Genomic DNA, 144,179 nt, shown 5'->3' on the forward strand with positions numbered 1-144,179 from the left:
TACAATAGTGCTTTTCATGAGCAGGAAAAAGATACTCAAGTTAAAAATGGAAATGAGTTTTAATTAAATTCAGAAAACTGTTGAGATTCTGATAACAGCAAGCTAGGTAGGCATGAGATAATTTATTTTATTTTAAACTATAAGATGCATTGGGAAAACGACTTATTTCACTTCTTTTCCAACATTTGCTCATCATTTCTTAAGTCTGCAGGACATGTTTTTAAGTAATATTCATTTAAATAACAGAAAGTGTTGAGAACAATGATTAAACGAGAAGGAAATGATTGCGTCTGTGGAAGAAGAGCTGTTCACAAGGCAATCCAGCCATTTAAAGGTACTTCCTTTTGGGAAGATGGACTTGTTTGCTTTGTTTTCTCCATCTTTCCATGAGCATCTTAGTGAATTATTTAAGAAGGAAGGTTTATAGTTATTTCTTTCCCCCATAAAATTGATTGCTATGCTTCTTAAAGGAGAACAGGAAAACTGCCACTTCTCACGTTTGATTTAGGAAATGCTCTAATCAAGGAGACTTTGTATCCATTCTGTGAACCTTGTTGCTCTCACATAAACCCCTGGGCGATTAGGCCGGGCACACTGGTATCCAAATGATGTCACACCAACAAGGAACCACCTGTTGTTTTCTTGGCACATTAGCGGTCCTCCTGAATCCCCCTAAAAAGTGAATTGAAAAAGAAAATATTGGATAGATGGTTAGTTGTCATAAGCATATAATATTAATAGTTGAAAGCAGACTGATTATAAAGATATAATTTAAGGACATTTGTGTAATATCATTCTAGATCACGAATGAGAACTCTTTGCTCCTTATGCAGAAGAGAGAAATGGAGACAAGGGAGACATGGTTTATAACTTTTAAAAATAACCTCTGGAAATGAGATAGCACATATTTTCTCACTAATTGTGGAATTTTAATGGCACTATAAGAACTTCTCTAAAGACAATGATAAAAAATGTCGCAACCACTATGTATAATAAAAGCCAATTATATTCTTAAAAGAGATGAATTCTTAGTAACATGAAGGGTTTTGAGGAAAAGACAACTTATCTGAATTTAGAACTCACATCTCATGCTGATTTTAGATTTCTCAAAACAGTCATATTGGAAAAAATAACATTTCACTTGAAATGGGAAAATCTGTGATATAATTTCAAGTGACGGCACATGTTTTATCTAAGAGTTGAAATGATGAACATATAGAGGATGGAATATTATCCAGCTATAAAAGGTTGAGATCCTACTATGTGCAGCAAAAGTGGAAAGGAAGTCAGAAACAGAAATACAAATGCCACTTGTTCTTTCTCATATATGAGAGTTAAAAGGAACTAACCTTAATCTCAAAGCAGAGTGTTGGTTCTAGAAGCTGTGAGGGCGTGCTATATAAAGAAGGAATTTGGCTAAAAATTAATGGGAGAATTTGGGTGTGGCTACTAATTTTGACAAATATACTTCTGTTAGATTTCAATAGGGACTCTGGGTGCAGTTTTCAATTGTGACTATTGCAGTTTAGTATCAACGATGCTATACTGGGAGAATTCAGGTTGGCGTATAAGGGAAATCCATTACTTCCCAATCTCTATACATTTAAAGCTTTTCTGAAATATAAAGAAAAAGACTCCATGTTTTTTGCACATAATAAAATAAAGAGGTTCTCAGTTTCACATTTACAACAAGAAGGGATGTGTGACCAAATACATGATCTACAAAAAAAAGTGAATGTTTTTCTTTTCTTAAATACGTCGTATCCTAATAGAGTTAATCAAATAGATTTTATCTGTGTGATGGTTTTATGTAATAGAAGTAATGACAGTAAAAACTTAAAGTATCATTTTTAGTGATATTACCTTGATACATTATTTTCTCATAATAATCATACAAACATTTAAATCATATTCTACTTTTATGTTCATGCAAATGTAAAGTTATCTATATTTTGTTTGCAATCACTGGCATCACACACTATTTCAACCCCAGACTGACATCACAAAATATCCCAAGGGACTTTTTGCCTTCTTGTCTTTGAGGCCTGTAGTTAACGGGGCTAAAGTAATCCTACAAAGCGTCTCTTTTCTCTTAGATACAGGGGAACATAACTTGTGTTGGCAAATCAGGTTACCGGAATGTCCAGTCTGCCTGAAGGTAGGAGCTGCAATTTGTGTTTTTCTACCCTAAGCCTTTGATATTAGATCAGAGATAACTGAGCAAAAGACTATGATGGTATTTCAGGAGGTCCCTGTTGTGGCATTGTGGGAAAAGTTGCCACTTGAGGTGTCTATCCAAAATGAGCACTGGTTTCAGTCTCAGCTGCTCTAATTCCCACCCCCCAACTGAAGTGCCTTGGAAAGCAGCTGAGGATACCCCAAGTGTTTTTGGTCCAACACCACATGGGAAACTCAAGGGAAGGGTCCTGGCTTCAGACCACGTAAGCTCTTAACAGAGTGGCCCTTTAGGGAGAGAACCAGTGAATGAAAGATCTCACTGTCTCTTCCTCTCTTTCTGTACTTCTGGTTTTCAATTAATTAAATCGAGCTTAAACAAAACAAAACAAAACAAAACAAAACAAAACAAAAGTAGAATATGAGGGTTCTACAATGAATTCATGCAAAATTCCAGTTGAAAGATAGGTGTTCATTGTGGGGAAAAAAAAAAGGTATTTTGAAATCCATGCACAATTTGTAACATATTTTTCATGAAGTTTTGGAAAAGTTTTTTATGAGTGCATTCCATTTTTTTTTTGCATCAAAGCTATTTTTTAATTCACTTTCCTGAAACATTTTAAAATATCCAAGGTTCAAAATACATTATCAATGATTTAGAAATTATTAAAAGCCACCTCTATATTTTGAAAGGAGTCATTTGATTTTATTCATATTTTAAAAATAATTAAAATTGGGACACAGCACATTGGCCTAGGGTCTAAAGTCCTTGCCTTGAACACACAGGGATCCCATATGGGTACCGGTTCTAATCCCGGCAGCTTTACTTCCCATCCAGCTCCCTGCTTGTGGCCTGGGAAAGCAGTTGAGGACAGCTCAATGCCTTGTTCCCACGTGGGAGACCTGGAAGAAGTTCCTGGATCCTGGCTTCAGATCGGCAAAGCACTGGGCCGTTATGGTCACTTGGGGAGTGAATCATCAGGGAGAAGATCTTTGTCTCTCTCTCTCCTCTTCTCGCTACATATCTAACTTTGCAATGAAAATAAATCTTTATAAAAAATAATTAAAATTGTGATGGACAAGAAGATACAGACATGGATGACATTAGTAAGGATTTTAGCTTTCCCAACATTCACAGAGCCAAGTGCCTTTAGTCAAGGGCACAGGGTGCCTTTAGTCATGCAGAAGGGTGGTCACATGCTGCTGGACAGGTGTGTCGTGCAGGGAGATGTGGGTGTATTTACATAATTTCTGAGGTCCTAATGGCTTTGTTTTGGCCTAATTTCTCTTTGCCTAAGTTGTCTGATATGTTCAAAAAGTGAGTTATTTCTACACTCTCAGAGATACATAAATACCTGTAAATGCTAATGGATCCCAGAATGTAAAGTACTGACTTCAGTGTTTCCTGTTAGAATTTGTACTTCTTGTATTTACAATAAACCCCAAACGATCAGCCTCCACTTAAAACAAAGACTCTCAAGCCTTAGTGTCAGAGTCACCTGAAGGACATGATAAAGCTGCTGATCCCATCTTCAAAGAATTTCTCACAAGGTATTTCAAGGGATCAGAGAATTTGTATGTGTAACAAGTTTTCAGAGTTGCTGGTGAGACAGACTGGAAGTCTTGTTTGCAAAACAAGTGATGACAAATACAACTCTGAGCTATGAATGCCATTACCTTTTACAAGGAAAGAGACATTCTTCAGTCATTCATGTTGTTGATATTTCAAGACAACTGCCATGAAATTCAGGTTTTTGAAAAGACAGAGCTGCTAAAGAACTTGGGAGTGACTAAGGCAAAGTCTTTGACACTTTATGACACTTTAAGATTGAGAAAAAGTTTCAAAGATTTTATTTAAGTAATGTATGAATAATGTATGTTCACAATTTTTAATAATGCAATTTTTAATGAGTTAATCCTTACGTAAAAAGAGAGAGCATTGTTGGCCAAAGAAAAATTTGTGATGACCTAAAGTATTGTTTACTTAATACATGACATTATGATACACAAGAAAATGCTTTGTATGAACACTTTCTTTCTTGCTGATGAATAAGTTAGTTGGTGTCCATAGGAATTAAAGCCAATTATAAAATTTCAGAGATCTGGCATTAGTTATTGTCCTAATGTAACTCTAATATCAATAGCATTAGCTGCCATATATTTTCATGCCCTACGAGGTGTCTACCACAAAATTCCCATTAATTGTAGCTGAAGCTGCACAGCCAATTTTCCTCTTGTAAAATAACCTCAGAGATCTCCCTTTAAGTGGTCACGTATCTTATGTTTGGTACACTTTTCAACTTAAAAGGGAAATATAAGAAGTAGAGTTAAATTTTAAGCAAGAAAGTTACTCCACATGTCTTAAATTTGCAAGTATCCATTAAAGGTAATGACTGTAATGCTAAATTGGAAGTTTAATATGACTAGAGACATTGGTTTAAATAAAGCATACACAGACAAATAAGCATACTTGTCAGATTATTATGATCTTATTAATTTATGAAACAGATTATTACACTTTTCTCATAATAAATCATTTTCAGCTAGTATGAACTGCTGCTTCCATATATATAAATTATTCAATGATAAATTATTCAATGTTCAGTAGTTCAATCATGTGTAATCTAACTCAGGAGAGATTAATGAATAAATATTTTATTAATCTTTTAATTACAGATAGCATATCAGATGAGCTATTTACTAAATCTCATAATAAAATTGATATTTTCAATTCCTATTTGGTGGTGTTAGATGTATGTAAAATGCTTACACTTCTCAAAAAATTCTAAGATTTTTAAGAAGCCATGCTCTTGCTTAATATTCTGCTATGTCTAATTGTTGCTGTTCTAACATATGGGAATTTAGTTTTTGTTTCATGAGTAGTAGTAATTTCACTGAGATAACAGAAAATTGCATTATTTCTAGATAGTAGGATATCTCATTGAGACTAAGATGTAAGGATTTTTTTTTTCAGATGATCACACAAGTTAAATCTATCAACATTTCAAACATTGCAATATTGACACGATCATGCTTAGATCTCTAAAACAGAATATAAAAGACAAGATGAAATTCCAGCATATGAGTCCGGGTCCAGGAAAATGGCAGGTTGCACTGAGGTCCTGATTTGTGTTTTAGTTGGTTAGTGTTAAATTGCCTATGATGAGAGTATCCTGGATTTTTACTCAGATTAGTTCACATTAGAAATCATTTCATGTTGCTGAACATGTGGACATTTCTAGATTCAGGGAGGAGATTTAGAGGCCCACAGATTAGATTGACCTCAGTCATATTTTGTTTTTAAAGGGTTTAAAAGATTTGGAAATTTTAACATAAATCTTTTTTTTAGGTGAAGCACACAGTCTCTTGTTGAACCCAAGCACTTTGTTGCTTATTTTAGCTGGTTGCCTCACACTTAAAAATGTAATGCTTGTTTTCTAAAGACACATAATGTGTGGCTGCTACTCTTAAAATCTAGTTTAGTTACAAGCACTCAGATTCATGGCCAGTACTACATAAATAGGGAATAATTACAGCTTTGTAAAAGAAGAGGTGAAGTTAAAGGGATCTTAAGGTTTTCTTTAGTTTCCGAATTATTGTCAGGCAGTGACATCATACAGCAAAAATGTCTGAAAATGTATGTTGCACAGTCTCACACATTTACCTGGCATGTGTCTACTCCTCCTTCTTCATAGCCTGCGCACATCATATTTTCAGTTATATTATATTCTGGCATCTGTTGTTGACATTTCTCATTCGAGACAAGAGGAACAACAGCTTCTTGCAATATTTCTGCCGTGACACCTGCTCAAAATGGATAATACAACCAGTCAGAACTGATCGACAAGAATCCTTGCATGAACGATCCGTCTTACTTATTCCAACATTTCAATGTCACTATTGACTATTGTGTGTATATATAATGGAGCCAAATGTGAACTTTGCATTTGATAGCACATAATAGAGATCATCAGTTGATTTCACCAAAGCACTTCTCCAGCAATCCACTCCCTCCAATCTCCCAAAAGGTTAGTAGAAATGGGAGATTGGACTAGACACTCATTAGGCATCTTCAATAATGATAAAAAGTTACAGTCTTGCTCACCAAATTAAAGTCTGTTGACACAAAGACTGCCATTCATGGGAATTAGCTGTGACTCAGAAACCCAGGAACACTTTTCATTTACTACCTGAGGAGGTGTTTCCCTCCTGTATAACAGCATTCAGCTGCTTTGTGGTGCCATGTGCGTGAGCAGGTGCACATTGAGCAGAGGACAAAGCTCCAGTGAACTGTGTCCTGATCTCGGGCAATCAGCTTGCCATCTACACGCAGGTGAAGGTAAATGAAGCAGTTATTTTTTAGCAAAGCATACTTTCATTCTTTTCATAAAATGATTCATTTACTTCAAGTGTGAATCTGCTTACTGAGACACCAATTCCCAGAAAAGATGTGAAGCAAGCAGGAATTAATGGTTCAGGAGGTGGAATGTTAAACAATTTCTAATAATTTACAAAATCAGTTCATTCTGTTAGTGTTACAAAGGAATATGTGCCATTATTTTCGTTTAACTTAATGCACCAGAAAGACAGAAGGAATATGTATGTACAGTTCTGTGTATGTGATGTGTGTCTGTATATGCAATTTAGATGGTGCAGTGCCTATATGACTCAGTAGCTTTGTTGGTAAATGTGTAATAACTGGTTCTCCAGAAAAACAGAGTTCCAATATGTCTTGTTCTTTTTTGCCAAACACTATCCCATGTCAGAATTAAAGGCCTGGCTTGGCAATTAAAATGAGTTTTAGGGGGAGACAGTATAAATACATTGTGTGTCAGGCCAGCAAATCCAGAAGCATGCTGATTGTTGACTTAAATTTTGATGAGGTACTTAGTTAAGAAAATGAATTGCCGAGGTTATAGTCAGAGAAAAAAAAAATCAAAATCTGTATAAGCATCCTTAGCTTTCCTATGAGGGCCAAGGATTGACTCAGTAGTTTTAGCTTTGTAATAAGATACACAATCATGGGGCCTGGACAAGTAGCTTAGAAGCTAACCTCAATTTGCAAACGACAGGATCCCATATGGGCACCAGTTTTAATCCCAGTGGCCCTGCTTCCCATCCAGCTCCCTGCTTGTGGCCTGGAAAAAGCAGTGGAGGATGGCCTAAATCCTCGGGACCCTGCACCCATGTGGGAAACCCAGAAGAAGCTCCTGGCTCCTGGCTTAGGATCAGGTCAGCTCTGGCCATTGTGGCCGCTTGGGGAGTAAATTATCGGATAGAAGATCTTCCTCTCTATCTCTCCTCCTCTCTGCATATATGACTTTTCAATAAAAAAAATATTTTTTTAAAAAAAGATGCGCAATCATTCTTGCTATTCATCAATGAAAAATTTGGGATTAATAAAATGATTTGCTAAAGGAAAATTTGAAAAGTGATCTTACATTTAACAGCTACTTGACAACATGAGTTGAAATGGGGATAATTAAGAATAAACACGTGATCAAACACATATGCACACATACACATCAATATTTCAGCACAGTTCTTTAAAGAATTACTGATAGTCTTAATTTTGCTAACTAGTATTACCTCATTTCTTTCCAATGGACAATGTGGATTTCTTATCTAATTAACGCACTCACAAGATAGGAAATTGGTATTGAGTTCACTCTGTTAGCACAGCGGTTACAGCTATTGCCTGCGACACCAGAATCTCATATGAGCACTGGCTCACAGGTAAGCTCTTCCACTTGCCATTGAGCTTCCTGCTAATGCACCCACAAAAGCAGCAGAGGATGACCCAAGTGCTAGGGCTCCTGCATCCAAATAAGAGACTTGGGAGAAGATGCTGCTTTTCAATCAGCACAGCTCAGGTCATTATGGCCACTTGCGGAGTGAAATCAGTAGATGGAAGCTATCTCTCCCCACCTCTGTCTTTTAAATAAATAAATAAATAAATAAATATTTTTAAAGGAAATTTATATTTTATAAAATTTAGTCAATAGAAATAATGCAAACATAATAACATTTTATTAAAATGATCATTACCCAAGAAGTATTTAAATTTGACTTTGCCATTTATTCCTAAATGAAATATATTTCAGTTATAGTTTTTTCCTGGCTCCATAACACTCTTGGAGACTTTGGTAAGTCAATTACTCATGTATCTTTAGTGACCATAAATTGATGTAATCCATATTTACTCAGCTATAAAAAACTACAATTACCTGAAGTTTTGAGTCTTAAATTTTGTTAAAGGCTAATTTCTTGATGAGTCTATACTATCGTCATAAAATATCTTTAATTTTGACATTTAAAAGACAACAAATTTATGTAGAATCATTTTTTTACTCTGCAAATTTTAAATTTAATAAATCATAACATTTTTAAAGCAGAGGAAACATAACAATACACAGTGACATTAATACATTTTATGGAGAGCAACATGAGATATTCCCAGCAAAATAATGTAATTGCTGTGGAGAGCCTTTGTTAGAATCATCAAGCAAACATTTGATTTTTAACCTGGTGTTTCCTATGAGAAGTAATACTATTTTAGCTTTGTTTTGATTCTCGAAACCTACACCTCTCCTAAGACTGGGCTGATTTTCCTCTTCAGTAAATAGGGATTTTAAATACAATGGTTATCATCTATTTGGATTACAGAGATCAAATTCTACCAAATTATAACGCCATTCCATTTGTGCAATTACTAACAGATGGCCAATACTCTGTCCTAAATTGAGTATTCCTATTTAAATTCTAAACCAATGAGGCCTTCAAGATTTATTTGTTTATTCATTTATTTATTTAAAGGCAAGGTTATAAAGTCAGCGGGAGAGAGAGAGAGGGAGAATGAGTTATGCAATTACAACTGGGAGGTATGAAGTGATACAATACTTTAAAAAAAACCTTATTTGGTTATATCTGCATTGTTTTTAAATTTAGAAGATACTGTATAATTCTAGGGTGTCAACAGTCTTGAGTGTTGGAGTCATTCAATAGCCAAGTCTTATCAGCAGATAGAATCAAATCCTGAAGCATGAAGGAACTCTTTTCCTTTAGGGAAAAATGTTTAAAATATTCAACAGATAGTACCAAGGCATACTTTGGGTATGTCTCATGAGCATTTTCTTTTTTCCATGTCTGGTTATTTACCTTGATGTATAAGCCTCCCCCAGCCAGCAATGGAACAGTTTTTTCCTGGAGGAAAGATTTGATTTTCTTCTGGTAAGCAAATGGGTTGTATATAGTCTAAAAACCAAAAAGGAAAGCAAAAACAACAAGGGTACACATGAGTTTCAAATAAGCTTTAATAATTAAATATTTGTATTATTTAATCTAATAGTTTACACTTTTTATATTATTCTAGCTAAATAACTTTTGGGCATCAGTCTTTAGGTAAAAAAAGTTAAGTTTTCTACATCATACAGAAATGCTTCTTTCATAGCTAGTACCATGGCTGTCTTAACCTGTGGATTGGGGAAGACCTTCATTCATCATTGTAATGTATTAATAAACTTTTTACAAAGTCCATTGTACATCTGCTGGTCTGTGTTGCCATTGTGAGCTTCTCTTTTCTTAAGGGTTCTTGCTCTTGTGAGATAATTCTCAAGGGCACTTCGTTTTTTTTATACCGATTCTTTCTAGACATTTGGCTATAAACCACTTGATGAATAAAATGTAATATTTTTTGTAATTCCTTGAATCACTTAATTACAATTCTCTACAAATTTTGCAACATTTATGGATTACTTGTGCATTGCAATTGTAGATACTTCAGACTTATTTTGAATATGAAGACAGAGCATGGAAGATGATGGAGAGTGATTTTTTTTTTTTTACCTGTGTAATTCACTTTAACTTCAAGATGCATCATGGCAATGTCAGCCTCATTTGCCCGTTCATTATAATGTGGGTTAATGACAATTTCATCTATCTGCTGAGTTACCACATGAGGAGAAGTCTGATTTGATGCCATGTGTAGTCCTAGGATTGCTGTCCACCTAGTTGGCTCCATATTTCTCCTGAAAAGTGCAATTAAAAAGTGTGAGAAACTCTCCAAACATTGCAGTCATATATCAGAAAAATGTCAAAAGACAGCTCCAAAAATCTTTTTAAAGTATTTTTATAAAAGAAATTGAACGGGGCCCGGCACGGTGGCCAGAAGCTAAAGTCCTTGCCTTGACTGCACCGGGATCCCATATAGACGCCGGTTCTGATCCTGGCGGCCCCACTTGCCATCTAGCTCCCCGCTTGTGCTCTGGAAAAGCAATCAAGGATGGCCCAAAGCCTTGGGACCCTGAACCCATGTGAGAGACCTGGAAGAAGCTCCTAGCTCCTGGCTCCTGGCTTCGGATCAGCTCAGCTTTGGCTAAGCTCAGCTCCAACTATTGTGCTCACTTGGGCAGTGAATCATCGGATGGAATATCTTCCTCTCTTTCTCTCCTCCTCTCTCTATATATCTGACTTTGCAATAAAAAAGGTAAGAAAGAGAGAGAGAGAAAAAAAAAAAGAAATTGAATTTAGTTGTAGTTGGTTGAAAGAGTTCCCGCCTGCTGTCTGAACTGCCAAATGCCTGTAACAGGGTGAGGCCAAAAGGCAGTCAGAAGTTGGAAACTGAATCTGTATTTCGTTGTATCAGTTCTGGGTACCTGAATACTTGACAGTGCCATGCTGCTTCCCAGAGTGCATTAGCAGGAATCAGGAGTCAGGGGCAAGCCTGGGATTTAAACCCAGGCACTCCCCAAGGGATGCAGACATCCAAAGGATGCCTAATCATTGCACCAAATGCTCGCACCTGCAAGATTCTTCTTTAAATGTATTTCTTAAACTTTTTAAAACAAATTTCTATGATCATTTCACAGAGGAAATCTTAATTAGTGTTAATATCTTTGCCACTTTTTAAAGTCCTTCACTCTCTAATTCTCAGCTCTGGCTGTACGTTATTCTCATTCTGAATGCTTCTAAATAACACCGATACTGGTTTCTTCTTCTCCCTTAGTTCTCATTTAATGAGTCTGGAGTAGGCCTTAAAATTAAAGTAAACACACGCACAAGCGTGCACACACACACACACACTTTAAGAAGGATAAATCTATGCTACCATAAGACTGGGATTAAGAATAGATTTGACTATATTTCACCTCAGAGATTGTGTCCTGGTTCAGGGTTCTTGAGATAGCATAGCAGTGTTGGTAGTGATCTAAATAATTTCAGAAACCTTTTCCCAGTTAAGGATATCACTGTTCACATAGAATGAACATAGCAATAAAACCAATCATAACACTCTGATCTGATTTTTATGCTTGAATAAATTCCATATGTGATGTTGGCCATTGCTTACTGCTTGGCAATACAAATTGAGTAGCTATGAATCTATCATTTGATTACAAGCCCCTTGGCTATGTCTCCTTTATGCTTCCCTCCAGTCCTTCTTCTCCACAAACAAGCCTGGGGTGGTAGCCTCTAGTGGCGTAATTCCTTGCCTTGCATGTATTGGGATCCCATATAGGCACTGGTTCATATTCTGAATGCCCTACTTCCCATCCAGCTCCCTGCTTGTGGCCTGGGAAAGCAGTGGAGGACGGCCCAAAGCCTTGGGACCCTGCATCTACACTGAAAACCCAGAGGAGGAACTCCTGGCTTTGGATCAGCTTAGCTCCGGCCGTTGCAGCCATTTGGGGAGTAAACCAGTGTATGGAATATCTTTATCTCCATCTCTCCTCCTGTCTGTAAATCTGACTTCCAATAAAAATAAATAAAAAAAGAAACAAAGCTTTCAAAAATGTCAGGAGAAAATTCAAAAGAATTAAGATGCTAGATTAAATGGCATACACTGACCAAACTGCAGCAATTTGAGCATCATATAACACTCACTACAACTGTTCCATTTCCTAGAACAAAGTGTTTGAGAAAGGCCATGAGTTCATGTTGAAACTGAGAAAATTGAAAGTATAAGGAAAATAAATTTGTTTGTGAAAAGAGAATCAACAACAAGACATGCTCATCACATAAGGTCCATCTTCCCTCCAGACATGCTTTCTGTCTTATAAGGAGTCTTCCAAATGACCGTGGGAAATAAAGCTGGAAAGAAGTTCTGCATGGATTTCAAAATGCTTTACCTTTTGCATAAAGTAAAGTTAGCATTGAGTTCCATGCTTCTACAAACTTGTTGAAAGCCTCTCAGATGAGCAGTTTAAGTCAAGTGCTATCATGTCAAAAATTTGGAAAAATGCTCACTTAGTGCATGACATGACTCAGAAACAACCATTTGAAAGAATGCAAAGAACTGAAAAAGAAGAAAGGATTAGTATTCGGCAAATTTAGCTAGGGAAAGGAGGAGGATTCTTAAAGTAGTTGCATGGAATAACTAACTGAAACAAGGGTCCAACAATGTGATTAATGATGACAAATCAGCTCTCAAAATGGAGAGAATTTCAGAGACCTGACACTATAACTTCCAGGAACCAAAATTTCTGAGTGGATGAATAATTACAACATGTAGTTACTGAAAATGTGTTAATTGGTGAAGACAAACTAAACTATACAATTAGACTGAAAGGATAATACATTGTCACAAATGAGAAGCACAAGTTTGGAATTTGATAAAATTTATGTAAAAGACATAAATGTAAAAAGTTCTAGTCTTTGAAGAAGTTATTTGATCAGCAGCTCAAACATGAAATAATTTGGAAAAGGAACCAAGACAAATGCAATAACCAAAAAAAAATCAATGCCACTAATCTAATGTTCTTTTTGTACTTTCCAAACAAATGTTCTTACACTTTTTGATTGGTAAAGTCATTATAATCTTTAAATTTCTTTGCAATATTTCTGCAACCTGAAGAACATTGTGGCGATTATGCTAACTTGCAGGATCTATAGGGCTAGATGGAGAGATACGAAATTGAACACATAATTAAAACACATACACACACATACAAACACATAAACATATATAGAGAGTTCAAGTAAAAATTAAATATTTAAGAAATACTGTACTTTTTATAATCTCTTTAAGTTATCTGAGGAATTCAAAAGACTTTGCATTTTAAACAGCTATCCAAGTAGTTAAGTAATGTTAATTTATAATCAACAATCAGCTAAGTAAAAATTGATTTTCAAAGTTTTCTTAGCTTTATCACCCTCAGAAATTTAGGTGTAAAATATTTCTCATCATATTTCAAGTATTTCCTATACAGAATCATCTATTTCAGGAATGTTGACATGTGTTTCAAGGCATTGCTTCACTAAAGAATTAAATAATCTGCTCGGTTTGGTCTTAAGAGCTAAATTAAAGGTGGGTGGCTGCAAGAGACTTTCTCAAGCTAATTGCATCTTTAATGTATATGTCTATTTAATGAATATATGATCCAGATAATAAATTTACATGCGCCTGCCTTCTCAAGAAACTTTCTGGAAGGATGGTGTTTGATGGGGAAAGTCCATTCAGTGACTTTCTAGGTGATAGGTTTGTTTTATGTCTCAACAGGACAGTTAATTTCACAGGTACATACATTGTCATAACAAATGAACTTACTAAGACTACATGTTTTTTCTATTTATCAGCAGAAAAAAAGAATAGAAAATAAATACTGAACTTATTCCTAATTGTGTCTTAAATGGAAGCATGGGTTAAAATTGCCTAAATCCTTTCGCGTATTCTTAGCTAGAACAAATACATGAATAGATTGTGACTAGAAACTACGCACAGACTGTTTTATATCTTACTGACTGGGTTGCTCACATCCATTGCCAGAGTGCCTGCTCTGAGTCCCAGCTCCTCAGCTTCCAGTCTTATCTCCTGCTAATGTACACAGTAGAAGGCAGCAAACCATGACTCAAACACTAGGTCCCTGCTACCTGTGTGGAATATCCAAGCGGAGTTTGGTGCTCCTGGCCTTAGCAAGGCTTACCCTGGTCCCTGTGGGTGTTTAGGGAGTGAATCAATAGATGGAAGGTATTTCTTTATCTCTATATCTCTGTGTCTGTTTTTCATCATTTATAATAAGAAGAAAATGTGTGACTTTTTAAAAATTTCAATTTCCTGATATATTTAAGAATCAAGGATAATTCAAAACTCATTACCAAACGTTTCAGAGACAAATATGCCTCCAGATCGGAGAGGTTGAAAAAAAGAATGTATACAGAATAAAATATAGGCAATTTTGATTTTGAGTAAACTTAAAAAAGGATTTTCTATACTTTTTGTCACTTTTATGCAACGTGAAATTATTTCAATACAGAAAGCTCAAAAACAAAGTAGGCGGATTACTAGGTATAGAGGAATGCAAATAAAATCACAGCGAGATTTTGCATAAACCCAAATAGAATGGTTTTCAAAATAAAAACAAATAAATAAATGCTGGAGAGGATGTGGGGGAAAGGACCATGCAGAATAGTGTACTATTTAGCTATAAAATAAGAATGAACTGAGGGACAGGCATGGTAGCCTAGTGGCTAAAGTCCTGCTTTGCATGTACCAGGATCCCACGTGGGTACCAGTTTGTGTCCCAGCTGCCACACTTCTAATCCTGTTCCCTGCTTGTGGCCTGGGAAAGCAGCAGTGGCCTACGGGCTTGGGACCCTGCATGACTGTGGGAGACAGAAGAAATTCCTGGTTTTGGATTGGCTCAGTTGCAACCACTTGGAGAGTGAATCAGCAGACAAAGCATTTTTCTGTATCTCCTTCTCTTTCTAAATCTGACTTTCCAATAAATATAAATACATCTTCTTCTTTCTTAAACAGTGAAATCCTATTTTTGTCAACAAAATTGATGCAATTATAAACCGTTTTTCTTAGTGAAATAAGCTAGTAACAAATGCAGAAATATCACATTTTCTCTGATATGTGACACTTTGGATATAATTGTCATTTTTAGCCTGTTTTTACTTTACAACAAGCACTTTACTTAAACAATACTTTACTTGTTGTAAAGTCAAAACTTTGTTTACTGTTTTAACTTTTACTTGTTGACTATTATGATTGGTGACAAATTAGGCTTATAAATATAGAGTGCATTAAAATTATTTATTTATAAAAACAAATTAAGAGAGAGGAGAGATGGAAAAGTATTGTAGAGGAGCAAGTGGGTGAGGTAAGTGTAGTTGTCTTTTTACAAGTATCTATGGAACCAAAATAATATATTCTCAAAATTTTTAAGAATGCGCTGATAATGGCTAGCGTAGCAATGGAGCAGACTAATTCTTTGCCCTGTGGAACAGGCATCCCATATGGGTGCTGGCTCTTGTGATGCCTGCTCCACTTCTGATCTAGTTCCCTTCTTAAAACTGAGAGAGCAGCAAAGGGTGACCCAGGGCCTTGGGACCCTGCACACATGTGGGAGGCCTGGAGGAAGCTCCTGTATTCCAGCTTTATTTAGATCAGCTCAGCTCTGGTATTTGCAGCCTTTTGGGGAATGAACTTGTGGATGGAAGACCTCTCTCTGTAAAAATATCTGTCAGTAAGATAAAAATAAAATACATCTTTTAAAAAATATAATGCATTTTTTAAGATTCCTGAGAGTGATACTCTGGCTTCACAGACCATTCTTACGCAGAAACTGCAGCTAAACAAAAATTTCACTGCCTGTTTGCATGATTCACAGTAGGTAAAAGTACTGAAACATCTTGATTTTTTTTCTGTCAACTAAACTAGGAAATTGAAATCCTTATGAACACCTTTGACAACTAAAGTTGAAATTTACAGATGTTAAATTGCTCCTCTGTGGTCACACATTAAAATGTTCTCACAAATAAGATTAAAAATCGGTGCTCTGTTTTTAAGTAAATGTTGTTCTTTAAATAGCAGTAAGTTTGATCCCTACTTTCCTAAATTCACCCTTTGCAGTTCATAAAGGAAAGCATATTATTACTATAAATGCAAAACAGGCTTGGGGATATGTAGGAACATTCAGGAAACCGAGCCTAAATGATGTGATTGGTAGACAAGGAGAAGAGCTGTCAAGCCATGCTGAACCTGAGTTATCTTTTTCTTTTTTTAAATTAGGAAATTATTAAGCGTCTCATTGCACACATAGAGATTTTAAAACACAAAATACTAGCATACTGAGAAAAAATGCTTCTTGTTGAAGTATCTATGTTAACAAGGAAACTTTTCTGATTTTCCAAAAATCGGAAGTATGAATCAACAACCTCATGGTAAAAACAAAACAAAACAAACAAACACACAAACCAAAAATCCTTCCACTGAGTTGCTAAGGAGAGTAACATGCAAGATTAGAAAAAACAATTTTTAATTCATCATAATTCAAATACAACTCACCTTTGTTTGTATTAAAACCAAAACTACATGCATGACCTATTTTCCTGAACACATGTTTATATTAATCGAAACTCTGTATTTTCTTCACATATCTGTAATTGAAGATCATTCCCTGGAGGTCCCACCAGTTCAGTGTGTTAAGTAAATCAGTCCTAGACCCAGCACAGAAATATTCTGCTATAGTTTTTCTGCCTTAATAATTCAAAATTGTTTGGAACCAGAAATTGTCTACACTTGATGTGGAAGAAGAGAATTAACATGATTGGGGCCGAAGATCATGATTCTCTCTTTTCTGTACTATCCTTCCATACTCACCTTATTCTTTCTTAGTAACAACTAGGTCTAAGAAGAACAAAGAAATTCTAAAACTTAACAAAAATTTGCCCTGTTATGTTCCAAAAGCTAAGTTATGTATTTCTGATATTAGTCTTAAATCTTATTTATTTGTTTATTACTTTTTAGTATTATTTTTTGAGAAGAGACAGAGAGAAAGAGGGACAGAAGAGAAAAAGAGGGAGAGAAGGAAGAGAAAAAGAGAGAGAGGGATTTCCTATTTGATGGTTCCCTACCAAAGTGCCTGCAACAGCAGGTGTTAAGGTCAGCTGAAGCCGAGAATGCAACCCACGTTTCCTGCGCATTTGATGTACCATCTGCTGTTTCTCAAGGGATATTTTATTCTTGGGAACTGGAATCTGGAGCAGAGTCAGGGCTTGAACACAGGCACTTTAATATGGAATTCAGTCAACCCAGTGGGTATTTCATCAGCTGCATCAGATGCCACCTTGGTGAAATGGCTTTATGATGTTGTATGAAAGGTGATATTGGGCAATGTTTGCTCTGATGACCCCATTTGGGAAGAGGCATGTGGAGCATACTCACCCATAGACACAGTGGGCAGCAGTCACCAGCCAGTCATTGCTGACCAGAGATGCACCACAGAGCAGCTGACCACTGTAGGACAGGGCAACGACCCAAGGCCAGGCCCCTTCTTTGGCATCAGTCCCTCCAACAATCCTTGGACTAACATCTTGAGCCACCAATTTTGTCCCACACACTATTGAAATAAATGAAGAAAGAGCAAAATTTATTTTTTATTTTGGTGGATTTTTTTCTGATCATAAAAATTGAAGAGTGAATAGATAACTAAAGAACTTACACACCCAGATCAAAATTTTTAAATGAAAGCTTAATGAGCATAACCAAATCTTTACTTACATTTACGGTTACACTGTAACAGAATCAAGGAATCTTGTGAACACTGTGAGCTGTAAAGGAAGAACATTTAAATTTCAAAAATTGTGCTTGACATTTTACAGTAAAGCAGTATAGGTTATCCTTTATTTTGGTTTTAGTAAAATGGATGTTTCATTGTAATATCATATATGAGATTTTGGCAAATTGAAATGCAAAACAGAAATAGGCACAGGTAAGTGAAATAGAATTACATTTGCATTCTAACTGTGCAATTTGCTGTTCATGTGCTTTTGGGTAGAATATTCACAAGATCCATTTTTCACCTATAAAATACAGACAATAATATTTATTTTATTAGAATAAATTATCGGGTCCGGTGTGATGGCGCAGTGGTTAAGGTCCTAGCCTTGCACGCCCAGGATCCCATACGGGCGCTGGTTCTATCCTGGCAGCCCCACTTCCCTTCCAGCTCCCTGCCTGTGGCCTGGGAAAGCAGTCGAGGATGGCCCAAAGCTTTGGGACCCTGTACCCGCGTGGGAGACCCTGAAGAGGCTCCTGGCTTCGGATTGGCATAGTATCGGCCGTTGCGCTCACTTGGTGAATTATTGGACGGAAGATCTTCCTCTCTGTCTCTCCTCTCTGTATATCTGCCTTTCCAATAAAAATAAAATAAATCTTAAAAAATAGAATAAATTATGATAACTGAAGCAACTGCTTGTTTTAAAATTATTTTTCTGTGCCTAACACTGAACATTATTGATTGATTGATGTGGTTATTTTCTCTAACCTCATAATTCATCATTCCATAATTCAATAGTCTTCACTCAACCTCAGCTTATACTTTCAAAGACCCCCAGTGGATGCCCAAAACCACAAACTGTGCCATTAAATGCCCTTTGATCTCAACAAAGCACTTATAACATCCTGACAGTGACATTGGCATTTTGAGCCGTGACAGCAACTGACATGAGTTTCTTTTGCCTTCCACACCAATTCCTGGGTAATTTTTTTTTCTGTCATGGAGTTTAGCATCTCTAGCATGAGTTTCAAGTCGTTCCTTATATATTCTAGCATTTTCACTTTTTTTCTGAAACATTCTGCAGTTCTCCTTGATGTGTTTGAATTGCCAGAATCACTCTTTTGTGCTTTGAGGACACTACTGAATAAGGACAAAGGTTATCTGAACACAAGCACTGGGAGACTAACCCAGCCTCAGCAGTCTATCTGACCACCCTGACAGCTAGTAAGTAACACATATGATGGAGTATATGAGGCTACTTAAAGATGTAAAATGACAATCATGGCATGGCATAAGTGTTGTGGATTCCATCTCCATTGATGTTTGAATTCCCCTATACAGTTGGATTCACTGAGCAAGTAATGATTCATGCATTTCATGGAAGGACAATTTATTATGCTACTGATAATGGCAGGTAATTTGAAAATTGTATATATACATACACACACACACATACATACATATATATATATATGTTTCTGAAAATTTCCATTGAATACTTCATTCTACATCTGACCTCAGATAATGTAAGCTGTGTAAACGACCATCACATATAAGAAAAATGTAACACAGAGTATGCCTCAGTGTTTCAAATCCCTCAACTATTCAGGTCAACACCATAGGAAGTTGGAGAACAAATAAATATTTTGCTTCCTAGAGCAGACATGGAATAGTTTTTGCCTGTTTTATATAATTATATGTAATAATTACAATATAATAATTATATTTTGAAATATAAGCAAAGCAATAATATAGGCAAAAATACTGAAACGAATGAGAACCATTAGTTAAAAGTTTGGTTATCAACATTATGATCCATTCATTATGTCTGTCTTAAGCAAAAAACTAACAAACCAAAAAATCACTTTTTTTTTACAATGTGTTATACTTGCTAACCACTAGAGATCAGTATAACACAAGGAATTCAACTGTGTTTCTGGCACAGTTTCTTATAGAAGCTACGGCAGATATTAATGACATTAAAACACAAAGTATGTATGAATTCATATTTATAATTTGGGTGACATACTTATATACCTAACTATAACTTAACGAGTGTGTCACTTAATTTCTTTCATTTTTAGGAAAAGAAAAATCAAAAAGAAATGAGACACTTGTATGATCAAAGCAGTTCGGTACTTCTAGAATGTAAGGTTTATTTGAATTCACACCCAGTCACATTATCTGATTTAAAAAGCCTTGAAAATAAAGTGTAGCTTCAGTTGGAATATAAAAAAAAATTATAATAGTCACCAATGTGCACCTATATATTTAGACATATAGATAGATGTATGCCATAATGCTCCAAAGAAGGATTTATAATTTGTTCGCTTTTGTTATGTGATTGTTGTTAAGAGAAAAAATGGTTGCTATGATCTTTTATTGTATGTAGTAAGATTACATCCAACTCTTTCTGTGTCTATAGTATTTGGCAATGAAAATGCATGTTCAAAATTATTCATCTTTCTAAAGTATTTTTAAGGCTCTTTAGTACACCTTGGCAATACGATAGTAGATTTTTCGCCTTTGTATATACCTGCAATGCCATGGTGCACTTATTCAGCAGAACATTAAACTTGTAACTGTTAATAAGGGACTATACTACCATGATAACATGGGAGAAAATTGTGGGAGGGGAAAATGGGAGAGCAGGAAGAGGAGTAGTTCCTATACCTATAAAATCATATCATGGAAAAGAATAGAAATAATTTTATAATTGTTAAGAATGATTCATACTCTGTATAATGCATAAAAATGATCAATCTGGAGAAATGGCATTGTTTCAAAGCAGGTTCAGCGTGTTCATGCCCCAGCTACTCCACTTCCTACTCAGCACAGGGTTAGGGTTAGGGTAAAGGTAAGGGTTAGGGCTTGGGGAAAAGAAAACGGGCTGTTGAGTTTGGAGAACAGAAAATTGTGGCTCAGTACACTGCCCTGTAAGAGACCCATATGGAGTTTAGGTGTCTAGATTCATTTTGGAACTTCTCAAACTACTGCGGCAATTCACAGGATGAATCGACAGACTGAACACTTCTCTTACTTCTCTCTCTCATTCTCACTCTGTCTTCCTCTCTTTGCATCTCTGTATCTCTTTTCTGAAACTTGTCCTGGCTGGCAATATTATGTTATCATGCACAGAGTTTTAATTTGCTAAAGTGTAAAAAAATGAACTAATTTCTTTCACAAATTATGTTCAGTTGTATAGCTCATTATCTTATTTTTAAACCTCGTGGCATTTCTTTCTTTATGCTTTTTTATAAAAATATTTATTAATTTTATTAGAAAGGTAGATCAGATTATGGAGAGAATAGAGAGAAAGATTTACATCCACTGGTTCACTCCCCAAATGGCTGAAATGGCCATAATAATAATAATGATAATCATCATCCCATCTGAAGCCAGCAGCCAGGGGATTCATCTTAGTGTCCCAGAGGTGGCAAGTTCTCATATACATCAAACATCATGTGCTGACTCTAAATGTGAATTACCAGCAAGCTGGATGGAAATCAGAAACCAGAGGTAGGACTCCATTCATGGCACTCCAGCAGGAATTGTAGGCACTAATGGTGGTTTAGTCTGCTGCACAATAATGCTTGCTCTAATACCAGCGATGTTTTTTTTCTAAACTTTTATTTTTGATAATTTTGATACCAGCAATTTTTGATTAGTGTTTACTAAAGTGGTTCTGCACCGAATTAGCTTTAAAGATGGATTTTTCCCAAAATTTCCTTTCTCTTTCCTTGCTGGTTCTTAAATATTTAGAAGATGCAAACAGAATTTCTCAGAAAGCAAGCTACTTCAGGAACGGTAATGATACTATAAATTTAGACAACTGACATAGAGACACCTGCTTTGTCACTTCCAGATACTTTGATTCATCCCAGAGGAGAGTCATACCAGTCAAGGCTCAGCAAACACTGACTGAAAACATTCCTCTGCATAGCACCTTTATCAGTACTAAAACCACAGCTTGCCAATTCTTCTACCAGTTGAGCACACACAAGTGAAAACTTCTCATGAGAAACTGAGTAATTATATAATTTCATTTTTTTTACCATTACACATATACAACAAAATGCACTGTAGTAGCATCTTAAATTTTTATCTGTAGCTACAGTTTTTTTTTTAATTTTTTGGTACTTACTTTCTTCCTACACACAGCTGGCTTTTAACAGAACTGTAAAATTTTAAATTTAATTGCACAACTTCAAATAGAAGTTCTTATTAACATCCATACAGGAGAAATGAAAACTCTAAGCTCAAATAGAACTTTGAATTCAAGAAGGATGCTGCTTCTTTGTAACTTAGGTACTAGGATACAAATAAATCTAATTTTAAAAAGCAAATGGAAGCACATAGCACAAACAGAAATCTAGACACTTTTATTTAATATTCATGTTCTGTTTGCTGTGGAAACAAGAGCCTCATTGTCCCCACTCTCCATTAACCTCTTTAATGGGAGCTAATTTTCGTCATTTTTCACTCTTATCAATATTGGACTTAAATCCAAATGTCACAATTTCTTTCTCTGGCAATAATTTTTAATGAATCCCAGGGTCTTGATAAAGCAAGATAAAAAATCAGAACTAATTAAATCCCTACTAATCAGTAGGGAAAGATATGCAAAATCTAATTTGACCACCTTATCCTATCTAAGGAGCTAGAAAATGTCCTTAGAAGGTTGGATAGTATTTGCAGCTACCAGAAGAATAAAATAAGTCAAATAACTTTCAAGATTATGGTAACATTCAAATACCCATCTGGTTTCAAACACTCATATTTTCTCTAGTCCATTTACAAGAGATCAATAACAGATTTTAATACCCACCTTGGCGTTGTTGTTAAGCTACCACTAGGTGATGTGCTTATTTTCACAAATGGTCCAGGTCCGGTGTAGGAGATTGGTATTGATGAATTTTCACTCCTAGAGAAAACAGACAAATAGACACAAGCAAAACACAAAATCCATAGGCTGCACTTACAGTTATTAATGGTGCGGAGTTTAAGTGACATTATGAAATTCCATACAAAGAAATTCACACTTTAAGAAAAAATTTCAAATTTTTGTTCCTTAAAATATGTATATGTCAATAAGAATTACCCATGACATAAAATTTTATTTTATTTATGCATATCAATGTTTGCTTTCATTTGCATGTATAGTTTTATTGAACTAAAATCATTGCATGCATCACTTGGGTGTCTGTCTGACTCTTTTCTCTTTTGACTCTTCCATGTGGTTTGGTATTTCTATAGCGATAATTTCACAGAATTGCTGCATATAATTTATGAAGCTTTTCTTTTACTATGTGAAATTCTCAGAAAGAAGATATCTGCTGCCTTAGAAAAGAGATAAAATGAAGATTTTGATTTCAAAGCATGACAATCTGTAATTTGAAGCCAGAAGTCATAACGGAGGCACTTTGTAGACTGCACCTGTTAGTGTCAATTGGTGTTACACTACAGGATGGAGAAAGTGACGTTTGCAAATGCCCGGTTATTTAAATCCATAAGTTTCCCTGAAAATGTGTAACACCCACATTGTCATCTGTGAGTCTGAATTTAACTCAGACTTCTCTCTGTTATCCTTTCTTTGTTTAGTCGGAGACTTTCAGATTTCATTCCAAATCCGAATTCTGCCTTTTATTTGTTCTGGACTTTTATGTTAATATATGATTTGTTGCTAAGCAATAAGTGCCTTGATTTCTGCTATGTGCAAGTCAGCACAAAGATGATGCTTTTTTTTTTTTGATTTATTTATTTTTATTTGAAAGGCAGATATATGGAGAGCAGAGACAGAGAGGAACATCTTCCGTCTGATGGTTCGATGGTTCACTCCCCAAGTGACCGCAATGGCTGGAGCTGAGCCTATCCGAAGTCAGGAGACAGGAGCTCTTCCTGGTCTCTAATGCGGGGTCAGGGTCCCAAGCCTTTGTGCCATCCTCAATTGCTTTCCCAGGCCACAAGCAAGGAGCTGGATGGGAAGCAGGGCTGCCAGGATTAGAATCAGCGCCCATATGGGATCCCGGGCGTGTGCAAGACAAGGACCTTAATCACTACGCTATAACGCCGGGCCCAATGATGATGTTTCTACCTCCTGAAGTAGCTTAATTGACTTACCATTGCCTCTTGAAGAAATAGCCAAGTATCTTTCTGACATAAAAGTGAAAATTGAGTATTCTTGTCTGAATAAAAAAATATTTCCTAGCCACACTCAAAATTTTTATCATTACCAAAAGAAGTAGGTAGAGAGCAGTCCCTCCCTTTCTCAGTGCCTTGGATGTAATGAGAATACAAGGCTTGCAACTTTCATCCACTGCATGGAGAGTGGGAGTGATGGAAGCGTTATGAAGAGCCCCAGGTTGTAACACCCTATCAATTTTATTTTACTAGTACAAACAGTCAACTCAGGCATTTAAAGCCATTGTTATTACTTTATGAGTTGGATTTTCTAACAGAAAGATGAGCTTTGTTGGCTTTGTTGGAGATTAAGTTTTCACCTTATGCTGGCAAAAAAATTATTTTATATCAGTGTCTATGTAAATATATTTGCTGGAGTTAGGAAACAAAGTGAACATATAGAACTCAAAAGCAGAAGGGAACTTAGAAGGTCAATAATATTCTTGGTGTCAAATGACGTTATTAATACAGAAAAGCTCTATTTAAGCGCATACACAGTCACCTAAGACACAATGAGAATCAAAAGTGGTTTCCGTTGAGCCCATTTGGCCAAAAAGAGCTGCATTTTGTTTTTTTTAATAGCTGAGTAGTATTCCATGGAGTAGATGAACCAAAGCTTTCTTATCCAGTCTTCTGCTGATTGGCATTTCGGTTGCTTCCATGTTTTTGCAATTACTGATTGTGCTGCTATGAACATAGGGGTGCATGTTGGTTTGTCATGAAACAGGTGTATTGAGCGAATCCCAAAAGGTTAGATACCACATGTTTGCCTTAATTTAACCTGTAATTTTTTTTTGAACCTGTCATTGATACTGTATCAACCCATGTGTTTTGAAAAATTGAACTTGCATTATTTTTAACATATTGTTTACTCAATACTATGTCAATTAATTTCATAATATTGTATATTGTTGCTGATGTTTTGTTGGGGCTTTTAACTGACCAGGATTTTACTCCGTTAGCTCTACCTTCAGACCAGAGAAGGTATCCCCAAGAAGCCATTGAACTTACCTGGACAATAAGATCCTGGACTCTATGCTAGGTATATGCTTGCAATGAAGGAATCTCAACTGAACTTGAACTGTGGTTATGCAGCAAGGTGGAGGAATCCACCATGGGGGGAGGGTTAAGGGGGGTGGGAGGAATCCCAGTGCCTATAAAACTGTATCACATAATACAATGTTATTAACAATTTAAAAAAAGTGGTTTCATAGGATTTTAAAGATTCTGGTGGAATTAATCGTAGTTAGCATGGATTTTAAATGTATGATATATGAATGGGTATTCTGATTAGCAGTACAAGTGCCTACATGTGTAAATGGGTGCATGGAGTCCATTTCTGGCTCTGGCTCCTGATTTCATCTTCCTTAATGCTGACCCTGGGACGCAGTGGTGATGATTGAGGTCCTGCTGCCTGTGTTGGAGGCATACATCTATTTCCCATGTCCTAGGTTTATGCATGCCAAGTCCTATCTTTTCTAATGTCACAAGCATTTAAAGAGTAAATCAATGGATGAAATTTCTCTTGCATCTAGAATAATTTACATGTGAGATATATATATATATGTATATGTACATATTATTAAATTTTCATACTAAATATTGATAACACCAACTTAACAATTTTGACAGTGACCATCAGGTCATGTGAACATTTCTAGTCATCCATGGTTGATATTAAACTTGAATTTAATTCAAGATGGACTGCTGGCATTTCAAATTCTGTCAAGCTAAACTCATCTCTTTCTGACTGAATACAATTTATTTCAGTTCATATTTGTAATAAGCAGTACATATACCCTATATATTTACAACAAAATATTCCTTATCTTAAAAAATTATGAAACAATAAAAATGTTTGAAAATTTTATTGACAATATAAATGGTTACCAACTCTGTTGAGTCACCATTTAGTTTTGAAAAACAACTTCTGAAAAGTTTTTTTAGAGAGAATATTCTTTAATAAGTTCAGCAATCAAAACACAATTAGAGTTCCTGCTTCAGTTCCCTGTACTCTCTCTCACACACACACACAAATCGCTCATTTTAAAAAAGGCATTCTAGATAATTTCAAGTAGTGTGTGCATTTTGTCTTGAAACCTTCCTGATCTGTCAACTGAGATAACCCCATCACACATTTACATTCTGATTTGGAATCAGAGATGTTTGGTGTCACATGGAAACACTGCATCACACTATTTTGTTGACAAACCAAAGCTTCTAGCAACCTATTTCTAAGCCTTTATTATCATATCTATGGGAAATGCACCCTCATAGGGTTCTCTAAGAATTTTATTGTGTGAATAAAGAGGTGTATAGAGGTTACTGTTATTATTTTTGAGGTCATACATGGAGTATAAAATATGTTTTCAGATGAATTCAAGGAAAGGAAAAAGTACATCCCAGGGATATTTGCATAGCATTAAATCTTCCTCTTCTCTTCTCAGGTCTTTCTCTTTTGTCTCCTCAGACTTCATTTGCTGTGATAAGAATTTTTCCCCAAAGCAGCAGCTTAGATAGAAAAAAAGCCTTTGGACACACTAAAGCTAAAAAGAGTAATATATGATGCAAATACTGCAGCCAGCACTGTAGCTCATTTCACAGTGCAAAAGCTTACAGGAATGAATAGAACCAGGTAGGATTAGCCTAAAATGGACATCTGGAGAGGAAGGACCCTCTTTTCTGACTAGAGTGAAAAGAGGATTGATGTGGTAGAGAAAGAAAAAGAGGGGATGTATTTTATAAGCAGAAGAATGGTAAATGGAAGGGGTGTGATGGCAAATTACACAATTAGGCAAATCATCACATTAAAACAGTTAGGTAAAACAAACATTTTGGATGAAATTGGCAGATTTCAATTTCTGGTTCATTTACTACAGTAACAGCATTGCTTCTCAGCCTTTTGACTAAGATCAAGTATAGTACAGCAATAGCAATGTATCTGGTACCTGTGATAATTCTTCATAAAAAAGGAAAATTTACTCACTTCATAGATTTTCTAATCTGAATCTTTAAAAATCATCTTAGCCTAACTAATTTCCAGTTTTTGTACAAACTACTGCATCAAGATCTAAGACGTGTGAGTCAATCTGGTAGATGCTATTATCCTACAGGAGTGATTGTGTTAGAAAAGAAACAAACTGCTGGCATTTCTGCCAGAAATATGACTGTGAGAAGTGATACTTCTGGGGGATTGTCAATGAGACAGGTTCTTAATGGACATTATCTGGACACCTTGGACAACATGATCTACTATAACATTACTTGCTCAGATGCTGTTGCAGTTTGTTTTACAGTAGGGGGCAGATGACATGCCCATCCATATATTGTTTTAAATTTTATTAGGATATATAGTTTTTCAGTGTATTATTACTTTATAAGAATCTGTGTGAAAATTCCTTAGTGATTAGTGCAGGCACAATCTTTCTTCACTTTTAAGACTGGTGGCATTTATGTAATTATGTAATGATGTTGCAATGTTTTCCTTTTCTTTATGGCTTTTAGAAATCACAGACACAGATGTTAATAATTACAGTGATGTTGTGTTGTTTCACAGATTTACCTTCCTATTTATTTAGATTTTTTAGTGTAATATTAAATTAGTTTCCCTTCATAGTTCCTCTTTGACACATAACTCGATTTGTTTTCAAAATGGAATGGGTATGAAGAAGCAGGAATGAATGGAAAAAGGGAAGACAGAAACTGGCTTGACCCACACTCTGTTCTGGTGCTTGGATTTGCTAGTGGGTGATGCGAACGGGTTGAGCCTGGTCTGCCCCCGACCCATGCCAAATGTATGCCAGTGGGAAACTTTCCGTGGCCTATTCCCTATCATGCAGGCTTCTTGCCTTTAGCTACAGGGTCTTTGTTCTGCCAGAGTTGCCCAGACTCCTCCATCAGAATCTCTCCCAATGCCAGATTTTGCGTACACCAGGGGGTCCATGAGCCAGCCCTATTCAGTTCACCTCCTGTCCTAGCAGGAACAGTGGCTTTTCCTGACTGGCCTTCAATCCAATCTGGTTCTTGCTGTTGGATGTTTCAGCCCAGCCATGGCTTGTCCATACCCACATACAGTTCACACATGAATTCTTCAGTGACGTCATCATGCTTGGAGTGGTGAGATTGGCAGCAATTCTTAACTGTTGAACTATCAAAACCACTTGAGCAAGACCCTCAGGGCATGCCCCATATCGGGACCTGGGGTCGGTGGGAGACTGGGTGGGGCTTCTCCCTTAATATCTCCCTTTACCCATGATACATGAAGGAAACAATGTGGAAATAATAATCTTATCCACTTTTCTGTAGCCCTTGAACCTTTCTACCCTAATTAACTATGTAAAGATTGTCAAAAATATAATTTAAAAAGGGAAAAAAACCTCGAGGTTTCATTTGTAACATTTTCAAAAATTGCAAAATTTATATCATAAATAATTTGGTATAAAATTAATCTCTGAACAATATCAAATTATTTCAAGGTGTAAGTTAAATTAATGTGATATTCAATGTCTCCAAAATATTTTCATATACTAAATTAATTATTGTGCTTTCGACTGTTCATCAAGTTTTTCACTGCTGTGAATTGATATTTTGTATATGTTTTCAAGATATTTGAGTGATGATTTTATGTTAATAATTGAATTCAGTCTATATTGTGCTGTGCAAAAATTGTTTCAGATATTTCTAGCACTTTTGGCATCCTTAGAAAAGCATCCAAAATGCAAATGTTTCAAATATTGTGCATTTATCTCTCATTTTGTGGAGACAGTTGATCGGGCAGATTGGATTATGTTGCTTATTGCCAAATGCCAAATGGGCTAAAATTCTATCATGTCGGAGTGTTGTTTTGTATGCCCATGGAGTTGTAAGGGTTTGGTTTGGGTTTGCATGCTTTTGACTGTTAGGTTCTACAGTTGTATCTGGTTATTTGCCACATATTATCAGGATAATTACATTACTAGGAAGATTAACTTTAAATTTTCAGCTTGTTGAAGGGATTTTATAACAATAACTATTTTTCCAAGGACTTTGAATCATTCTGGAATAACACATCTTTGTCAGTTACTAATTTCTAGTAAAGACTGCTACTACCAAGCTTGGTGGATATATTTTTTTAAATTTCCAAAAGTGTATGTGTGTTCACATGTGTTTCTTTTAATGTTTGTCTTTTGTAAGAGATGTTTGAAGTTGTTACCATGTGTTACAATCTGTTTTTATTGGCTTGCAAGTTTTGTACCTTATTCTACCTACTTTTGTAAAGCATCTGAAAAAGTATAGTGAGCTTATGTTGCTAGAAATAGCAAGCAATTCTAATCAATTTGTTATTTTTTAAAGTATTTAAATAATTTTAAACTGATGCTACAATTTCATTTACTTTGTCCGTAAGTAAGCTTACTAATTAACCGATGTCTTTGATTTATGTAACTTTAATTATGAATAGGCTGTGTTTAAAATATATTAAGTCATTGATACATTTATATTTAAGTTTACTGATCCAACAAATTTACAATGTGGTTTAATTGTTAGCCTATGCCCCTGTTTCACTTATAACGGACAATAGGTCTTTTGGTAAGAGTTTCCTAAGGCTATTATTTGATAGTTTTCACTTTATACTGTTCCTAAGAGTAAGTAAACTGGTGACTCATATCTGAGCCCTCCCTTACAATCCTTAAGGTGAGGGTATAGTTAAAAAGAAGACACCAAGATCTTAAGAAAATGCTTGAAAAGCAGAGGGGGAAATATACTACCTAGCCCCCATGAATGCATTGATTTGGCCTTATTGACCTTAAATTTTCTTCAGCTGTTGTCTAGTGGTGAGCTGTCAGCTGTGCGTTACTGGAGGCTATTTTCAGGCCCAATGCAGATGCCTTTGGTTCAATGGAGGGACCTTGTCACCCAGAGGTGTAGAGGTCCTCACGTGTTACTGCAAGCAGGAAGAGGGTTTGCATATGTTTTCCCAGAAACTGAGCTGCTGCTTGTGTGGGTGCCTGCCCATAATGTCAAGCACTGGACTCTGTCTAGCAGAGGATAACCCTCCAACAAGGCAACATTAGAATCTGGCTGTGGAAGACCCACCCTCAAGGAAACAATGGAAGAGGAGGAGGCCAGCCCTCCCAGCACTGGGTGACATGGCGAACCTCAAAGGATTGGTGTGTAAGTCTCAGTAACTGTTCTTGACCTCCTGAATTAAATAAATCTCTGATAGAGCCACAGAGAAACCTCCTGATTTAGAATGTTTGGGAGAGATCTTAAAATGCTCAGCTAGATCCTAACTCTATGAGAAGGAGGTGATTTGTAAATGACAGATTCTTAACTGCTCTGGACATGAAGAAAAAAGCCATAGACTCTTAGAGTGGGACCCTCACAACATCTTAAAGGTGGTCACATGGTCTTTTATCCTAGACCAGGAGGGACTCTCTTAAAAGAGCAGGAGGGCAAGAAGAGGTTTGTAATCGTAGTCCCCTTGAGACCCTCAAAGGCCTCCCGAGAGCTTTCACTGCAGAAGCAGCAGGTTTCTTTGCCAAGGACTGTCAAGAAGGACACCCAAGATCACATCTCAAGCGCAAAAGAGATCACTGGAGATTTGACTGCCGCTGAAGGCAGAGAACTATGGGGTCTACCACTTCCCATTGAGTCTCCTGCTCAGGAGTGAAGCAGCCCAGAATTCTCTAGAATCCAGTGTCACACCAGACCAGCACCCAAGAGCTCCAGGTGGTTCGCAAGAATTCATGTTAACCTTTGTTTCTACATTAATTATTTTAACAACCAGTATGCCCTATCTAAGTTTAACAAATGCATTACCATATCATATGTTTACTATTCTGTCATTAGTTTACTTCTCAAATGGCCTTAACAGTCATTGCTAGAAAGACTGAAGCCAGGATCCAGGAATGTTATCTGGGTTTCCATGTATATGGCAAGGCCCATACATTGGACATTCTGCTGCCATCCTGGGCATATTTTCAGGGAGCACTGGGGGATGCAGAAGTCACAAGGGGCAGCTTAACTGGATGCAACATAGGTTACATGGTCAATTCCAGGACTATATAAGCTACCTTACTAGGTACAAACATTTAACTCATATTTTAACATACTATATTTCCTACAATCTTTAAATGTTTATGGAGTTGACTATTTCTAGTTTTGAAGGCTGAGCAACTCAAGTCAGCTACATTTGTGTATTAGGTCAGTTATAGGTTACAGTACTTTCCTAGGAAAATTATTTAAATAATATTTTGAATTTCTTTAACATTTATCCTTGCATCAATATAAAATGTTTTGTTTCACACTTTGACTAAACACATTAAGTACCTCTTATTTATGCATACTATAAATGGCAGGGAATGAGAATCTTAAATATAAAAGAAGGAAAGGCTGATGAAATCTGCCTCTTATGATTTACGATAATCTGTAGGGAATTACATTTTGTACCCTATCTGCATAAATAATCCTGAGAGACTACAGTTCCTTTTTAATAAATTGACTCCTAAATTACTTTTCACTGTACCAAACACACATCATTTAAACTAAGTTTACTTTCAGTCACCATACACCGGTCTAGACAAATTCTCATTAAAGCTCTAACTTTCTTTCAATTACTAGAGAACTGTGGAGACTGTTTAATAAGCATAGGCCCAAGGATGAAAGTCTTTGCAGAGATTACCTGACTCATTTCTGAAGAAAGTAAGTGTCTGACCTTCATCAGGAACACTGTGCTGAAGGCAGTGGGATGTATTATTTTGCAATTTTAACACTAAAAAGCAAATCTGGTTCTTTGTCCCTATCTATAACTGGAAAGACAACGGACCATAGGAAATGAAGTCAGGAAATCAGAGTAAATTCTGATTGGGGAAAAACAACCATGTAAGTAAATATTACAAAGTGCTATGGAATCATCTTTCACACATTTAGGATGCGCCAGTTTTCTAACTCTTCTGTAACATGACCAAAATGTTTCTCCTCATTGATTTCATTATTTAGTTTTCTATTTATCAATCCCTTACACATAAGCATTTAAAGTGAATATTAAGTGTTACTAATTCATAGAACATATTATATCACTAATGTTTACATTTATGACCCAGGACTAACTAACATAATATGTTTATCATATGCTAATGAAATGAAATAAAGATCTGTTTCCTTTGCAACACAATATGCCATGGGAGCACCCAGATCTATGCTTCTACCCTTGAGATGTCATTAAAAACGCTGAAATAATAGTACCCATCAATAAAATATTGACCAATTTGGCCTTGCAAATAAATGATTTGTCTTAACCCCATAATCTTCAAAAAATATATAGTTAAGTTTCCCCAAAACAATGCAAAAGTGCCTATGTATATAATCATTTCAGGATATTTAGAAAGGTGGTGGATCAGCACACAGAGCTGCTAGGTAGAGAAAACCATTCACCCAGAACGTTCCAGCTGTATCACTGATGGAAACAAGCTCAAGTCAGATCGCTTCGATCTGATCTTCACAGAGTTTGAGAATCTGTTAAACAGCTTCTCAGCATTCTTAAGTACTTTGGCACTAGAAGCAAATGACTTCCTAGTTGCTCATCTCTACAAACTTCAGTAGTGAATTAATCACCATTAATGTAAAAACTAAAAATCAATGCTACATACTCATGCATTGGCTGAAGTCAGAATAAAAAGCTATCAGCTTAAGCGATATCAAATATCAAAACTATTATTTCTTCTGCAAACCATCCTGTTCAAGACTTTTTCTGGAAATGTTCAGTTTTATACTAACAGCGAGGTAGTATCCAACGACCATGTACAACCATTTCTCCACAGGAATATTCCTGGAAGTCATGCTGAGAGTGTCAGCAGTGAGGCAATTAATTTCTTACAATTAAGTTGAAAGCTTCTGGTTTCCTTTATCTCACAAATTCAGTATATTCTAAATAGAAACAGTTCCAAGTCTCACTCAACAGATATCTATTGGTTGTAGAACACAACTGAACTCTTCATTCCACTACAAATTAAACAGTCTTGATGGATTAGGAAAGGAAACTTAGCCACTGCACCTAATGCTTTTTGTTGTGAATGTATACTTTTAGCTCTTAAAATACTTTTAAAAAGTATTTTGAAACACATCTTAAAATCTTTGTGTAGTATGAAAATTTTATTTTGCAAACTACTATTCATGGGAAAAACTTCTTGCAAAGAAAACAGTAAGCTATCTTTGACTTTGCTGTTGTTACAAATGGAACAATAACTACCAAATAGGAAAGATACATATAACTTAGTAATGCGTGGCTTATTTTCCTTTCTAACTTTAAAACTTTTAGAAGAAATTAGAAATCAATTGTCATTTTAGAAAGAAAGCAAAGATTATACAGATGATGACATAGCTGGATAGCATTTGAGGTATAACTAAGTAGCTAGGTGTATCTATATTTAAATGTACATCTTCAAGTACTAGGGCACTTGAAAGATAGTATAAAAAAGAAATTAAGGGATAAGTTATTTAAATGCAAAGCATTAAAAAATTCCTGTATAGCATATTCATAATACACATTTTGCTGAACTTTTTATAAAAAAGGAATTTACCAACACATTAAAGTTTATTAACACAGCAAATGTATGACAATTACTACAAAAAGAATTATCTATTCTCATGTTATATATGCTCTGTTCTCCAGAAACTCTTTGAAAATCCTTGATAACATAAAGAATCATTGTTTCAATGAACAATGATGTAACACATATTTTATAAGATAATAATTAGCTTTGATGTTATCAAGGTAATAATGAATACAAAATATATGGTTGATGACTTTATAGACCTTATAAATTAATATAAAAAACTTAGTAAATGACATATTGCTATGAGTGATAAAAAGTCTGCATGTGAGATCTAATCGATTTCAGAATCTATATCTTCAAAATCATGAATGCAAAATAACTAGAATGGTTAGAATTAACTAATTATAAAACAACAGAAATAAATTACTATTAAATATTACTTTCCATTTTCCTTCATTATTTTTGAGATATAAAGGCAAAAAGAAGTATGATTAACTTACATATTTTATGTAATATACTGTGACTTTCCCTGAGGTGATATAACATATTTTTGGTGTTATTAAGTAAAATTTTCACTCACTGCTCTACCCTTCTTGAGAAAATCTTAAAGCTTTGTATCATACAACAGGTGTGCAACTAAATTTTATTCAGAAGAACTTGTATAAACACGGGGCAAAAATAAATGTACACATATGTAGAAATGTGTACGAATACATATCCACATGTATATGTGTGCATGTGTATAAATACAGTCTACAATATCCTAGAGATTTGCTAGGTGTTTTAGAATACAACACAAAATGGAATACAGTCAGTACTCCATGTTTGTAGGATCTTTACTGCTAAAGTAAAACAATTGAAAATAGTAAGTATTTGTAAAAACCATTTGTGTCTGTACTGAATGTCTAAAGACATTGCATCTTGTCATTATCCCCCAAATAATGCTACATATTCAGTACTCGTAATCATTTTCACTTGTCAGGTATTGTAACTAATGTAGAGATGTGTTACAGTATGCAAGGATGTTCCTAGAGTATGTTCAAACACTAAGACATTCTATTCAAATACTAGGACTTACATAAGATGGATAGCTATGGGTTTTGCTATCCATGAGAGTTCTTGAATCAACTACGTTATATGTACAGAAATGATTGCTTTTCATAATTGGTTATCTAGATAATATGTAAAAACATGAAAATGTTCATGTATGGTGCACAAAATAGCACAATTTTGAAGTTTTATCTGTTGTTTATATGACAGGCAGAGCAGAGAGAGACAGAGAGGGAAACAGGGTGAGAAAAAAAAATCTTTCCATCCTCTGATTCATTCCCAACATGCCTGAAATAATTAGGTCCATCCCAGAGCAAACCTGAGAGGCAGGACATTCATCTAGATCTTCAACATAGGTGAGGTGGACTCAATTATTATGGACATCAGCAGCAGCATCTCAGAGTGGATGTTAGCAGAATCCTGATTGGAAAGAGGCACTAGAACTTGAATTGTGTTTTCATTTCTAAATGGGATGTGATAGTCCAAAGTAGTATTTTAGCTGTTGCACTGCAGTGCCTGCCCTGGATATAGTACTCATGTGTCACTTATAAAAAAGATATATATATTCATATGTTATTTCTAAAAGGTTATTGGTAGGGTTACTATTTTAAGTTGGGTGTAAACATGGACTTACGCTATTGTTTTTGTTCATGTGTATTTCATAATTCATAAATCTGATGAATACTGAATTTCACAGTAAAACAATTTGTTAATAAGAGAAGATTAAAAATCTCTTAAAGGCAGCCTCGGCAAAATTACTTACCCTAGTCCAAGCAACTGACAAACATCATTTGAAATCTGGGTCGTCCAGTTGTCAGCACAAGCTATGTGCCATACACTCTGGATCCTGAACTGTACCAAACCATCATAGTTTGTTGTGCCATTGATAAGACGCACTGCAAATGCAGAGTAGAGTGGTATCAGGGACCAGAGTGTGGCAGTAAATGGAAGATGCTGATCTAAGATACAAAGGTCAGGTGAATGGCAGGAATAGTTCTGACATCTACTGTGCATAATAATACCACAGGTAATATAAAAGCATTGCATACTGAAACACTACTAAGACAATACATTTTTTAAAAAATTTAAATACCGAAAAAGACACAGTCTGAGGTAACTGATAAGCTAATAGACATGAACTTAACATTCCACATTGTATATGTGCACAGTAATATCATTGTCACTTTGTTCCCCATAAATACAGGCATCTACAATTTGTCAATGTAAAATAAAATTTTGAAAAACACATTGGGAAAGTTACAAATACACAATATAGATATTCCATCATGCATAAGTTCATTTAAAACTAAATTGATAAGTAAGTGGTGGTCTCTAATATAAACATGCAGTGTTGTTATAGGGTATGGGGGTGATTGTTTTTTTTTACAGTATATTATAACACCTGACTTAAAATATATATATGGTGGTTTAGACCTTTCCCTTTCAAATAACTATAAAAAATTGAAAAAAATCACAAGTTCATGTATTAGTATAACTAAACAAATAAATAAGTAAATAAATAAACTGAAAATGGAGTTAATCAGGAAAAGTATATCTTTAGTTTCTTCTTATTCTAGAATTTATTTACTTTGTGGTTACTCTTTTGATGTTCAGCTTTTGCCAAATTTCGTATCATGTTATATCCATTTTGAAGGAAATAGAGGTGAAAAATGCCAACTAGGTTTTTTTTTTTCTTGAGTTTTCATTCCTTTTGAGATTTATAGTATATGCTATTTTTGAAGAACTAGATTTTCTGGGTTTTTTTGATGTATTAATGCATTTTGAACTTGCATATCTGTAGCTTTTCAATCATACAGTTATGTGAAAGAGCAGAATTAAGTCTAACAAAATTATATTTCAATTTCCATCTTAATATATTCTAAGAAAATCTGAAATTTCAGTTATTAAATGTATCCCAAAAGAGATGAATCAAACATAGAGATCTGCATGTTGACTTTCTCCTAATCAGAGTGAGGAGACAGAAGCCAAATTGCCAGAAAATATTCACATTTCAACCATGAACACAGTCCTGATAAATACAATGAGTCCTCCTTTCCCATTTTTGGAATCCAAATGTAAAGGAAGAACAAGTGACACAGATGTTTCATCTGTATCAGACATACCACATTGTGCTTCATCCGAGCCATCAGTACAGTGTGGGTGACCATCACAGAGATTCACTGATGGAATGCACTCCCCACTTTCACACTGAAAACTGTCCTCCTGACAGGGCTCTGTGGAGAAAGAAATGGACATCTTATAGGAAAAAAGAAAATACAAGCTGATTCCTTCTTACTCCTCCCTTTGGAAATCTAGATGTTGCCACAAACCATGGTGAAGCCAGTGGTGACACGGAACAGTGTCAACACTTTATTAGAATGCCTCAGAAATATTACCAAAGGTATTTATGTAACTGTAAGGAATGTGGATAAAACTGCAATCAACTTCTACATTAAAGTATTGTGGGCAATTCCAATAGAGGACTGTGAGATTTTGGATACAACTCACAATGTTCATCTGTGTGTCTCTTCAACAAATTTCTCCACTGTAATTAATTTACAGGCAATGGCCACTGTAATTATGCTCAAGTATGGAGCATCCCATTGGCCCAAGTGTTTTCCAAATATTTGTTGCATAGAAATGTGAACTAGATGGATTAGGTTAAAGCAGTGGATTAAATTAAAAGTTGACCAGCTGGGGAAGAGAAATGACTAAGAAACAGAACATCTTCAATAGCAGTGAAGTGACAACAATAGCTTGAAGTGGAATTCCAAGCAAGTAGAGTAGTGTTGGAAGCAAGGGAATGTGTTTGACAGAGAAATTGAGGGAAAAAAATGAAGAAATTCACATTTGGAGTATATGACAGCCTACTGTGACCTGGAGAGGAGAGGATATCTGGTACTAAAGCAGAGGAAAGAAGGCAGAACAAATTGGACAACTATCCCAGTTAAGTCATGACAGCAAACATCCGAGCACATGGAGACTCTAGGATGAACTGTGACTGCCAATGGACCTTGGAAGGACTTCTTCATCCTTAGAATGTAAGATTGACTGTATTTCAGAACAACCAAATCCATGTAAGCAAAACCCTTGGAACATGCACAACATTGGATCTTGGGTTGATGTTAGGTGGCCAATCCCTGTGTGTTGTGGTGGTTGGGAGGTTGGGTCTCCCCTGATATGGGAGGAGGAAAAAGTAAGTTTGGAAACAGTGGTTTCACCTGCTTTCCCTAACCCTCAATCCTTCCCATCCTGATCAGCTATGCAAACACCATCAAAAATAAAACAAAATGAAGAGGTTTGATAAAAAGTAACTCCACAGATCTGGACACTTGGTAGTTGTTTCCAGAATGTGAATTGCACAAAAAGAAGCCAACTGGAAATATTCACTGTTTAGATGAAGTAGGGGATACTGTTACCTGGAGTTTTTCTTAAGTACTTTGTTCTGGAGGACCGTCATACCACTGAGACTGTGGGGGAGATTGTTCCCTCAAAGTATATTGTGGTCATGACTCAGGAACAACAGCTAAAACATGTAAGGATACCAAGAACACTTTTAGGGAACACATATGTTTGGGATTCTGTGAGGAGATAGTGGCTGAGTATGGATAGGTTTAATGTTTCATTCCTTACACACTTCATGGACAATCATTATGGGAAAGCAAAAAGACTATCAAGGAAACTATTAGTGAATATTAATCAATTCTGTAATGTAACTTTTTTATAGTGTGATTTTATGTTACTTTGAAGGGGATGGAGTTTAAATTCAAATTCTTCCTCAAATAAATTGCAACAATCTTCTGGACTTTCTCAATTAATGATAATAGATTGTAATGCTACTCAAAAAATCATTATTCTTGTGTTATAATCTGGTTTGCAGTTTCAGATCTGACAGCATTGATAAATACTGTCACAATATAGTGCTGCTAAAAATAACATCACATTTACCTATAAAGGAAAAACAACTTGTATAGCAATTTTAAATACTTATAATATGTACCCAGGAAGTTCAGATTGTTTTTCTTAAAAAAAAAAAAGCAAAAGAATAAAGTACTTGAGAAAGACTGTTCTTATATGGTCCATGGGGTAATGATATTGTCCCCCAGTTATTTGTGGAAGGCTTTCAGAGAAAAATCCATGCCAAGTAGCCTAAAAGTGAGGCTAGCATCCCATTTCCTGCTGGAATCTTATTCTATGCGTACTGAAAATATCCTATCAGTTACAAGGGACAATGCTTCAGTGGAACTAGTCCTGGAGTTTTCTGTTTAATGAGAGCAGAAGAGATTTTAAACCTTAAACCTTAACTTTGGGACAATGGACTGGATATCACTGGAAGTATTGTGTGTGTGTGTGTGTGTGTGTGTGTGTGTGTGTAAAATCAGTTTGCTTCTATACTAGCCTATCTGGTTCAGTTCTATTCTATTCGTTTCTGACACACCCCAGCCCAGTCCAGTCTAGTCCAATCTGATGCCATCCCATTCATTCCAAATCATGATAAATCACATCAGTCAAAACCCAGGAAATTGATTTTATTACTTATTTTTAGGAAAATGATGGGTTAATTAAAGTACAGATAAAAATTTAATGAGCTGTGGTACATTTAATTTCCATAAGTTTGCAGTCAAATGATTGATTTGTAATCAACTTCTACATAATGAATACAGAAGTAAGAAATCTGGCCATTTAGACATTGGGAAAGAATGAAATGGCAGCTGCTTGCCAGGACAATTGGGCTCCAGCACAAAGAAATGGAAATGTGATGGTCACTAGGCGCTCAACAGGAAGATCAGGAATCATATTTGCAGTGGATGGATACTATCCGTGCCTGCACAAAAATAGTCTGGGGAAAGGTGGGTGGGGGAGTGCTTCCAAGGATCCACAATCGTGTTATATACAAACCTGGCCAGAAGACAGCTATAATTCAGTAGTAGCCAAAAAAATGTATATTATGATAAACTTTTCCTTAATATATGAGTTCCAACATTAGAGCTATGAGAAAATGAGAAAAAAATGTAGAAAATGAAACAAAGGCAGTATTTCCATAATTTTCTGTCTGAAGCTTTTAGGTCAAAGTATATTTCCTAATCAAGAATGAAAGAGGCCTGGAAGAGATGGGTATGAACATTTTTAGGCTGTACTTGACTGCGCATTTTAGCACTTAAAAGTGGATGTTAAGGTAAATGGTTGGTGCAGCGTTTCAGAACCAGAGGGGAGCTTAAACATGTTCACTCCAAGTATGTTTAAGCTCCTCTCTGGTTCTGGCTTTCTGCTGATGTATACCCTGAACAGGCAGAAAATGATGGCTCAAGCATACAGGTCTCTGCTATCCAAGAGGGAAAAGCAACTCTAGTTCAAGGATCCTGATTTTACTTACGTTTGGGTAGTGGATGAAAGAGGATGGAATATCAGTACCTGTCTCAAATGGGTTTTAAATAAAATAAATAGTAACAAACAATTTAAAAAATATGAGTCTTGAGGCAGATGTTTCATCTCATGGTTAGTATTCCTAAGTCCTATATATATATATATATTTTTTTTTTTCTCTCTCTCTTAAGAGATGGAAGAAAAATCTTCCATCTGCTGGGCTCATGGGCCAAGTGGCTGCAATTGCTGGAGTTGAGCAGATACAAAGCCAGGAGCCAGGAGCTTCTTTTGCATCTCCCATATGGGCGCATGATCCTAAGGCTTTAGACCATCTTATGTTGTTTTTCCAGGTGATAAGCAAGGAGCTGGATGGGAAGTGGAGCACCAGGGACACACACCGGTATCAACATGGGATCCCTTCATTTGCAAGGTGAGGATTTAGCCACTGATCCATCCCACCAGGCCAGTCTAAGTCCCATTCTTGCATCCCTGGGTCATATATAAAGTTATAAATTGTGATTTCACTTCATGCTAATGTACATTTGGAAAGGGAGTAATAATGGCTCAGGTAATTGAGTTCTTGGCACCAACATGGGAGAACAACATTCAGTTCCCTAGTAATGGCCAGACCAACTGTTGATCATTGTGGCATTCTGGGAGTGAATTGCAGGATAAGAGATTTCTCTCTTTGTGTCTGTTAGTTTTTCACTGTCTCTGAGTCTCTCAAATAAATGCATACTCAAAAAAGAATCATATGTTGATTATACTGTTCAGATAATTAAGTGCCTGAAGTAAGTGGAAAAGTGAAAAACATTGTCTAAATATTCAGGGAGCGGAGATATTTGAAATAAGATAGATGGAGACAAATAGAGCTTTCTATGTATGCTTGTATTGAGGCAAATCATTTTTAAAAGGAGTGTACATTATATTAGCTGTAACATCCATAATGTCATATTTATTATCATTATATGGTTGGGCCATGGCAAAACAGAAAATATACAAAACACATATATGATTTTAGGAAAACATATTTTTTATTTAAGCCAATTGGCTGATGATAATTCTAGTAGTTTGAAAAACACAAGCTATTTTTATGAATTATAGTGATAAAATTTACTTGCTATCTTTCTTTGAAAAGCATTTGAAAAACATGGATTCTGAACTCCTTTGATTTGTATCTTAGCCATTTTTTTGACTTCAGGGAAATATATCAGTTATAATAAGATTCTATTTTCTTTATAATCAAATGGGATATAAATACTGCTTTTCAGTATCAGAATATTATGAATGTATATGTAAAATAGTAAAGTGTGTTGAGTTTAATGTGAGCACACAGTAGCAAAGATGACAATGTTAAAGATCATCTTTTGGGCCAGCATTTTCCATTAGCATTTCTAGTTTTAGAACAGTTATTTTGTAACTCAATAAAGGACTTATCAAATCAAGTTGATATTTTCTTGCTTCTTACAATTATAATTAGGTTCTTTGTATATTTTAAACATTAAAAATCTACATTTTGTAAAATTTTACTTTAATAAAAAATATTTCTATGAGCAGTGCCTGGCTAAGTTTACAAACACTGAGAAAAGTAGGTTACATATGTTAAAATACAATTGATTTTTGAGTCTCTTTTTTTAAAGATTTATTTATTTTTATTGGAAAGGCAGATGCACAGAGAGGAGAAGAGACAGAGAGGAAGATCTTCTGTCCAATGATTCACTCCCCATGTGGCCACAATAGCCGGAGCTATGCCGATCCAAAGCCAGGAGCCAGGAACTTCTTTGCAGATCTCCCACACAGGTGCAGGATTCCAAGGCTTTGGGCCGTCCTCCACTGCTTTCCCAGGCCACAAGCAGGGAGCTGGGTGGGAAGTGGAGCTGCCAGGATTAGAACCGGCACCCATATGGTATCCCAGCACGTTCAAGGAGAGGACCATAACTACTATGCTATCGCTCCGGGCCTGATTTTTGAGTTTCTTGTAAACGTTGTCAGTATGTATTACAAAAACCTCCTTTTAAATGAGATTAGTGAGGTGACAAATGGGTGAATAGAATTATATATTTTATAAACTTGGATGTTGTAACTAAGTGTATATTTCATTTTTGGGGGTAATTTTATTTTAGAAAATTGGCTTAAAGTTATTGATATATTCTATTCTCAATTTGTATGCTAATATATGTTTATTTAAAATTTCCACGGCCAGGACCCAGAGTGGTAGCCTAGCAGCTAATGTCCTCGCCTTACACACACTGGGATCTCATATGGGTGTTGGTTCTAATTCTGGTTGGCCTACTTCACATTCAGCTCCCTATTTGTGACCTTAGAAAGCAGTTGAGGACGGCCCAAAGCCTTGGGACCCTGCAAATGAGTAGGAGACCCGGAAGAGGCTCGTGGCTCCTGGCTTTGGAACGATGCAGCTCCAGCCATTGCAGCTACTTGGGGAGTGAATCAATGGATGGAAGATCTTCTTCTCTGTTTCTTTATGTCTGTATATCTGACTTGCAATAAAAACAAATCTTTCAAAAAGTGCACAGCTGTAATGTCATATGCATAATCAAGTATCTTGATGTAGGTACAAAATGTTAGTCACCTCTAATTGTTTTAATATTTATGTTTTCATATTTTACTTAAGTTATTAAAAATGAATTCTCAACAAGTTATTACAAATGAATTCTCAATGGGAATAACAAAATTAAAGATCGATTCTTAATCATTTTTCTTTAGTTAGTGAGTCAAGAAACATTTAATTAGAAAATAAGTTGAATAGAATGAAATGTAGACATCTGAATAAAATTTTGCATCAAAACATGCAAAAGTATGTCAAGATAATTCTCTTTTGTTCTCTAGCCAAATTATTAGGAGTACACCCTATAAATCTCCAAATCAAATTTATTTCTGAGATGTAAATGAACTTTAAGAAAAATACCGAATGGGACACAATGATCTACTGTTGAAGTAAGTGAAAATTAAAAAAAAGAATCTAAAGAGAGCTATCAATAAGCTCTTTGAAAATTTTCCTTATGCATAAACTTAACTCTGATTTTTTGCAGCATACAGTGATTTGGTTTCATTAAGAAGTCTTTAATTGAACAGTTTAATTCTCTGTGGACTCTGAAATTTTATTTCTGATAGTTTTCTGGCAGTGATGGGAGTAAAAAGGAAATATTGCTAAAAATTGAAATTTCCAATTCCTGTTTTATGAAATCTCCAATAGCACTGCCTCGTCTAATCAACAATGCTTGCTGTTAAATCGATCTACCCTGGTCTCTAAGGTACACGGCACACAACTTGGGGAGGACTTCAAACCCCTAATCAACTGCTACTGCCACAGATGCCTGAAAAGCACAATTGAATTTCATTTTAAGAATATGAATCCTGGAATAAAAATAGTGGAAACATGCTTATGAAGTGAAATATTTTGATACATATACATATTATTTATATTTACTTCAATGCAAATAAGAATGCTATAAAGAAGAGATCGAATAATGTTATCTTATACATTACACTTCAGTTGAATGCCATGGAAGGGCTAAAATATACCAGATGCACATACATTCTGAAGACAATTTCAATATATTTCCCTAAAATGACCAACAAAAGAGAACATTTATGTAACCATATACATGAGCTCAATCTCTTTCTATTATCGACTTGATTGGCTTCTGCTACCAAGTCCTCGCATCCACAATCTCTTTTCAGTGTTTGGTGTAGAAATTCTCAGGAGTGAAGAAGTGCATCAATTACAACTCAACCCCTTCTTATGTAATCTATAGTACCTGTATCATTCTCAGGAAGAAATAGGAAAATCCACTCCCAATATATTCCCCATACAGCCACAGGCTTGGAAGACTCAAATTTCGATTCTGTCTAGTACATTATTTATTTCTTAACATGATAGTAGGAACTGAAATGTATTTATAGAACAAGCAAATTTAAAGAAACAGTATATCGCATGCTGGGTCTTCTTTATCTTACTTTTATGCTATGTTTTCTTGAATTTCATTTGTTTGGGTTTTTGGATCATTTGTTTGTTTATTTATTTATATTTGGAAGACAGAGACAGAGAGATAAATGGTTCAACCCTTGTTTTCTTCTCAAATGCCTGCAATCCCTGCTGCGGAGCCATAACGTAAGCTTCAGTCTGGAATTGAATCTGGCTCTTTCATTTGAATGATAGTGACAGAAATACTTGAGCCATCACCTTCTACCTCATCAGAGTGCATTAGCAGAAAAATATATCAAATCAAAAGTCAAACTACAATAAATTTAAAAACTGGATTATTTTGTTGTAATATAAAATGCTCCTGGAGGTCTAATTTCAAATTTCTTCACCACTCACTTGCTTAAAGATCAAATATTCTTAATTCTGAGCTGTCAATAGATTGATGCTTCTGGCCTTTGAAACACAGGATGGTTTGAGCGTTGGAGAGTAAAGTGGTATGGCATCTATCTACAAGACATTAGACACAACGCCTCAGGGTTATCATATGAAATATCTCCGAGAAACAAAGATGAAAGAGGAAATGTTGACACTGTAGCAATTTGTGAGGTTCGAAGTGATTTTTAATCACAGAGGAGTGTTACATCATAGTCAAAAAATACAATTATCTTTTCAAAGTCTTGTTGAATATTAAACATTCTTCAAGTTTTTATTTGATTTTTTTTTTGTTTTTCTTAAATGAATTCTCACCTCTTTCTTACTTCTTTGCTTAACTTACAGATAGAATGAAATAGAAAAATATTAGGAATTCCCCCTTCAAAGAAACTGACTCAATTGTAAAATTAACAAGTTATATCATTTGGAATTTAAATTGAATATTTTATTTTATGAAAATAGATGTTGTCAATTCTGAAAGGAAATTTTCCCTTTCTATGAATTCTGATGAGCCTGAGAAAGGTTGCTTTCAAAGTGAGTTGAAAGCACTGGTTTCAGCAAAGATGCAGGAATATATGTATATATATATATATTTACTTTTTCAGAGAATGAAAAAAATAATTTCTTGGTCAGCCGAAAACATAAAGAAAAAAATAGGCACTCTGGGAAATTCTAAGGTATTGTTAGCAAAACTTTGACCCAGAAATAATAAAACTGATTCTGAAAAGGCCAACATTGTGAGACAAATTCTTACAGGCAAATGAGGTAAGTTCCCTGTATTTCTATAGAGGAATATAACAGACAAAGGATCCAAGTTAATGGTTCTAAAATGTGGCAGTTAGGTCTTCACTTACATTTTTCTTTTCCTATCATTTTTTTCTAGAAGGCCAATAGCTGAGAGTGCAGTATCATTATTCATATTAGAACAAAATATAATTCTTCCTAAAAATGTATGTGAGCTGTGCATTTGTTATTTTCTAAAGCTGGTTTATAGATCAAAGAATGCTAAATTGATTTGATTTATGTGTGTGTGCTTGAAGTAAGGTGAGTGCATTGATATCATGTAATATGAGACTCATGGTGGAGGGCTATAGGCAATCAGCTGAGAAATACATTATGTAAGAGGTACAACTTAGTGAAGACACCTTTTATAAATAAATTTTACAAACATCTGGGTCATCATTTAGTAAATCTACCTCTTTTTTTTTTTTTTGAGAAATGACATACTATTTTCCACAATGGTAACATAAAAGCGTATTCCCTGCAACCACTTCACCAGTTTGTGGTTTTGTTTTTTTGTATTTCTGATGATAGGTATTGTAGAGTGTGATGGCAACTCACTGAGGTTTTTAAATTTTCTGGTATGTTTTTCAACAACCTTGATGCTATAACTTTCTCATCCTGAGAATCTGATGAAATCAGTTACTACAATACCTTGATGGAGAGCTTTTTTCCAGACTTCATATTTACCATCTAATATACTCTTTCCACTTGTTTTTCCCTCTGTCATTTGTAATTTACAGTATGAGAATAAAGACCATAATTCTTTATAGATAGATAGACATAGATACAGATATAGACATAAAGATCTCTATACGCACACATACACACACATATGAAGGTACTTAAAAAATTTGTGGTTAATTGTGCTAAGAGTTAAATTGGATCAGGTACTTAGTGATTGATGGTAACTGAGGGGCCTGAATCCCCTGTAGGCATCACTGTTTGAGTCCTCAAACTTCCGCTCTCAAAAAAGAAAGGGTCCTTTTGGACATTTGGGGAACAAGCTAGTCAATGGCAGTAAATCCCTCTATGCATGTTTCTCTCTCATAAACAAAAACATTTTTAAAGTTTGTTTTGTTGGACAAAAACTGAAATTCATGCAGTAATTTCTAAATATTTGTTTCTATGAACTTTTTGAAGACTTTATAGGCATAAAATTCAAAATAGTTTACTCACAAAGATACATGTCATTTAATTCCATCTGAACTTTGCAAAGGATATGCATTTCCTTATGTATCTACATATGCACATACATACATAGGTGCCAGATAGAAAATACTTTATGAAAAGCAGGCTGTGATTTTGCTTGCCTCTGCTCATTATTGCTATGGAGATAATTTTATTAATAGGGTGAGAAGGTTGTTCGAGTCAACAAATCGTTGCAGTATCTTTACACCTGCTAGTAATATTAATTTTTTAAATTGAATGTTTTGGGCTTCTGACAGCTTAATTACTTGTATTTTGAATCTTTTCTGAATGGTTCATGGTAAAGGGAATACAACAACTAATCCTCCCTCCTCCGAAGTGTGGACATTCCACTTTTGGTACTTAATCTGTACTGCTTTAGTAAGAAAAAATTCAAGACTCATTACACACAAGAAAATGCAAGTAGATAGGAGGAATGAAGTTGTGAATTTCAATTCTGAACAAGTTCAGGTAATGGCTATGCAGCAATAGGGAAAGGAAGATAATTCTTGTTGAGATTGAAGGCTGTGTATCTGAGCAGGCAAGCCTGGGAAACATTCAGATCTTGAAATCTTGCATTCCTTTGTTGTTTTTGTTCCAATTGATATGAACGTGATCTTAAGGCTACTTACCTGGAATCCCCAAGTGGTATCCAGTAGTGAAGTTTGCTTTAAATCCTCCTCTTGCCACTGATGTGTCAGTTATAAAAAGAACCATCATTCTGTTGGTGGTGGAGAACACATCGTTCACTGGACCGGAACCTGTGTACACAGCTGTTCAAAAGAAAAAGATGAGGTAATTGGTGAAATTATTCTTTGAAACCCAAAGGAAATAGATCCCTTACCTTGGATGCATCTTTCACATACGAAGTTGTGTGCAGTGTGATTCACTGATCAAGCAGTAAATACAATACAATATATAATATGTATTGCCTATTTTCCTTCATTTTGATAACTTACCTATTACTCCTGAAATCTTACCAAGTTTTTTTTTCTTTCTTTAAAGCAATATTTGAAAGGCAGAGTTAGAGAGAGAGAGGCGTGTCTTGGTCAGGCTGATAAGCTGGTATCAAGGCTCAGGAATTCCATCGTGTCTCTTGTGTTGGTGCCAGGGGCACATGTGCTTGACCTGTCAACTGCTGCTCTCAACATGAATTGACAGGAAACCTGGATCAGCAGCAGAGGTGACAGCATTCACTCCACTCCAATATGGGAAGAGGGAATCCTAAGCAACGTTTTAATTCCTGGGCTGTAATTCCTGGTTGATTTCTTCCTCCACCAAGACTTTCATTGTGTGCACTTTCTCTCTGTGCCTTTCAAAATCTTGTCTTAGAAAGCCTGACTTCTTGAACTTTGTAGTATTTAGCTGAAAAATTCTAACAATCCTGTATTATTCTATCTGCCTTTGTGTGCCAAAGAGATCTCCCTTTATATGTTTGATAACATAGAAAAATCAGGTCATATATTAACATGAATGGTTAATGAGACCAAAATACTGATAGCTAAAACACATTTAGTCATACATGCCTAATTTTCATGCATCCAAGTTGATCCTTCTAACATCATAGTAATTTCGTGTGATTCATAAAGGATATTTCCTTAAAAATTAATAGTCGTTAAGTAAGATATTAGCTAATACACCTGAATGGGAGCCTTTTAATGTCAACATGTGTTTTCTGATCTAGCCTGGAAAGATAATCTATATGAGGGCAGTCCCTCACATTATGTAAGCCACTAAGAATCAATATTAAAACATCAGATTTGGTGGTTTTTTAAATCATTCTCAGAAAGCTACATTGAAGTAGCTAGTACTACAGACACAATAAGTCACAGTAATAATGAAACCTGAAGTAAAATTTTTTTAAAGAATTTTAGCTCTTAGTTTGCAAGATGTAAGACTTGTAGTCAATTAATACCGGTCGATTGTATAGATGACTTAGAAATATGAAGCATAATTTGTCAAAAAGAATATTACTTTATCATCATCTCCAACACACCTTACATTGAAAATTTAAATGAAACAACATATTACTCTAGTGTTGCACGTTAATTTTGTTAATATTTTTTAAATGATGACATTTATCGAGAAATATGTTCCACCTCAGTTCAAAATTTTCAATGTTCATAAGATGCAAATAGTGGGCTTACCTAAGAGCAGGGAATCGTCTTCACCAACATCTCGCACTTCAACCACGTCTTCGATATCTTCTAAGTCAAATTCTTGAAAATGAAGTTGTATATTTTTTCCACTCTCTGCATTTAAATACCAAACACCTTGGAAACAACAAATAAACACAATTTATAAGACTTAAAGATTAATATCCTAATATTTTAAATTTCTATGATTCAGTTTAGGTGAAAATTCAATGATATTAATGCAGCTTGTGGGGTAAGCTTTGATAAGTTATTTATGCCGGTAGTTCAATTTGAGAAATAAATGTATCAGAATTCATATTCAGTTCTTGTTTTTATTGAATTCATAAATTAATCTTGCAATCTGTTTCTTGGTTGCTTACTCATTCTGTGTGAGTGTTTCATTGACTTATCTTTTTAAAGAGATAGAAAGGCACTTAGCGGGAAGCACTTCCATCTGCTGGTTCACTCCCAAATAATGACGACAGCTGAGATGATAGGAAGCTGGAAGCCAGGAGACTCTTCCAGGTCTCCCACATTGGTGTAAGGTCCCAAAACCTTATGCTATTCTCAGCTGCTTTCCCAGGCCTTAAGAAGAGAGCTGGATTGGAAGTGCATCAGCTGGAACTCAAACTGGGGCCATATGGCTGATCAGCACACAGATGCTGTGACACTGCCAGGCCCCTCTGATTTACTCTTCGGAAGTATAATTTTATGCATAGAGAAATGATTCCTCGGTCATCTTTTTCACGCCTTTGTGGAAGCAGATACATTTTCACAATTGTGTAGTGTAGCTGAACACATGTTCTAAATCCACCATATTTTGAAGGAAACAGAATTATCTCTTTCACAAAGTGCATTTCTTTCCCTCTTTTTCTGTTTTAGTGAATGGCACCAGTAATTGTCCACTCACAACATTTTATACTGCATATCATCTCTCCTACCACATCCAATCGATCACTGAGCATTGCCCAGACTTCCTGTGATAGGCATTGATTCTCATTTACTCTTTTAAACATATTCATTTTTGATTTTCATTTTTAATAAAAAGTCATATATATAGATAGGGGGAGAGACAGTGAAAAAGATCTTCCCTCCTCTGATTCATACCTCAAGTGGTTACAATGGCCAGGAGCCAGGAACCTCTTCTTGGTCTCCCATCTGGTTGCAAGTCCCCAAGGCTGTGGGCCTTCCTCAACTGCTTTCTCAAGTCACCAGGAGGGCGATGGATGTGAAGTTGGGCCCATATGGGATCCCAGTATGTGCAAGGTGAAGACTTTAGCCACTAGGCCACTACACTGGGCCTGACTCTAATTTACTTTTCAGCATCCCTTGCCGCTGGCAGAGTTAAAGCTACAGTTGTTTCTCATCTGCTAACTGGTGACTCTTTTGACAGCTTTCCTCTCCTGCCATCTGTTTCTGATAAGGCAGCCAGACGGATCCATTTAAACTGCAAACTTGCTTTTATCACTATTTTCTTGTAATGTGCTAAAGTTTCTCCAGTATTATCAGAGTCCTAAATATATAATGTGGTTTTACTCCTTCTGGCTCATAATTATATTTTTCACTGTTATTTAATTTTTCTTCTAGACTCAAAATTAGGCATGTGCTTCTAATTTGTATATTACGAACTTCAACATGTCACTTGACAGTACCCTATCTTTACCATATTATCAAAGTATCTTGAATATTGTGTGATGTCTGACATTTTATCTCAATCCCCATCCACAAGGGTGATGTCTGTTTTTTTTTTACTTTAATGCTAATAAAATAATCAACAACTATTTGCTAAATAAATTTATTTTTAAAAAGATTTATAAGATGCTGGACTCTATGCTGGGTATATGCTTGCAATGAAGGAATGTCAACTGAACTTGAACTGTGGTTATGCAGCAAGGTGGAGTAATCCAGCATGGGGGAAGGGTTATGGGAGGGGTGGGGTGTTCACTTGGGGAGTGAACCATTACACGGAAGATCGTCCTTTCTGTCTCCCCTCCTCTCTGTATATCTGACTTTTCAAAAATACATCTTAAAAAACTTAGATAAGTCCATTTGTAATATTTGCATCCAAGTTAGACATGTGCTCAGCTGGCACAAAACATCCTTTTGACTCTGAATAAAAAAACAAACAAACAAACAAAAAAAACAAGTGGACCCAATTTAGAAGAAGATGTTAGAGATACAGTGTAAGCAATATTCTTTCCTTTCCATAGGTATTTGGTCATTAATTAAATATTGGTTTACATATACTTCCTGAGATAATTAATTCTGCACTGTATGAGCTGACATAATGTATCACTGATGTGGGTAACATAATATGGTCATCATTTTATATAAAATATATGGCTGTAGGTAGTGGCTTAAATAGCATATATTTGAGACCATGAACATATTAAATGTTTCAAATATAACACTAAATCTAAAACTGGAAAATCTGACCTTTTTAATAATATAAACTTTGCTATGCATTGGCAAAAAAAAAAGATTTATTTATTTTTCTTGGAAAGGTGGATATACAGAGGAGGAGAAACAGAGAGGAAGGTCTTCCATCCGATGATTCACTCCCCAAGCGGCCGCAACAGCTGGAGCTGATCCAATCTGAAGCCAGGAGCCAGGAGCTCTTTCTGGTCTCCAATGCGGGTGCAGGGTCCCAAGGCTTTGGGCTGTCCTCGACTGCTTTCCCGGGCCACAGGCAGGGAGCTGGATGGGAAGCGGGGCTGCCAGGATTAGAACCTGCGCCCATATGGGGTCTGGTGCATGCAAGGTAAGGAGCTTAACCACTATGCCATCGCACTGGGCACGCTAAATACATTTAAACGTATCATACACTTGGCAAAATTGTTTTGTAATTTGCATTTTTGTTTTAATTTTGGAAATTATTATTTTGTTCAAATAATTTGTTTTAAAAATACATATCCCCAGGCTCTTCATTGTAGCCTGGTGGCTAAAGTTCTCGTTTGAAAGCACCGGGATCCCAAATGGACTCTGGTTCTAATCCCGGCAGCCCCGCTTCCCATCTAGCTCCTTGCTTGTGGCCTGGGAAAGCAGTTGAGGACGGCTGAAAGCCTTGGGAGCCTGCACCCATGTGGGAGACCTGGAAGAGGCTCAGGGCTTCTGGCTCCTTGCTCCTGGCTTCAGGTCGGCTCAGCTCCCGCTGTTGAGCCACTTGGGGAGTGAAACAGCAGACACAGTGTCTTTCTCTCTTTTCTTGTATTCTCTGTGTATTTGACTTTCCAATAAAAAATTTTAAAATCCTTTAAAAAATTACATATTTTTTATGATTACATTTTTCACACACAAGTAAAATCTCAAGTTTCCTCAGTTTTGAGTCAGTAGTTTTGCTGCAATGGGGAGATACTTGCTGATGAAAGTAAAGCTAGGGCTCTACACGGTAGGTAACCTTGCTAAATTACCAACTTGAACGTGCAGAGATACCACATGGGCACTGGTTCATGTCCTGGCTGCTCTGCTTCCCATTCGCCTCCCTGTTTATGACCTGGGAAAGCAGTAGAGTGATCTGAAGCTTTGGAACCCAGCACCCATCTAGGAGACCTGAAGGTAGTTCCTGGCTCCTGGTTTTGTATTGGCTCAGCTCCAGCCACTGTGGACATTTGGGGAATGAAGCAGCAGATGGGCGATTTGGGAAATGAAAAATAAAAATGTTTCTGACAAAAAAAAGTGATTTTAACTATTTCTTGATTACTTGAAAGAAGAATTCTGCTATTTTCTAAGAACACATTTGCCGCTACCATTGGATCTTTGTTTCCATTGCCAGATCTCCACTTACATTGATCTTAACTAAGCATTGCTGTAAAAACAACATTAATATTTTAGCATGCATAATGGAGAAGAATGTTTGCAGAAGGAACTGGGAATCTGCATCTTGAACATAATCCTTCTGCAGCATAGTAAGTTTCTCCAGTTAGTAAGACTGACATACAGACAGGTTTTGTTCAGTTTTAACAAACTAATATCCTCTTTGTAATTGTACTTTTTCTGCTTTTTCTACTACATCAGCTATCTTTTTTTTTTTTTTTGTCTTTTGCTTTGTCTATATTTGCGAAAGGTTGGATGTCACACTTGGTTCCTTACCTTGATTTGTCCATTGATTTTACTCTATAGATGTAAAACTTGTTAAACACAACAGCCGTATTCTTAAACAAGGAGCATGATTTAGACAGCAGTATCTGGAGTAAGTTTGAACATTTCACTTAATGTTATTAATCATTTTGATTTAGAATCCTTGTAACTGCCACCTGATTTAATAAACTAGTATCCAAATTATATGAAATGTTACACACACACACATATACACTCACATATACACACATACACATATACATACACACACATATATAATTATAATATCTGGCATAAAATAACCATTAGTGTTTTGCTTGTTACATTAAAAAATTCCGGGGCAGAAGTGGTAGTTGCACCATGTTATATAAATATGATCTACTTTTCTGTGTTGAGGATTAGGTGTTTATTATATATATATATATATATATATGTATATATATATTCATATTCATTTCTAATGGCCTGGAAAAGAAATTACTCACAGAAGGCCTGGTTAGGGTACTCATCTGGGAAGTTTGTGGAACTGAAAGTTGTATTTGGCTCCCACAGTTCAAAAGGTCCCCCACAGTCAGCTGGGAAAAAAAAGGAATCATTGTTAGTAACACAATGTGCATTTTAGAGAAGTAACACCACTTGTCAACAAACTTTCTATTAAATGGTTTAAAAAATAGTTTACAATATTTGTTTATTGAAAAGTCTGAGTGACAGAAAAATAAATCTGCATCTGCTCTTTCATTGTCCAAATGGCAAGTGGAGCCAAGGCTGACCCAGGCCCAAAGGAGCAGCCGGACACTCCATCTAGGTTGCTCAGGGTTGAATGGAGCAAGACACTTGAGTCAATAGGTGTTGCTTCTCAGGTGCATTTGTAGAGACCTGGATTGCAAGCTACATTTATTTTTACAGTTTAATAATGGAAAATTTTTTCATTTCAAGAAGAGTAAAGTTTATATAAATTGGTTACTTTATTGTGAGACTTTTAAAGTGAATTTGATGAGGCCAGCATTGTGGTACACCAGTTAAAGAAGCTGCCTGTAGTGCCAAAATCTCATACATGCACCGATGGGATAATTGATAAGCTGTGCCTGCTCATTTTCTGTGGTATTCATTTAACTACTCTTTGAGGAGCAGGTAATTTCTATCATAATGCCAGTTTTGTACAGACAATCTAAAATATTTTATGTAACCTCTGTTACATTTACTTGCTGATACCATATCAATTCACCTAGTATCAAATGAAGCTCCAAACCCAGTTAATTTCATGCTTATTCCATAGTATATTACAGTCTTCCATGGAATTCATTTAACATTTAATGATTTTCACGGTCTGGTCCACTCCATAGACATTACATTACATGTCAGAGGGTGGCTCTAGATAGATATATGACAAAAAGAAGGAGGGCAAAAAGGATACAGATGGATTCAGTGACAAGTGAAATTAGTTATGGATAAATGCTGCATCAATAAGGCATTGTATGTGGAGCTCTGAAAAATGTATTTGAGCATTAAAACAAAAGAACAGGATAGCAGAGCAAGGTCAGATTTTCTTTGCAGATTAATACTGTCTTTGGTTATATGACTATTTTGCTAGGATTTGTGAAAAGAGAATCTGCCTGAGCCCTAAAATCATTTTGTGTATCTAAACCTATAAACTCTTGCATATACACAAATCCCTTAATTTTCCTAAGTTTCAATGGTCAATGTTTCCATTATCCTGTCAAGCCACTGTAACAGAGGGAGCAAAAATAGCACTGATGATTGAATATGGGTAAGTCAGCTCTTCTTATTTCATAAATTTAATCATGGAATGTGAGTCAGTATTATTGTTTTGTAATTGCCTTTTTACTGTTGTCATTTTTTCAAGTAATGGAAAAATTTCAGATTTTATGCATCTAACTTCTAAAACAGTTGATATTTTGAGAATATTCTAAAGAGTTACATAACTAGACACGTGATGGTACATTGTATTATGTTTAAAATTAGCAAATATGATTTCAACAAAATCACAATCAGATCTAAAGGGTTGTCAAACGTAACCAGTGAACCTGTTAGGACAAGCTACTTAGCATTTCTCCACTAAATATGAGTCTTGAATTTCTTTCTTTAAAAATTCTTATGAAGTACATTTTGAAAATTATTTGAATTATCACTTATAATAAAATGGTTAATTAGTACAATATCTCTGATTCTTAAACTGGTAACTACATAATTTACTGGCTGATTATAAACTATTGTAAGGAACTGGGAAAAATACTTTAAGCCATTCTCAATACAGTGTTATTTTATTTGTTGATTTTGTTATACTGCAGGTGTGATTCATGAAACAGAATTCTACATTTCAGTGTCAAGCTGTGTTGTTAAATGAATCACTCTCACCCAGTGACAGGACAACATCCTGTCTGGCACATGGTATCCTACTTATTTATAGAATTAAATTATTTCATTTTTCGTTTTCTTGGAACTACTCTCTTGAGCATATATATGCTGATTCATTTCTTAGAGTACCAAGAGAGATTCTTACTGCAAACACTGTGTAAATAATCTGGTGAGATTTTGCAAAGCTGTAATCAAAAATAGATACTTTTGTTGAGGCTTGTCATTTTTTGTCCATGCTTAAACTTCTGACATCAAAATGATATGTTTCAGTGTGGAGGCATTAGTGTGGAGTGAAAAGGGGAGCTTGGATTTCACCTTATGGCTAACAAGAAATCTATGACAAAACAAAAAATAGGCATATGGGAAAAACAAGTTTTTGATTCACACCCATGTGACGAAAGTAGATTTGGGAAATAATATCTCAGAGATGCATTTAATTCATTCCAAAGTGATTAATTATCAAAATCAGCTATATTTCACAACGAATAACAATTTGCATTACAGACAGCATTTTAATTATTTAAACTTTAATTTAAAATCAAATCCCCTATGAAAATTTTGTGTAGTTTATTAAATTTATATGTTTATTATTAAGTTTTAGAAACAACCTATGCTGTATTTCAGCAACCACATGAAAATAACATTCTAATTTTCATTTCTTACAATCTCAACTTATTTTTTCCTTTTATTGGAAAAGCAGATACACAGAGTGGAGAGACAGAGAGGAAGGTCCTCTGTCCGATGGTTCACTCCCCAAGTAGCCACAACGGCCGGAGCCAAGCAGTCTGAAGCCAGGAGCCCTGAGCCTCTTCCAGGTCTCCCACATGGGTGCAGGCTCCCAAGGCTTTGGGCTGTCCTCGACTGCTTTCCCAGGCCACAAGCAGGGAGCTAGATGGGAAGCAGGGCTGCTAGGATTAGAGCCAGCATCCATATGGGATCCTGGTGCATTCAAGGCAAGGACATCAGCTTCTAGACCATCACACTGTGCCCACATCTCAACGTTTTATTAATAGAGAATTAGCGAGTGATAGCTCTTTAAATTAGACTAGGTGTTTTCCAGACAAAATTACTTAAGCAAAGCAGAACTATCGAAAACCTTGGTAACGGAGTTTACAAGTACACTGAAAATAGAGCTTGATAGGTGTTTGAGTATTAAGTTAGACTAAAAATGCTAAAATCAAGCAGCTTTGATGAATACAGTAACTAATTTAAATAAAGAAGATGAATTCTGATTTATTTCTAAGTGAAACATTAATCTAGATTGGGTAGTTCTATTGTCATCTCTATAAAAATATGTGAATTAATTTTGATTTTGTATTTGGAACTAGGAAACAGTTTAACTAATGGAGGAAAACTGTGGAGACAGGAAGTGACACTAAACCTACAGTCTCTATTATCTTCCATTTTGAAAACTCTAGAAATAACTCAGGTGCCAGAGATATGGATTTATTTTTATATACATTTATTCTGTCTAGTAGGTATCTTTCTATGAATTATGACATATATGTTCCATGAAATGCTAAATTTCTTAAAATATTTTCAATGTACTACCAACTTTTAAATTAATGTGTTCCTATGTCACAGGACAGAAAATTAGAGTTCAAGAATGGACAAGTGTTTGATACAGCAAAATGGAAGAACTCTGTAATTATGAAAACAATCTACATTTCCTGAAGCTAGAAGCAAGTTGAATCCCTAGCAGGGAGTAAGAAACTGAATTTTATTGTTCGGTTATTTTTCTGGCATTATTTTCTTATTTGAATGCTGTTTAAGGATTCAAAGAAAGGCTGTTAGCCAGTCAGCCCGAGGTTCTTTTTATTTCTGCTTAAACAAATCAGTGATCTGGAACTATAAAAGTTCTGCTCAGATAAGAGTTTCACTGAACCAACGGTAAATGGTGTTAGAATGAAATTGTTCAGAATGCATTTGATGGTAATTAACATTCTCTGCTGTGCTAAATATGGCCTTGGAGTGCGTCATTTGGAAACTGGTACAAATATACCTTGGGCAGATTATGAAGATTGTATTTTAAAATCAGATGAGTTATTCAACCATTATAATTTCCCTATTGTTAAAATATGCAGACGCACAAAGTATCCTTGACATAGAGTTGCTAGTTTTTTTCTTTCTCAGTAGAATGGAGGCAGGACGATATGAGTTATATAGATGAATGTTTAATATGGAAAACCATACTTAAAGTTTTAATTACATATATGATATTGCATAGTTATCTTAATATTACGTTGTAGGCAATGATGACATTTTGTTACACTTGATATTAAGCCTTTGAAACCATTATTTTTACTTCAAAATTAGTGAAATCTGTCATTTATTGATGATCAAGGATCATTATGACAGAATTAGGAAGATATATTGATTTTACTGATTTAAAAAAAATAATTAAAACACTGAAAATACTTAGTAGCCTACAGAAATTATCAAATTAACTATGACTTTAATGATTCTAATTGTGCTGTTTTGCATAAAAGTATGCTACATTATAGGTAGTTGAATGTAAGACACATAAAATAAATATTATTATTATTATCAGAAATCCCACTGTTACCTCGCAAAGTCTGAGTTAGCAGTGAGCTGAAATAAGTTGGAGTAATAAGAGAGGTAGATTTGTTACCCAGACTCTCTGAAATGGGATGGCAGCATCCCAACTGGCATACGAACCACTAGTACCAATACTGTCTCACTTTGATTACTAAATTTTGCTTTGTTAAAGACTTTTATGTGAGTCACAATTGTTGCATAACTTGTCAGGCCCACTGTCCGTGATGTTAGCATTCCATATGGATGTTGGTTACAGTCCTGGGTCTTGCACTTCTAATCACACTCCCTGCTGTTGGCCTAGATAAAGCAGCAGAAGATGGCCCTAATGTTTTGGTTCCTGCCTCCATGTGAGACATAAACATGCAGCTCCTGATCCCTGGCTTTGGCTTGGCCCAATTTAGCCTATTGTTGCCTTTCTTCATTCTCTTACTTTCTCTTTCTGTGTGTATGTGTGTGTGTGTGTGTGTGGCGGAGGAAAATGTGTGTGGTTTGTGTGTCTACTTCCATCTCAGTCTGACTTTCAAATAAATAAATACATATTTTTGAAAAAGACTTCTGTAATCCACATTGTTATTAGAGATCTTCTGTCACTTATTCCATAAATGAAGACACTCTAGAGTTCGTGAAAAATGTAATTCACCACTAAATGTATTTTGGTGTAAAATATTTTGAAATCCATATGTATTTGCTCCATAATATGCATTGCCATGAGTTTCATAGGATCTCTTGTATGTGCAAGATTAAAAATAAAGTTAAAATTTAAGCCCGTTTATCATAACAATTTAGAAGCACCCACATATTGTTTTAAGGAGCACATATTTAAGAAAGCTTTGGTTCATCTACTCCATGGAATACTACTCAGCTATTAAAAAAAACAAAATGCAGTTCTTTGTGGCTAAATGGGCACAACTGGAAACTATAATGCTAAGAGAAATGAGCGAATCCCAAAAGATTAGATACCACATGTTTGCCTTGATTTAACCTGTAATTTTTTGTTTGGTTGTTTGTTATTTTTTGAACCTGTCATTGATACTGTCTCAACCCAGATGTTTCGAAGAAGGGAACTTGCATTATTTTTAACATATTGTTTACCCAATACTATGTCAATTAATTCCATAATGTTGTATATTGATACTGAGGCCTTGTTGGGGCTTTTAACTGACCGGATCTTTACTCTGTTAGACCTATCTTCAGACCATAGAAGGTCTCCCCAAGAGGCCACTGAACTTATCTGGACAATAAGACGCTGAACTTTATGCTAGGCATGTGTTTGCAAGCAATGAATCTCAACTGAACTTGAACTATGGTTATGCAACAAGGTGGAGGAATCCACCATGGGGGGAGGGGTATGGGAGGGGTGGGGGGAATCCCCAGTGCCTATAAAACTGTACTACATAATACAATGTAAGCAACAATAAAAAAAAACAAACAAACAAACAAAAAAAACTAAACTTTCTCTATGTTAAAAGAATAAATATAATTTTAGGAAAAAAAATTTAAGCCCGTTTATCATAACAATTTAGAAGCACCCACATATTGTTTTAAGGAGCACATATTTATTTTTTAAAGTATCATTTTGTTGCTTTTTTTCTGTGTCAAGGATTAGTACTACATCTTCCATCTGCTTTGTAGTACTTTGCACAGATGTGATATTTATATATGTCAAGTGAATGTCTTAAATATGAAAGAGTTTGTGTATTACTTATGTATGTCTTGCTGCATATTATGGCAAAAGCGATCTTGTCTTTAGGTAAGATTAAACAGCACATTTGATGTGGCCTAGGGGAGATCTTTTGTACAATGTGTAACACACTGCGTGGCAGTACCAACATCTCATGTTGTGTTCTCCAGATTCTAGCTACAAATCTCCTGATTTAGGCTTTCTGCTATTGCCTTAGGCAGCATACCTACCTCAACTCAACAGTATTTGTTACACGTACCTAGCATTTATCTTCACAGTCACTGAGTTTCTAAAGTTCCTCATCTGAAAAGATTTTGTGTTTTTTCCTTCTCTTAACTTGAAATCGGAGGACGGAAACATAGTTTTTGGAAACAAAACCAAATTTGAGCATATTCATCACATTGATTTCCTGACATCATTTTGGTAAACACTTCAAGGGCGCTTATATAAAAGGGCAGGTAGGAAGTAGTGTATTTGTAGGTTTATATACAGGACAGAGTGTAACATCCATGAAGTTTCACCCAAGCAAAACTGAAGACCTAGAACAGGCTACAACCACCATAATCCAGAGACAGAGGGATATTTTCACGATGCAGAAATACAACAAAAACACTCCAGCTGGTGGAGCAATGAGTGCTTGTTATCATTTATAATGTTTTTCCTTTTTTCTTTTTTGTCAACTCTCATAGTCTGAAAGCAGGTTTAAATCCTGTTTCCAAATTTGACTGAGGAGCAGAGATAGAAATTGGCTCCATTTGTTCTCTTGAGTATAAATATTCCATATAAGACTTGCAATTCTGGCCACATGTCAACAGCCACACCTTAGTGGCTCCAGGCAGAAGATTGCCAAATCTTGCAAAGACATTGTTTTGGGACAAAGATCTTTTCTATGATCTTAGCAAGTATGTTCAAAATTCAGTCCCAGTAATTATTATTGAATCATTCTACAAATGGTCTTTTTGATTTCACACTTACCTAAACTCTTGCTGAAACAAATTCATTTCTGAAGAAATTCATGAGAACCTCAATACTTCCTATTGCAAGATTAGATTCAATATCTCAGATTACCAATAAGGATCATTTTATATTGATAAACTGGAAATCAGCAAGTTCATTACTTTCAAAAAAAAGATACTAAAATCGGTCATGATGATCAATAACATAGTATTAGGCAACTTGCTTTGAGGGTTTATATGCAATATGCACTATTTTTTGCTAAGTTCTGCTTTATGTATAAGTTAAAATTATTTACTTTCAATGAAAAATTAATATACTAAAATAACAAATGCAAATCAAAATAGCATCCATCTGATAAAATTAAGAACTCTATAAAGGAAAACAAAATCACTTACTTGGAAGTTCTGGTGGAGGAGTTGGGACTAGAGTTGGTTCTGGATAAAGACTCTCATTACAAACGCCTTGTGTTAGACTAATGTCATCAAGTGCTATGTCACTCATTAACTGATTTTTATATCCGTTAAAGGCGATCTGCAAATCAGAAAGATAAATGACATGATAACTGTTTTGACTCTTCTTGTGGTTCAGTATACTCTGCAAAATCAATATTGGAATTTCCAGTTTTACCATCACCAGTTACTATATGGCAAATTATATAAACACCATGCTTCTGAAAACTCCTCTGTGGCACCCAAGTCACTTAATATATGTTCACACAGACAAGTTTTACTTATGTCTTCATTATGAATTAGGAAACATAGGTATAGTTTTATCAGCCTGTTGTTCCGTTTCCATCCTCATGTTTGTTTCTACTTGTATGTATGTGTGTAGCATTACTTCATTCTATTCTATTATTTATGTACAGCATCTGGCATGTATGAGCAGCCAACTTAGATTTATTCCACCCCCCAAATACTGAAAACTCAGGTATCTATCTGCTTCTAGAGCATAAAACCCTGAAGACAGGATACTATTAGACCATGTTAAGTGAGAAAGTTAAGACACAGAGCAAAATGTGAGGCTAAAATCATGATTCAGGACAAGCTGTTATTGTTCACAGTCCACACAGTGTACATGTGTGGAATACGTTATCCAAAGGACATGGAGCCAGATTTAGGGGAAATATTTTGTGTTTAGATGCAACATACCAAATACTCAGGGATACTGGATCTTCCCCAGATTAGCAGAGAGACATAATTGAACATCTGCTCTACAGTGATTTCTATTCCAGGCACATGGTACACATTAGCTATTTAACTTTACAAAATTACATCCATACACTCTTTTAAGAATTCTTCACACCCACTTGATTGCAGACACTATAAATACCTTTAATTTTTTTCCTCTCCCATATGAGGAAGCTAAGTGTTCCAGAGACTACAGTGAAATGCCCCAAATTTCTCCACAAAGTGACCTAGTCAAAGAGCAAATTTTGGTAGGACTTGGTAGTTTCCAATCTGTTTGATAGCTAAATCTGAAGAAATGGACTCAGATGTGTTCTTTTACTAGTCAGGAGTTGAGTTACCTGTTTTGGCCATTGCAGTACTGATCTCCCCATGTCAATCACTGATTTTTTTCCCTTGACATTTTATCTTCTCTTTTGTTTGCATGAACAATCAGAAAGAAAAAGTTGAAAAAGAAAATTTAAAAAAATGATAGAATGTGAAAAAGAAAAAAGACAAAAGAGGAAAGGAGAGAATGTCTTGGGATGACTGCTGATTAAGGCTGGCCTTCCATCAAAAGCTCTGGGAGACAGACACACAGCTTTCCACCAGGACACTGACTCTAAACAAGGTTCTTATGAAGGAGATATTAGCTTGTTTGAAATGAACCAATCACAACATTGCTAATTTGGTCAAACTAATAGCCTGTATTATCCTATATTTTAATTGAAAGACCCTCCGGAAGAGAACACATTAAACTGTTATCTGCTAAATTAATTCACCTTAATGTGAAATAAATGATCAGAGACTTTCTGATGCAACAGCTCATAGAATGCGCCTCTGATGGAAATACATGGAGATTAAGTCTGCCTGTGGCAGGGTGGGTGGGAACAGATCAGCATGGGTGTCTTCCCAGGAAAAGATAATTCCCCACAAAGTACAGGAGAGACCTAGGAGGTCTTTGTGAAAGGTGAAAGAAAGATGAGCCTTTGCTGGACAGTTTCTCAAATAAACTGAAATCCTCTCTAAGCTCTGAATAGATTCTATGGGCTATTATAAACTCTAAAGTAATGCAATAAGTATTAAAATATTTTACAGTAAATCAACAAGTAAATGATACTGAAGCTAGCTGAAACAAAAATGAGAGATTCAGAAAGTAAAAATTTTGACCATGTAGAAAAATACATATCATTACAATGTTATTCATTATAAATATCATAATAAAGAACACAGAAGAAATGTAATAAAGTCTTTTGAAAACCTTAAATTCCACTGTTTCATTTATTGTGACTTGCCCATAGTTCCAATTTTCTCCATAATTTCCTTGCCTTTGGAAAATTGTCTTCTCTGAATTTTGGTCAGTGGTGATATTAATGCTAAATTTATAAACATTTACACCATACATATAATACCTAGTTTGGAAAAAAACAAAAATATTTTAATTCCTACATTAGAATATACATATTTAACAGTTCTTCCAAAACTATTCTTATAATTGAGATTCACTGTTTTATGTAAAATACAAGATACATAGTTATATAGGTAAACATGTATATACATGTATTCTCACAGATGAACTGGAGAATGGAGACTAGCATATCACGACATGAAGAAATGTTGCAGTATGATCTACTCCAAAATAAAAGGACTCCCAATAAAACTGATAAATACACCTTGATAATACGATAGTAGACTTTCTACAGTTGTCTATACACACAATGCCATGACAGAGTTAAGATAGCTGAATCATGGACTTGTGGTTGTTCTGGAGGACTATAATATTATAATAATGTAATATGGGGAGAAACAGTGAAGGGAGGAAGGGGACGGCTAGCAGAGGGGGAATCACTGTGCCTATGGATCTATAACATGAAAATTAAAAAAATAAAATAAATTCCTTTTTTTCTTTGGACGTAGAAGTTATTCGGGAAGAGAAGGTGAGTCCAGTAGACTTGTTGCTATCTTAGTGAGGAAAGTAACAGTGTGTGCATAAAACATTGGCCAACACATTAGTTAAATATGACCCTAGCAGCCTAAAAACAGCAATTATATATTATTTTTCACTAAACAGTTCAACAATGCATTTATAGTATTTTTTATTATTTCAATTTTTATTTTGAATTTTGACCACCCACCCCCTGGCCGAATGATTGTCTCCACGTTGTTGGAATAGTATACTCCTTCATAAGGAGTTATAATTCCATCAGTCTGGTATTTAAGTGCAACCCGACATGTCTGTATCATCAATACATTTGTGTATAACATACCAGAAACTAAGGCAGACTGGTTCCCAAACAGGATCTAATGGGAGACTTAAAAGCACCACTGTTTCTTGTCTCGCTCCTGGTCCAGTTGGGGTAGAAATATAAAATCCTGCAAATGAAAAATAACAACAAAACAGTTTTTACTTTTAGATATTCATGTTTTATTTTCCAAAGAGTTACTATGGTTTTTTTTTCTTTTCTTTTTCTCTCTCTCTCTTTTTTTTTTTTTTTTTTGGTAAGACAGAGAGAAAGAGAGAGAGGCTCTTTTGTTGGCTAACTTCTGGTTCACTCCTGAAATGGCTGCAACAGCTGGTGCCAGTCCAGGACAAACCCAGGAGTTGCTAACTCAGTCCAAATCTTCCGTATTGATGTCAAGAACTCAAATATTTGAGCTGTTATCACTATCTCCCAGGACTTCCATGTTTAAGAAGCTAGGAATGGAAGTAGAGCTAGGACTCAAAGCACCCACTTTGATATATGTGGGCATCCCAAGCAGAGACTTAGCCTGCTTTAATATGTGGGCTACATCATTAATAAACAGAAATGAAGCATTACGAAGAAATATAAGGAAGCATTACAGTTTAATGGACAGGATTGTACAATGAACCCCCCCCCCTCAAATTTATTCTTTACATCCGAAAAGCTACTCTTCTGGAAAATTATTTCACAACTTTGAATCTCCCACTTTATTAAATGAAGGACTAGAGCTATAGCCTCGCCCAGGATGTATAACTCTGACTTGCAATAAGTTAAATTATCATGTTCAAATGCCACTTCAATTCCGTATTACTAGTTTGATAGCTTTACATTTAGCACAAGGCTACTTAGATATGTGTGTAGAGTAACATTATATAAACAGCTATTTATACCCAAATATGAATGTGAAGTTTAAGAATTTCAAAGATGCTCAGTTTTACATTCCATTGACTCTTCTGCATATTGCTACATAAACTCTTGATTTTAGATTGTTTTCATTTCATCATTGCATTGAGCGATATCAGATCACAGAAAAATAGGAAGCATCATAATCCATATACTAGCTTGCGAAGTATCACACACCACTGAATAAAGTGAATAAAGTGATTTTGGTTTGGAATGCGTCATCTCAATTATTTGAAGTATGCAAATAGTCACTGGGGTAAGAACACATTGACTTTTTTCTTAGGGAAATATATTTTGTTTTTAGCTTTTCACTCATTCTATGACATAAAGCACGAATCATGTGGAAGTGTGATACTTTGCAAACAAAATGAAAGACTATATGAATCTAATTGGACCAGAATGCAATTTTTAATGAAACACTAAAATTGAATGTGAGTAGGAAATCAAGCATTTTCCAACTCATGATTTCCAACAGAAACATAGGAAACACAGCATGTAAAACTCAAGCTTATTCATTGATAACAGTAAGAACTAAATATGAAGAACAAAATATTGGTGGAAACATTTATCAATATATCAATGTATATTTAAGGCAGTGAAACTACATTTATTCAGCTTAAATGAGTATTTTATCAAGATAAAATCATGGTAACATGTTCTAATTAATATCATATATGTACATTGCTGGATTTAGAGCACAATATTTAAAATAAAAATGAACATGTAATTGACAATATTTAAAGATTTATCTATTAACTTGAGAGCTATCTCTCTCTCCACATATGAAGGTGCCTTTGTTAGCCCTAACAATATTTAAAGACCTGTGTTATGTCTTAGATCTTTCCAAATTATCAACCCTAATTAACTTTGGCAGCTTTATTACTATACAATTTCAATTTGTTTCTTTATTTGATAAGCTCTTATTTAATCATATTACAGTGGGTTCAATCAGCATACATGAACCAAACATGCTCGTATTTTACAAAAGGTTGAGAATTTTGTTTTACATTTTGATTCTTAATCTAAAGAGAACAGATTTCATTTATTTTGTGGATATAATTGTAATATAACCATACTTCTCTCCTCTCTCTGCTGCCCACCTTCATCCTTGCTTTCATTTTCTTCTTCTTTTTCTTTATTCCTTTAGTTTTTGTTATAACATAACTTCGATAATGCTTCAGGGCCTCTATGATAAGCTTTACTGCTTCATTATGCTGGTTCTTAATTGTTGAAAACAGTTGTGATTTTGTTGAAAAAAGGAAGGGATTAGAAAGGGTTTTCTTTGCACTATTTTGCTCTTCTGCGGCCTTCACATTTCTGACACTTTCCCATGTTATTTTCACAAATGAGCCACTTTGAACCAACCCAAGATGCTCCTGCATCAGCACCAGCGAATCCACCTGTTCCCTTGCTGTCAAGTGATGCAGTAATACTGTGATACCTTGATCACTGTGATCACAGTGCAAAAATGTAGCAGCTGTCATTCCAAGAAAGTTCTTCATAAGAAATAGCACAGAGAATGCAACTTACATGTTCTTCATGAATGCAATGTTAATTCAAAGTTTATTGGTTTCACTTATATTTTGCGGTGAATTAAAGTGAAGACAAAAATGTTCCTGTATAGATGAGAGGATATTCTGACATACAAAAAAGTGAAATTGGAAGAAAAATGCTCCTTGTGGGAGAATGACTAGTAGGTTATGAACTCACAAGGATGAGAATTGGAGGGAACTTATAAAACTCTATCATCCATTCTCATATCTTCCCTGCCTCTAGTGGGCTCTAATCCTCTCCAACTTGTCTAACCTTAAGTAACCTTAAGTAACTCCTGTTATAGAACTTTCTCCTGAGACTTCATTTCCTACTCAACAGTTTAAGACCTGACATTCAATCTGCTTCACTTTGGCCAGTTTGATCTTACTTCTTCAGTTATTTAATACGTCGGCAAGCTAAAATAATTTTCTCCTAAAATATTCTTGTATTCTTCACATAATGGTGGAAATATTTTATCTCTTATTATGATGATATAAAGTAGATAGATGATAATTTGAACATCAAAGATTTCAGCTGCATATAATGGTGCCTGTCACAGTCAATAGACATAAACTTTTTCTCTATGTTCTTCTAACTACTCTTTTCCAAGTGTGACAACTTTTTTGATTTCTGTGAAAGGGAAAAATATGATTATTTGACCATTGTAGGTGAGCCTGTACTGGAGAGCTGGACTGATTTTCAGTTAGACATTAGTCCTCAGCAATGCAGGACTGATTACCCAACAAAGGATCAGACTTTGAACAATAACTTACTCCAAGAACTTTAACCATGTAGGAAAATGCTCATTCTATCATTTTCAATACCATGCATTTTTGGTCTTACAAGCTTGGCCATCTTCACAGAGCAGAGTTTTTGTGTGTAGATCCCCAAGCTTACTTTATAAGCTTGGCTTTACTTTTAGACTACTTCCAGATTCAGACTATCCTGTTTGCCTCATTGCTCTGACTCTCATGAAGTACTCTGTGTTAGGCAATGGCTTTCAGTCATCTCCTTTGAAAACACCCTTGCCAAGCCACCAAAGATGACCTGTGTGCCAACCAGAAGCAATTTTATTATTTCTAGCTAATTTTTTTTCACTATGAAAAACACCTTAGTGTTAAATAGCACTTTGGCACTTGCCCTCCTTTTCCCCCCTACCAAAGTTTGTTTTCCAGACTATTCATCCACTCACAATGCATCACAATACATTAATTAGTTTTCTTGTATATTGCTTTTGTTTGTTTTGTTTTCTAGAATGTGAGATTTATAGGAGCAAATAGCCTGGCTTTTTTTTTTTTTTGGTATGGTTATATTCTCAATGCAGTAAATAACACCTGGCTTTAAACAGACTTCTTACTTATTCATTATTTTTCAAACATTTATTTTTAAAAGGCAGAGCTACAGAAAAGAGGGAAAGATACAGAGAGATAGACAAAAAGTATGAGAAAGAGCGTTAAGATAAGCAAGTTTCTTCCATCAGCTGACTCAGTCTACAAATGGCCACAGAGGCTGTGGTTAGTCCAGGCTGAAATCAGAAGCCCAGGACTCCATCCAGGTCTCTCACATGGGTGGCAAGGTCCCAGGCAATCGGGAGATCATCTGCTGCTTTTTGCGAGGGCATTAACAGAGAGCTGGATCAGAAGCGAAGAAGGCAGGACAGGAACTGGCACTCAATGGAATATAGCAGTTGCTTAATCCACTGAGCAAAGCTGTTGGCCACAAAATGTTTCTTAAAGGAAGAAGTAAAATAATAAATTAACAGGGGCTTTCAGTTTTGGTTTCATAAATATAGCAAGAGGAGTTACTTGTTAAAGTTGATCTTGATCAAGAAATAGTGTAATGCATGATATTTTGGTATTCTAGGGATGCCACTGTAATCAGTAGTCAAAAACACTTTCATCCTTAAAGTTTTAACTGTTTAGTCTCCTGTAATGTGCTATAAAATTTTATGCTAAATTTAACCAATTGCTTTTAAGGTCATAAAAATGATAATATTCAGGCAAGCATTATATCTTGGGTAAAGCCACCATCTGACACTGGCATCCCATAAGAGTTCAAGTCCCCACTGCTCCACTTCCACTCCAGCTTTCTGCTATGTTTGTGGCAAAGCAATGAAAAACTGCCCAAGTTTCTGAACCTTTGTACCTGTGTGGAAGACCTACTTGCACTTCCAGGATCCTTGCTCCCACCTGGGTCAGCCTCAGCTGTTGTGTTCATTTGAGGAGTAAATCACCAGTTGATAGATGCCATTTTGTTTCTCCCTGTTTTACTGTTAACTCTTGCTTTCAAACAGATAAATCTTTCAAAAAAAGCATATTGGACCAGGCATGATGTCTTAAAGGCTAAATACTTTCCTTGCATGTGCCAGGTTCCAATACGGTGCCCGTTCATGTCCCAGCCTTTCCACTTCCCCTCCCACTCACTGCTTATGATCTGGGAAAGCAGTAGAGGATGGCCCAAAGCCTTGGGACCCTGAACCCACATGGGAGACCCAGAAAGGGTTATTGGCTCCTGGTTTATGATTGATTCAGCTTCAGCTGTTGTGGTATTTTTGCGAATAAATCAATGAACGGGTCTCTCCTTCTCTCTGCAAATCTGCGTTTTTATAGCTGTTGCCAATGAATTACAATGTACACGTGCTTATATTTCATTAAGTTTACAGCAAAGTCAAAAGTTATTCATTGAGTCAAAGTTGTAAGCATTCATTCTACTCAAAAATAATTTTATGTGTTGAGTAAATTCAGAAATTAGGAATGCTCTTGGAATTCAAAGATAAGGAAGAGTAGCCTTGACCAAGAAAAGAGGCAGATAAATACACAGAAGTAATACTGTGTGATAGGACAAACAAACCAAGTGCTTAGAAGTTTCAGTGAAAATGAAGATTTTAATGTGAAAGTTCCTATAAGATTTAAAATGGTGATAAGGGATATGCATCCTAAACTCCTACAACCAAACCTGATTACAGGAAATTTATTTGTGTTTTTAAAGTAAATCACACCCACCTATAATCTATCAACAAGTCGTATTATGGGAGAGAATTTTAAGAAAACATTTTCACTTAAGTTTTCCAGTTTTCCTTTCTATTTAAGACTCACATATAGATTTGAAACACCATGATGGTGGACACACTTGGGATGATGAGTATTTGACTTCCAATTTTCATGAATATTGAATGAATTCATGAATATCCTTCCCACATGATTCCCTTATCTCCCTCTTATTTCTCCACCATGCTTAAGTTTTTCATTAAAACAAGGTTTCTCTGATGTTAATGTTTCCACCTGGGGTCAAATATTATTAACCTTATTTGTATGAAAACTGTACTTAATATTAGCCCTCTATTTGGAACCCTATTCTAGAAACAGCCTGCCGAAGAATTCCCAGAAGAAACAAATTCAACTGTATTTCCAGAGGTTATAATCTTAGATACTGCAACTTCTAGGAAGTGCTTTAAGAAAAGATCAGAGTTAGTAAATTTATTTTGGAAGGGTGCAAGGTACGGGATCAATATACAAAAATCAATTTAATTTCTGTGTACTCACAGTGATCAATGTGAAAATGAGATTAAGGTAAAACAGAGCAAAGTTCAGAAAAGTTAATTACCTTAGACAAGTGCACCTAGTTAATAATAAATGGCAAACAGAGTGATAAGCATACCTTGATTTTTCTGGGAGCTAATGAGTGCTTTTCATCATCTCACAGATATTTTAGTGAAAAACTAGTTTTAGAACATACCACCTTGCATATTTGATCACCATTTTTCATTTAAGAATATTTATTGGCCCATCATTTTAAAAAAGGAAAGAGAAGACTGTATCCATTAAGTACTGTCCTTAAACTGCACAAACTCACCTTCTTTGTTTTTATGATTTTAAATATGAACTGTACCTGAATCATTGCCAAAAGTGTGGTCAAATTCTGGTCCAGAAAAGGGTGGGTAAGTGTTTCCCTGAACTCGTTCCCATTCATTGTCGTCATTTAGATCCTGGACCCAGAAACAAAAGCCATCCTCAAAGGTACAGTTAACTTTTTCATAATCTGTGAATTGGCAAGAGGGAAAAAAAAAAAGGAATCAAAGCTCAAGTTGTATACACATATAAAGAAACTCGATTAGATTACGCAGAAAATAGTCTAACATTTTACAAGTTAGAAGTACGGGGCATGCACGAAATCATCTTTTTAAATTGATCTGGTCTGTTTCATCCTATGGATATTAAAAGAGATTTTATTGCAAAATATGTAAAATTTGTTTTGTGTATCCCATCAGAGCTTTATAAGTATAAATCAAATCTTCTTGTCCCTACTTCTATTTCACGTGTCTTCATTTACCAACACTGTCATTATCTAATGTTTTTCCTCCCCTTATTGCTTAATACTTGGACCAAAATTAAATTTGTGTGGAAATATCTCATTTTTATGTCAACTTTTGTGTTTTTAATTGCAACTGTTGCTGTCTACAGGATATTAATTTAGTTTCATATTGATTTCTTATTCTCAAACCTAGTTTTATGCTTTACAGGATATGAGCTATGTTCCATGTAGAAAGAGAGCAACAAAAACCTATTCATTTAACAACTCATACAATAAAAATTTCAGATTCTACTATTTTTAAAATACCAGTAAAAGTGCCAGTACTCTGGCGTAGTGAAGGTTGCAATTCAGGCTATATGTGTACACTGGTTTGAGTCCTGGTCCTTCCTCTTCCCATCCAGGTCCTTGTTAATGCATTTGGGAAAGCAACAGAGGAAAAGGCCATGCACTCAAGTAGGAGATCCTGTTGAAGCTCTAGGTTCCTGGTTTCAGCTTGGCCCAGCCCCAGAACGGCCATTGCAGCCATGTGGGGAATGACCCAGTGAATGCAAGATTGTCCTTCCCTCCACATGAACATGTGTCTTTTTCACCCTCTCTCTAATTCTCCCTTCCAAATAAATGAGTAAATATTTTAAAATCTAGTCAATACATTCTCTGCCATTGTCCATACCCACAATGTCAGGAAACACATCACAGAATGATGGATCTATGACTATTTATGAGAGACTATACTATTGTATCATACAGAGGAAATTACTCACGGGGGGAAGATTTTGGACTTGGGGAGGGTAGAAGGAAAATCCCAAAATTTATGAAATTGTATCATAAAATAATAAAATAAAAATTAAAAGACCAAAATCTGCTAAAATACTTAAGTATCTATAATTTAAATTCTGGAAAACAAATGATACTTACTGTTAATTTCACTGCTGTTAAATACACTGTATGTTACATGAAAACCTACAAAGTCATTTTCATTAGATTCTATAAGAAAGGTAGCAGTAACTTGGTTGGAAAAAATCCTAATTATGCCAGGATTTGTTTCCCAAAGGGAAGCTGCAAGAGAAAAACAATAACTAATTTATGTACATATCTTTTTATTTGTTTAGCCATCCATCCATCCATCCATTTATTCATCCATTTATCAACTGATTTCCCAGTGGGTATGATATATCACTCGGTTAACTAAAAGCATCAATCCTAATATTAATTTATTTTAATTGATACATATATATTCTTTCCAGTATCAGAAGGCCTCAATTCAGTTGAATATTTGTGATTTGAAAACAATCTTCAATTTTTTTTTTAAAGATTTATTTTTATTTTTTTTTTTATTGGAAAGGCGGATATACAGAGAGGAGAGACAGAGAGGAAGATCTTCCGTCCAATGATTCACTCCCCAAGTGAGCAAAACGGCCAATACTATGCCAATCAGAAGCCAGGAGCCTCTTCCGGGTCTCCCACACGGGTGCAGGGTCCCAAAGCTTTGGGCCATCCTCGACTGCTTTCCCGGGCCACAGGCAGGGAGCTGGAAGGGAAGCTGGGCTGCTGGGATAGAACCAGCGCCCATATGGGATCCTGGGCGTGCAAGGCGAGGACCTTAACCACTGCGCCACCGTGCCGGGCTCAACAATCTTCAATTTTTAAGGACTGTTTCACATGTGGCCTGCATGTGAAACATACAAAGAAAATTGCATTCTTTAAAACTTAAGGAAAATAAGGAAGCATGATAATGACTCAGGGAACTCTGGAAAGTGGACGATGGCAGGCACGGTGGTCAACTTTTTGTGGTATGTGGTTCAGCTAATTTCAAAACACTAACCCAATTCTAAGTAAGAGGATGCTCAGTAAGGTATGATAAGGGTGCATAAAAGATTTCTAATATTGATAGCATGACTTGCTGATTGAATTCTGTGTGGGGGCCATGTATTGATGACACAGAGTAGATCCATACTGGAAAACTTCAAATTGTTGAATAACAACAACAATAATAACAAAATATGTCTTATTTAAAATTGGAGAAATGGGCCCGGTGCAATAGAGTAGTGGTTAAAGTCTTCGCCTTTAACTGGCCGGGATCCCACGTGTCGCCGGTTCTAATCCCAGCCCCACTTCCCATGCAGCTCCCTGCTTGTGGCCTGGGAAAGCAGTCCAGGAGAGCCCAAAGCCTTGGGACCCTGTACCCACGTGGGAGACCAGGAAGAGCTCCTGGCTCCTGGCTTCGGATTGGCTCAACTCCAGCCGTTGCGGCTGCTTCAGATGGAAGCTCTTCCTCTCTGTCTCTCCTCCTCTCTGTATGTCTGCCTTTCCAATAAAAATAAAATAAAAATCTTAAAAAAAAAAACTGGAGAATTGTCATGAGAGTAGATCTGTTGTTCAGATGCTATGGTTGGAAAATGAGATTTTTTGGAAACAATCACTTTGTAAATTGTGCTTGTTGCACTATGGAATGAACTCCTATAGCAGAAATGTGACTTCTGAGTGTAAATAGAAGTATCCTGACAAAAGCATAAATCTTACTCCAAAATATTGCCTTGAACAATAGTTGCATCTCCTACCAGTGCAAGCTGGAACAGGAGCAGAACAGACTGGCCCTGGCAAATGCTGACGTGAGATGGGGTATGCAGACTGGGTTGCGGTACCCACCAGTACATGCTAGACTGGAGGGTGAGGCAGAGGCGGGGAGGGAGGTGTGTGAGCCCAAGTAGAGGAATAGAAGGGACTACCCTGCAGGGCCACTTCTCTTTCTGGTGACAGTGAGAGCTGGGACTGGAGGCAGATCAGGCTGGGCAGGGTAATGACACCTGTTGGCCTACGTGTGATTTCGGTTAGGAGGAGAGCCAGGCTGGGCTAATGGATTGCATCCATGGTACAGTCTGAGCCAGAGTAATGGCAGATGGACAGGGCTTCGCCACAGCCTCAGCTGGCAAGGGCGGGGACTGGGGACATATCCTATGAAGCTAGACTTCGGAACCTCCTGGAGAGTGCAAGACCTGGAGCAGGGAGTGAGTCCTGTGGGGAGGCTGTGGGCTGATGGGCTGCCACTTCCGCTGTTGAGCATGAGAACCAATACTGGGGGTGGGCCTAGCTGGACGTGTGGTGGTTTACTATGAGCACACATAATCTTTGTGTGTACTTAATATATTTGTGTTTGGGCATTTCAAGAATAATGAATAACTGCAACATGTTTTGATGCCTGAGAGTTTTGGGCTGGATTTCTGCTTCAACTCTGATTAAATCTATAAATTTGCAGCCACTTAACATCTCCAATATAATTTTATTTTGATGTAATACATACTTTGATGATGTATTGATAATATTAATTTAGAAAATACATTATATCATGCAATATCTCTAGCCACTTGATAAAAGGTAAATATTACTGTCATATCTCTGAGTATTTATCAAACTCTTAAATCAATGAAGATATTAGCTAGGATTTGCTTTTCAATGCACATAAGTAAAACATTAAGGCACAATTATTGAATTATAACAAAATAAATCACTTAGAATAACATCTCAACTCAATACCTGACCCTCTCTCCAAAGAGTCAGGAAGCTAGTCACTTCTTCATTCATTTACACAATCTTGTCTACATCCTCATTTTTCTTTCCTTCCAGGACATTTTTCCCTATTTGCATTGGCTACTCTGAGTAGACATGAGCCAGTTGGGACAGGGGGAGCAAAGTGAGGTCAATATTGCATTATTGCACATGTACTAAAGTAAACTGTAATATAATGACAACACTATTTTCTTCTAGCTGCACTGTGCCTTCCTCTTGAGCTAGACTCTGTATTGTATTATTGTTTTAATTAGTGCTAAACAGATGAGCACAATATAAATTGCAAGTAAGAACAGAAACTGTGTAAATGTATCATTTATGTATGTAGGAGAAAATTAGAACAGTAATATTTAGGCATGGTCAAGATTTTGCTTAACACAGAGTAACATTTAAAAATGAGTAGTTACAAAATACATAATTATGCTTCTTTGGCAAAGTAATAAGATTTTTAAAATACCTAAGAGAACTGTGAAATCATGTTATTATAAAGATTACATAGAGAACAGTGTCTCGGTCCTTGTACTGAAAACTAGTGTTGTTTCAGTGGCTTAAATTTCAAGTGTATATTCAGTTCAAATTCAAAGAGAACACATATCCCTCCAAAAATCTCCTAAATATTTTCATTTTTGTAATCAGTTGTACACATAATTTAACTTACCTCTTAAAATCTTGTTTGGTCCTACACCTTCATAAATGTTTAGTACATCTGTATAAAACGTATTAAAAGAATCGAAGCTCAGTTTAATAGATAGTCCTTGGTTTGCCCTAAATTAAAAACAATAAACACGTTTCAGTTGTTATACTTCTTAATTTATCACAGAATTTGAAAAAATTTAAAATTGTTACAGTAGGAAATATATAGCAACAAAAGAATAAGAGAAAATCTTTCTTACTACACAACTGACAGAGGACTAATATCCAGGATTTACAGAGATCTTCAGAAACTCAGTGACAGCAATACAAACAACCATGTGAAAAAATGGGTAACAGAAATGAGCACAGATTTTTTTTAAGGAAACAAATTCAAATAGCTAATAGACATATGAAAAATGCTCAGACTCCCTAGCTATTAGGAAAATGCAAATAAAAACCACATGGATGTCCCACTTAATTCCAGTGGGACTGGGCTACATTTGGAAATTTACTAACAACACCTGCTGGCTTGGATAGGGGATAAAAGATACACTACACCACTGTTGTTGCAAATGTAGACTAGTGCATCTGCTATGGAAGTCAGGATGGAGAGTGCTATGACAACTGATTTTTTTTTTTTTAACAAATCAGTGAAGAGAAAATGAAATGAAAATAAACACAATGTCAAAACCCATGGGTCGCTGCATTTTCTATGAAAAAAATATCCTTTGCCTCACATCATAAACCTTTGGACTGAAGCAACTGATTTGAACTCATATGGACTGTCATCTATTGGTCTTATGCTAAATGCTCTCTAAATGGCAAAGTTGGTCTTATCTATCCCCAAAGCAGCTTACTTACAGCTTTAACATCACTGTGCAGTTGCTCTTTCTGATTTGTAGTTAAAATCTTTGTCTTTATCCCTATACTAATCACCAGAGGGAAAAGGACAGTCTGGCATTATACATAACTATTACAATAATGGATTTTGAGATTTAAACATAATTTTCACAGGATGTATTGTGATTAAATAAATGATTATAGTATATCAGAAAATATGTAGCATGATTACAGATCAGGCCAGAAAAGAAGGCATCTTACTGTATAATCCACTGACAAACAATACTCGATCCAGAAGAATTTGGATGCTGGTCAGCCCCAAAAGACCCAGAAGATTCAGTTAACAAAAATTGTCCATCACAAGCAGTGGCTGCCAAAACAAAACAAAATAAAACAGAAAAAAAATAAATAAAAAAGAAAAATTAAAAAATAATTCAGAAAAAGGTGACCTGTATAGTTAAACTAAGAAGTATCTCACAGAATATGTACACATCAGAATGCATACAAGATCATTATCTGTATGTCCTATATACAAGAGTATTTATATTAAAATTAAAGTGATTATCATAGGGACAGGCACTTTGGCATCATTTGTGATGCCAGCATCCTATATTAACAATGGTTCATTTGCTAACTGACCCATTTGTGATCCTGCTGCCTGCTGTGTTCTAGGAAAAGCAGGAAAAGATGGCCCAAATGATTGGGACTATATCTGATAGGCCCCAGAGAAGTTCCTGGGGCCTGACTTCTGCCTGGTCCAACCCTGACGCTGTCAGCCATTTGGGAAGTGTATCAGAGGATGGGAGATCTCTCTATGTGTCTGCCTCTCCCTTTTCCTCTGTAACTCTTTTAAAATTGATTTAAAAAATGTTTTAAACAAGTAGGAACTACTGATATTTTCAAACATTGCTGCCCTGCCATAATATTTCAGGAAAATACTGCATTTATAAATATGCACACTAATGCTGAATTTTAAGTTTATTGTACTCTATTTTTCAGAAAGTGTATATATCTGAATTCTAAACTGCCACATTGGACGAAGAACAGCTATTGTTTTTGCTGTTATTTTCTCCATTAGAATGTAGTTTGGTGAGCTTTAAATGTATACATCAAAAACTGCATGTTTCTAAAAATGATAAGAACATGGCAAGGGAAATGATGCATTTTTTTGCAAGTGGTCTGTAGGGAACTTTATTGATACAATCTTTTACATTCATCTTTTGCGATTCATCAGTTATGCTCCTTTAGGATAGAATCACTGTGCAGCTCAATATTTTTCAGCCATCTTCTTGATTATAGCACATTTTTTCAAGGAAATCGCTCCACTGGCATGCACTGTTACTTATCTATAATTTACAGTTGAGTCCTTTTCAACTATATTAAAAGCACTTAAGGTACATACTGTTTATGGCTTCTTGTTTATGTTACATCTGTGCTATATATTCCGCAAATTTAGATTTTTCACAATTTTTTCATCCTGTTAGCACCATATACTGTATATCAATTACTTAATTCTAATGACCACACGTTCTAAAATTATGGTTCCCACAGTGTGCATTGATGAAGGACAGGAATATTCAAACATACACATCAAAATTTAATTACTGCCTTTGGAATTTCTTTTTGGAATAAACTAGCACCATTGAAAACACCATTTAAATATTACTGTCCAGTAATTCTATTCTGTGATAGAAAATATTTTGGGTTCATCTTACATCACTTTACTTTTTCATTTTTTTAACACAAAAATGCATTAAGATGTAAAGCCTATTTGAGAATGACAATCATGAGATTGGTTATATTTTCTTATAACTTGATAGATTTATTCTAAGCAAAAGACCAATAAAAGGAAGGAAAAAGAAAAGAGAGAGAACAAACTAAGCATAAAAGAAAATGACCTAACCTGCAAGGATTAAATTTCAAACAATCCAGCACAGATCATTGCAAGAGATTAATATTGCAGCTTCTTGAGCTAAGTAACTCTCTTAATTTTTAATATGTATTGCAGTGGAAAAGGGCAATTCAGTTTGGTTTGCCATGACCTGAAAATAACAGGTAAGTTTTTACTTTTAAAATTCATTACCCAGAACAGGCCATGGAAAGTTATTCACTGGCATACATTTGGCAGGGGTGGGGGGAAGACTAGGTTGAATCTGTTCACATCATCCACTGGTAAATCCAAGCACCAGAACAGTGTGGGTCGAGCCAGAATCGGTCGCAACAAAAACTAGTGCACAATACGGAATGCCAAGGTGTGGTTGCCTGTACCAGATGTGACCACAGCACCCAACCAGCACAAGAGAGAACCAGGAAGGGAGGGGGCAGAGCCAGCAGGGGAAGTAAGGGATGGTTCCTTTGGGGACAGCTACTCCCACTGGGGACTGGTGCAAACAAATTAGAATGGGTGAGGGTTGTTTGGGCTTAACCACAGCATCAGCTGGCAGAAGCTGGCACTGGGGGCTAGTTCTTTCAAGTCAAACCACAGGACTACCTGGAGAGTGCATAATCCAGGATTGGGAGAGGACTGGGAGGGAAATAGTGGGCTCCTCCCTCTTGGGTTACCACTTCCACGGGAGGGCACGAAAACCAGGACAGGGGCTGGGGTGGAATGGGGTGTGGGACAGACTGGACTACTGCTACACATACTGGCAAACCAGGGTAGGGGGCGGGCGTGGTGGGGATTATTGTGTGTTGCTCCAACTAGGCTGCAGCTCCCACTGGTTTATGCTATGGCCGCGTATGTGCTGGGCAGAACCAGACTGGACTGCAACACCCATTGGTTCCAGTGGAAGTCGGGGCTGAAAACAGAACCAATCCAGCGATTGTAACCACCAGCTGATCAGGGCAATGGACTGTGCCGGGCCCTTACTTGCTAGCACATATAAGAATCTGGTCTGAGAACACCTCAGACAAAGTTTCTTTGGAGATCTCCCCAATAGAAATGCTGGACTCAAAACCCTAGCCAAGAAAAGACAGAAGACAGAACAAGTCAATCAACCATCTCAGCTCTATGTTGGCAGCGAAATATGGCGCAAATGGAGACACTATGATGGACTATGTCAATCAGTGGATTCTTCAAAGACCCCATCGTGCTTGGAGTGGTGAGATTGGCAGCGATTCATAACTGGCAAACTCTCAAAACCACCTGAGCAAGAACCTCAGAGCATACCCTATATGTGGGACCTGGGAAGGGTGGGAAATTGGGTGGGCCTTCCTGCTTAATACCCTCCTTTAAACATGAAGGAAACAATATGGAAATAATAGTCTTACCCACTTTCCTATAGCCCTTGAACCTTTTTACCCTAATTAACTATGTAAAGATTGTCAAAAATATAATAATAAAAAAATTAAAAAATAAAATTCATTGCCAAGTAACTTTTTGGTTATATAAGAAAATCTTTTTCATTATCCTAAAATCTTTGCTCACTACAACTCAGGACTAAATCAATCAACAATTAATGCCTTAACTTCAATGACTGTAAAAACAAACCAATACTGAGTTATTACAATTCTATCAATGAGCTATATTGAAGTGGTTCTCCTTAATATGAGAAATGGTGAGAACGGTACTATAGAACTAATTTATTCCCTGGGGACCTAGGAAGCTAATGTATTAATAAATTCTTTAAATTAAGAAAGTAATAAAAATAGTATGTGCTATTTCATATGATATAAAGGATTTCTTAATTATAGTATGTAAAGAAAACATATGGACTTAAAGAGTGCACGTAATTCAGTACAGCTCACTACTAGCCTAAATGGATTACATTTATAGGATAATATTTAACAATCAGTAAATTGGAGTGTTGAATTCCCAGCCAAAATATAACTGTTACATTTATGGAATGTTTACTATGTGCCATCTCATTAAATTCATTATTTTAGTGTTTGTGTAATCTTCATTAAAAACAATATGAAGTGTTAAGTGGGGAAATGTTACAATAAGAACATATATCTAAGCTTCTAAGATACAGTTTTCAACAGCCAGTCTTATTGCAAGGTGAACTGTGCTATGCAGCATGGTTTTATGACATATGGAATGAATACATATTGTGTGTTCTTTGAGCTGTTATGCAGGGAGGAAAAAGTTTGAATGGAAGAAATGGCAAGATATCTTTAAACAAAGTCCAGCTTTCCAATGCTCTTGAGAGAAGAATGAGAATCACTTTTGGCAATTTCATTGTACAACCAACAATAGGAAGCAAGAAAAAAAGTTAAAAGTAGAGAAAGATTTAATGAACAAAAACATAGATGAACAAAAATAGAATGAATTTCAGAATCTCTAAAACTTATTTGCAAAGTTGGTAAAACCTGACATGTGTGTTTTACAAAGACTTGAGTCATAACTTTGGTGGCAGAGATTGTTGTATGTTTGCCAGCCCCTGCTGCAATTCTGTACTGGGCATGTGGATAAATTTCACTTTCTCCCAGTCCAGGTAGTGAGGTAGAACTACATGGCCGAACCAATCAGTAAAATGGTGTGCAAGGTATTGTGTTTATGTGTAACTGTATTTCCTGTCTGGCAATGGGTTGCAAAGGAAACAGTGAAGAACTCAACAGGCATACAGGCTTGATTTTCAAGAAATAGGCATCCATATTTCTCAAATTTTGATAAAAGTCATAAAATGGCTTTCAATGTCTTAAATTACTGAATGTTCATTAAAGTGCTTAGCTTGTTTTAAAAATGTAATCTTTTTTTCTTTGTACTGGTGAAATTTTGCTGTTAACTACCTTTGGCAAATTTCCACGTGCAAGCAAATTGTGATATGCTTGAAAGGTCTTAAAATGTCAGGGTCTAGCATTGTGCTATGGTGGGATAAGTCGACATCTCCAAGACAGGAAACTCATATATATGCAAGTCCCTACCCCAGCTGTTCCATGTCTGATGCAGCTTCTGCTTCCAGTCTGGACAAAGCATCAGGAGAGGCTGCAGGTAGTCTGGCCTTTGCTATCCACATGAGAGAACCAGAAGCAAGCTCTCTTGTCTTTGGCCATACCACACTTGGCCGTTGCTGCCTTCTAAGGAGTAAATCAGCAATGGAAGTGCTGCCTTGTTTCCTCCAACTCTGTCCGTGACTTCGACTTCAAATAAATAAATTGGTAATAATGATTAAAAAAAAATGCAGTAGTATTGAATGGATTCTAAAACCATTATTTAAATGTCACAATTTTATTTTAGGATATTGCCTAGTACTGACAACCCTCTCACATATTTTGGATTTGTTTGCAAGATATCTCAGCTGAATATAGTTGTACAAATGACAATGATATGAGAGAGATTTTGGGAGAGAAAAATTTATAATCTAGGTATGGATTAGTAGAATTAGTGGATCCTCCTGGTTATGGCATTTTAGATTTTTCCAGGGCCATATTAAGAAACAAGAAAATAAACAAACAAAAGTGAAACATTCTGAGTGGAGATGGAAGCTTCTTTCAGCCATTGTGGTTTCTATTAGAAAAGTCTCCTGTAAAGGGATGGGCGACCTTATGTGGTCGGGATCCACCGAGAGCTCCCTCTGCTGGCCCATTTTCCTAATTGTGTGCCTGGACATTGAACTCGCCTGAATTTATCAAACATGAGCAACGTCCACCCACCTACTTCATTTACTCAATACATACAAAGTGTTCTAAGTATAATGTTACTTTTCCAACTTCCAAATAAGCCTGCACCTTGGTCTAAACGTGAGAGTCAGCATCTTTCCTGCTCTTGGGTCAGCTAAAAAGTGAACTTCCTTGCTGATGCGTCTAATCGGGAAAAAACAGTAATTGGATGGAATCTTAGTTCAGCTACAGTCAGGTTTATGTTGTACGAACCTAAAAAACCAAAGTCCGCAGAAAATAAACTATGAAAAAGTCAACATTAATGTGGCTCTATTAACAGCACATAGTGTAACACAGCTGGAGGGAAAGAGAGAGGGAGAGAGACATTTCATAAAAAGAAAATTAAATTAATGTGTTCTCTGGAATACATACAGGATAAGCACTGATTAATTGGTTCTTTCACCGTTTTCTTCCTGAAATGACTTAACTTTGTTTATAAAAACACGTACACTGTTGCCTTTAAAATACAAAAAATGGAGAGACTCAATAGATTAGAAAAATGCATGGAATTGGTGACAATGAGAGCTAGTCAATATTGAGGAAGGATAAACACAAAATCATCATGAAGTGATGTGGCAAGGCAGTTTGATAATTTCTTGAATGCAAATTTAGATTTTCTTTCTAATATAAAACTGATCTCATGAGTTATTAGTGGCTCAGAAAAACAATTTTTGACATTCAACCTCAGCAGGTTGTCACACTTATCATGATACCTCTATATATGTACATTTACATGATTTGGTATTAATGTGTCATGAAAAAACCGTTAAGTCCATGAAGACAGAGAACACATAACAGATATGGCACATTTTCTAATTATTGGTTCAACCAATTTATTATTTATAACAAATTTTTTTCTCACTTATACTTATTAATCACCATTAGACTTAAAATTGCATGTAACCATGTTACATATAATTCTTGAAATGGAAGCCAGTGTCATCCTTTTTGTCTCATGATGGCACACTTGTACTGTATTCTCCTTCAAATGGTTATGGAAAATGCCTGAAACCATAGTAAACAAAGTTGCTTTCTCCTTTGGGTAACTTATATAAAATAGATTAAAATATTCCTGCACTTTCTTCAATATGCTCTGAGTGCACTTCAAAGTATGTACTTAGACTTTAAGGGTCTGAATTGTATTCAAGAATGTCTGAATCTGGATTGCTCAGTAGAAGCCTGTTCCATGAGTTACCCTTCATCGAACTGGTACCATGAAAAAGACCAACTGCCTGTCTTTTAAAGTATCTATCAAGAGAAAGACAATGTTGAAAACTTTGGTCATTATTGGAACATGCATCTTCAATTGATATCAAGGAATGTGAGAAAAGTGTAACAGTAGAAGATCAAAGTGTACCAAATAGTAATTACAGCTTTTAATAAGATTCAGGAACTCATTGTACTCATACTCTATACTAAAGTGGATTATAATGACATAAAAGTGTTAAATTCATGCTTTCTGTTTATTTTTTTTTCAGAAAAAAATATATATGAACTTTATCCAAATAGTCTTCACATTGCTTACTAATCTGTGTTTATACTTGTGTGGTAATCTTTCACACATCACACATGAAAGGAAATATCCCATGCAGGTGCTATTTTCTAGCAGACTCCTAAATGGAACCCAGCTATAACACGAAGAAACAAATGGAGAGAGAATATGATTAAATTCTAGTGTCTATGCTTGGTGTGTAGCAAATGCTAGCTAAGTGTTTAATAATAATAAGATAGATTCTAGAACACACAAACAAAAGATAGATGTTTTACTTCTGAGACACTGCTATTCTAACTTATTACCATTTTTTTCTGAAGTACAGGATGAACAAATGCAGCTGTTAAGGTGCAAGGCTGTATGAGGTGCTCACTATTAAAATAATCAATAAGACACTGATATGATGCTAGAGTGGAAAAACATGAAATACTTGTACTAATATAGAAAATAAATGAAAAGTAATATACAATTTCCTTATTCTCATGAAATGTATTTTAAACACAACATACTTTTAACATCATCAAATGAAACTCTTGTTAACTAATATTAGGTAATAAAGCTTAGAGTTTTAATAAATTATGTGGCAATTTCAATAATTTCAAATATTTGAGGTTTATGCAGTATGTGTGTCTGTCTATAGGAGAAGAACAAAAAGAATAAGGGAAAATATAGGGAGACCTTACCACAAATGTTACTATCTTCATCAGAACCATCTTGGCAGTTTAATTCTCCATCACAAAATAAATCATCTGCTATGCAATTTAGACCATCAGCGCATGGTCTTGAACCAGGGAGACACTCCACAGAGACATGTCCTTGAAAAACATAAGGCAAGTTATTTTCATGATAGACTTATTTTCCAGTCAATGAGGTACATGGAACTTGAATAATTTTGTGTATTCTTGTCAAATTATGATCTTTCTCCCAAGAATATTCTACTATCTCTAACAGACACATTTTTTTCTATTTGATGTTCATCATTTGCAAAAATTAATAGAATTTCATATTCCTTAAACAATGCAAAGTTTACATGTATATGTCAAAATTAATATTCCCTTTCTTGCTTTTTGACACGAACACATTAATATAATAGCTTGGGCATTAGGCTAGTATTTATATCTCCTACATTGTAGTATTATGTGAGTCAATTTTCTGGGAAGTTGATCATATCCTTTGTAAAATCTAGCAGCCAATTTATTATTTTAAATATAAATAAATATACACACGACTTGAATAACATAGTGACTTAATCCAATTGTATATCCTGCAGAGCATCATGTATCAACAAAAGATATTTAAAAGATAAGACACATAAAATTTCTGGTGTCTGCTATAGTGACTGGAGAAGAAATCTATTGGATATTTCTGTTCAAGATCTTTTGACTTCTTTGAGTTAACTAGTTAAAATAGCACCAGATGGTTCCAGGGCTATACTCTCAGTTGGACTATTTCTTTATCTGCTTCATGACACAGATGAATAGAAATGCAAAAAAAAAAAACAAAAACAAAAACAAAAACAAAAACAAAAACATAAAGACTTTTCACTTTGATAAGTTAAAGTGGAGAATGGAAGTGAAATCCTAAACATATGCTATATTTGATATGCCCACAAGATAAAGGAATTTGGTTTTATTTATCAGTGTAATATGAACTTTAAAGACTTCTTTTCTGGCTAGAATGGTTGAAATTTTTTGAAATCTTTGACTTAATACCATTTTAAATTTTTCCTTAATTTTAAAGCCAGCACATTACTGCCATCTGCTGGAATGTGAAAATGTGAAATTCTGAAATTCATCTTATGCCTGATGAAACTAGTTGAGAAAATGAAAGTGCATGTTGCCATTCTGCTGCTGAGGCTGTGAGCGTTCCCAGGCAGTAAACAGAGGCAATGCCCTCTCCTCAGGGACTCTTACCCTACACCTCCAAGCACCACTCTAGCATGTGCACCGTTCCTGCCCACTTGCCCTTGACCCCAGGGAAGATGGTCTTCCAAGGCAGAAATTCCCATGAGAAACCTATTGCATGGCTACCCCTTTTCATTTCTTGAAATTCTCCTATTCTCTCCTTCAATCATCACCAAACCCAATGAATATAGAAAACCCAACCTGCTGAAAGACCAGGCCTCGGCTGTGTGTTCACTCTAACTACACACCTTCAGACGCCTGTCTTCCGCCCCTGCCATGTTGGCTCTATCTATACATCAGCAGCTGGGCACCCTCTGTGGATTTATTTTTCTCTTTGATAATAAATCCATCTTGGTTATGAACTCTTACACGATCTTTCTTCATTTTACATCTCTTTGTTATCTAATACTGTTGATAAAATGGTTTCTAAATATACAAACATCACTAATTAATTTTTGTAATTGGGTCTAGTTAAAATCACTACATACCACTGGGGTATTCATGATGTATCTCATACCAAATTAGAAGACTAAAACCATTCCCAAATTACATAATACTCTAGCTTAACAAAGTAAAATTTATAATAAATCCTACATATGTAAATGCATACTGTAGTTATTGATAAAAGTAACTGCTGTTGATAAACTTCCTTGATGAGTCTAAAATCAAGAAAAGGCATAGCATTTGATAGTATTCCTTAAATGTTAAATAAAGGAGGAAAAGCACCATGCTTCAAGCTGTCATTTTTTTTCAGATTGTTTTACTTTTATTGGAAAGTCAGATATACAGAGAGAAGGAGAGAGCAAGATTTTCAGTCCATTGATTCATTCCTTAAGTGGCTTTAACAGTTGGTGTTGCACTGATCTGAAGCCAGGAGCCCAGAGCCTCTTCCAAATCTCCCATGAGAGTGCAAGGTCCTAAGACTTTGTGTCATCTTTGAGTGCTTTCCCAGGCCACAAGCCGAGAGCTGGATGGGAATGGGGGTTGCTGAGACACAAACTGGTGCCCATAAGAGATCACGGTATATAGCAAACAAAGAACTTTAACTGCTAGGCTACTGTGCTGGGCTTGAAACTGTCATATTTTAAGGACAGCTAATAAAATTGTTATGGGGTGCAGCCAGTGATAGCCAGCACCCATTGACAGTGGGCTAAGGAGTTGATTAACGCTCATTTAGTTGGGCTGGAGCAGTAACTGGGCTTGTGGCTAAAAACACCTGGACTAATTTTACTCATCTGTACCCAATATCCTGCTAAATTAGGAAGTGAGGGCCGGGAGAAGAGTATATAAGCAGAGGTGAAGGAGCAATAGAGTGAGACTTCACAGAGATTTCTACCATCACTGGTCTCCTGTCAGTGCTTCATCCCCAGACCCTCTCCTTGTCCACGTTACTGGCTGTGCTGGTCAGAGCAATCATGGTCCCTGTGTACTGCTTAGATGGGATCATGGACATAGTAATGTTGTTTCTGGTCTGTGTACTATCAGGAGTTCAGGAGAGGGGAGGCCTAGTAGTGATGGAATGTGGGCAGAGAAGCCGGCGAAAGGTGAATGTTTGGAACTTTGTAAGGGTGTCCGGGTTATTCGTTACATGTCTCTTAGGATAACTTATATTGTTGGGGAAGCTGGGACATAGCTTAACAGATGGACTTAAGGGTAATGACCATTTGTTCCCTTTTGGATTATGTTTGGTTGGAATATGATTGGTTGGATTGCCTTATGGACTTGTGATTCGCTATTTCTAGCATGCTCTATTATCCCCAAGCTTGGTTAATAAAGACTCCTTAATAAACCTTAGACGTGTCTGGAGTGATCTCACTTGCACCCCATAACAAAGTTATTGGGCCCTGCTTAATTGCTTAATTGGTTTATCCTCCCCCCTTGCTATGTGATGGGATCCAACATAGGGGTTAATTTATATGCCGGTTTGCCACACTCCCTAGCCATCTCCCTGCTTGTGGCTTGGGAAAGCAGTGGAGGATGTCCCAAAGCCTTGGGACCCTGTGTATTGTGATGGAGAACCAGAATCAACTAGTTGCTTGCTTGGGATCAGCTCACCCTTGGCCATCGTGGGCATTTGGTGAGTGAATCAGCAGATGGAGCATCTTTTTTTTGCTCTTTTCTGTGTAAATATGCCTTTCTAATTAAGATGAATCTTTAGAAAACAAAACAAAATAAAATCTAATATTCATCACAGAATAGACTAGCTTGGGGGAAATAACTAGAAAGATACATGATTTGTCTGTCCCAATGCCTCTCATGGAAGCTTCAGCTCATTGCTGTTTTAAATTTAGATGAATCATGCTGCAAAGTAAGCCTACTTGGAATCCTTTCATCTCATTAATTATCTTTAATTCACACCTCAAGAATTTACTATCTATGTGTTATGGAACTTGAGGGGATGGAGATCAAATGATGCCTCAGGCAGAGTCTTGCTTCTTTGGTCTCTGGAGTTTAGTGGGAGACTGTCTCAGTAACTATTTTCTAAAATGAGGTATGTAAACAGCTGTTGCAGCACCAAGGATTAGATAGCTTGATTGTTTCTCTGACAAGGAATAAAATCATTTCCCAGGAAAAATCATATTTTAAATAGATTTTGAAATATATCTTGAAAAGGCACCAAAAAGGTAAAAGGCATCACTAAAGTTTTTGATGTAACAGGAGAACACCAGTAAAGGGAAAATAGATGAGTCTAATCTACCTAGATGGCAGGATGTTTGGGAAGGATGCTGACCAGATTCTGATATGGTGTTACTGTATCAGTAAAGGGGTTGACCAGATGCTGAGGGACCATTTTGTCTTATTTGAAGGTGGAGATGCTTATTTTATAGACAATACCCCTGGAAGATTCTATATATGTGTATATATGTGTCATCTACATGTGTCTGTTCCATACAATTAATTTTTGAGAGGTGATTCAATGATCTTCGTGAAAGTTGATAATAGCTAGTACTCTCACACTGGCAGAGGAGACGAGGCAAGGACCTCATTGCACTTTTACAAGGTAATTGATGAATGTCACTGACCAGATGTGCACCAGATCCAGATTAGGGCAGGTGCTGAGGGGTGGATAATTGAATTAATAAGACTGAATCATGAAAGTGATTATGAAAATAGAGAGTGAGATGATAAAATTAGTGTAGATAAAGTATTTTGATTTGAAGGTTGAAATATTGACTACAGTTGTCCAGGGTGTGGAGTATCTGTTGATTCTGTTTCATGAACATTTTCAATCACATCAGTGTGTGAAGACAGCTTTTGTACACTGAAACTACTAATTGAAAATGGGAATAAATTACTATATAATAGCAGCTGATTTTAGGATGTTCAAATAGATTTTTTTCTTCTTTCTTCCCCTAAATTTTATTACATAAACAATTATGGCAATTTCTGACAGAACAGTTGATTAAAACATTAACCACTGTAGAAATTTACCAGATGTCAATTTTTAAATCTGTGTCAGGCTACGGGTTTTGACTTCCATATTCTTCATTTAGCATTTCATTATTTTTCCTGTCTTTCCGTTTCCACGAAGTTCCATGTTATATATTCAACAGATTATTTTTAAGAGTTAATGAATTCCAGTTATAGAAATATGCACAAAAATAATAATTACTGGTTTACTTTTCTAGCAACTCATCAAGTTGCCTGAATACTGCGAATTGTTGAATGGGAAAGAAAAGACATGCACATACTTTATATTTGAAGTGTTATATTAACTAATTTTGAAGACTAATTAATCATGAAGACTAATTTACAGCAAGTTAAGGAAACAGTAGCTAATTGCTATTTTGAACTTTGAAAATATAAAGTGTTTAAATTATCCAATTGCATGTGTATCATGAAGGATTGATTTAAAAACCCAGATGTGATTATTTCCAAGTGATCCGGAATCAAAACAGTTTCCAGTGACTTAAGGCTAAAAATATTTTAAGGTTATGTTGTGCAGACACTGTGCAAGGTACTCAGAATGATAAAAAAAAAGGCCCATATCTAATATTTTTCTTCTCAAACCATCTCTATGTAAGGCAATACATTGAAAACCATGATTTCAAAACCTGACATATTTATTATCTCAGTCATTTAAATTTGGGTAATACTACTTGATGACTAAAGCTATTTGAGACAAATAAAATTTTGGATCCTGGATCTTTCTTAGTGCCAGAAGTAGAATCTAAATTCTTGGAGTACTGCCTTTAAAGACAAATCCGATCTTATATAGATTTTCATTTGCTTTCATAGAATCAATCTAGGCTTTTCAATCCAAATGAGATTACAGTGAGAAGATTCTAATAGTGCTAATAGCATGTGGGAAGGGATTTCTTAACTACACAAGACTTGTTAGCAATAAATATTGCTTTTTTCAAATGCAAAAAAAATAATACTTAAAGTCGTAATGTGTGTGATACTGTGAATCCCAGTCCTGGGGCAATTAGGTCGAGGTCCATGATCCTACTTGATTCTTTTGACCCAATTTCCTGTTCACTGCATGAGCCAATTATTCCTCTTCTTCAATCCCCAAACTCTTTCGCAGAGTGGAATTGCTTTAAAATTGCATTCTGTGTGAGTTTGAGAAAGTCCATGATAGTGAAACTTCTGTGTTTTCTGCAGTCTTTGCCTACACAGTCAGCAACAAAGGATTAGAACAAGCTGTAGTCAGGAAACCCTTCCAGCATATATGAGCAATCGTCCCAAACAGTCCTTCAAGGCACTCTGTAGAAGCTAAGAAATCAATCTGTGCGATGTGACCCTAATTCCCAGCTCTCTCCCCTTGTGTTCCAAATGGGTTAGTAAAACTTACAGTAATTGGCAACAAAGGCAGTTAGACAATAGGAAAAGTCCATAAGGACTTTGTACCCGTTATCATGCCAAATAGCTGTTTGATAGAATTTATAACAGTACTAAGGCCAGGTATATGATGCATGCATTTGTTGATTTTTCTCAAACTCTGTCTTCCAGGCATATAAAATTGAGAATAAGCTTAACATCCCTGAAAGGCATATTCATAATAAATTATTGCCTGGAAACTGCAGTCTTCAAGTTTAATTGCCTCTTTCCTGTCTATAAATCTATATCTTGCAGTACAAGAGGAATAAATGAGAAATATTGGGGACCTGTGTACTACATGTATTTTGTTTTTCCTTTTTTTTTTTAAGGAATGTGATATTTTTCCACCTACTTATTTCAGAGGATTAATTAAAATAATTCAGAACATCTACCAATTTAAAAAATGGAAAAAGGGAGTGGTTAAATAAACATTGCCAAGTATAAGCTTCTTGTTTTAATCGTAGGTTTTGAAAAATCTTTTTTTTAAAAATGAGTAGCTGGATTTCATTTTTTCTATCTAAAACATCTGAAACCAAGAAGTAAGAAGGGACCTAGCACTGGTTGAACACTCCCCATGTGCCACTCACAAAGCCCTGTGCATCACCTCTCTTTCCATTCTCCAGATTATACTCAAACAAGGGTGAGGAAGCTTTTTCTGCCAAGAGTCATTTAGATATTTGTAATATCATTAATGACCATAGATAGTTATCAAATTTAAAGGAGCCTGCTTTAGATTTATTGAATTTCTAGTTCCATCTGCAGTTGCCTTGCAAGGACAAATCAAATGATTTTGCAGGCTTTATGTGGCTCATGGGCTAGCGTTTCTAAGCCTTGTTATGGGATTCAGTTTAATTTTTCAGATAATAAGTAAAAAGCACAAGGTCAGGCATCCTCGCAAATGTACTTTCCCCAAATGGGTGAAACCAGGTAAAGAAATGTTAACTCATTCTTTCCAATGATTGAAACTGTTACGTTACATTTTGGACTTTACATATCAATTGATGATATGATCTGTGGAAGATAAGATCATGAGTAGACTGACCCCATTCTTACAGTTTAAGTGTGAAAAAGAGTATTTTTTATACTTCTCAATAGAACAAAGAACAGATACAGCACTTTATTGTGCATTGTTTCTCAGCCAATTCTCTACATTTTTGACAAGATTTTCTTCAATATCATATAGGGGGAAAACTTATTTTAGGTCCATGGAATTCTTGGTTTATTTAATACATTACTTTTCCTCTAGGACACCACAGGCAAGAGATGTTACATAGCTAAAGGGAATGGAATAACTGGGATTCAATGATTCAGTGAACCAATCAGCAGGCAAATGGAAACAGGAAAACAGTTCCATCAATGGTTGTTGTTAATTTTTAAAGTTTCAGAAACAGAGTTTTTAAAAAACCTATTAAAAGTACCCAGCCATTACTAATTTCCAAAATAATTCCTTTAAAGTGTGGTGGAAGATGATTTTATACACTAAAATGTTGCCCTTCATTGGAGAAGGAAGTATGGGTTCCATATGTTGTGTCACTAGATGAAGATGCTGCTGACAACAGGATTGCCCTATCCTGTATATAGCTATATAGGATTAGAGTTGTAATGATTTGTTTCATAAAGTGTTGTGGTTAACACTTCACGTATTACTTCATCTGACAAATATTATAACAATCATTTTGCACACAAGTTACTTTTTATTTCTAATAATATTTATAACCTTGACAATATTCTTTTCAGGTATGCATATAACGTTTCGTTTGAACTTTAATATAAAAATGACAGCATGCCATTTGTGTTGGGAAGCAGCTAGAGATCTTTATATTATTCCCTTTTACGCTTGCTTTAATGGTTGTGCACAGAGTTAGGCCATTTAAAATGAAGGACAAAATATCTGAACAAGTTGCAAGAAAAAATTATCATCTAGCCAGAGTTTTATGATCATCATGTTATATTTTTTAAAATTCCATTAAGTACTGACCTGAAGTTGTTGCAGGGCTAACTGTAGAGACATCCTCCAAAGGTGCTAGAAAAAAAGGAAAATTATTTGACATTCAGGAATAGAACACAATTAGTATGCTCTGTTCTATTGACTAATTCTATTTTCTGCATTTTTTTCAATATTTGTGTTATTGCTCCAAAAACTATCAAAGTCTCAAACTTGGTATGGTAACAATCTGCTGATAAAAAATCAGATTTATAAGATGTTTTCATAAATAATATTTTTATATTTGAGTTGACTGTATTACATAAAGAAATTAAGGACTATGTTAAATTCTTAACAAATTTAAAAACATGATTAATTTTGAAAATTCACATATCCAAATGAAAAAAGTATCTCACTTTAAGCCTGGTGTTATTTTTAATATGTGTCTGTGTCACAATTCAATAGATTGTTATTTCAAATTGCTGGGGATATTCTTGAACTGATGTTATGATAAACACTTGGTGTTCATAGTGAATAAGTGGATAATTTCAATGGTCCAACTCTTGATAGTCATGGAAATAAGTATTACCATATATTCCAGGACCTCAAAAACTAAGGTAGATTAAATCAACAGCAAACCAGGTTGTAGAAGAAAGAAATGATTTTATATCAACATTGTTAAAGATAAAGCAATGAAAGCAAACTCGTGTATTTGATATTGAGCAAAAACATGGTCAGGACACCTAGGCCAGAATCCTCAATGGAGTTCTCAATAACTGTGATTTTTAACTAATTTATCAACATTATCTGGTTTTCCTCTGTAATCTAGGGTTAGGGAAGTTAGCATATGGCATAATTTTACATGATGTTTAAATGTATTGATAGCTAAACCACCAGTCCTGGTTAATAATGGCTAGAAGCAGTTTCTAACTTACATGAAGCAGACCTAGAGCTAAAGTGGGCCATGTCTGCTCCAGCAACTATGCTAGAGCAAATCAGCCTACCAGCAGAGGACCCAATAGAGTTATCTGTAGCCAGGAGCTACAGGGTGTAGCAGCAGGCTTAATGGGAAGGGGACTTCATGATGAACCAACACTGCCGAGAGAAGCAACCAGAATTTGACAGTTTCATATCCAGTACTTCAAGAAACTGGTGCCTCTATGGGTTTGGCAAATTGCTAATGGTATCAACCAAAATAAGTGAGCAGAATATAGTTTGTTGAGTTGAAATGAGTGAAGAGACACTGGATTGGAAGCCTTAGAATAATTTAACCATTGATAGTGATTTTGTCTGGTCTTAATTTTAAGCCCCATATTTACTGTTTTATTTATGGTAGAAATTATCTTTCATTTAAATGATACAATTTTATTTTTATGAGCAGTTAACCTGGGATAGGTAAAATTAAATGACTCCCCCCTTTCATCATTTTGTTTAGATTAAACCTGGACCTTGCTATTGCCTTCATGATTTAATATTGTCTACAATTCAAGATGTAATGGGTTTTTTTCTCATAGAAGATTTTCAAAATCAGCAAGTATTTTACCCATGCAATTAATGCAACGAGTTCATAAATGTTTATGCATGTCAATATGTCCAGAACTTTCTGATATTTTACAAGTTGCTTCTTTGTGTCATTTCTTCAAATGTAGTTTCGCTCTATTTCATTTTTCTCATGTAAATGTATTACATAAATCAATAAGACATGCTCCTTAAGTTAAGGATGAACCCACTGCTTCTCTGATATGTTGCTAGAATTTTAATTTCATAGCTTAATGATTCAAAGAAATCAAATAATGTTCACAGATACCGGTGATATTGATGCTGTTCAAATCAATACGGTAAGCAATCAGTTGGCTGGATTTATTTGCCTGAATGCCTTGAATCAGTTCATCTTTCACATTTTCATCTGACACCCACTGGCCAAAAAAAAGGTCAAACATGACTATGACACTGCCATTTCTGTAAAGCAAAAGAGAATATAAAAGAAGTCAGCTATTTTCAAATGATTTGTGTTGGATCTGTGTTATATTTAACTTCTCTGCAATGTTCACCTTGTTAATATAAGGTGGGCTATAATAAAGATTATCTCTATTTTACATGTGAAAAAAAAGAAATTCAAAGATTAACTATTGATTCAGAAACACAAATCCTAAAATAGAAACCACTGCTGCAGTCTGAGCCTTATAAGTCAGACAGTGCAGCACCATGCTGCTCCCCAGTCACAAAATCACCTAGTTTCATGGAATTTGTTCTTACTTTACTATGTGGAAAAATAAAGCATGTGCATTTGTATTTTCACAAAAGATTTTTTAAAGAGTCTTTTGCATTTTAATGAGACATCATAACACATTTACAGAAAATAATTGGCTTCAATCTTTTCTTCTATATTCTATTTAATGTAAAATTCTTCCCTGACAAAATGATTTAAACAACAATAACAAAACATTTCTAAAAATATTGGAGACTTGTGTAATTCAGTTTCATCGCAAAGAGTTTGGATGATCTTATCTAATTTCATACTTCATGTTAATAAATAAGTGAAGCATCCATTTTTAAATACTTTGCTTAAACCACCAGTACTGTAAAGAATCTTAATCAGTTACTCTTTTAGTTTATGGATCACCAATCTTTCACGTACATAGAAGTCCTTTATGTCATTGTTAGACATGGGTTTGTTATACACATTTTCTGCAGTTTTTCATTTTCACATGCTGGCTAATTCTTAGTCTTAATAGAAATACCTCTCTGTTTTCTCTGGAAAAATGACACTATCTGTAACTACTCTTTGGATTGATTATAGTTTTGCTGACTAAGCTCTCTGGTTATTGGAATCTTTGAGAAAGACTGATAAGAAATTTCTGGGAAATTTGTCCATAAGCAATAAAAGACTCACTGTAATATTATTTTCTCTTGTTCAGTAAAATTGTGTATGCTTCATTGTTATCAAACCTTCTGTTTAGATATTACATAAAATGAAAATAGCAAATCACATTTTTTGAGTGTGTGGGAGAAGGAAATATTATTGTGTTGCATTATCAGAGTTTTATGTATAAATGCAAAATAAAGGGAAAATAGCAAGTTACATTTCTATGGAAGAAAATTTATTTTACTCTTTCCATTCTTCCAAAATAGTCCCTCCTCCCTCAGCTTCAGTTTGCCTGGTCCTCCTTTACTCAATGTTTTCTTAACCAGTCTTACTATTCAAATAGTTAAATGGACATTAGTCAAACGGTTGAAGTAAACAAAGAGTGAAGAGTTTCCATTATTTTCTGTGTTCAGTGTTATATCTGTACTCATCTTTGATGAACACTAAATGATTATATTTTTCAGTAAGTCTGGATTTTTACTGTAGAGATTTCCACACTTTGATTTAAAACTTGCTATTTCTTAAGTTAGAAGTGTAAAAGTTCACAATTTGGAGTAGGAAGAGTATAAATCTGAAATTTTCCTTCACTGAGTTGAAAATAACTAGATTAGTTCATCCTCAGGCATGCACATCTTAGCATGAAAAGCACGTACTCTCTTTGTTTTGAATTATGCATTGGATTTAATAATTTATAGCTTGCCAGGATAAAAATTACATATCCTCCATCCACATACAGTTGTAAACTTTAAAATGCATTTTGTAATTCAGTGAAAATGTTGAGATAAGAGAGATATATAGGAGAAATCAAGTAAGCCACAGCCAACATTTATATTTCACCTCATAAAAAAGTTGGGCCTGGGGGAATCAAGTTGGCAGAATAGGGTAAGGACACGTTTAAACAGATGGAGGAACATTAGCCAGTATGAAGCAAAAAGGCACATTCCAGGGAATAAGAGAGGATAGAACTATAGCAGAGGGGTACCTGGAGACTGACAGACCCAGGAACGCAGCAGACACAAAGGTGTGGTGCTGCTGTGACTGACACCCAAGTGGCAATCAGCCAGCACTGATCTGAATGCACCAGCAGCCTGAACTCCACCAGTGACAAGGTGGGAAGGAACCTTCATCAGGAGCTCAAGAGGTCAACCCAGACAAAGAACTGCTTGTCCTGCTAGTCCATTTGATTTGAACAGGAGTAGAAACAGAGTTGCAAATCCCAGATAGGATACTGGGGACAGGGTGGATTTGACAGCCCATTCTACCTTTTAGAGCCAAATCTGGCACTATTTCGTTTAAGGAGGCAAAGGCTATGGGACAGGATTGTGTAGGCATTGACTGGGAGTAAACTTATCTCTGGTTCACTGAACTGCAACGACAAGTCATCCTACAGGTTCCACTCAAGATAGGTACAGGTAGCTCTCAGACCTGATGGACAGCAGATCAAGAACTCCAGTAGCAGCACATCAGGTGCCATTGTGTACAGTTTGGATAAGGCTTTAAGACTGTAGAGACAACAGTGAGCTGTTGCATGCATTGAGCTAGGAGTAAACTCACTGAGCTCAGTGAATTGCAATAGTCCCACAGGTAAAAATAATACCAACTATGGCATTGTATGGGTCAAAGTAGGTCCATGTGGCCCTCATGTGTAAAAACCAAACGATTCTGGCAAGATCAGCACCATTAACAACCCAGCTATATAGGACACCATGTGTCTACCTAATCCTGGGACCTGCTCCAACTGGAAGTGGGATAAAGTTTGTATAGACAACGGTGCAGATGCAGCACAGTATCACCAAGGTGGAGACTGGTGAGCCAGGAACTGGGGTTATGGAGACCATGGTGGAAATTTAACATAAGAACTCAGAACTGAAACTCACTGGAGGGAGTGGCACAAGAGACTGCAAACAAAGAGCCATGTACCAACCACAATAAGTAAAATCAAACTGTAGGTGACACAGCTTAGAAACCTGTCCTAAGGAGAAGAATCTGATAACCAGAAGTACAATGACCAAGAGCAAAAGAAAAGACAAAGGAATAACAAATATTATTGAAGACTCCCCTGCAAAGGAGCAAAGGCCTTTGCCAAACTCAGAATTAACTCAGGAAGACATCGAGAAATTGGGGGATACAGAATTCAAAACATTTGTTATAAGGCTTCTTATCAACAATGAGAAGCACGTACAGCAGGAATTCAAGGAATTTCAGCAATATGTCACACAGAAAATGAATCAAATGAAAGCTAATATATCAGAAATGAAGAATACAGTGGAGCAAATTAAAAGTACAGTGGAGAGTCTCCAAAATAGAATCAAAGAGGCTGGATAAAGAATCTCAAAATTAGAAGATATTTCCTGTCACCAGGGGGAAACAAACAAAAAGCTGGAAGCAGAGCTGGGTCAAGCTAAAAAAAAAAAGTGTTCAAGAAATGAAAGGCACAAATAAAAGGCCAAATATAACAGTTGTGGGAGTGCCAGAAGGTGCAGAAAGAGAAATTGGGATTAAGGGTGCATTCAGTGAAATAATAAGGGAACATTTCCCTAATCCAGAGAAAGAATTGGGAAACATCTAGGAGGGGCACAGAACTCCCAACAGGGGTGACCAAAAGCAATTTTCACCACAACAAATGATCATCAAACTCTCTTAAATCACACATAAGGAAAAGATTCTTAAATATGCAACTGAAAAAAAAATCAATTGACACATAAAGGAATGCCAAAATCTCACAGGAGACCTCTCACAGGAAACTCCACTGTCCAGAATTCTAAAAGCAAAAAATTGTTGGCCGAGGCAAAGGATCCAGCAAATCTTTCCTTTGTCTGAAAATGAAATAAAATTCTTCCACAGTAAAGAAAAACTGAAAGAATTTGCCTGATCCAGACCTGCCCTAGAAATGATAGTTAAAGATGTTCTCTTGACAAAGAAAAGGACTAGCACCTACCAAAATCAAAGGCAAATGGGAAGAACATCCCAGTAAATAACAACAGAAAACTGAATCAATGAGTAACCCGTGACACATTAGTTATTCATGTTATTTAACTTTATGGTGTTGATAATTTGTATTTTTTTTCTTCCTGATGTTGATTTTGTTTTGTGGCTTTTCATTTAAGGGGATGTATAGTAGCTGTGTAATGGAGACTGTCATAGCTAGTAACATGTTAGTTAATTTGATGGCATTGTGACTTTTCATTTAAGGGGATGGACAGCAGCTGTGAAATGAAGACTAACATATCCAGATGTGAGGATACAATGCAGTATGCATTTCTGTTTCCAGACAAAGATGGACTTACAATGAAACTGTTCACTATATCTTGAGAACAGAATGCTGGACTCTGTTCTATTGTCCATGCCCGTTAAGATGGACATATGACTAAATGAATAACTATACTTTAGTAATGATATAGAGGAACTAGGTGGGGGAAAGGAATTGGTGCAGGGATAAAGGAAATACCAGGAGCCTATGAAATTGTATCATAAAATGATAGTAGTAATACTAATAATAGTATTAAAAAAAGGGACAAATAAAAATCTTAGTTCACAGATGTTATAATACACACACACACACACACACACAAAAGAAAAATAGATTTACAGAGAGAAGAAAGGAAAGAGAGACATCTTCCATCTGCTGTTTCACTCTGCAAATGACCTTAATGTTTGCAGCTGAACTGATCTGAAGCCAGGAGCTGGGAGCCTCCTTCAGATCCCCCACGTGGTTGCAGGGACTCTAGGACTTGTGCTGATACTGCTTTCCCAGGCCCTAAGCAGAGAGCTGCATTGGAGGAAGGGAAGCAGGCTTGATGCTTTACCAGGCCCATATATCATATTTCCCTAATGATACTGATAGCCTTTAGAGTTGCTGAGTAAATTAAAACATTTTTTTTAAAGTCTTTGCTTTTCTAACTTGCTGACTCATCTGTGATCAAAGGGCAAAATTAACTGCACACTGTGCTGAATAGTAAACTACGCTTTCTTAAAGGTATCAACTACTGAATATTTCTGAAAAATTACTTCACACAATGTAGAATTCAGAAGGAAAAAAATCACTGACCAGTTATAGACACACAGTCACACACACTCATACACATATTTGCAAATTAGAAGGCACAGAGGTTAATATTTATGTTCTAGTAAGAGAAAATAGGTGGTTGATTAGGTTTGCTATTCTAAGTGTTAACAATTTGACTATATACTCCTAAGTATGAATCCAATTAAATTCAACACACAATTTTCAATATTTTTTAGTTTTTTTTTTACAACTGATGTAACTATTATTAGGTAAGAATGAAGTTGCCCTATTTTATTAATTAGATTTTAAAAGTAGAAAAGCCTATAGCTAGTTGTATGCTTCCTTTTGTTTCTTGTGAATCAAATGGATTTATTTAAATGTGGTTGCTTAAAGTAATTCTTTTACACTTCACTTTTCAGAACCTCACTTTAGATTTGAAAGCAGTTGAATAATCACCAGGGAAATATATCTCCTCACCAATGAATCATTAGAAAAAGTTTATCCATGTTTGTGCACTTATCCTAGTCTCCTAGCTAGCTATAAATGAAGGGGAAGAAATAATTCCTCAATATCAAATAATTTGTAGTTTCATAAATAGTGATTTTTACCATCTAGAAAAATAAAAGATTACACACTAAATATTAAAGAAAGTGTTGGGTTCTGATAGCCCACCAGAACTATATATGAAACTTTGATTCATGTTAATTTCCCAAAATAGAAAAAATGATGCTTCCAACATATTATAATCCAGTGAATATATATGAAGACCCCTATTAGCATAATTGTCCTCAAAGTCTTTGAAATGGTAACAGATGGATGTTTCGTATGAATTTCTCAAGGCAGAACTTGATTAAGAAACCAGGTTTCCTAGGACTCCTTAAGGGAGAAGAAAATCTTTCTAAAATAAATAGGAATTGATGGTTTAATGCAGACCTCCAGACTAAGTCCTCTACAAAGTGGGGGAAAAGAAATTGATTTTACTCACTTTGAAACAGATACATAGCTTAAAGTGAAGAAAATTTGAATGCATGGCTTTATGCTCATAGAATGAGCACTAAATATTTTCAAATGATACTTTTGAAAAACAAACAAAAATTAGCCTAGTCTGAAAGTCCAAATCTATCCTCCAGTGCTGATATTGGCAAAACAATTGAGGGATTATTACACAAAACAACTGACAATGTGTGTTGCGTGTAGGAAAGATGCTACTAAATGAACGCAGGAACAGCTAAGGGGATTGAGAAGATAATATACCATTGAGCAAAGAATAATAGGTAGCGTGAAAAGGATAGAAAAAAAGGTAAAAATACTGAATCAACTTCTCATAAAAAGATGAAAATTCCCATTTCCTTTCATCATCATTTCCACTTATTAGAATGAGTTTTGTTCCAACAGGAAAGGATAGGGCCTGGTGTTACTATCACTCACTAAATAATATGCAGTTGAATTTCTGCCATTTTTCTAAGCATGATCTTTTTGTCTTTGATTTGACTTTCTTACCTCTGTCTGGTTACATTTACTGAGAATTGTTTTACTAATGTCAAGTATCTCTGACTCCAGGATTTTCATTTCAGTTGTTCTTGATTTAAGATGTGAAACTAGCTTTTCCTCAAAGTCAAGCCTGTTGTATTTCTCCAAAGATCTGCAATCCCAAATAACTCCCTTAAACAAAGTAGCTCCTTAAGCTTAATTCAGCACTGTCATGGGGTCTCAACAGCTTCTTAGTGGACCTCAGTGTCGGCCAAATGCTGTGTTTATTATGCTACACGAGTTGATAGATAACCAGAAATGGTTCTCCTTTTCTCCTCTTTTCTTCTCTACTCAAGTTGTCCCTGCTTAGGCTTCTAAAACTATAGATCATGTTTTTTTGTTTGCTTTTTGTTTGACAAAACTTCTCATGACTCATTATTCTAATTCTAGGGACTCTCTAACATATTAGCAATGTGAACTTTCAGAGCCCTATTTACTTATTTACTTATTTGTTTATTTATTTTAGTTTGATTCTAACAGAAAGTTAAAGTTTTGTTAAGAGTATATTTATAGAATGAAGACTCAAGGGAAATGTGGTAACAACATAATATTCAAGAGAGCATTAAGGGATGTTAAGCTTCCCAATCTTTTGATAGGACTTCAGAGTGCACAGATTGAGAGGCAGGCACAAGGTTCTGAAAATAGAAATATCAAAGATACAGTCTCTGCCATAGGGGAGCTCATACTGTAGCAGAGAAAGAGTCAATAGACACGAACTTCACAATATGAAGGTTTGATATATACATAGAAGGTACTAAATGGGCAATAAAGTTCCTAACTCAGAAAAGACTGTCAGTTAAATGACCCTAAAGATGTGACATGGCCAGATCACAATCTATTATAAAAATGCATATGAGGTAGAATGGAAGAGCAATGAGAATCCAGCCCATTAGAAAGTGCATGAGTTTCTCCTTCCACCCTTCCCCAGGCCCTCTATTGTACCAATGGTTTCGTCCATCAGCAGCACTCACTAGTCCAACATTCCAGAGTCAAGATTTAACAATTTCATTTTTATTCAGAAATAGAGATGCCCATTAAAATGCATTTCCACTTCATGAAAATCCATGAGCCTAAGGATCTGTATTATGAAAACTAAAGATTTTTTTAAGTACATAAAATAGAGAAAGAAAGATGCTTCTTAAGGTGTGCCAATACTGTGGTTGAGCTGGTGCTGGAGCCTGGGCAGAGTAAGGAAGAACTTTCTGTAATAGAACCCAGCAGCAGGATTGCATTCAGTATACTGATAATTGAACTAATCTTAGCATATTTGAAAGGGTGATATATAAAGAATATATGAATATGCAGATGCACTTATTGTTTGAGTGAGAGACAAAAAAGTAAGCTTTTGATTGTGAAGAGAGGAACATTTTCTAGTACACATTTATAAGTATATAAAGCAATAAGTAAAAGCTGGTACTAAATGCTTATTCAATAGGTAATTCATTGGATTTCCATAGCAGTACTGAAAATGTGTTTCTAAGGGTGAGTTTAGGTAGAGCAGATAAAGCTTCAGAATGAGACACCTGCTTGTCATTTCATGGATCTTGTGTTTAAGTTATGATTCTGTTAGTATACACCCTGCAAGGCAGCCAGTGCTGACTCAACTTCTTGAGTTTTTGCCAACCACATGGGATATTCAGGATAAATTTCAGCTTCTGCTTTGTTAAGGAACAGAGGATTTTGGGAGAGTAAAATGGCATATGAAAGATCTCTCTCTCTTTCTGACTCTCTGACTTCTAAATAAATACATAAATAATACATTGTATGTATGGATTGTATGTGCATATAATTTCAAAGCATTGTTGCACATGTTGTAACAGAATCCATTTGAAGCTATGTAAATCTTTCTCTCACTGGACCAGAATGAGACTTGTACTAATGCATTATAGCCACAAGCAGTGAAGCAAAGATTACATCACAGCATTTGAAATGTTTCTTTTATTGTGCTATCACACAAACTCTGTATAGTACAGTTTTCCAGGTTATGCCCAGCAACATAAGTTACTGTTATATCTTCCTAACAATATTCTACATTCCTGATGGCAAGAGTTTTGGCCTTTCACTTCCACAAGTTAATATGGATCAAATTTATTACTAGCCATTTCTATATCAGAACTGAACCCTTAAGATGCTCTTTGTAGAAAGGTAATTAAAACCTTAAGAGCTGGGATTGGTATCATAGTCTAACAAGTTGAGTCCTCTCCTGTGATGTCAGCATCCCATACAGGCACTCAAGAATAACTAGTACAAAATAGATTAGGTTATATACAAATGTGTAGAATTATAATGGTATATAGATGAGCAGATTAGCAAGATTCATATTGATGTCAGTTAGTGACAGAATCAAAAGCCCTGGAATTTATCCAACTAGCCCACTATAAAAAGAAGTGTATATGGATGAATTTCCTTCAGAAGTAAAAAACAGAAAAAAAAAAAGCATGCTAAGAAGGTAGAAGGTAGGTCCTATGTGAAGTTATTTTTAGCATAGCATGCATATAAATATATACACTGTAGATTCAATTGCCTTAGCAGCATAGCATTATTATACTTGTAATATAAGATTGACTCATTTGTTGAGCACTTACTTTACTACAAGTAGAGTGGTCTACCCCTTGGGTACACAGTGAGAAGTCTCCTATCTCCAGTTATTTACTATGTAAATTAAGCTGGATGACACCATCTTCCTTTATCTATAAATAGTAAGCTTTTACTACATGTTTGCTGCACATTGAACACTATTTCTGCAACTGTATATAACCCACCATCTCCCCTTCCTTGGAAACTGGCAGATTTCACCAGGGGAGAGGAACATTATCGCACTGTCAAGTATCAGCAGTTATAGAATTTTTTTCCTACAAAGTGACTCTGTAATTAATAGTGAAAATATCAGTTTATAATTCTCTCTTTTAACAAAAAAATCTTTGAAAATACTCACTGAAATTGTAAAACACGCGAGTTTTTGTATTCACTCTTCAGATTACTTGACTGAAAGATATCATCCATCTAAAAAACAGAAACAATTGAAATGATGCGTTAAGTTTAAGATTTCAAGTTATAGTTAAATTCTTCATATGGAATTCTTATTTTCTGCTAAGACAAAAGAAGGGAATTTTTTCTGCGGTGGTGTGGTTCATATACTACAAAAAAACAAAAACAAAGAACTAAACTCTTCCCCATCAGAAATGGATAACTCAGGCAAAAATTCAGTAAAACTATATTGTGAAATTTTAAATGAGTAAAGACAAGACGATTCCTTACCATTTGCTGAAGATCAAAAGCAAGGACTTTGAAATCCATTGACTGTTCATCTTGTAAAGCAGGACTATATGTAGCTCCTGATGTTATTGTGAAAGTCCCTCTGGCTTCATGGCTTTCTTCAAATACTGAATCTAGACAAATTAATGAGAAACAAAACACCAAATTATAAGCAGGTGTAGAAGTGATACTCTAGACACATTTCCTGATTTCCTGGATGTTCTTTTTTGATGTGTTGGCTTTTTTTTTTTTTTTTTTTAACAATCTTCCTGTTTCAGGCATATCGGTTCTAGTTTTTTAAACGTTTAGCTGGAGAGGGAGACAGAAAGAGAGACATCTTCCTTCCACGAATTCAATCCTCACAATCCACAGAGCCAGACGTAAGCCATTGAGAACCAAGAAGTGTATCCAGACATCTCACAGGGGTTGAAGGGAGCCATCATCTGCTGCTTCTCAGAATGTGTTAGCAGGAAGTTACCAAGGAAAGAGCAGCCACTGGTACTGCAGCTCTACATGACATTTAGGCTTTGAAGGCGATGGACATCTATGCCTGTTATGTATATATGCCCTTCTTAATTTTCAAAATATTACAAAATGTGTGCATGTTTCACATATATTGCCCATCAAAAGAGAAGTTCATAAAGAAGCTGTGATACATCTGCTCCATTGAATACTACTCAGTCATTAATAAGAATGGAATTCTACCATTTACAGCCAAATGGTCCCAACTAGAGACCATTGTGCTTAGTAAAGTAAGTCAATCCCCCAAAGACAAATACCATGTGTTTTCTCTAATACAACACATACTTCATGCAAAATACAAGATAGCTAACATATAGATATATATTTATCTAGAGAAATTACATAATAGAGATTACCATAACAAGATGTAAAGCTACAATTCAGTATGCGTCTCTACTTCCAAATAAAAAATGGACTCCCAACGAAATTTAACTATGTCTTGAAAATAGGATGCTACACTCTGTTTCATTGTCCATACCTGCAATGTCAGAATACATTTAAATAAAAGAATGATGGGCTTTTGACTGCTTTTGAAGGACTATACTATTTTTCTTAAAGATTTATTTTTATTATTATTTTTTTTTTATTGGAAAGGCGGATATACAGAGAGGAGAGACAGAGAGGAAGATCTTCCATCCGATGATTCACTCCCCAAGTGAGCACAACGGCCGATGCTATGCCAATCCGAAGCCAGGAGCCTCTTCAGGGTCTCCCACGCGGGTGCAGGGTCCCAAAGCTTTGGGCTGTCCTCGACTGCTTTCCCGGGCCACAGGCAGGGAGCTGGAAGGGAAGCGGGGCTGCCGGGATTAGAACTGGCACCCATATGGGATCCCGGGCGTTCAAGGCGAGGATCTTAACCACTTGCGCCACTGCGCTGGGCCCGAAGGACTATACTATTATAATAATACAGGGACAAGGGGAGGAGGGGATACAAGAAAGGGGGTAATGGAAAACCCCAGAGCCTATGGGACTGTATCATAACATAAATAAATTAAAAAAAAATTCTTGGAGTTGTTTTCAGGTACTTCTTGAATTCATTACCTCCGAGGACAATGCTGGCTTTGCCCACACAAAGCACTGTGAAGATTGTAGCATTGTTTTCGAAAACAACTCTAGCAATTGCTTTCAACCTAATAATTATACAGCATACAAAAATGTAATATATATGAGTGAAAGCGACACCTTGAGATGGGATTATTGTTTATAACCCTTGTTACACAATTGAGGAACAGTGATTTTTCTGCTTACTACTGCTGAATTATTTAGTGGAGGTTTAAGCATGAGCTCATAAAATAAACTGAATAAATGTTGTAAAATTTAAAAAGTAAGGTAGGCAGTGAGGGATGGAAAAAAGGGATGGAGAAAGGGGAATGTGAGAAGTGCCATTATGATCTTGAAACTATATCTATATAAACTACATAGTAAATATATATATGCTACATATATATAGTATATACTATATATATAACATATATACTATACATGTAGTATGTGGTATATATAATATATGCATACAGTACGTATACATATGTACAGTATGTATATGTACTATAGGTATACAATATGTATACTTATGTAGTATATATAGTATATATGTGTATACATGTGTAGATATAGTTTATATATAGTTTATATAGTTTATATATGAACTTTATTTAGTGTGTATATAGTTCGCATTTTTTAATATATAGTATATATATACACTTAACATTTGTTACCTCCTATGAATAAAAATATAAAAATTGTCTTGTAAATGACATTATAACATTTTATTTTGACTCCTTGTTTAAGTTCATAATTCCACATAAAATATATTAACATAAAAATGCAAATAAAATGACTAACAAATAAGTAACAGATGCTAATATTTTGCTCTGAAGTTCTGTATGGTTTTCATTAGAATATTTTCTTTGTTACATATTTGTATTTAATATGAATACTATGAACGTAAACAAAAGGATGACATTATTAGCATACGCCTGCCCTGCATTAGTTTTTATATAAGTAAAGGACTCTAGGAGATAATCAGGTGAAATTTGACAGTGCATGATCAGATTACTAACCCTCATCAATGCTAGTTCCTTAGGTACAACAGTTAAATTATGAGTGGATAAAATATTTCACATTAGGGGCAATGACTGAGGTTATGCAATAATCCTGTTTGATTTTTGCAGCTTCTTTTGAAACTAGTTATTTCTAACAAAAACCAAAATATCCATTCATATGGTATGCTGTTACATTCTCTATTTTTTGTTATGGATTTAATTCAGTTCCTTTTTAATACTTTATTATTTATTATTGAATTATGTAACATTTAAATATTTACTTTCTAGCTATTATACTTTTGCTGAAATTAAGGATTCTAATTGATTTCCCAATAATTTTACCTTCTTGAAATTTTTCATATCATTTAAATAAGACATCCTCAAACTTGTTTCCATGGTCTAAGTGAACCACTATAATTATTTAGATGTGAATATAATCATATAAAATAGTGAGAAATGTTCATTCCATTTAAAATTTACCCCTTGATTATGTCATTAGTATATAAACCAATGTTTATACTAAAATTAATTTACAAAGCTCCTACTCATTTTTATTACATTTTAATTTAAAGTTATTGATCCAGTAGGAAAAAGTGACTAAGTCATAACCTAAGAATTTTCTTGGTGAACTTAAGATAGGTGAACATCTTATTCTGTAAGTTGTCAGAAAGAATTTTTATGCCCACATATAATTCATCATTTTGAAATAAAAACATTCTGAGAAAAGATAATTAAAATAATAATAATAAGTTAATCTCATATTCTTCATCTATAAAATGAAGATACTAAAGACAACTAGCCCACAGATTTGATATACCCACGTAATATACTTGAAGGTGTTTGGTAAGTTGTTGGTTCAGACTCAGCTCTAATTCATGCATTTTTCTTATTTTATTAGTTATCACATTTTGCTATTCAGACAGCTTAAGAGATTTAACAGCACATATTTATATTAAAGCTGCTTTTATTGCTGCAAAAGGATTCTAATGTAATAACAAGGCAAATATGTCATTCTAAAAAAAAAAAAAACCTGTATTTTTATTCACTTTGCGGATTGATTAGCTTGTGTGGTCAACCATTCCATGCTTTGACAATTTAGAGTCTATCAGAATGAATCCTCAGACCAAAAAAATCCACTTTCTATGTTGAAACTGAAAAACATAGTATTATCCATTCAACTAAAAAAAATCTTTATTGAATTCTGGATTAAGTTATATACTGTTAATTTTTCCAATACACTGTGATGTAAACTACAGAGACACAACTGGGTGAAACATAAGTAGCTATCATAAAGCCAAGTCAATGAGTAGCATACGCTGAGAGCAAAATTGAAATGAAATAGTGATGCATATGAGAATACCTTTAGTCGTCACTTCCTTGACTTACCTGTCTCTGATCCATCAATTGCCAGCCAAGAAACTGCAATTATTCCAGCACAGATCACCGTCAATATGACAAAAAGAGCTGCAAATAGAATTTCCTGGGTGCTGATATCATGGTGTTTTGAAGCTACATTTCTTTTTGAGCCCATTTTTGAGTTTTGAATCTTTTGAGTTTGTTAATTTAAGAACTGTAAGACACTGTATATTTATATACAGCCCAAAACTGTAGGGATTGAGTCTTCAAATTTATACATACTTTTTAAAAACAACAATGATCTCCCGTCTACAGTCATGCAATCTGTACTAAGAAGTACTTTGTGATGCTTTGACAAGGTTAGGTCTTTAAATATTAAACAACTTCCACAGGACAGTTAATCTTTAAGAAGATATTAATGAGTTAAGATCCTTAGGGTTGTAAAAACTAATCATTTTAGGATGCTATTTGTTGAGATGAATGAAATTAAATTCATGTTGTCAGCAGAAATGGCATGTTACCATTGAGTACCTGTTAGTAAAAATCTGAACTTCATGACAGATGTGTTAGTCATTAGGCACATGAACTTGATATTAGTAGAGAGATTCTAGCAGACCAAACTTCTGTCCTGTGACTCAGCACCTAATGGAGATAATTTTCCTGTTGTGGATGGGCTTTTCAAAAATAACCTGCATGAGTAGATGTATTTAATATATAGCTATGCTTGCCTACCAACATAGACACACATATGTTATGTGTGTGTGTCTATATATATTTCTTAGTGAAACTATCAGAAGTTTTATTAAGTTGGCTATGTCAGCAGTGCAGAGTTATGCAATGTAGCAGCACTGTATTGATTAAACATGAAAGAAAGTCCACTCCAACAAGGCACCATATGTATTTATGGCCTTGTGTAGTTGTCATTGACTGGTAATAGTTACCCTAAGAGAAATGAAATGCTTGTTTCTATTTTAAGAAAATATTCTGGGTGGTGAGGGCATTGCTCATTTGTCATGGACTTTGGCTAAACGTGTCAATTACAATGAGAGACTAAGTTAAGATAACCATACTTAATAGCCATGGACTCATGACTTAAGGCAAAATCAAATCTATTGTTTGAAAGAAACAGTAATGTGTACCAGTGAACCTCCACATTCTGAATAACAAATAATCCATTATTTAAAAAAAAACCTTAAGTATGCCAAAATCCAAAAACATAAGAATTTTCTGAAAGCAAAAAAATGTGTGTGTGTGTGTGTTTCTGATCAGTAAAACTGGGGCAAGGTAAGATGATGAGAAATCAGAAACCTTGAGTACACTGAAATGTGACCTACTTATTCTTGGTTGAAATAAGCAACGGTACTTTGCTTCTATCCTTGAAAAAAATGGATTTGCATATTGTTCTCAATAACTTGCTGATTTAAAGGTATACTATAAACAAGGAAGTAAATGCATCAGAGAACTATTTGTACTTTTGAAGTTCAGAATCAATTATTCCACTGTACACATGGAATGACGATTGCCCAATGGTAGCACTGAAAAAACTTCAGTTGATTCAGATTCTATGGGAAAATTCTCAAACTAGACCAAACTGAAAAAAATGGAACCTTGGAAATAAGCCCCTTGGATTTCAAAAGTCAAGAAGGTGAAAGTATAATTATTCTTTTTATGGAAAATTTTGTGAAATTTATTTTGGTCTTCCTGAAGGAAATGCGAAAAGAGACAATTACTCTTCAAGGACAATATAATGAATACAAATAGGTAGTTCTGCAAAAGATAATATGTCATGTCTTTGAAGTAAATACAAACAGCACTAACTAGAACACATCTTATAAGGGAAGAAAACAAATCACATGTATTTCATATATGCAGTATTAAGAGCCTGATGGTATTTTCCCCTCCAACTCTTTCAATTGTTTACATCCTCTTCCTTTCTTTTCCTGATTTTTAAATTTTATGGTAACATACTATCAATTTATTTAATAATTAGGAGCTTGACCTTCCATTAAATAAATGAGTCGGAAAACATTAAGCAAAAATACATTTTAAGATCTATAGGAGGACAATAATCATTCTTTGTTGGAAATTTGATAAAAATCTAATTGCATGAAATAGAAAATTTACACTTTCAAAATTTGACATGTAGAAACATTAAATATGTTTTACATAGGGTATCCTTAGGTACTACCGTTTTAGATTTGCTTATTACATTTTTATTGTATTGACACTAAAAATGTGGCTGGATATAAAATATTTGATGCTATATAATTTTTATTCAGAACCCTTATGTTTCTTTGAAATGCAGTACTGAATTAGCTCTCTTCCATAACAATTCAATTTATGTTTTGACTGTGTGTGTATAATCAATCAGTTTCTTAAAAATCACTTTTTAGGAGGACTGATTTTTTTTTATATTCCCTGAGTTCATTGTTGTTTAAGACATCTTTTTTTTCCATTGCTTGAATGATGCGCTGTAGGGGAGTAAGCGCATGACTGAATAAGTTTATTGTTTTCTTGCAGTTCTGAAGCTACGAGTCTAAGCTGGTTTTCTGACACTGAACGTAATTATGGAAAACTTTGATGCTAGCACTATGTTTTATTTTGTGTATGTGTGTGTGATATATTTTATATCTGGACGAATACCTGTAAAATCTTTCTTTTTCTTTTTCTGTTGAAGATCAATCATTCTGAACTCAGAGTTTTTTTTTTTTTTAATATGGTGTAGCTTTTAGTTTCTCCTTCATTTCAGAAAGAAATATTCCTTTAATTGACATTCTAAAATTCTTACTGTTTCTGTTTCACAGTCTAGGTATCTACATCGGGAACTCAATTCTATTTATGTTGGAATCTTTTATTCGTTTCTCTGTATATTTAATTTTGTTTTTCTTTTCTTCAAAGATTTCTTAATTTGAAAGGCAGAGGGCCCTGCATGATGACTCAATGGTTAAACCATATAAATGCCAGTCTGTGTCCAAGCTACTCATTTCCCTTCCAGATCCATGATTATGGCCTGGGAAAGCAGTTCTCCCTAAAGCAGTAGAGGATGGCCCAAATCTTTGGGGCCTTGCACCTGTATGGGAGTCCCAGAAGAAACTCCTGGCTCATCTCAGCTCTGACTGTTGTGGCTCTTGGGGAGTGAAGCAGCAGATGAAAGATCTTTCTGTGTGTCCTTTGGATATCCAGTAAAAATAAATTAATCTTTAAACATTTTTTTTTTTTTTGAAAAGCAGAGTAACACAGAGTGAGGAGAGAGAAATAAAGACGGAGAGGTCTTCCATCCACCACATCAGCCAGGTCTGGATCAGGCCAGGATACATGAACCCCATATTGGATTCTCACATGAATGTCAATAACTCAAGCATTTAGACCCCCTTCTGATGACTTCCCAGTCACATTGTTTTGAAAGTGAATAGGAAGTAGAGCAGCTGCGACTCAAACAGGCATCTGATATAGTCTCATAACGAGTAGCATAATGTGCTGAGCCACATGTTTGAAATCTTTTAATGTGTTTTATTGTATGTAACATTCAATAATTATTCAATAAGTCATGCTCTCTGTTTTCTGCTGTTTTTAATTTATTATTTTTATTCTGCTGTTGACTCAAACTCAAAAGTTGATTTTCTTCATTATAATCTTTCTTTTAATCTGTTTTTGTTTTATTATCATAATAAAAAGCTGTCATGGTCATGTACTCAAGTTGTTAAGTTATTTTATAATAAGTATCATGGAAAATTTTCCTTTGAATTGGCCTCTGGTTTTAGTTTGCAGCAATGCTTCTTATCTTATTTTTCTTTCCCTCCTTCTTGGTATCTTTTTTTGGTGTAAGGTTGCTATGCTGTTTCTATTCATCTGACTTAGTTCTTTACCTAGTACTGACTAGGGCCTTTACCATTCATTATTTATGTGTTGTAGATGAAGTCTTCTTACAATGAGTTACAGTGTAATTTTAGGATATCATTTTCTGTAACCTGAGAAGTTGAAGGATGGTATAAAAGGCAGAGAGTAATTCATTTCAGGTTATATACAATCACTGGGTGTTGCGCTGAGTGAAGGCTCAAACTACTTTCTTTTCCTTTTTTTTTTCTTCTTTGCAAGAGTCCATTATGTTAATGTGGAATTTACCTTATGTGTGAGTAATGTAGGCGCTGCCACTCTGCAAGCTATTCCCTGCAGAGAAATGGCATCTCCTAAGACGTTCTCCTGCCTTCACAAAAGTCCTTCTGATGTTTCCTGAACTAGTAAATTGCAGGCTGTAACAATTTTACTCAACTTATACGACAACTTAATCCAACATGATTATACCTGAAAAATTTATCAATTTAGTTCAATTAAAGCCATTGAAATACAAACTTATGTGTAATCACCAAGTCTCCCTGACTAAACATACATGAATTGGCAACATTACCTAACTCTTCTTTCTATAGTAGCAAGGACAACACAAAGTTCAGCATTTATATAAATACTATTTTATATAATATTATAGGCTCCTAAAAATAAACATCATTACTCTTTCGATCAATAGTGATAATTTTTTTTTTGTATATGACTGACCAAATGGAGGTTGTACTCCTCTACTTCTAAGCACTTGGTAAAGGAAAATCTCAAATATGTGATTCATTGGAATAATCTTTTTATGATAAAAATCACATTCTGGTTGTCAGTTTAAAAAGGATGCATTTTCCATTTAAAAATGCAGTGTAATATCCCCACAGGCCCTGCCTGGTTGACAGAGAGCAGCTTCACTCACAGACGCTGACTTAACCCACTGTCGCTGTTTTCACCTTGGCCATTTTACTAGGGCTTCTTCTAAACATTTTCTTTTTTTTTCATTTGAACACAAGAATATGGGTCTTTAATCACATTATTTTTAAAATTCCATGACTTCTTAATCTCTGTGTTTCCTTCTAAAGCATATGATTCATACTCCTTTAGAGTAAAAACTCCTTTAGAATAAAAACTCATTTTTCCTACATTTGTTTCAGATATTCACTCAAAAATCATGTATGCAATATAGTGCCTTTTAAGACATTTTCTTAAGATCTTTCCCTTCGGATCTGCCACTGACCTTTCTTTCTCTTTGTAGCTGCTTTTTATCTTGTCTTGTCTGACTACAGTGAAACCATATTTACTTTCCCTTTGCTAATGCAAATTACCTTTCCTACCTCTTCATCCTTTTCCAGCTCCGCATGTGGCTTCTTATCTTGCCTTATAAAAGTCACTCTCACCAAGCATATCTCCCTAATCTACTTTTGTCTGTAAGTGAATTATGAAACTTTTGAATAAAAAGTATTATGCCAGAACATGCTGAACTGCATAGCACTTAACTGTTCTGAGGGAAAGAACTCTATTCATGGCAGTATTCAAAAATAGACTTGTATTTCAGGACAGAAAAATGATATGGGCTAGGAGAGATTGGTTTTTCGTAGTAGGGGTTACCATATTTTTTATAGCATCTTAGTAAGTTAGTGGGGAGCTTTGAAAATGTATCAGCATGTTCTTCCCCCTCAGCTGCTAGTTTAGGTCATTTTCAAAGAAAACTCCTATGGATCCAGAATCCTAACCAATTCACAACCCCATCATTTTTCATTGTTGTGTCAGCCGGATCTGTAGCTCAGGCAGGTTTTATCTTCTCACCATGTTACTTTTTAACTTTAATCATCTTAGTGCCTGGAGGTCAAAAGACTTTTTGATATTAAAAGAAAAGTGAGCCTACTTGTCAAATTTTCTCAGTATTCCTGTATCTAATTGCTCTGCTGTCCTCACCAAAGCTTCCCACCAAGCTTTACTTTTTCCACAAAGTAATTTTAAACATCAATTTGCTAAGTTTTCACGATCTTGTTATTAAACTTGTCACAGAGAAGTCATTATTTTTCCTTTGTTAAGTATAAGGAAAAAAAAAAACATATGGCTAATGAAGAGATTATCTACTTAAGGAAACAAGTCTCCTAGCATGGTCTGACCTCAAAACTCCCAGGTGAACTCCAAGCTTCAATTTTCTCTTTCGGGAGACCACCAGAATATGCTTATTGAGTAATATTTCAATATCTGGACCTGCTAAATTATTCTGATCTAGAAGATAAAAATAACTCTTCAGTGAAATGATCCAATTGGGTTGGCAGGAGCTAATCTTTTCAATGTGTATTGATCTATATTTGGGAAAAAATAAAGTTGCTGTTATGGGCAGCTGCTTGTATTAGCCAACACAACAGCCTTATACTTATAGGCACACTCATGGGCACTTAAGCATAGAATTATAAATACACAAATATTCTTCCACGTCTATATCATGTACACAGACAAGACACAGATACTTGAGGAGGGAGAAGAATATGGCCTAAGGACTTGGTCCCTTGTTGCCTCTGTGGGAGATCAGGATGCAGTTTTTGGTGCTTGGCTCATGCTTGGCACAGACCTGGCTGCTGTGGCCAATTGGGCAATGAACCAGCAGGTAGAAGATTTCCTTTCTCTGTGTACCTTTCTTTGTAACTAAGCCTTATAGGAAAAATTAATAAATAAATCTCAAATATAATCATGGTTTTTGGGATTTGTGCTTGAGGGAGTTAAGTACTATATTCTGAAAAATGTTTTTTCCCCTGTAGCTATTGTATTCATCTGTTATGGCTATGAGAAGATGAACTAAGTATTTCATTATGTGTGCAGTGCTGTAGAACCCTAATAATTTCGTAGTCAGAAATGTAGAAGAGGTAACTGTGAGAATTGTGTTACCCATCCCTTACACAGGCATTAGCTGAACTGCATATAACCTTAAGCGTGGATCAATCTCTTTGTCTCTTGGACTTATTCTACATGTGGACACTTGCTGATACAGAAAACATGAAATTTCTCCAGCCATTTTTCTTCTCCTTTCTTTTTAAAAAAGATTTATTTGTTTTTATTGTAAATGTGGATTTAAAAAAAAAGGGGGGTGGTCAAAGAGGAAGACCTTCCATTTGCTGGCTCACTCCCCAGATGGTTACAATGGCCAGGATCGGGGCAGGCCAATGCCAAGAGTCAGGAGATTCTCCCAAGTCTCCAACGTAAGTGGCAAAGTCCCAAGTACTTGGACCATCTCCCAATGCTTTTCCTAAGACAATATCAAAGAGGTAGGTTGGAAACGAAATACCTGGGACACTAACAGACCCCAGTTTTGCAGGAATCTTACCTGCTTCCCCTCAATGCCGGACCTTAAAATTCTCCTCTGGTATTTGTTAATAATGTGACTTTGATTGACCTTGTTTTCTCAAATATGGACTTTCACATTTATAAAGGAAAAAGTCCAATGAGACATTAGTCAGCGCTAACATCCCTTGAATGTCTAATAAGATAAAAACTAAAAAATATTGCAAAGATCACAATCACTTATCTCTGTAAGAATCACTTTTCTGTTCTATTTATTTTTTACTAATTAGTTGGAAGAAACTTTGTTGTTGGATAAAATACAAATTCAGTTGAAAATTCAATTTCTATGTGATTAAAAATTTCTATGTTTAGAAGATGTAACAAAAGCCTCACTTTGCAGTAAGGATCAAATTTGTTGCCACTGATACCTTTCATATAGGAAAACATAGCACCCAAAACAATTAGTAATTTTATTTAGTGGTACTGTCGTTTTCAATGCCATTTTATGGATCAAGTTATGTAGCAGATAACAAGTAAGACTTGATCTTATTGCTGCATAAAATAAGCTTTTGATCTTTGACTTTCTGAATTCCTCGAAGAGAGTAGTACAAATACCATGGCTGGGCTTTCACAGCGAGGTTGGCACTGACAGTGGGTTCACACTCTTGAGGTCACTTTGGGTTTTTGTCAGATTACACACATCACTGCAGTGAATCCCAGCAACATGTAATCAGAGTATCCCTAGAGTGTGTGCTTTCTTCACCTTTATCCCTAAGAAGTATCTAGGTAGAACTTGAAGAGATACTGGCTTTCCTACTGGTAACATGGCAGCTTGTTAGAAAGATTGCATTTTCCCCAGAATCCATGAAACTTCACTTTAAATAATATGTCCATGTGATTTACATGCATGTTACGCTTGGACATCCTACGTATAGAATGTTTGATGATTTTCATTCATCCTGTTTATAGGATATGTTTGTAGATTTAAGTGGAGATACAATGATGCCATTCATGGTAACTTTGAAATAAATGTTGTGACTAAAATATTCCTCAAGCTGAAAACTTGGGATGTCATGGGCTGAAGTTCTAAAAAGCACACAGTTTTCAATGACTGAACTTGGGAACCTCTCTGAAATTCTTTTTCGGGTTGTTTCAAACCTGTCACTTGAGAATCATCCAGGACTATGGGCTATTCTGTGGTAATTTGCTCAACCTACAGCACTAATACAGAATCAAAGAGATCAGTGATGGCATAGAAATATGTAGTAGAGAAAATATCTTAAATTAGATTTGTATCATTATGTACCTTGTAAGTATTCAGAATGTGGTAAGATGTTGGTAACAATTTCTTACTCTGTTAAAGAAAAGCATCTTGCTTATTAGTTCATAACATTGGCATTCAAATTCTAATTTGTGAATTCAAATTTTGGCCTCTTATTATTGGTTGCAAATCTCTGGAGGATTTTTGTTTAATTTCCCTGAAGTTTAGTTTCCCCATCAGTGAAGCAGGGAAAGAAATTGCCTGCTTAATCTGAAGGAGCTCTTCTGAATAGTTCTCATTTGAAACCAGAAGTTCTTACCCCTGCTCAGTTAGCAATTTTCCCTTTCACAGGTTTCATAACAAAATTAAAACCAATGTTTTTATTTTAGCTTAGCACTATCAGAAGTCATTGGTCATGTGAATATACTGCATTACTAAAGAAATATGAATGACATATTGAGTTTTTCATCCTTGTTAGGAGGTTGTGCTTTTAGTGTTTTGAAAGCATCTCCCCTTAATCTCTTTATGTAATGATTTGCTCCTTTGTCTAGGGTTTTTCTGATATGAAACCTCCAAAGAAGTAATGAATGAAGCTTCATGGAATTTCCAAGCAGATTTTGTCATCTGTTTTAACTTCAGCCTTCACTGCTTTGGCAAAAATGACTGTTGAGAGAATCCTTATGATAGGTTTGCTGAAAATTATTGGGCATGCTTTGGTCATAGGACCACTTAGACTCAGGAGCTTTCACCTTCAGGCAGAGTGCTATAAGCAGTGTATCACTCATGATAGAAAGGGATAAGAAACTGAAACATAATATTCTTCAACATTTTGTTTCTTGGAAAAGCATAGTTTGCTCTAACTCAAAGTAGCATACAATTTAATAAGAAATGCCAAAATATCACTTCAAGAAGTAGTTTCAGATGTGGAATAAGATGTGGCAAAATATATCATGAAATTCACTCATAATTACTGGTCATTTACTATGTTCTATAAATGATTGCTTGAACTTTACATGTATTTACTTACATAATTTTCATAATAATCCTGCAAGACTTTTGCTAATAGTGCTGCTGCATTCAAAATGCGGACAGTAGGTCCTGACATTTGAGCACCTAACCAAATGCACTGAAGCCAGGAATCCCAGAATCGGGAAGTAAATTTTTGTAGATTCACAGAGATCCAAAGTTCAATGATTCGGGACTGTTGATTAAACTCAATTCTGGCTTTATTTTTCAACAGCTTTTGTGTCAATGGTATTTTAAAATCGACTGACCATGAAAGAAATATGAGAAGATTGCAAGGTAGATATGAAATAGCCAGTGAGGTAAGAAATTGGCCCAGGCCTCGCTGTGGGTCTCAGAGAATGCTAATATGCGAGCAGTTCTCATGAACGTGAGAAGAGGGTCGGAAGAGCGCCTTCAGCCCTTCAGTCAGGATCAAGCTTTTAAGCAACACCCACATGGGAGCCCCCAGCTGCGACTCAGAGCTCTCAAGGCACGCCATTCCAATCTAGATGTGAAGTATTAAGCAAAACATCCACTGAAATACATCACTTCTGGTTGATCGGCAAAGGTTTAGATTTGTCCTTTTACAATTTATTACATTTTCAGTGCAGATTTATTGGTAAATGAATGTTGTGTTGATCTGTGGTAATTGCCTTTGTACCCCAAGTAAAAGGCAAGAACCTTTCAAAAGCTTGCCTGATTTTTGTCTCTTATACCTGTGAGTGCTTTTTCTCTTCACCTTTCTGATCCTATCCTCTCTGTTCTTTGCATCTGTACACTGTCTCGTAACTCTGGATTGAATTTCAGTCCATATTACTTGGTGATTCTGCTTCTCTAAGAGAATGTTTATTGGGTCCGGTGCAATAGCCTACTGCCACCTTATTATCTGCCAAGATTGCATGTGGGCATTAGCTCATATCTCAGCTGCTCCACTTCCCATTCAATTCCCCCTCCCCCCTTTTTTTCAAAATCACAATTCCAACTGTGGTTTTGTAAAGCAGTAGAGGACGTCCCAAAGCCTTGGGACCCTAAACTCACTTAGGGGACCAGTAAGAAACTTCTGGCTCCTTGCTTTGGATTACCAAAATTCTTGCCATTGCAGCCAATTGAGGAGTGAACCAGTGGATGGGAGATTTTTTTTCCCTGTATGTCCTTCTTTCTATAAATCTGAATTTCCAATCAAAAGAAATAAATCTTTCAAAAAAAGAATATTTACTTTCCAATGCATATTAATTTCTTATGAATCAGTTCTTCCTATGTAATTAGAGACTACAGTTTCATGTTGTTAGTATAAAGCTGGGGGCACTATACTGACGGAGATGTTCAATATTATCCTTTATCATCATCCTTTTTCTCCTATGGAAATGGAACTGATCCATCCACAAATCCTGAAAAACAAGCAATTCTCTTTACCCTTTAAGTTTAAAAGCAAATGTTTTCTAAGTGTTCCAGGTGTTATCTGACGTCTTAAACGAATTTTTAGAGTCATCATTTACATCAGCAATAAGTACCAAGCATCATAACCTTGGCTACTTTGAGAGCAGATTCTATTTTTCAGTAATGTAATGCTATCTTTCAGCCTTTACAAATCTGAACATCTTGCTTACACTCTTGTGCCCAGACTGCTCCCAATTGTCTAATAAAGCTTTAAACTCAGCCAAACATAGCAGAGGAACTCCGCAGCAATGTTTTTTGCCATGCTTTTGTTTAAACATCTCAGTGAGCCTATTTACATGTAGTAATTTCCCGTGCCACTTCAAGTCTGAAGAAGTGATTCACTGAGGCATTTCTACAAAATATGACAGATGGGCTCATTAGTCTCTTGATTCATAAAACCCATGATGTCTTTTGCTTAAAATAAGAAGCAAAAAATAAGTAAGCCCTTGATAGGTTTAATTCAGAGTCAGAGCTAAGTAATGCCAACTCCGCAGAATCATGTGAAGCGCCGACAAAGGGAACGGGAGTGGGAGAAAGGACCGTGCAAGCAAATGCATTATGCTGTGTGAAAAGTTATGAACTATAAGCTAATTATATTTGAAAATAAAACTAGGATTCCAAGAGCTAGGCAAAGAAAGTAGAAAAAAGCAACAACTGCCAGGTTGCACACCTTTTATTGTGCTTTTGTTATCTACATATGATAAGAGATTAAGTAAATGGGCTTAATAGAATATGTGAACAAAACATAAAAGAGAAATAAACTACAAAAACTTCATGATGTGACGGTATTTAAGGAGAGAAAAAAAAGTCAATGGATTTATAATGCACTAAAGACTTTTCTGTTCACAAAGAACCTAAAGGTGGGTGTCTTTGGAATATTAACCCCGAAGATTCTTCAAGGCAGGTACAACGGAGTGGTGGTGTGCTAGTCATGCCTATTGAAATGCTCAGTTACATTGATTAGTCAGCAATGTTTCGCTGCAATCAGCGAACCTGTTTTGATTAAGTGCTACATTGCGAAATCTGAATGCAAAATTATGGATAGTAGAATGTCAAACCTATCTGCTATCTTTCCTTTTAATGCTAGTTTGAAAAGGCTGAGTGGTTTACAGTATCCTTCACACTCTTAATTAGTAATAAAAGCAATAATAACCAACTCTAAAGTTCTTTGAAGAATACTCCCATAGTGATTGATTTCATCAGTGTGTATTAGTTTTAACTGTAGACCCATTTTACTTAATTGGCTAAGTTTATTCTTTTGTATTTGAACTTTTTCAATCCATTTGGAATGGGATTTCATTCTTGATTTTTCTTTCAACAAGAGCATTATTCTTGTACAAAAGCATTGTGATATTTTACTTATGGATTTTTGTACCTGGGACTTTGAGAAGTTAGTTTTTCAGTTCTAATAAAATTTCAGTGCACTGTTCAGGTTTTTTATGTACAAAGTTGTATCACCAACAAATACTGATTTTCATATTTTTCTTTTGCAATTTTGCTACACTTTGTTTATTTTCCCTGGTTGCTTCTAATAATTATTTCAATACTATATGGAATAAGAGTAGTGAAAATGGACATCTCTATCTTGTTTCTATGCTGTTTTAGCTTTTCCACATTATATACAATATTTTCTATGAGTTTGTCATATATGGTCTTTAACATTTTAAGTTATGAACCTGCTGTATTTAATTATTAAGAAATCTCATCATGAAACAGTATTATGTTTTTTCTCTCCATGTATTGAGATAAATGATTATGTAGATTTTGTACTTCAATCTGGTGATGTGATTTATATATTTGCTTGCGTTTGCTTTTTACAGAAACTCTTTTTCTTATTTGTTACTTCTTTTTATTATTATCATTTATGATACAGTTCCATAAGCTCCTGGGATTTTCCTTATCCCCTCCCCAATTCTCTCCCCCCTCACTAAGTTCCCCTATATCATTATTATAATATAGTTCTTCATACACATTCCTATATCCATCATTGCGGGCATGGACAATGGCAGAGAGTCCAGCATCCTATTGTGAAGATATAGTAAACAGTTTCTTTGGGAGTCCATCTTCGTCTGGAATTAGAGATGCTTACTGCATTGTCTCCTCACATCTGGATGTGATAGTCTCCCTGCACAGTTACTGTACATCCCCTTAAATAAAAAGCCACAACACAAAATCAAAAACAGGAAGAAAAATAGAAATTTACAATGCCACGAAGTTAAATTACATGCGGTTAGATATGATAGTCTCCATTACACAGTTACTATACATCCTTAAAGGAAAAGCCACAAAACAAAATCAACAACAGGAAGAAAAAAAAAAGAAATTAACAACACCATGAAGTTAAATGACATGCTACTGAATGCTAATGTGTCACTGAAGAAATGAAAAAGAAAATCAAGTACTGTCTTGAAGAAAATGATGTGTTTGCATGATCTATGAGTCACTGAGGAATTTATTCAGAAGAAAGTGTTTTGAAGAGGTAAAAACAAAATAAATAAATAAAATCTATGAGATATAGTTTCCGCTGATCTTTGTTGGTGAAATGTGTCTCTTGTCGGCAACAAATAAATGGGTTTTGTTTTTTAGTTCTTATTTCTTAATATTGAGGACTATTTGAAAATTATTAGAGTTAGTTCATTTTTAGATGTTCTGTCATATTAGGTAAGGAAACTCATTAACTCCTGTTTTACTATTTTATTCCCTCTTCATTAGAGATTTTCCCCTTTTTTTCTTGTTGTGTATCTTTTTTACAAAAACAGGCTTTCATTATTTTTCCTTTTTAAATATTTATTTCAAATTTAGAGCAAGAGAGAGCAAGAGAAGAAGCGAGATAGCAAAGTTCCAGTCACTGGTTTATTTCCTCCCCTGATGGCTGCAGCAGGCCTGGAGCAGGCTGCTGGGAGGCGCCCCGTCCTGGCCTCCCACAGAGGTGCCAGGCCAAGGAACACTCACGGAAAGCAAGAACAGAAGAAATTTGTTTTCCCATGTCTCTTTATAATAACTCCTAATTACTATTTGTATTTCTATTATATCAGTTATGATGTTTAGCTTTTGATTTCTGATTATTTGGGGATGAAAAAGCCAAGGAGATGAAACATCTTTTCAATGAAAATGACAAAATGTCAATAAAAAAATAGAAAACACAACCAAAAAATGCAGCAATCTTCAGTGTTCATTAATTATAATTATTAATATTATTAAAATTTCCACATGCTAAGTGGCTAAAGTCCTCCCCTTCAACAGGCTGAGATCTTATATGGATGCCAGTTCTAATCCCAGCAGTCCTACTTCCCATCCAGCTCCCTGCTGTGGCCTGGGAAAGCAGTCGAGGACGGCCCAAAGCTTTGGAATCCTGCACCCGCGTGGGAGACCTGGAGGAAGTTCCTGGCTCCTGGCTTCAGACTGGCACAGCACCGGCTGCTGTGGTGCCTTGGGGAGTGAAACATCGGACAGAAGATCTTCCTCTCTGTCTCTCCTCTCTGTATATTTGTCTTTCCAATAAATAAATCTTTAAAAGATGTGCCAAACATACGGACATGCTCTTTCAATCAGTGAAGTATAAATGGCCAACAGGGCAATGAAAAAAAAAAAAACACTCAGGATCACAAACCATCAGGAAAATGGAAATAAAAACCCTGACAAATTATCACCTCATTCAAGAAGAAATGAGTATTACCAAATAATCGAACAATAATATGTGGCAGGATGTGGGGGAAACGACACCCTTATATATTTATACATACACTCTTGGTCAGAATATAAACTAGTTCAACTGTTCCAGAAAAGACTGCAGAGATGCCTCTGAAAAAGGAACGTATATCTATGATAGAGCTCACGACACAACCATACAAAAGAATGAAATCCTGACATTCATAGCATAATGGATGTTAGAATAAGCTGGATATTGTTATATTAATTGGAAAAAAAAAACAGACCCAGAAAGATCAATATCATAAGCTTATTCTCATTTGTGAAAGTGAAGGAGTATAAAATTATGTGGATATCATGTGATTTTTTCTTTAGGTATAAATATCATTTTACTGAATGAATCATACAATGTAAATGAGAGCACACTTGTTTTGGCCCATACTAAAGGGAAGAGAGGATAGCAAAGACTCACAGGGTACAGTAGTATTTTGTTCTTAATTGCAGTATTGGTTATTATGAGTGTGCTCAAAAGGTGAAATCTCATTTATCTGTGAGGTAACGTGCAGTGCTTGGGCATGTACATCCGAAAACCTATAGTCTTTTCATTAAATTGTGTTAGCAAAACTGAGGCATACAGCTGTAGAAACTAAATTAGATCCTTATGCCTCACCTTATACAAATATCTATGAATATTGTTTGAAACCTAAATGTGAACACAAAACTACAAGATTGCTGGCAGAAAATACAGAGAAAACAAGTTAAGACATAGATATAGGCAATGATTCTTTGGATCACACTCCCAAATACATCAGCAATATCAGTGCTAGACAAATTAGTTTTGGTTTAAACCAACAAAGGACATGATTGATAGGGTGAAGAGACACCCTAACATAATGGGAGAAGATATTTGCAAAACATATATTCAAAAACTGATTAATACACACAACATATGAGCAACTTAAAAAAAAACTTAATAATAATTGGAGCTGATGTGGTAACTTAGTGGTTAAAGTCCTCGCCTTTCATGAGTCCCACAGGAGCCCCGGTTCTAATCCCAGCAGCTCTACTTCCCATCCAGCTCCCTGCTGGTGGCCTGGGAGAGCAGTATGGTATTGCCCAAAGCCTTGGAACCCTGCACCTGCGTGAGAGATCCTAAAGAGGCTCCTAGATCCTGGCTTCAGATCAGCTCAGCTTTGGCCATTGCGGCTGTTTGGAGAGTGAATCGGCAGATGGAGGATCTTCCTCTGTGTCTCTGCTCTCTGTGTATCTGACGTTCCGATAAAAATAAAGCAAATCTTAAAAAAAAATACCTTAACAATAATAAAAAATGAACCATTTCAGTTAAAGAATGGTAGGTACAAAACCTAAGTTGGCATTTCTTGACAGAACTATGATTTGGGAACAGATGCAGAAAAAAAAAAACTTTATTATTTGTGACTGTCAGGTAAATGCAAAACAAAAAACACAATGACATATCACTTCACCTGCATTAGAATGATTATTAAAGATTTATAGAGAGAATAAAAATGTTGATGAGAATGTGGAGAATGGGGAATTCTTTTTACTGTGGTTGGGAATGGAAACTATTTATAATTGCTAATGAAGATAGTATGGAAAAATCTTTAAAAAGACAAAAATATAATATGGAGCGCCCTCAGACATCTGAAAATAGATCTACCATATGACTCAGCCATTCCACTGCTGGGAATGCATCCAAAGCAAATGAAATCAGCTTATGAAAGTTACTTATAGCCCTATGTTTATAGAAGCTCAATTCACAACAGACAAGATATGGAATAAATGCAGATCGCCATCACCCAGTGACTAGAGGAAGAAGTTGTGGGATATATATTACTCACCCATTAAAAGTGAAATATTGTGATTCATAAGAGGATTCAACTGGAGACCATTATGCTTAGCCAAACAAACCAATCCCCTAAAGAAGAGTATCAATTGTTCTGCTTGATATGCTTGATTTGTGGCAACTAACAGAGTACAAAAAAACTGCCATGTGTAAGAACAAATGTGATATTATGAGATGTGTTTATTATTCAGAGCTCTTGTCTAAACTCCTGAGGAACAGTGGTTCTTTTTATCTACTGCCTGTTAAATTATTTGTTTATTGGAGGATTAAGATTATGATCACAAAATAAGTTGAGAGCATGTCATTATAATAATTTGAAGAAATAAGAGTGGGTGGGTGTGAGAGATGCAGGCTAGGATGGGACATATCATTATACCCTTTACACATATGAGGACTGGCACAATGACTTAATGGCTAAATCCTCACCCTGCTTGAGCCTATATCCAATATGGACACTGGTTCTTGTCCCAACTGCCGCACTTCCTATGCAGCCTCCTGTTTGTGGCCTGGGAAAGCAGTGAGGATGGCACAGAACCTTAGGACCCAGTATGCAGTATGCATGTTTATGTCCTGGCTGCTTCACTTCCCATCCAGCTCCTTGCTTATTGCCTGAAAAACAGTAGAGGATGATCCACAAACTTGGGACCTGGCACCTGCATGGGAGACCTAAAGGAGGATCCTGTCTCCTGGAAGCTGGCTTCACATTGACTCAGCTACGGCCACTGTGGCCAGTTGGGAAGTTAACCAATGCTTGGAAGATTTTTTTTCACCTCTCCTTCTCTTCATAAATCTGCATTTTTCGATAAAATAAATACATCTTTACAAATTAAAACAAATAAAACTATTATCTTATTCATTCCACTTCTAAATATCTGTTCTAAATCTTTTCACTCCATATAACCTGTGGGGCATGGTGTTGAATTTTTTCATTTTCCTTTTTAGATTCACAGATCAATGATTATTCTGTAAATGTTTACATAGCAACACCCCTCCATGCATTCACACCAAAACACCAACTGTGTCCATTAACACATAGGTAATTTTACATTTATTTCTCAAGGTGTTCTATGATATGGAAAATAATTTAATTTTTTTATGTAACACAGCATCAAGAGATAGAGAAACTAACAAGAAATTGAAACCATTTTGCTTCTGTAGTGCCACTTAGCAAGTAATTGGCATAATGAGAACTCGAGCTTAAGTGGATGTTCCGGATCCAGAATATGCACTATTTTGGTGTGGAGACAGAGTAATTGTCATGAGGAAAATGTCATTATCTGACTAGCCATACGTTCTATTTCTTGATTTTATCAAACTTCTTATCTAAAACAGGAGTGCCTACAGCAAGATCTGTTGCATGATAAATTTCTGTTAAAGTAATTCTGTATTATTTCCTATATCACCAAACATATCTTTTGTTATACTGTCGTGAAACATTTGAAAAAAATCATGAGTTAGAAAAATAGGTTACAAATGTTTTGCCAATTATTATCTTAATAAAGATGTTGTTTTCCTGACTTCATTTGCAAACATGGCTTCTCAGCTGATCAGCTACAAATCCATCCCCATGCCAATGCACTTGAGATGAGAGTGTTTAATGGTCTCAGTGCGTGGGCTCTGTCTCATACACGATGGACCAGGATGGAATTCTTGGTTTCTGGCTTCACTTTGATCCTGTCCTGGCTGCTGTAAATCTTCTGAGTTGTGAACCAGCAAATGGACGATTTTTATGTCTGTCTCTCCTTCTCTGTCTTTCCAATAATAAATGTTGTTTTTAAGTTTTAAAATGGCATGAGAAAATTCTTAAAAAGTTAAACTGAATGTTTTGAAAGAACACCTGAGAGCATATAAAAAAGTGCTTTTGCCTCCATGTACATCCTCAGCCAGACCTTATTTAAGCTGACTAATCTCTTCTAGTGTTTATATTTGTGAAAAGATACATTGATTTTCTTATCTCTTTCAATGAAAATTAGCATCTCTGGCTAGTTTGCAGGTGGTTATTGAGAAAGTGACTGACTCAGTTGTGACAATGACTGTTTCAGAACCGATACACCATTTTTCTCTCTCTTTCCTTAGATTTGTGCTTGGTTAAAATAAACAGGTTTAGTCAGGTTGTCAAAGTGCAGACAGATCAACAGACACTTAATCTATCCAAATGTTTAAAACAAGGAAGACATAAATTTTCAATTTTCTTAATTTGTTTCCTATTATATTTAAGAAACAAGAATCATTATAATTTACATGGGAAACGAAAATCCTCACCTGTTTATATCTTATATATCTATCCAGGTGCACTGAAGGCCATTCTTTGTCTAAGTGAAGTCAATACAAAGTTATTTGTTCTAGTTACACTTAATCTAGGACGTTGGTTATCTGAAAACATACATTCCTCTCTGAGCATCAGAATTCGAGTTGCTTAGCATCAGTCTGTTTGCACAAAGGCTGTTCCACTGAACAAGGGATATTTTTGTTGTACAAATTTGAGATGCAGAGGGAGAAAGAGAGAGGAAGGACTGTACACACACACACACACACACACACACAAAGCAAACATTCCATTGACACTACTCCCCACCTGGTTCCAAAGGTCAGGACGTTCCAGAACTTCATCAGGGTTGTCCACAGTGGTGGCAATAACTTAAGTAGTCAGGCCATTCTGCTCTGCTTTAAAAAGGATGCTGTTACTCATTAGCTTCTTTCTGCCAAAAATACTTTCAAAGATATGGGATCGTCACTATTCTTAATTTGAACAGCTTTGCTTTATTTTAAGAGCAGACTTTGGCAACATCCAGCATTCACATACTACTCACAGCACATGTGCTTCTATCATGTTCATCGTTTGCTCCTAGATCCTTAAAAGTCAGAGACATCAAAAGAAGTCTGCAGTTTCACTTTTATCACAAACTTTTTCTAAAAATGTGCTTTTCAAATCCTTCTTCCCAGCAGGAAGATGTCTAATATCTATGTAATTTCCTGCCTCCCTTCTTCAAGTACATTTTTCCTAACTCTGAATTCATAGTTGCTGAATTCTGAAGAAATGAATGGATTTATAATTATATTTAATGCATTTATAGTAGGATAATTCAAAGAGTCAACAGAAAATATGAATTGTTAAAATATGTATTTTTTCCCAGACACAAATAAGCACAGCTTTTCATTTCATTTCCCATGATCTTTTTCTTACTTTACTTGAAAGTTAAAGAAAGAGACAGGCAGAAAGAGAAGGAGACCACTTCTATCTGCTGATTTACTCCCCAAATTTTGGCAATAAGTGACTGAGTGTGTGTGTGTGTGTGTGTGTGTGTGTATGTGTGTGTATGTGTTAGAAATATGTGTGTTTCTCTACTAGCAAAGCCAGGGGCCAGCAACTCAACCCAGGAATTACAGTCTGTATTCCCAGGAACCTGGTATCAGAAGTTGGAGCTGGGATTGAATCCAGTTATTCCATTACGGGATACAGATAGCCTTACTGTTACTAAGCACGTGCTATATGTGAGCCTTTGGAAATGCCCTTGTGTATTTTGTTTTCAATGATTCTTTGGTATCTGTTGCGGATTTCATATGCTGTTTATATAAATTGTTAGTGTTACAGCTGGTGTGGTGGCTTATCAGACGCTGTCTGCGCTGCTGTCATTCCATACAGGCAGCTGTTTAAATCTGGGCTACTTTACTCCCATTCTAGCTGCATGCTAACAGCTTGTTAAAGTAGTAGAGAATGGCTCAAGATGTTTGGGAACTGCATCCATACTGGAGCCCTGGTAGAAGTTCCTTTCTTCTGGCTTTAGGTCAGCCCAGCTCTGTTCTGTGTGAACATTTGGGGAGTGCATGAGCAAATGAAACATCTCTCGTTTGTCTTTCCCCACTCTTTTGTAGCTGACTTTCCAATAAAATAAAACAAATACACCTTTTTAAAAAATAATTCTTTTTCAAAAATAAAAAATATTTTTTGTAGCTCAAAGTTTCCAATTTGCTATTTGGTTTTACTTGTTAATTTTTACTGTCTCAAAAATCTAATGTTCTGTTTCATCCCATTGAAAATAACAGCTTTTCTGTCCAATTACCCCTTCACCCAGGGCTGCTTCAGTTGCATTGCTGTCACTTCGACTCCTAGGCTTCAATGATGGTAGTACTAAGATGATTCCGATCCAGCTAAAGCCTAGTTTGTGCATTCCTAATGTAAAGATAGAGTTCAGATCACGTCCACAGTGAAAACTGCTTGGCCTAGAATACAGAAACCAAGAACACAAAGCTTAACTTTGAATTGCAGCAATTAATGGAAACCATCCTCATGGCAGTGCCAACATTAGAAGTGGAATCCTAGTCCATTCCATCACCTAGGACGGAGGTAGTGAACTCTAGATGCGATTACCAAAACAATGAAGAAGAGTTTGATTTAGTTGGGGAATAAAATAAATCATCTTTAAATTTTCCTCTGGGAAAAAAAGGCTTACTATTTGTTCAGTTAAATTTAATCTGATGGAATACCTCTTGCAAAATTAAAGTACAGACATCAAATGATGATGAATTTTGGATGAAATTGCACATGCTTGGTGCTAAGTAATGAGATATAGCCACAGTAGAGATGGATACTCTTGAGCTTGGAGAAGTTGTGATTATCAGGGTATAACAATGGAAGGTATTTCAGAGCTGTTGATCTTCCTTACTGCAATGGTTCCATGCAGTCAGCCTTTTCCCTTTTTACCATTCTTACGTTCTCAATACAGACAGAAACATTTCACTTGTGGCTTGGGAGCTATATCCTCTCTGCTGGCTGTGGCTGCACATGCTGTGTGGCATGAGCTATATCCTGTGTTGAAGGCAAGTGCTATGATTTATATTTATCCCCTCCCAAATTCCTGTTGAAATGTTTTGTGCTCGGTGTAAATAGGTTGAGTACATTTGAGTCATGTTTCGGTCACATAGGTTCAGTCAAGCTCAAGGCATTGATGCCTCCACAGGGGTTGCAAAATCTCCTGTGGTAGTGTATTTCAACTTTAATGGTACAACTGAGTTAATTACATCTGTCTTTTTCTGTAAAGATTTAGTCTATTTTTTATTTGAAAGGCAGAATTACAGAAAGACAGAGAAAGATATTCCATACACTGATTTACTCCCCTAGAGGCTGCAATGGCCAGAGCTGAACCAATTCAAAGCCAGGGGCTTTTCCAGGACACTCATGAGTGTGCTGGAGCCCGAGGAACTGAATCATACTCTGCTGCTTTCCCAGGCCACAAAGAGGGAGCTAGATCAGAGACAGAACAGCAAGCACACAAACTGATGCCCATATGGAATGCCAAGACTTGCACATGAAAATTAGCCTTGTTTGTCCAAAATTACATTTTTCTTTTCCTGTTAGTATTATTATGAACAGAAGCAAACTATTGAGTTTATGACTGAAAACAGTGTCTGTTCAAACAAAACAAGAATGCTTCCTGTGAATTCCAGAAACTAGCATTGAAAAAAGGCAGCTGCAGTTGCAAAGTAATGTTGTTTTCCTTGGAAGACATGCCTAATGATTTAAATAAATAAATAATTTTTAAAATTTATGATAAATAAATTAAAAAATGAGTTACAAGTAACTAAGAATGGATTACTATGGACTACAGGCTATGAGGCTTCATCATAAATAATAAAACACTGAAATCTCTTTACACAACACTTTGTCAATTTCAGATCTAATTTACTGTAGGTTTGATGGCTTTGTTGTTTGCAAATGTCCTGCTCTGTCCAATCATGATAAAAATAAGATATTCAGCAAGTTTCTGAAGCAACTGAGGCACTGCCTGAGATAGCTCATTATCAGGCCTTCAATTAGCTTGAGTGTATGGATCAGCAGACAGAGTCCTTTGTCCTTGGCCTGTAAGGCCCTGGAGTCAACACTAAGCTGAACAATAGTTCTTGAGATGATAGCCTGTTATTTCCCCTTCAATGGAAAGGTTAAACTTTCATTTTTATCATCAAGCTTTTCCTTGGTATTTTGGTTTCAGGACCACGGACAGATAATAAGGTTTGGGCAACAATGAAATTGCAGAAGTTAACTGCAATTGCTACTGTAAAATGAACTCATCTCTCATGTTCTTTCCTTTTTGCAAGCACCTGCTTTCCTTTTCAGTTTTCCACTGTCTTATGAAACAATACAAAGTATTCACCAGATTCAGCTACCTTATGTTAAATTTTCCAGTCTCCAGAACCAGTTTTACTGTTATAGCAATAAGGAATAGACTCAGACAGAACACGAATGTCAGCAGTGGGGTTACTGCTGCTCAACTGCCTAAAAATGTGAGCATTAATTTGGGACTAGTTTAGAGGTAAGAGCACTTTTCCAGTGAGTGATAACAAGGGCGTGCGTGATTTGAATAGACCATTAACAGTGACCAAGTGATTTCAGAAGCAGAGAAGACTAAGGAGAATTTGAGACTTCCAAAAGATGAGTTTAGTATCAGTAACCAGAGTGTTGAGGAAATGGGTGCAGCAAAGGCCATGCTGGTGAGTTTGCAGATGCTGTAGTGCACAGGCACAGCTTTTGTCAGATGTGGTGGGTTCATCTTGGACTTCCAGACTCCAGAATTGCTAGCCAAAGAGAAAGTCAACCTCTAGTCTCCATAGATCACACAGTCTGGAATTTGGTGTATAGCAACAGCATACAGACTGAGGTAGCAAGTAAATTTAGTGTTGAATGAAATCGGTTATGAACCACAAGTTTTTATTCCCAAAAATTTAAGACCACTGCCAGTATTCAAAGGGAATGATGCTCATTTTATGCATTTAAATTATTTTTACCTTATAGTGGAAAATTAACTTCAACTTCAGCCATTTGCTGTTGATTTTGAATGATTGCCATGACTTTTATTAAAATCTTATATGGATCATTTTAAAGATCTATTTTTTTGAATATTTTGGGTCTGCTTGTACTAAACTTGCTTCTGTGTACTTGGTTTTCTATTTAAAATAACAAAATGTACACTACTTTTTTGTAATTGAACACTCTTTTTGTTATTTCTCACATCTATTAATAATTTAAACAGATATCAATTTCTGCTTGAATAATTTCTCAAATTAAATGTAATTTTAGTTCTACAGAGCATTAATGCAAGTAGTTAATATGTGTACTGATGCATGTTAAACCTAATGTATTTACTGTCACTGACTGAAAAATTGTAGCACACATCACATTTTATAACTTTAGTGTCAGTGTCTGTGAAAGCAACGCTCCTCAGTAAGATTCTTCAAAGAAAGGCATTAACACTGACTATCTTAAAGTCTCTGCAAGTTGTGCCTAATGATTGTAAATATATGCCTCTATTAATGGTTTGCTTTTATATTTGCTTGAGAAAAGTTCCATACTGTTGAGATGTTGTTAGTTTAAATGCTTTCTTGCAAAGAATGTGTGGATCTATGTTCAAATGCTTAGGCCCAGATGAAGAAACAAATTTAGTTTTGTCTTAGAGTAAGTTTACATTCTTCAATCAAGGTTGCAGTTAACTATTTTGGGTGGTATTGACATACTAAAGATGCAGTATTAGCATAAATGGGTTCAGCTTTCACTAGCACTGCCCTGTCACCATGCCTGTTACAGAAGCCAGGCTCATGCTGCAGCAGATCTGGCAGGCTGGTATGACAACTGAGCTGCTCAAACCATATGTACCCTTCTCTGCAATACCTAACACCCTTTCTGTTTTCCATTCAGATTCATTTCCTGTACACTTTCCAAAACCTCTTTCTGTGTACTGCCAAATCAACCACCTTCCATGTGGTGAAAACCACGATCTCCATAATGTTGCTACTTAGAAATTGTTCCAGCTAGAAATATTGAACTTAGTGTAGAATATTTTCCTGTGATGACATTTACATAAATATAATGACATTGTACGTGACATTATCATGGCCTAATGCCTAACTCTCAACATGGACCTGGTGTAATGACCTATTTGAGATTTCTAAAAAAAAAAAAAGGGGGAAAGGAAATAGTTGGAGTGCATACTGGCAGTCCTGCACTTACAGCATATGCATCAAGTGAAGGATGGAGAAAATTAGGACAACTTTTCTTCTGTGTGTGATGATATAACACAAAATACTTGCGTTAAGTGTTTAAGTTCTTACACGCAATTAAGTTCTTACATGCAGTTAATTCCAGCAATCAAGTTCTTTTTCCAGGATAAGTTTACTGCAGGACAAAACACCAGGGGCAGAGAGGTACCTAGGAAGTTCTTTATTCCAACCAGCAAAGAACGGAAATGTGGCAGGTGGCAGGTGACAGTTGATAGGACAAAAAGGGAAAGGGCACACAAGGACGTTCATTTTATACAACTCAGGTGAGCCTGGAAGACGTGGGGGACTTGAAGAATTGTTGGGAGGGGATGTGGGCAGGACCCGAGGGACTGGTGCCTGAGATTGTCGGAGCTGCAGGCGATTGGTAGGTATGTGGGAATTAGGGGCAGACCCATGAGAGAGCGGTGGGTAGCATTCTCAGGTACTCATGAGGTTACAGCCCATTGTTGGGCAACCTGAAGGATGCAAGTTTTGAGAGCTGTGAAAAGAATCAGGAAATGACAGCATGATGGCAGCATCTCACCTGTCTCCCACTTGAGCCACTCCTCACAACTTGGTCAATCTATGGACACTTGTGGTTAGGATTTGCTAATCGTTTCAAGGGTATAAGTCACCTTGACATAAACACAAGGGAATCTAGAACTACTCAGGTAGCTACTGTAATATTTTATTGCAGCATCAAATGTCCTCAGTCCCTCAACAGAAAACCCTAATAACATATGCAGCTGTCTTATTAACATTATAAAGGAATAATTTGGCAACTCAACATCTCTTTCATTTTTATAATGTAACACTTTTCCAAAAAAAAAATCCCCCCAAAATCTATAGTTACAAATTTGCTGAACATGTACTCACCTAGAAAACCTAACTTACAGAAAAGCAAGGGAAAGAGCTATCCAACCAATACGACAATTTGCTACTAACAAGGACATTTGACTATAAGAAAATTGTCCTGTCCACCTCCTTTTGTTGGTGAACCAGTAACAAAAGGGAAAAAGCTTATATTACCTATATCAGTTTATAAAGTAGAAATTTGTATTCTGTACAGACTGCAAATGCTCCTAAGAGCTAGTGCACACAAAGGATCTTAATACTTCTATCCTGAAATCTTATATACTCTAATGGTATACTTATGCACTTACTTCCTTGGCAGAAACTTCCTTTGCAATGGCTCAGTTTCATTCAGACTGATAAAGCGTTTAAATTAGGCTTAAATCATTCATATGATATGAAACTCCCTATGGTTCAGTTCTTTAGAACCTCATTTATTCTCCTTTCTGATTTTAAATGAAATTTCAGAATCCACCCTTACTTATTTTACCTTGTCTTTTTTTTAATTGAAAAGTAATATTTACAGAGAGAAGGAGAAACAGACAGAAAGGTCTTCCTACTGCAGGTTCAACCCCCAAGTGGCAGGAATGGCCGGAGCTGAGCTGGTATGAAGCCCAGGAGCCAGGATTTTCCTCCAGGTCTCCCACAAGAATACAGGCTTTCCAGGCTTTGGGCTGTCCTCTACTGCTTTGGCAAGCCACAAGCAGAGAGCTGGAAGGGAACTGGAGCAACTGGGATATGAACCAGTGGCCATATGGGGTACTGGGGCATGCAAGGTGAAGACTTTAGCTACTAGACTAATACCTGGACCCCTACTTTGTCTTTTAAAAAACAATTTTCAAAGATTGTAGGAAAATATTTGACTTAATGTATCAAAATTTCATTTAGTATAATCTAAATCATTGTATCAAATTCATTGTAATTATAAACAGTTTTTCTTCAACAGAATTTTTTTCTGACACATGCTTAGGTGTCCACCTGATGTAGTAATAGAAGTTATTGTGAAATAACTTGCATGGTTGAATCAAAAATTAATTTGCACATATTCACCTAGCATCTTTCTTACCAGAATTTCCTATTACTACAAGATTTCCCCTTTACAAAACATGAGATTTACCAATTCAAACAACAAGTGCTTTCAAAACCATCTTTACCATTTCCACAGAATAGGTCTTTGAAAACACAAAAGAATTTATACTCCCATTGCTTAAAGTGTGCTGCCAATTACCTTTACTATTAGGTACATCTAAATTTTCTGAATTGTAATTTGGATAATTTAGAAGTCTCTATATATGCATGTCTGTACGCATATAAGTAAATATATATATATGTGCATAATGTACATATATGTATACACACATAAATGTGTATGAACATATATATGTACATATATTTATAGAGTCAAATTTGACTGATGTGTTTTTTCATATATCATGTGCTTGTGCTTCAGAGCCTTCCACTCACATCAAAATTTCAATTGTGTATAAGTTATGGAGTCGAATATGCTTTGTTTTTTCATGACCTTACATTTGAATGATAAAGAAAAGAAAATCTCTTTCTGGATTACTCTACCCTCTAGGCCATTTCCCCACCTCTGAGATTCTCTTATCCATCTGCAAAGATTTTTACAATTTTGCTTTTTTTATTGTGGTTAGAAACATATGTCTTCAACAATATTCTGACGTATTTATTCAAATTTAGATTTTTGCTTAGATTCAGGTTGGATTTTGTTCTCTTAAATGTTAAAATTCTAAATTTCTTTACCACTAATGCAATTTTATTTGGACATACAGTCATTAGCAAAATTTAGAAAGATGCCATAATGGAGTAGGGGGTCAACCAATCTTATGTGATTGGTGTCTGTGTAAGAAGCCACTTTTTTGAAACATGTAGGGACAGAGGAAGAATACAACGTGAAGACAGAGAAATAGATTGGAGTTATATGAAAAGTCAAGGAATGCAATGATTGCATTAAGACATTTTCCCAACCATTGACATTAACTTTACACATTTTTAAAGATTCATTTATTTATTTGAAAGACAAAATTACAGAAAGAGAGCAAGGTTTTCTATTCATTGTTTCATTTCCCAAGAGCCATGAAAATTGGAGCTGGGCCAGTTCAGAGCCAGGAGCCAAAAGATTCTTTTGGGTTTTCTACATGCATGCAGGAATGCAAGCACTTAGGAACCCTTCCCTGCTTTAGCAGAGACACATATTAACAGAGTTGTATTGAAAATGGAGCAGCCAGGAATTGAACCTGAAACTCTACCAGATACCACACCACATGTGGTGTATTAATGAAATATGCTAAAGTGCTGGCCCTTACATTTTAAAGATTTATTTTTATTATTTTTTCATTGGAAAGGCAGATATACAGAGAGGAGAAGGAGAGACAGAGAGGAAGATCTTCCGTCCGATGATTCACTCCCCAAGTGAGCGCAACGGGCCGATACTATGCCGATCCGAAGCCAGGAGCCTCTTCCGGGTCTCCCACGCGGGCACAAGTTCCCAAAGCTTTGGGCCATCCTCGACTGCTTTCCCAGGCCACAGGCAGGGAGCTGGAAGGGAAGCGGGGCTGCTGGGATTAGAACCGGCGCCCATATGGGATCCCGGGCGTGCAAGGCGAGGACCTTTAACCACTTGCGCCACCGCGCTGGGCCCCTGGCCCTTACATTTTAGAGATACTGTTATTACCGTTTCTTCAGTTTTGAAAACATGAAGACATCCATCTTTCTTCAATGATCAGCAATGTGTCCAGTTTTTTCCAAGCAATGACACATGATCATGTACCCACTAATTACTCTGTAAATCCATTGTTCCCAATCTAATTCTTTGTATAGATACATTTGTTTTCTGACTTCTCAGTAGAGCAATATGAAATTTTCCTGTCCCTTGTCCTTTGTTTCACATGGAATAATTTATACATCTTATTCTTATTTTACCAGCAATCTTCTGAAGCACAGTATTGAAAGCTTTCTGCACCCATTCACCTCAATAAGTGCATTGTTATGTACACATGCAGCTTCAGCTTATTTATGCCTAAACTGCATATAATCTCTGGCTCTCTACTTAGGTGTACTTGCATGCCCGGCCTTCACGTAGTTCATGGTAAATGCCTATTACGAAAAAGGGCACTCAGACAGTTCAAAAATAGCTTACCATCAATGTAAACATACCTTTTGCTTACAATTTCCAACAAATTTTTAAAGTACATAGAAACAGATGCACAAATATGCAAAATTAGACACATACATACATGAATATTTAATTTTGCATTTATTATAATAGGTAATTTCACTTGATAGAATCAAATAAATGAATCCCAGTGTTGTATTTCTTTAGTTTTAAGATAGTCTTTATTTAGATAATTTAAAACTCATTTATGCAATTGAAGATTTTATCATATAAACACTTATTCAAGATAATGATTTTTTAGATCATTGAGCTGATAACTGTAAATCTACCTGTTCATATGTCTAATAATAGAATAATTTTATTTAGACTATGATCATATGGACATTTCAGTCCCTGTTACATTTTCTTAAATATTTGAATAGTTTATCATTTCTTTTGAATATGATCATCAATATGCTATCCAATATGATAAATATCCCAATCCTATATGTTAAAATATTTAAAAGAATAATTAGGGCCTGGCGCGGTGGCGCAAGTGGTTAACGTCCTCGCCTTTTACGCCCAGGATCCCATATGGGTGCCGGTTCTATCCCGGCAGCCCAGCTTCCCTTCCAGCTCCCTGCCTGTGGCCCGGGAAAGCAGTCAAGGACGGCCCAAAGCTTTGGGACCCTGCACCTGCGTGGGAGACCCGGAAGAGGCTCCTGGCTTCGGCTTGGCATAGGATCGGCCGTTGTGCTCACTTGGGGAGTGAATCATCGGACGGAAGATCTTCCTCTCTGTCTATCTGCCTTTCCAATAAAAAACATAATAAAAATAAATATAAATCTTAAAAAAAAGAATTAGTAGTAAGAATTTTATTAAAATCACTTTTAAGCAAATGTGTCTTAAATCTTTTCTTGTTGTGAGAGAGCAAGGTGGCAGAATAAGGTGAACATATGTTAAAGCAGACAAAGAAGGATAAGCAAAGAAAAAGCAGAGAGAAGTTTAACCCGGGTATTGTGAGTGGGTAGGCCATCTGCAGGGGCTCACCAGGGGAACTGTGGACACAGGGAAGCCCTTGACAATGAACCAGCACTGCAGGAAACAGACACCTCAGAGATGACTGAGTTTTATCTGCAGACATGAGCGAGGGATGGTCAATAAGAACAAAGTGGAAAATTAAGTGATAAACTTGCAGGTTCCACTGGCTTTTAATCAGATCACAAGCTGACACAGAACAGTGGAGCCCTTCTGGACAGAGTAGTTCACAACACAGCTTTCCACCAGCATAACAGGAAGCACATCGGAAACCATTTTGAGCACCTTGGCAAAGCTCCTGGAGGGATGACAGTGAGTTGTGCATGTGCTAAGCCTGTGGAAGATCCACTTTCAATTCAATGCATCTTGTTGTCCCAATCCGAAGTAAGTGCAGGGTGCTCCAAAACCTAACTGCTAACAGGTTCTGGAAAGAAGAAAAAAAAAAAAATAAGCTGTGTATCACCAAGAGGAATGGAAGCTTCAAACAGCTCTGTGATCCAGCTTAAACACACAAATGTTATCTCTTTAATCCTGGGAATTGCTAGAACTGTGACCAGGAGAACAGATGAGCAGGCAATGGTGTGTTCATGAGTGGGGTCACAGGGGGACACAGAGAGATGACCTGGGTGCCCTGGTTGTGGAGATCACAGATGGAGTGCAGAACAGGATGACAATCTGAAATTTACTGGAGCGAGTTGTATAAATGACACAAATGGATAGCAAGGCACTGAACAGAATCAGTTTAGTTGCTAGGCAGATATGTGGATGACACAAGTTAAAAACTAGTCCTGAGGAGAATTCACTAATCCTAATGGTCAAGGTCAAAAAAAGTGGCAATGGCACCATGAGAGAGGTTACCAACACTTCTCACTTGAAGGATCAAACTGGTATTTTAATCTTAAAATTAGCTGATGAACACATCAATGCTCTTCTGGAAATTATATTTTTAAAAAATCTTTATAATGCTCGTAACAGCAATCGCAAGCAAATTCAGAAGTTCAAGAAATACATTATATGGGTAGGAGCAGCCCTGAAGCAAAACAAAACTGAAATATTAGAAATAAGTAACACAGCAAGTAAAAACTCAATGGAAAGTCAATAATAGAATGAGTGAGGTAGTAAAACAGATTTCAGAACTAAAAGACACTGTTTGTGGAAATACACAAGCAATCAGAAATATGGAAGAGAAACTGAATAACGCTAAAAAAAAATTATCCAAGAATTACATGAAAGCATCAAAAGGCCAAAAGGGTTATAGGAATCTCTGAAGGTGCAGGAAGGGAAGCAACATTGAGAGATATATTTATGAAATAAAATTGGAGAAATTCAAACCATAGGAAAAGAAAGGGGAAACCAAATACAGCAAGAGCAGTGAACGCTGAAAATCAACCAGAAGTGATCTTTGCCACAACGCATTAATATCAAGACTTTTGGTTAAATATAAGGAAAAGATACTTAAATATGTATATGAAAAATGTCAGATAACTTATAGATTCACAGTTGATCTCTCAGAGGAGACCTTAAAGATTCAGGAGATAATGAGCCAACATATTTCAGATCCTGAAAAAAATTTACCCAGAATAACATACCCAGCAAAGTTTCATTTGTATTTGAAAATGCGATAAAGACTTCCAAAGCAAGCAAGCAAACAAGCAAACACACTAAAAACATACTTAACAAATGACACCTATCACAGCCATAGGCAAAATAGAGAATATTTCAATAAAACTACAAATGAACTTTAAATCATACAGTGAGAAACTTAATGCTAAGTTGATAGGACAAAATCACTAGCTGTCAATATTAACCCTGGACACAGAAGACCAAAACTCCTTAACCTAAAAACACAGATTAGTGGACTGAATTTAAAAAACAAAAATGACAGCAAAAAACAGGAATCATCTGTTTCCTACAACAAACACATTTCACCGACAAAAATATAAAGACACTGAAAGCAAAGGCATGGCAAAGGATATTCCATGATAAAGGAAAGCAAAAGCATAGTGGTATAGTCATTCTGTATCAGATAATATAGACCTCAATTTGATAAGCATGAAGAAATGAGGATGTATACCACATAATGATTAAGGAAATCACTCACAAAGAAAATAAATAATAAATAAATGGTATTAAATGCATATGCAACAATTTTCAGGTCATCCAGTTATATGAAACAAATATTAATACATTTAAAGGGAGATAAAAACTCCAATATAATAATAGTGGGGGAATTTAATAACCCACTAAATTCAATGGTTACGGGCCCTGCGCAGTGGCACAGTGGTTAAGGTCCTCGCCTTGCACACCCGGGATCCCATATGGGCTCTGGTTCTATCCAGGCAGCCCCACTTCCCTTCCAGCTCCCTGCCTGTGGGCCAGGAAAGCAGTCCAGGACGGTACAAAGCTTTGGGACCCTGCACCCGCGTAGGAGACCCGGAAGAGTTTCCTGGCTTCGGATTGGCATAGTATCAGCCCGTTGCGCTCACTTGGGGAGCGAATCATCGGATGGAAGACGTTCCTCTCTGTCTCTCCTCTCTGTATATCCGCCTTTCCAATAAAAAAAATAATAAAAATAAATCCTTAAATTCAATGGTTACATTAGGTTTGGGGAACCTAATATCCTACTAACCAGTGAACCTGAAACTAGGCAAGAAAACAAAGGAGATCATCCAGATAATAAAATAAATGGATTAATTTTTACAGACCATTTTACCCTTCAGACACAAAATGCAATTCTTTCTCTTCAGGACACAGAAACTTCTCCAGAATTGGACACAAAACAAGCCTCAGTAATACTCAGTCATGTATGCAAAGCACATTTTATAAATCCAGTCATCAAATGATGGGCCTCTGAAATGAATCTATTTCTTAGCGATTGGAGATTGAGCTGCAGTAAACATATGGGTGCAGATAACGCTTGAATGTTCTGGTTTAATTTACTTTTGGAAAAATTCCCAGGAGTGAGATGGTTAGGTCTTATGGTAGATGTGGTCTTATGGGTAATATGTTTTCAGATTTCTGGGAAATCTCCATACTAATTTCTATAATGATTGCACCACTCCAGATTAGATTACATATGCTTCAATGTACTTACTTTTGTTATTATTTTGTTTTGGAGTATGGTTTTTCTAATTGGGTGAAGTGATACCTCATCATTATTTCCATTTGCTTTTTTCTGTGGGAGAGTGATCTTGAGCAATTTTTCATGTTCTTGTTGGCCATTGTATCTTATCTTTTGAAAAATGCCTATACCTTCTATGTTTTGGATATTAGCTCATTATGACATGCATATTTCACAAAAATTTTGCCTCTTTTGCCAGTTGTCTCATAATTTTTTTTAATGTTCCTACCAGGGCAGATCTTCTTAACCTGTGGTAATCCCATATGTCTATTTTTATTCCTGGACTTCTAGAGTCTTATTCAAGGTATCTTTGTGTATCTTTGTGTATGTCAATATCTTGCACTATCTTGCCTATGTTGTCCTCTAATAATTTGATGATTTAAGGTCTTACATTTAGATCTTTTACCCATTTTGAATAGACATCTTATTAGAATGTAAAATAGGGTACTTTTTGATATATCTGCTTTCATATATCTAATTTTTCCAACATTTTTTAAGAGACTGTCCTTTCTCCAGGGATGGTTTTATCTCAGTTGTCAAGGATTAGTAAGTTGAGTGTAGATGTGTACATCTATGCTAGGGTTTCTGTTTTGTTCCCTTAGCTTCAACTTCAATTTTTGTTCCAATAATAAGCTGTTTTAATTATAACTGCCCTGTAAGATGTTTGAAATCTGAAATTGTGATACCCCCAACTTCTGAGTGTTTTGCATTCCCATATGAATTTTAGCATTATCTTTTCTGGAATTGAGAGGAATGTCTTTGATATTCTAATTGGGATTGCCTTGAACCTGCAAATTGCTTTGGATCTTATGGATAATATCATGATTTTTTTTTTAATACAGGAGCATGGATGAATATTTCCATTTTTCCCCTGTATCTTCTATTTATTCTTTTCCTTAATGATTTATAATTTTATTGTAATGCTATTTCATATCCTTGTTAAATTTATCCCAAGCATTTAAGTTTTTTGGTAATCATGAATGGGATTCATCTTACAAGTACTCTCACAGTCATGGTATTGGTTGTGTATGTAAATGGATTTGAAATTTGTGTTTTGATTTTAATCTTGCAAGTTTGTCCAACTCTCTTGAGTTTCACTAGTCTTTTAGTGGAATTTTTTGTTTCCCCATTGGGTCCCAGCCATACTATAAAAGAAGGAAAATGAATAACATCAGCCCAGCAGTTGTCCCAGGATTTTGTCTAAGGGAATCTTCTGGACCATGATTTAAGTAAACTGCTCACATTGAAATTTGGTAGTGATGTGAATTTATGGAAGCATAATTAGAGCCATGGCAAAATTAGAGATAGAAAATATGCCACAGGCTCGGAAGAGTTTATATTTGGGTAAAATTAGTTTGAGAAATCTGTCCAGGGTTGTCTTTAAACCTTAAGAGAACACTAAACTGTTAGTGTTATTTCTACTGTTATACTGTGTTAGAGCAGTCTGACTGTAAGAAGAAAGCATCAAGAATTCGGGAGGTAAAGCATTTATTTGTAACTGTGGGTTCGGCTGATTTTTAAATCCAAACAGGGAAAGTGCAGTTGATGAGTGGCAGAGCCCTGGTGGATGAGAGTTGGAACAGGGTGGATTTTTCATGACCCAGACCCTCTCAAGAGCCACTTTGGGCACCATTTTGAGTTCTGTGGTAATGATTCTGCAGTGAGGGACAACAATAAATTGAACAAGCATTAATCCAATGGAGAACTCACTTCCGCCAGAATGCAATACACTGAACCCACCAGGAAAACTGATAATAATCTGGCACTTAATGGGTTTCACTCAAAATAGGCCCTGGTTGCTTCAAGATGTTAACTGCCAGCAGATTCTGGCAAGACACAGAAGAAAAATAAGTTTCATACAAGCACTAATGACAGATCTGTGATCTAGGTTAAACTTGCAACTGTTGTCCTCCAAATTGTGTGAGCAGACAATGGGAGACCACAACACAGGATATCAGGGTAAGGAGAGTGGCAATGCAGGAGTCCTGGCTGTGGAGACAATTGCAGAAGCCCAGTACTGAAACTTTTGGTGAGTGACGAGAAGAGGGAGTGGATATCACGCAAATATCGACAGAGTACTGGGCACTGGCGGTATAGTTGACCTGAAGACTTGTGCAAAACAGAGCCTAAAAATCGGTGCCAAGGAGAAGAATCTGCTAAGCAGAGTTGTAACGGACAAGGGCAATTGAAGAGGCACAATGAATGAGGTTGCTGACATCTCTCTTGCAAAGAAACAAAGGTCTATGTCAATCTCAGAGCTAAATGAAGAAGACACTGATTAACTGCATGATAAAGAAGTTTTAAAAATTTGTTAGCAAGATAGAACTTAAAAGAGAATGATAATCACATACAGGAGCTCAAGGAATATGTTACACAGGGAATACCAACAATGAAACAAAATCCAACTAAATTATTAGAAATGAGGCACACAATGCAGCAAATTAAAAATTTAGTGGAAAGCATCAATAATAGAATGAGTGAGGTAGAAGGAAGAATCTCAGATTGAAAGACACCTCCCTTAGTAATTCTGAAGCTGTCCAAAAACTGGAAGAGGAACAGAATGAAGCTAATTAAAAGCATCCAAAAATTAAGGGACACCATCAAAAGGCTGAATATGAGTCAGGGGTGTTCCTGAAGTTACATAAAGAGAAGATTAAAAAGTTATTAAAGGAGCTGGATGAAAAGAGATATTCAATGAAATAATAATAAGATGCTTCCTCACATAAAGAATTGAGAAACAAAATACAGGACTAACACAAAATTCCAAGTATACTTGACCAAAAACATTCTTTACCATGACGCATCATAACCAAACTCTCTCTGGCTGAACATAAAGGAAAAACAGTGCTGAAAGATGCATGTGAGAAAAGTCAATTAATTTATAGAGAAACCCCAATCAGACTTTAAGTTCTCAGAGGAAACACTACAGGTCGTAGGAGAATTGAATAACATATTCTGGATCCTAAATAAACAAGCAAAAATGTTTGCCAAGTATTACAGAAACTTTGCTTTGCTTTGAAAATGAAATAAAATACATCCAAAGCAAGCAAAAGTTGAAAGTCTTCACTTCTACCAGACCTGTCCTACAAATGTTGCTTAAAGATGTGTTACATAGAAAAGAATAGCACCTACCAATTCCGACAGGAAATGAAGTGAATATCTCAATAAAACAATAAATAGAATAGGAATTAAACAATGAGGAACCAGTTACTAAAATGACTGGTTCAAATCACTACCTGTAAATACTGACTCTGAGTATAAATAGTTGAAACTCATCAGAAAAAAAAATATATAGAGTAACAGACTGGATAAAAGCAGGACCAATCCATGTATATCCTAAAAGGGACACATCTCAACAATAAAGATATGCAGAAACTGAACGTGAAAGAATGAAAAAAGATAGTCCAGGCTAATGGAAAGGAATAAATAAGATGATATAGTTACTGTATTCTTTTTCATTAATACAACATCACCATGTTACCAAAGTAGAATGGAGGCAAAACAGAAAAGGGTAACTACAGAATGATAAGCCTGATGAACAAAATACTAGCCAACATAATCTAACAATGTACTAGATGGATCATTTACCAGATCAAGTGGGATATGTCCATGGTATTCAGAGCTGGCTTATAATAGGTAAACCTATCAATGTGATTTGCCACATCAAAAAATTGAAGAATAAAAACTACATGATCATCTAAATAGATTTAGAGAAGGCATTTAATAAAATGCAACACCACGTCATGTTCATGCTTCAATACCTAAGCAAGGCAGGTATTGAAACAACCCAATGCCAGCATCATATTGAATCGGACACTGATAGGGGCCTCATATCCAGGATTTACAGAGTTTCAGAAAGTCAAAACTGTAAAACAAACAATCCTGTGCAAAATGGATGAAGGAAATGAGCAAGCAGTTTTCAAAAATAAAAAAACATTCAGATGACTGAGAACTATGATATGCCCTCCAGCTATTAGGAATAGACAAATAAAAACAACATTGAGGTTCCATCTAACACCACTGAGATCGGCCTAAGTTCTGAAATCTACAAATAATACCTGTTGGAACGGGTGAGGGGGAATATGTATCTACTCCGTTGTTGGCGGGAGTGTAGACTAGTATAGCCATTGTAGAAATCATTGTGGGAAGTGCCCAAATAATTGTAAATTAAACTACAGTGTGACTCAGCTATCCCACTCCTGGGAATATATCCCAGGAAGTGAAATCTGCATAGGAGAAAGCAACCTGTAACCCTATATTTAAAGCAGCACAATCCAGAATAGTGCATTTATGAAACAATCCAGATGAACATTGATACAGAAATGGATCAAGAGGCTATGGTACATTGGCTCCATGGAATACTATTCAGCCTTTATAAAGAATGAAATTAAACCATTTACAACAACATTATCCCAACTGGGGAATATTATGCACAGCATAGTAAGCCAGTTCTGGAAGGACAGCTACCACAGGTTTTCTGCTATAAAGCAACCTTCAGGAAAAATGCAAAGCAAATAGATATATAGGTAAATAATTATACACACACATTCTGAGACGAACTGTATAATGGTCACTAGCATATCAGGAAGTGAAGATAAGTTGCAGTATTCATTTTTATTCTCAAATAAAAAGACTCACAATTAAACTATTAAATATTCCTTGGCAAAATGACAATAATTTTATTTACCTTTGTTTATACTTACAATGCCGTAACACAATTAAATTGCAGAATTTTAAGCCAGTAACTGTTACTAAAGGATTGTGGTACTGTAACCATCTGGGGAAAGTCGTGGGAGGGCAAAGTGGGGAACGAGAAATGGCAGAGGGGCAATCCCTTTACCTGCAGAACTGCATTATGGAGAATGATAAGAACGATTAAAATAATTAATCTGTTCTTACAACTTAAACATTATGGATAGGTTTCCTATACTTATCTGTTTTTACTTTGATTTATCCAATGAAGCATTTGGTGTATAGTTATTCTAGATTTCTTACTAAATATTTTTAAATAAGAAAGAAATTTTCTAAACTTACAACATCTTTAATACTCCTATGGGCAGGGGACATCCCTGACAGAAGTTACGCCCCAAAACAACATTGTCTCCTTCCTTCCTCCCTCCCTTCCTTCCATCCTTCCTTCTTTTCTTCCTTCTTTCCATCTTCCCTTTTTTTCTCCCTTCTCTGTCTCTCTCTCTCATCCTTTCTCCCCTTCACTTTTTCTCTTTGTCTGTTTTTCTTTCTTT

At 35.8% G+C, this 144,179-nt stretch overlaps 1 protein-coding gene across 1 annotated transcript; it reads right to left on the reverse strand.

Moving 5' to 3' along the window:
* Nucleotides 1-516: 516 nt before the first annotated feature.
* TMPRSS15 (transmembrane serine protease 15) lies at nt 517-106,623 on the reverse strand. Its single transcript, XM_040980421.1, has 25 exons — nt 106,479-106,623; nt 102,529-102,659; nt 102,206-102,273; nt 92,676-92,827; nt 90,923-90,967; nt 82,900-83,067; nt 75,385-75,493; nt 74,309-74,415; nt 71,002-71,142; nt 69,664-69,813; nt 63,364-63,469; nt 62,358-62,508; nt 60,329-60,464; nt 52,846-52,935; nt 48,296-48,421; nt 46,781-46,921; nt 36,562-36,672; nt 35,202-35,334; nt 22,504-22,599; nt 17,678-17,727; nt 17,342-17,516; nt 10,021-10,202; nt 9,334-9,429; nt 5,840-5,979; nt 517-672 (listed from the first exon to the last, which is right to left on the reverse strand). The coding sequence occupies exons 1-25, from the start codon at nt 106,621-106,623 to the stop codon at nt 517-519; spliced, it is 3,105 nt and encodes a 1,034-aa protein (XP_040836355.1).
* Nucleotides 106,624-144,179: the final 37,556 nt, after the last annotated feature.

This window comes from Ochotona curzoniae, unplaced genomic scaffold, assembly GCF_017591425.1.
Source record: "Ochotona curzoniae isolate NIBS_2020 unplaced genomic scaffold, NIBS_Ocur_1.0 contig_3498, whole genome shotgun sequence".
NCBI classification, from domain to species: Eukaryota; Metazoa; Chordata; class Mammalia; order Lagomorpha; family Ochotonidae; genus Ochotona; species Ochotona curzoniae.

What these genes read in the sequence shown, in the direction of transcription:
- TMPRSS15 (XM_040980421.1), bottom strand. Translation starts at nt 106,623, where the DNA reads ATGGGCTCAAAAAGAAATGTAGCTTCAAAACACCATGATATCAGCACC. An exon ending in TCGCGTGTTTTACAATTTCA is followed by an intron (nt 92,828 to 102,205) that starts GTGAGTATTTTC and finishes TTTGCTTTACAG; the next exon opens with AAATGGCAGTGTCATAGTCA. An exon ending in TCCTCCACCAGAACTTCCAA is followed by an intron (nt 52,936 to 60,328) that starts GTAAGTGATTTT and finishes TTTTTTTCCCAG; the next exon opens with CTGACTGTGGGGGACCTTTT.